At 44.1% G+C, this 144,179-nt stretch overlaps 1 protein-coding gene across 2 annotated transcripts; it reads right to left on the bottom strand.

Moving 5' to 3' along the window:
- Nucleotides 1-12,204: 12,204 nt before the first annotated feature.
- BNC1 (basonuclin zinc finger protein 1) lies at nt 12,205-106,957 on the bottom strand. Of its 2 annotated transcripts, none has more exons than XM_063142404.1 (5): nt 106,812-106,957; nt 21,973-22,075; nt 20,451-20,686; nt 15,109-17,018; nt 12,205-13,804 (listed from the first exon to the last, which is right to left on the bottom strand). In XM_063142404.1, the coding sequence occupies exons 1-5, from the start codon at nt 106,836-106,838 to the stop codon at nt 13,117-13,119; spliced, it is 2,964 nt and encodes a 987-aa protein (XP_062998474.1). In that variant the 5' UTR covers nt 106,839-106,957; the 3' UTR covers nt 12,205-13,116. The 2 variants fall into 2 exon arrangements, with proteins under 2 accessions (XP_062998474.1, XP_062998475.1); XM_063142405.1 differs by lacking the exon at nt 106,812-106,957 and adding an exon at nt 37,647-37,828.
- Between the last annotated feature and the right edge of the window lie 37,222 nt (nt 106,958-144,179).

Raw genomic sequence — 144,179 nt, forward strand, 5'->3', positions numbered from 1 at the left:
TTATTCTCCCAACATTTTAACAATCTATAAATTTTAAATAACATGGTTTTAAATTTGTAATTTTGCATTGCTGCTGTTTTTATCTGGTTGAGCTTTTATATTGTATTTTATATTATGGTTTTATACTGTTGTTTTATACTTTGAATGGTTTTAATTTTTGTGAACCGCCCAGAGAGCTCCGGCTATTGGGCGGTATAGAAATGTAATAAATAAATAAATAAATAAATAAATATGTAGTGGTAGATAAAGACTGCAAATAAATAAAGTTCACCATCCTGTTTTCCACAGTGATCATGCAAGCGCGGTCTGCTGTTGTTGTCCACCAGCAACTGGTAACTGGTTGCATGCTAGAGATTAATCAGTATGATTATAGATAAATAGAAAGACTAAAAACAGAGTAATTTCAAAACATATTGAAAGCTGAATGTCTTGGCTTATGCCGTCCTCAGTAGCTGTGATGTTAAACAACTACTGATGAGTTCTAAAATGACTTAGCTGCACTACTGCCTGACAGGTCAGCTTGTCCGTGGGTAAAATCCAAGCTAACTCCTACTTAGAGTAGACCCATTGAAATGAATGGGACTTAAGTTAGTCATGGCTATTTGAAGTCCTATTCATTTCCATGGGTTTCCTCTAAGTAGGACTTAGCTTGGATTTTGCCCCATCGTCCCCACTATAGCCAAAGGTATTGTTTTTCTCTTTAAATTATAGCCACTCTTTCTAAATTTGCGCCCATCTTTACGCATTAGCGTACGCAAAGCTTATGCAACCCCGTGTCCTCTTTTTGAGTTTCCTCTTTTCTGGGGGCACAGCCGTGCACAAGCCGTCGTGGCAACTAGCAACTCCCAGGGAAAAGCAGCCATTTTCCCACAGGAATTTTGCTGAAATCTGTTGAGAAAAGAACCAGGCCATAAGGGGAGGTGGGGCGAAACATTCCATCTGTCGAGTCACACGTTCGAAAAACGTTCCCACTGTTCCTGCAAGGGCCCATGTGCATCCCACCTGTCGTACTGCCACGCTAACCTCAAACCCTCCCCCACAACGCTATTTTATTTTTTTACAAACCAAGAGCGTGATTCACTTAGGAGCATACAGGTGTGTATGTAATTCATACTTTCCAGCAAATTTCAACGGTACCATATACCAGCAGTCACTGTCAGTAGCGAGTCTCGCGTTCAAGACAGATGTTCCTGCTGCTTTGATTTGTGTGTGTGTGTGTTTAATTGTCGGTAGATGGGTGGGTTTTTTTGCCTTGAATTGTAAGCCTATGCGGCAGGGTCTTGCTATTTACTGTGTTATCTGTACAGCACCATGTACATTGATGGTGCTATATATATAAATAATAATAATAATAATAATAATAATAATAATAATAATAATAATAATAATTTTGCTTTAATTTCTGATGTTATCTCGGCCGGGGGAGGTAAAGTGTAAACCCTCCGTTAAAAAGGTTTAAAAGTTCAAGGTTTAGAGCATCATCAGACGAGCGTTTTAGCGCATGCTCGTTACTGGCCACTCACGGTTTTTTGCGGGTCCTTTTGACGCTGCCGTCCGCCTCCTCTGCGTCTCCCACTCCTTCTGGCCTTTTTCCCGGCATAAAATAAGAGAGAGAAAATCCATTTTGGGGGGCTGTAATGAAACTCACCGCCATTTCCTGCTGCACGCAGGAGAAGCAGCGGAATAAAAATGCCCACTGAACGGGCCACGTGGTTGTTCCTTGCTTTGTCTTTCTTCGTCGTCTGAAGAAACAGGAAGCTGTTTGCCACTATTGTGGGACAGCGGCAGGAGGCAAAGCGATTCCCTCCCCGTCTGATGAATCTCTTAAAATTTAAACCTTAACTGTGGCCCGAATGGAAATTTAAATGGAAATAACCCCATGACGTGGCTGCAAGACATGCAAATCAAGTGACGTGTAGTTAGGCGCTTTGTTTTATCTCATGGGTGGATGGATCTAATCCAAGCTTGTCCATGTGTTGCAATCTTAAACAGGAACAAGACCTACAGAACGCAGTGATCTGAAGAGCTATAGTTCAGTGGAATAGTTGCGGGCTTTGAATGCAAAGGGCCCCAAACTCCCAGGCCCAGTTCATGGCATCCCCAGGTAGGGCTGGGGGGAAAAAAATCCTGGACCTGTCTGAAACCCTAGAAGGCCACTGCTTCTCAACATGGATAGCCACACGAATATAATGATGGAATATATGCTTATTTAATGCCCCACCTCTGAGCTTAGAATCCTCTTGGCACAGACTTCCTACAATGTATATCCAACGTGGAGTCATACATCTGTAACATTACAAGTTTCCTGGTTGTTCTTGTTATGGGGATATATTTTGAAAATCAAATAGTTTAAAGCAACAACAACAATAACAGGTACATGCAACAAATTCTTGCAATGTGGAGTGTTCTTGTTCAGTGTTGCAGTCAAGCAATCATGTCCCCCTCCAAGATATTCCATTCCATTCCCTCCTCTGGTTTTCCATTTTTCCCTCCAGCAGTCTGTGGCCACTCGCCATGCTCCTTGGGCTGTTGGGTGATTCCTCCCTTCTTAGGCTCCCCCCTCCAAGAACAGTGTGTGTGTGTGTGTGTGTGTGTGTGTGTGTATGTGTATGTGTATAGTTCTACAAATAGAGTGGCCCCTTATAAATTGCCAAAAAGGGGAATCATATGGCTAGAAGGGAGGACAAATCAGGACACCAGTTTGCACAAAACTTGCACTTGTTAATTTATAGGTATAGATGCAAATTTAGAAATAATTCTTACAATTTAAATAGGAATATGGTACATCTCACCATAGTGTGGAAGTTTGTGACTAGGTGATCCGGGTGCCTGCTTCTCAGTTCTGCCATCGAGGTGCCAGGGCCGGCCCTACCCTTAGGCAGAGTGAAGTAATTGCCTCAGGTGGCAGATGCTGGAAGGTGGAAATGAAGTATTGGGGGGAGAAACCTGCATGCCATGTGACCTGTTGTGTGTCTCTCAGGTCCAGTGGAGGATGCTCTCCCATCATTAGTATTGAAGGCCAGTCCAGCTGGCTTTTGTACATGGCACAGGAGGGGATGCCATTATGCCCTTTGAGACAAAAGGTCTTGGGTCACCCTTGCTGGGAGCTCTTGATGGGCAAATTCAAATTCTTGATCTCCTTACTTCTAAGGGTTATTTAAAATGGACTTGCACTGGACAGCCCTTCAAATAGAGAACTGCCGTCCATAAAGTAGGACATCTGGCCATCATTTTCAATCTTTTCATCTTCATCAGTTGAGGCTGTGGATGTGCTGAACCGGTGCCTGGCTGTGACAATGGACTGGATGAGGGCTAATAAACTGAAACTCAATCCAGACAAGGCTGTTGGTGGGTGGTTCTTCTGACTGGATGGGGGATGTTCAGTCGGTTCTGGATGGGGTTGCACTCCCCCTGAAGGAACAGGTTCGTACCTTGGGGGTTCTCCTAGAACCATCTCTGTAACTTGATGCTCAGGTGGCCTTGGTGGCATGGAGTGCTTTCTACCAACTCCAGTTGGTGGCCCAGCTATGCCTCTATATGGACAGGGATAACCTAGCTTCAGTTGTCTATACTCTGGTAACCTCCAAATTAGATTACTGCAATGCCTTCTTCATGGGGCAGCCTTTGAAGACGGTTCAGAAGCTGCAGCTTGTGCAAAATGCAGCAGCCAGACTGATAACTGGAACAAGGAGGTTCGAACATATAACACCAAATCTGGCCCGCTTGCATTGGCTGCCTATACATTTCTGAGCCCAATTCAAGGTGCTGGTTTTAACCTATAAAGCTCTACATGGCTTGGGACCACAATACGTATGGAATGCCTCTCCTGACATGAACCTACCCGTACACTGCGCTCAACATCTAAGTTCCTCCTCTGAGTGCCTACTCCGAGGGAAGCTCAGAGGATGGCAACAAGGGAGAGGGCCTTTTTGGTGGTGGCCCCCCCCCCCCGACTGTGGAATGATCTCCCCAATGAGGCTCACCTGGTGCCAACATTGTTATCTTTTAGGCACCAGGTCAAGACTTTTCTCTTCTCCCAGGCATTTAACACCATTTAACAATGCTAAGTTTGTTTTTTAACGGACCCCCAGAACTGTTGTTTTTAAATGGATACTGTTGTTTTTATATTGTTGTTTTTATTTTATTTTTTATTTTTTTAATACTTTTAAAATTTACTGTTTCTAACTTTTGTAAACCGCCCAGAGAGCTTCGGCTATGGGGCGGTATATAAATGTAATAAATAAATAAATAAATAAATAAATAAATAAATTTAAAACAATTTACAATTAGTAACCAAGGGCACAATCCAGCCGAAGTTAAGTCTCCGGTCCCTTCTATTTCATTGGAAAAACAGGTAGGCAGATGCTTGACACTTCTGTAGATGTCAACTGCCTTTGAAAGAGCTCAGGGCCAACTGGATTGGGTCCCCAAAGGCAAACACACTCACACACACACACACACACACACACACACACACTCTTTCAAGGCAGTGCCGCTTTGCATCTCTCTTGTCCAAAGCTCTAACCGGACTGTAACATTTCTTTCAGGGCAGTAATGAACATAATTTGAAACATAATTTAATTGATATGGTTTAATGGCAACCCCCCTTGCGAAGCAGAAAACGTGGACAGAACTGCTTTTCGCCCATATGCGAACCCTGCCTTGGAATTAAAAGAGTTCAAATCCTCGATGTAACCCTTACTTCACCCGCACATTCTAAGCCAACCATGTCCTGTTGAAATGGACAAGCAGGCATTGGGCGGGGGGCGGTGAGAGACGAAAATAATGCCCCCACTTAAGCATTTGCTTGCATGTTAATCTGTGGCATGTGCATGACAGCAGGAATAGCTTAATAGACCATAACGTGAGTGAATGGTTCCCGGGAGCAAATGGAGAATCCATCTCACACATATTTCCCATGTCTGTCCACACAACAGACAGAGACCTGGGCTGCAATCCAACTAGGAGAGCACTTTGACAAGATTTGGGCGGCGGGGGGGGGGAGGGAGGAGGAGGTGGAGGAAAGATTCACAGCACAGTTTAAAGACCTGCTCTTAAAGAGAGGAAGAGGTCCTAAAATTCCCAGCATTCCCCAGCCAGCCATGCTGGGAATTGCAGGAGGTTTCCCCCCCACCCTCTGTCTAAACATGCATAGGATTGCACCCATAATCTTGGATGTATTTAAGAGCAGGTCTTTAATGCTGGGAATTGTAGGAGGTTTTTCCCCCCCCCCCGTCTAAACATGCCTAGGATTGCACGCTAAATTGCAAAAATCTCAGACACAAAAAAAGCGGCGTATTTTTCAGGGAAAGAATCATGTTACTGTATTGGAAACCCAGAATTGCTCCAACCATAGAACACTGGGTGGACGATCAGCCTTTCCCTTCAGATGTGTTGGACTACGACTCCCATCATCTCCATCCAGCAAGGTCATTGGATGCGCTGGCAGGGGATGATGGGAGTTATAGTCTAACACACCTGGAGGGCTAGATCTACCCCAAATATACTAGTTGGTTGCAAAATCTATTGACCCTTAGCTGCCCATAAAAAGGTACACCAAATTACCCAAAGAAAATAAATTCGAATCAATATGGGGAAATGTTCTTGAATTATATGCAGTGTAATATGATCCCAACTGAAACCCAGAACAGATTCAATGCCCCACTGACATCAGAGCCACCAGCCATTAACATGTGCAGGTGGGTAGCCTGGGTTTTCACAGACTGCAAATGGGGCCATTTTCTCTCAGCCCTACAATCCCCCACCCCATGGTTGCACGTCGCAAGGGATGTTAGTGGGTTCATAACCTGTCTTTGAAGGATGCTTAACCACTATTACTGATCTTCTAATGGAGAAACTTCTGAGAAAGTCCAGGGGGATGTTCTTCATGGCACCGAGTTGGTGTTGCTCCGCTGTCAAACCCTGCAGTTTCACTGGTGCAAGATGGCAGCTGGTTATACAGATGAAGGGAGGCGGTGCGGGCTTTCCAGTGGCTTTTAAACTCACCGGGCCTGTCCCCTCCCATGGCTTCAGGTGACCAATGGCAGGTTGCCTTCCACCCGGAAATGCCTCCCCAGAGCAGCCTCAAGCAAGGCCAGATGGGAAGAGCTGCACTGCCCTTGCTTGGGCAGGAAAAGTTGGGGTAAGTCCCCGACTTTTCTGCTCCGCATCTTCAGCATATAACTGATGTAGTGCAGATTCGGAGCCAGCCCGGGTCAAGCATTCTTAAAATACAAACAAGCATTCTTAAAATACAAACACAATCAAACCATTCCCTCACCACATATAATTGGTCTCTCCACTGATTAAACTTGTGGTGGATCAATCAATCAGGTAACCTGATCAGCTGCATGTATTCGCTTGACTTTTATAATACAAGGTCATTTCTTTTTGCAACAGGATACCCTAAGGGTGGATAAGATAAGACAGGACAGCAGTGTGCATTATCCCACCCTTCTACAGGTACCCTCTGGGTTCCATATTCTATTGCTTGCCTGAGCAAGCCCCCCAAAAACAAAAAACCCAGAAAAAAAATCAACAACCAACATTGGGAAGTTTCTCTTTCTTTTTGGCATGGCTCCACTTGGAGAAACTTCTCATATCTTGAACTGAGCACTTTTATCTGCCTGCCTTGGGATTCTTCCTTTGATGTGAAGGCACAAAGCCGGGCACCCTTTCTCATTATGAATTAGTTACATTTCTCACTTCCATTTGAGAAACACCAGTGGGGCAGCTGTTATAATTACCAGGAGAACTTTAAAGGTGCCATCAGACTCGAGTGTAAAATAAGTAACCAACCAAGCAGACTGCTTGGAAGACACCCCCCACCCCGCTTTACTCATCAAAGTTATTAATTTTTCAGAGGGGTGGGAGCATTGGTGAGTTGCAACAAAAGCAACAAAGAGTCGCATGGTACCTTTAAGGCTATTAAACTTTATGCTCCGATTTCTCAGGTGTTCATGCTTATGAATTTCATGTATTAGGATGGTCAACTTGCTTTGTCAAAGCAGGACACTGATGGAGCCCCAGTTTTCATGAACTCCACAGCCCCGTTCCGCCTGAAGAGGAAACACATGTTAGAAATGGCAGCTGGCCCTGCCCCCAATATCATGTGTCTTCCTTGTCCCATCTCTGATGTCTATATGTTGTACAATCAAGGTTTCTGTCCTCATAGAGGTCTACACACATAGGCCCCCCCTTTCTCAGTCCAGATAAGAGAGAAATGATGCAGGTAGGTGGTTTGCCTGCCTAGGTGTGCAGAGTTTATCTCATCCTGGATGAAGCTACACTCCCGCTGAAGATTCACTATCTGGGTGATGGGACATGTCCTGTGGCACAGAATGCCTTTCACCAGCTGTAACCCCAGCTGGAGAGAGAGATGCTGTCTCTGGTAACCTCCGGGTTGGACTTCTGCAATGCACTGTAGATGGAACTGCCTTTGAAGATAGTTTGGAAATAATTAGTTATCTCAGAATACAGCTGCTTGAATACAGCTGCTAGATTACTAACTGGGATCGGGCATTAGGATCAGATCGCACACACTCTTCATCAACTGGACTGCTACTTAGGCTCAATTGAAAAGGCTGGTTTTAATCTTTGAAGCCCTTTACAGCTTTGGACCATACCTGGAAGATCACCTGTTTCCATGTGCGCTAGTCCTGAACACTGGCTATGGACGAATCTGTCAGTTTTGCTTTCTTCCAAATATTTTTTTTTAAAAAAAATCCAGTTATTTCCATCACTTTTATGAAGAAATGTGCATTCTCCGGAAAGCACTTATCAAATAATGAACCAAACAAAATGACCATCCATCTACCCTGGCCAAAATCAATTGGTGTTCCTAGCATGGAAAGGACCATATTGTACCTGCCTGCCAGGTAGCTATTAAAGATGAGGAGCCCAAGGCCAGCCCAAGATATTTCGTGAAGAACAAGATGGTGCCACCTCCCATCCCATGTATGAAAGCTGACTAGACAGACTGTTAAACCTTTCTTCAATACTGGTGATGGGACAGCATCTTCTGCTACACCTGAAGGCAACAGACTAGCTTAGGGGGCACAAGGTAGGCTGTGTGGCACACATGCATCCCTCTCCTTCAACACCTTGCTCCTACTGCATCCCTCTGCCTAATGGTAGAACCGGCCCTGGAAGATCCCATCAGGAAAAAAACCCACAGTGGCAACTCTATTTTAGTATCTGTGATTTTGTCAGCAAAATGTTAGAGTCGATTGACTTTTGGTCTGATCCAACAGGGGCTGTTCAACTTCTAAGCTTCTTCAAAGCAATACCATTGCACCTATAGAAGGCTAATTCTGCAAACCGATTTCTCTGGGAAGTTTCTCTCAGAGCAACTCAAAGATGCTATTGTATATTTTTTATTAACACATGGAAATTCCGAAGAAATACAAAACGGTATTACTTTGGGGGAACAGCGGAACAACCTCGAAAGAATTAGGCGTTACAACTTTCATTTACGGCACGAATTGCTTTCATATTGTTTTTTTTTTAAAAAACCAAAACCTTAAAGATCAAGCAAGCACATTTATACAACAACAATGAACTTGAAATAAATGGAAAAAGAGGTCATGGGCTGCAATTCTGTGCCCAGCTACATTGACGATGCACAAAGCAAAGCCAAAATCCCATTGCTTTTTTTTAAAAAAAAACTTTTAACTACAAAATGACCAGAAGTTAGATTGTCACAGCAGTCTTTTTGTCCAAAAACTATGCCCAGGGAAAGATTCCAACATGAAAGTAAACAGCATGATTCAGTTGCAAAAAAGAGGCAAAACTGTTCAGCTGTCTCTGGCAAAATAAGCATCAAACACAAATGTGTGCTGGATAATGGTCCCACGACCACTTCCTTCTATGTTAGAAAACATAGGATATCGGTTCACGTTCATCTACTGAATTTGTCAAACCCATCTCTGGTGCTCCAAGCATGATTGATATTGCAAAATGCTGTTGTTTCCATTCATTCTCCCTGCCTTCCTTGAGACCTGTTCCCAAGACTCTATTGAGAGCTGTGGATGAGGCAAGGGGCCAAATGCTGGCTACAGCAATGGCCATGCATGCGCTGAGCACCCCATGAAGCTGAATGCGATCTGCCAGTTCTGTCAGGTCCTTGTAGTCCAGGTTCGGCAGCATCAGGCAGCTGCTGGTGCCCAGGGGCCACGGCATGGCCTATCGGAGCTAATGCTTGGTCCACCTGGTCTCCCCTAGCCAGGGGCTTCTCCAACAGCAGTGCTATCACTGAGACATTGTGGGAAATTTCAATGGCAACTTCTGAGACTCAGCTGCTGCTGCTCCCCGGAGGCTGAGGACAGGGAAGCAAGCGAGTGGGGAGTCTTCTAAGCTGCAGCCAGCCCTCTTGCAGCCTTTCAGGTGCTTAAAGCCCCCCTTTTTTTAAGAGTCCCAGGTCGGGGGCAAAACCAGACTTGTTTGGACTGCCAAACCTAGCGGCTGGGCTGTGTTTCGCTTGGTGGGCCAGCCAGTTGCGCCAGCCTTAGAGACCGGGAGGACCATTTTTAGAATTCCTAAACTGCTTGTCCCAGCCTGTGTTCACCCGTAAGAACTTCTCGAGCCATCGGTACCTGTGCTTCCCAGAGATGCGTCCTTTGGACACAACAGTTGCATGGTCAATCCAAACCAGAAACACAGTGAAGCCACTCTCTGGGTGAGTTTTGGCCTGTTTCGTATAATCATTCCTTTGGGTATATCACTGAGCATTTGCAGCTGGCTTCAGAGCTGACTCAGCAATGGTCCATCCCCATGTAACCCCTCCTCTGTGTTGTCATCACATTGGACGATGCGAAAAGTTGGCATGGCTTTCTATAATGATAGGCCTCTCCTCTTTCCAGCACAGGGGACCTGGATTTTTAGTAGCAGGTGTGAACGTACTGCATCTACTCCTCTTTTGTTTTCTTTATTTACAATTAAATCCATAGACATGGGAGAAAGGGAGGACTCAACCGTAGTCATCCTGTAGCAAGTCATCCCAACTCAAATCCCGCCTTGCCACCCTTGACTTGGTTCATTCCCCACCCAGTCAACACCTTTGCATGAATATTTCTGCTGCTGCAGAGGCTGTGACGCCCAGTCTTGTGGGTGTTCACATCAAGCACACCCACAGTGGATCCAAGGGTGTTTTTTCAGCAGCACAAAACATCCCTCCCTCTCCCTCTCTCTGTTTCTCTTTCTCTTTTTCCTCCTCTCTCATATTGCTCTTGAGACTCAGGGCAGATCCGCACATCGGCCCCAGAGCGCATTTATGCGACCCCAGGGCACCCCGAAGACGATAGTCTGTACTTGCCTGTAAAAAGAAACGAGGAAGAGACGCTGACGCCAACGACGCCGACGCCACCCAGCTTCCTGCTCCCCGGCCGGCTCGGAGAGCTCTTTTTGAAGAAGGCGGGGTAGAGAGCTTTTTCCGCTCTCCACCTGGGACGGAGAGCTGGGTGGAGAGCGGAAAAAGCTCTCTACCCCGCCTTCTTCAAAAAGAGCTCTCCGAGCCGCCGGGGAGCAGGAAGCTGGGTGGCGTCATCATCGTCATCGTCGGCGTCTCTTCCTCGTTTCTTTTTACAGGCAAGTACAGACTATTGTTTTCGGGGTGCCCTGGGGTCACATAAATGCGCTCTGGGGCCGACGTGAGGATCCGCCCTCAGTGCACAATTCCCTTTTGGCACGGTGGGATCCAGAACTTCTCCAATCCAGGTTCTCTTGAAGATCTTGTAACCAGCTCTCAGAATGATCCTCTCTCCATGTATCAAGATTGCCAGGCAGCCCGAGACATGGGAAGTTCAGCATATTGATGGCTCTACACATGGTAGAACTACACATACCATAAATCAGCATCGGTTGTAAATCAGACAACTGTTTCACCGGGTATAAAAAGGAACGCTGGCTGATCTTAGCCCAAATTCCAGCACATCAGACTGTATCCATCAACTGCTATACATCACACGACTAGCACACACACAGCTCATTTCAATCAGCTTGGTGATATTATGACATTCTGTTGCAAACTCTCTAGAGTAGAATAAATTAAGCATTGAGACACATGGGATAGCTTTTCCTATTCATCCCACCTACGTGCCAAGTCTAAGGTGGTAATCGAACAACAAAAACATAGCAAGAAGACAAACACATTGCTAAGCCGTGAGGATCTGAGGGTACTGGGTTTGTGGGAAATCCTAGAAACTACAAATCATTCTAAATGCTTTGGCATCATATATACAAAAATGTGCAGTCCGCATCGTGCTTGGGTAACACCATGGGTCAAAATGTGATTGGGAAAAACCCAAAACCCAACCCTAATGGTTTAGTCAATGAAAAAAGAAGTGGGACTCCGCCCCCCTCCCCCAGCTATTCAAAATGGTTTCATCAAAGACACTGGCATACCACCACACAAACACAGCAATGCTATAACGTGATTACAACTTAAATATTATAAACGTGGTTTTTTTTAAATAAGACCAATCTCATTAAGTGCATAGAACATAATGCAGAATACTGGTACGTACAGTGACAAAGATATTGAACATTATTAGTATTATCATATTAACACCAAGCAATGCTTTAATATAAAAGAGAGTGTTAACAGAGCCAATGGATGATAATGTTGCAACGAAGACCGGTGTTTCCCCTTCGGTGATAAACAACGTTGACAAGCAAAACAAAACACATCCATTTATTAATAACTCCCATTGCCCACCCCCTCGGGTCTCATGTTGCTTCCTGCCAAATGTTGAAAAAAAATGCTGACTATTCCTCCCCTGGATTTCGTTTTTCTTTTTAAACGTAGCCATCAAAAAGTGCAACAAAAATACAAATTGCAGGTTTTTTAAAAAAAGAATATCCTGCATGTGGTTCAAAGATCTTTGGAGGCATCTCATGACTCATTAGCCTGTACGCATTACATAACAACGCATTTCAGAGGCTCCCAAAGTTAAATGAGAGTCCTTTAAAAACAACAGCAACGAGAACATTTTCTGTACTTTTCAGGCTACTCCACAGGGCTGGTCTTCTCAATGCATTTTAACACAGTATGGGGTTGTGCAGGAGTGGGTTCTGAGACAGACCAAAGAACTGCTGAACGGCTTCGTTGTCTGGCAATTCACAGATCCATCTTGGAGCCAACGCCATTATTCATTTTTAGGGAATGGGCCCCTGTATTCCCTGCTCTCAGGACAACCCACAGTGGAACAAATCCCTACAATATGTCTTCAAGGAACATTTCGACTGCCATTAAGAACTCCAGAATTGAATGCTACATTTCCCTAAATCTGTATTTTGGTTTATGGCATTCAATAATAAATTATGTGGGGAAAACACCACATTGGTTTCATACTGTAAAGTCAGGCTGAAGGCGGAGCACTACGTGTTACAGCAAACACGGAGCTGCTGCTGAAAATGGCATCCGTGTGTCAAGTTTCCCTTTTTCATCATTGGCCTCTACTTCCAGAGGTGGGGAAAAATGCAACATAATGAGATGAAGATGTGGATTAAGTTTTATTATGCATTACAAAGAGAGAAGGGGGAACCTAACGCGAGGATGTCATTTTTGATGGCAGCTTTGTGTTTCTGGTAACGTGTGGTCCTGCCTTTATAATACGATCTCCAAAGAGTGAAATAGCAGTATTGAAACCCCCCCCCATCCCCCAAACTCAACCAATGGGATCACCCAGATTTTTTTTTACAGTATCACCCCCACACACATACATTTAAGATGTAAACAAAACATTGGAATAGCGTCTTCTCTGCATCTCATATTGCAAATTATCATGGGAACACCTTTAGCTTATAATGTCATCCGGTCCTTGTTTTAATTTTCCTTTGTTCTTCCTAAGTAAATATCTACATCTAAGTGTAAAACCCATACTTTAAAAAACAAAACAAAACTGGTGCCCTCTTTGCTTAGTGAAAAAGAACGACAACAATAACAATGCCTGTGTAAACAGAAGCAGATTTTGGCCCTACATTTTCTGTGGGCTCCATGTTGTAACGCACACTGCAAGCAAAAAACAAGTCAGAGATATCTCATTCTAATACTTTAAAAAAGAAGAAGCTGAAATGGTGAATATAATAGAATGTATGTCATCCCGGCTCGCTGAGATGTTACTGGGAGCTGTTTATTGACCTGATCAAGCTCTTGTGTAAATTGGGATTTTGACTGTGCCGGTTTCTGCTGCGAACTGAAGAAAACATGGTGTTGCAGCCTGGGACTTTGCATTTATGGAGCTGTCGGAGATGCACAGTTTTGTAATGGGCCCTGAAAGTCCCTTTATTACTGTAGCTTTTTTGGCACAGGTGACAGGTTATCGGCAAGTTGGAAGGTACGTTCGAGAAACTCGGATGAGGGTTGTCCATGAGCGAACAGTCCTGAAAGAGTTCTTCATTGGGCGTCAAACATGGGCTTTCACAGCTTTCATCACTGTCTTCCAAAGCCCCCGGACCCTCTTCATTGCCTCCATCGGAATCCCAAGAGGAATGAGCGCTGCTCTCCGACTTGACACTCGACGTGGTGCTTAAATCCAGAACAGCTCCGTCATTTGCCGGGTCGTATCTGTACCTATCGGGACAAGGCTCTCCTATCTTGCTCATTGGGAAAACCAGGCTGCCGGTTCGGTTCATGCCTTTAAAGATGACAGAAGTTTGTTGCCCAGCAGGACCTTTCAAAGAGTCATCTGGGCGAGCCTCTTTGGCCATGTCCTTCCAGAGGTACGTTGCATTGAAATGATTCTTCTCGATCTCCAAGGGATCTTTGGTTAAAAGCTTATGGTGAAGGTTCAGATTGGAGCTATGTCTAGAGAAAGGAGAAAGAAGATCAGGGATGCTGTGTCAATGCTTTCATGTGAATCGGGAAGCAGGTGAATTGTCAACAGCTGTGCACAAACTCTTCATGCAGCCTTCCCTCAGCTGGTGCCCTCCAGACGTGTCGGATTGCAATTCCCAGCATGCCCTGCTAGTCATGCCACTGGATCCCTTTTTTATTATTAGAGGGATGCTAAAGATTGGACCTGAGACCTTCTGTATAAAAGTATGTGTTCTCCCACTGAGATATGGACCCAACAAGTGGGTGGGAGACAGCCTGATTCAGAGGGATTTTAGGGCCGCCACCACCAGCATCACCCTCTAAGCCAGATGTGCTAGTAGCAGCTAACACTCACACACAACAGCCCAACAGATCCCTCCAACAACAAGCAGCCTAGGTGGTGCAGAGTAAGATACCTTGTGTGATGTCTTGCGTTCTGTTATTTGTGCTTTCTGTTTTAACTTGAACAGGTCTTATGACTGTGGTAAAGAGTTTATGTATATGTGTGTTGTATGTGTCACTGGGCTCATCTGCACCAAGCAGATATTCCACTATGAAAGTGGTATGAAAGGGGTATATAAAAGGCAAGAGCCACACAACTGCTTTATAGTGGTATTGAAGTGCACTAACAACTGTTGGGGCCCGTTGACACATACCATATACTGCTGTCATACCACTTTCATGGTGGTATATCCTGCTTGGTGTAGATGTGTCAATGGGCCCCACCAGTTGTCAGTGCACTTCAGTACCACTATAAAGCAGTGGTGTAGATCCTGCAGTGTACTTCCATACTGCTATAAAGCAGTAATGTGGCTCCTGCCTTTTATATACCACTTTCATACCGCTTTCATAGTGGAATATCCTGCTTGGTGTAGATGAGCCCTGTGTGTATGTATACACACACACACACACACTGCAGATTTTGCTTTTAAAGTATAAGGAGAATTATGAAAGTACATATTAAATACAACACCATGCAATTTATGTGTGCAGAATAAAAAATAGCCCCCTAAAAACAACAATGGACCTTCCTTTCAACCATCCAAGTCTACCAGCATTGAGATTATCAGGGTTTCATTTGATGTCTCCTTGACTAGGGAAAAACATGGTTTTCTTCAATGCATTTTCATTATACCAGTATTCCAACAAGGTAGGACACGCCAGAGAAGGAAAGATAGAGAGGAAAAAAAAAACCCTACAGCAGCATTCTTCAAAACAGATTTGCATTTCCAATTAGACTCCATATATGACTTAAAAACACACACACACACGTTTTTTGTTCACCGTTTCCTTACCTGTCTCGACTTCTACGAGAAGGAAATGCGGCGTTACAACCCTCCACCGTGCAAATATGCATTTCTTTGAGGTGTACATTTCTAAAATGCATTTTTACGCTGTAAGGGTTTTTAAAGGTCTTTTTACAGATGTCACAATGGAAGCGCCCGTCTTCCTTGGGAAGCCCTAGTGCATGTTGACTGGCATGATCCATATCTTTCAAAGCTTCCAAACCAGGAACGACCACGCTTCTACTGGACAGCGCGTCGAAAAACCCGCCGCTCAGCAAGTGGTGTTGCAATTCACTGCAGTCTTGCCGAGGCATTCTGTAACTCAACTGCCCTTTGACATAGTCATGGGGTTCAACTACTGCTTTGATCACATCACTGTGCTGTTTTGGATCTTCATAAGGATTTTCACAAGAAACGGATTTGAGCAATTTGCTGTGTTCTGGCTCATCCTTTTTCTTGGGGCGATGAGATTCATCGTCTTCGGCACACAAGTTATTTGGCTCGACAGATTTAAAATGTTTTGACCCTCCGACCTCGGAGATGGAGCTCCACGATGGACCTGAATGGGGCTGCTTTTCCACTGGGTAGTTCGGGGTTGGTTCGACCCTAGATGCACACATCTCAAGGTGCCCTTCACTTCCTGCCTGGGGAGGCAGGTCATCTTCAGAGCTGGCAACTTCATGAACTGCAGCTGTTGTTTCAACAGCTTCCTTCTCTATCTTGATGGGCATGCTAGACTTACGGGATTTCTTCTTGGGCAGCGCATCGAAGGGAGAGTCGTTCGAAGCCAAGGGTTCGGGGATTGACGAGGAAAGCAGAGGCAGAGAAGGAAGCGTACCTGGCGTGTTTGCAAGCTCAGCCGGAGCGACGGGACTGCGATAGAATGGAAGAACCGGTTGCACCGTCTTCAGGTTCGGAAAGAGAATGCCGTTCTGTCCGGTCCCATGAAAACTTGGCTGCACCTTCGAATCGCTACAAGAGCTCCCATAGCTGAGGATGGATCGATTGTCCGGTGGTAAAATGGCAAAATCTGTCCTTTTGCTCTCGTCCAGTCCGGTGATGGCCAGCCCGTTCCTCAGATCTTTGTCTCGATTGTTTCGGTTCATGGGCATGTGGAGTCGTGGGTTGGGATTGGCGCTGTGACGGTTTCGGCTGCGCAAGGAGCTAAACACCATGTTGCAGCCTTCGATGGTACATTTATGCTTGATTTTCAGGTGGACAGCATTATAGTGGATCTTCAGCGTCCCCTTGTCATAAAACGTCTTTTCACACGCCGTGCAAAAAACCCGCCCTTTCCTTGTCCCGGCCCCGTTTTTGTCCACTGATTTCATTTTACTCTCTGGGGATCCCTGGTCCATCTCCAGCTTTTCTATCACGTTTGGCGAATTCAAATCACGTGGTGAGACGTCGTCTTCAGGTTTCAAAGTGATCCCCGGGCTGGTTGCGGCCTTCTCCTTGTCGGCTTGAAATGAAGAACTGGAAGTTAAGAAGCTGTTTTCAGCAAACGGCATATGGGCATCTCGTTTCAGTTCATCGCCGTGGTCCTGAGCTTGCTCCATCAACAGCCTTTCTGGGGGTGAGCCTATCAGGGGCGGAGGCACGGGGCTGAAAAACTGAAACGGCAGCATAAAAGCCATATTATTGACCACGTTCTCAAAGTGATGGATGTTGATGGGGTTCATTTTCTCCAAGGGACCTGAAAAGTTTGGACTCCTTTGATTGCAGCTTTCGATGAATGCCCTGATATCCATATTGGCCGAAGCTGCAGGGATCACAATGGACTGACCCTCTTTCTCCTGGATTGCCATTAGTTCCACGATGGACTTGGTCTCACCAAAACGCAGAAATTGCTGCAAAGTAGCCAGCTCTTCTTCACTGGTCATGATGCTCCAATGGTCCAGGACCTTTCCTGAAGCATCCTGGGGAAAAAAAAAAGACAAAACCCAACCATAACATCAAAGGAAAAAGCCAACATACTGGCACACCTGAAATGGAGTACTTGGCGGAGAGGGGAGATAGGGGGAGAAACAAAGAGATCATGAACAATGAGAGGAAGCTCCCTTTCTTCTCTCCCTTAATCACAGAATCATAGAATTGGAAGGGGCCTCTAAGGCCATCGAGTCCAACCCCCTGCTCAATGCAGGAATCCACCCTAAATCATCCCTGACAGATGGTTGTGCACCATTGTCTCTGTCTGCCACTCCTTCGCATTCCAGCAAGTTGGTTTAGGTATAGCTGTATGAAAATGGCCTCTGAAAATTTTCCACCCTATTTGTGGACAGAAAATGACCATGAGGCTCAGGCAAGGAGAGGACCATTTCACCAAATGTCTCCAGGGGGAAGAGAAATTTCTTGGACTTCCTCAGAGTGGAGCTCACCATTAGTGGCAGTTGCAGCAGAACCTCTTTATCTTTACCAAAGGTTTTTTAAAAAAATTTCCCCACTACCAGCATTTTGGTGGTGTATTTGATTTTAACGTATCATGACAAGGCGACTGAGAGCACTGCGTATGTCCTGTCTTTCTGTTACACATCTCTCTAGTACTCCATACCCTCCCTGGCTGCCCACACTTCCTGATCTGAAAAAAAAAAAACCCATAGGAAAGGAGTTTTAATCGAAGTGTGGGAAACTAGGGAGGCCTGCCGGCTGCTAGAGAGATGATTGTACAATGAGAAAGGACACTCTCACACACAACTTGGCCAACTCATAAGTAAGGTAAGAACCCTCAAACCACACCCAGGAGAATTTCTTCTATTTCTTTTTCTTCTTTGAACATTTCCCCCTGAAAGCCATTTCTTTTCTATCATATCGAATGGGAATGGTCAGGGAGGAAAAATTGTAAGAAGTTTTTGGCACAGCACTAACTTTCAGGAAGCCCAGAGGGAAGGGAGCTAAGACATAAGAACATAAGCCAATGTGGCGTAGTGGCTAAAATGTTGGACTGGGAGTCAGGAGATCCGGGTTCTAGTCCCCACTCGGCCATGGAAACCCACTGGGTGACTTTGGGCCAGTCACAGACTCTCAGCTCAACCTACCTCACAGGGTTGTTGTTATGAGGATAAAATGGAGAGAAGGAGGATTATATATGCTGTGTTGGGTTCCTTGGAGGAAAAAAGGCTGGATATAAATGCAATGCAATAAAATAAAATAAAATAAAATAAGAAGTGCTGAGAGGCCATCTAGTCCAGCACTCTGTTCACACAGTGGCCAACCAGCTGTCGAACAGGGACCCACAAAGCAGGACACGGTGCAACAGTAGCCTCCCACCCATGCTCCCCAGCAAGTGGTGCATATAGGCTCACTGCCTCGGATACTGGAGGTAGCACATAACCATCAGGGCTAGCCTTTTCCCCAATGAATTTACCCACCCCCTTTAAAAGCCATCCAAATGGCCATCACTACATCTTGTGGCAGTGAGTTCCATAGACCAAATGGCATCTTTCAGTGATCCAGCCACCAGTTGCCAACTCCTATGATGAGGTGGCTTTCTGAGAGATCAATGATATTTGTCTAGTCAAATCCCGGCGATTGCTGCAGTGGAGAGGGGAGGCCAGTGACCAATCATATGGCACATTCTCCTTGCTTTTCAATCACCCTAACACAAGTTCTTTCTAACACAATGCTACATGACTACAAAGTATTTTGCAACGGTCCCACAAAAATTAAAAGATGCGCCCCATGTAAGCACAGTGCAAAGAGATGGAGCAATCAAGAGGTTTAGCTTCACATTTAAGTCAAGTATACTTTCGCTGCAAGTTTAATAATCTTCCAAGCTACTCAGATCAGAGTACAAATGAACCTGTATCGATCCTTCGCCAGTGTTCACAGAGCATAGCTGTAATTACACTAGAGTGTTGGAGTTCTTTCAAACTCCAGCCAGACCAAACTTTTCCCAATAACTACAATAAATATTTCATCACAGAACATGTATTTGATGGCCTACTGAGAATTTGCACCGGGCATGCAAGTAACGTATCATCATCAATTTTTCATGCAAAAAAGGTTCAAGGTAATTGAGCCAATCTTTTTTTTTTAAAAAAATCCTCACACTAAAAAGCAAGATTATCATGTTCATTAAAAATGTATTTATGTCATAATATAAATCATAACATTACTTTACATTAAAAGACGAGCACCAGCGAGGAGGAAGGCGGGCCTAACTGCTGCCCTGACAATGTTCAAAATGACCAGATAAACCAGATAAACCAGACCAGATAAACTCTGCACACGATTGGCTGAGCTGCTGGGATGCCATTAGAATGTTCACAAACATTCCAACTGGTCAGGAAACAAAGGTGTCAGAACGTTTGCCGCGGAGCCTCAATGAAGAAAGGGAAAGTCAGTTTGGCTGGGATTAGCCAGCAATTGCTTGGCTGCAGGCTTCTTCTTCAAAATATGTTGTAATTAAGCCATTCTCATCCAATTATTTTCCTCTCTCTCAGCAGAAAGGAATGACACCATTGCTCAAACCTACATTGTTCAAAGATACAAATATTGCCAGATCTACATGCTGTCTATGAAAGGGGTCGGCACCTGGTGCCTGCTGAACTGAATCAACCTCCCCCACTCTGAAAAATGCCAATTGGACTTGGTCCAGTTTCTAGCCCTCTCTTTTCCTCTCTTCCCTCTGGGCTTCCTGATGACGTCACATGTAGCTAAGTGTGAACTGAGCCTGAGGGTTAACGTGGGAACATTGTAAGCTGCCCCATTGAAGGGTGGGAACTATAAGTACTTTAAATGAAATCATATTAACAGGGCCTTATTAGAAGATCTGAAGATTCTTCCTTTATGAAGAATAAAAATCCCTACACCTAGAAACATAGCTGTCCCAAGACATTCCGATGCCTGAAATGTTGCACCGTACAGGTGTGCTCCTGTTCTAAATTCTAGCCAGCCAGTCAACTATGCCCTCCTTCAGCATACTCCATTCCATACTCACCAACCCCATGCTCTGTTTTTCTTTTTTAATTGACAGTCAACATTCCATCGCAAATGAGCATGTTCAGTCCTCATTGGGGTTTTGGGGCCGAGTTCACCCTTTGTTTATTTTTTAAAAAATTATTTATTTTTGAAGTTCTGTAAACCTCTTACCCTAAGCATTCTGATGTCTTGTTTCTCAATTGCCCCCCCATTTTAGCTCTATTTCTTTTGGCACTCACCACTAGTCCAGCATTCTGTTCACACAGTGGCCAACCAGCTGTTGACCAGCGACCCACAAGCAGGACACGGTGCAACGGCACCTTCCCACCCATGTACCCCAGCAACTGGTATGCATAAGCTTACTACCTCTGGTAGAGGAGTATCTTGAGTTTCCTATTAGAGGGATGATGGACTAGGAATATCTGATTTACCTGTAAGACATATCCACGTATGTAGTCTTGAAGTGTCCAGTCCAGAGCATGGAGGATGTGTATGACTTCTTCTTGTTTCAGGACACTGAAAAGCCGATCTAAGAGAATTTTGAGACGGACAGGAACCGCTTGAGTTCCATATAGCATGAGGCTGCTGATATCAAAGACCACATTAGACTGGACTATTTCCACTTGGCTTGTTGGGTATAGGTTTGGGATCCTTAGCTTACTTAAAGCTGAAAAGAAAACAAAAACAAAATGTGAGCGATCATATATATACATACACGGGGCTGAAACAATTAGAAAAAAAGAAAGCCATTGAAGTATCTGGGAATATTGTTAGTGACTTCAGATATAAGCAATCAATCAATCCTTTATTTACAGTCAATAGACCAGAAAAAGAAATGTACAGTTATTTCAAGCAAAAGGTCAATAAGATAACCTAAAAATAAAACATATCATTAGTAATACATTTTAATACATAAAAATCAAGGGTAAAAGGGAGTAAGATCAGAGCAAGGATGGGACATGTATTAACATTAGATCTTGAACAGAACATAGGAGGAAAATTCAAGCAATCATATGTGGTCTGAGGAGAATGGCCAGATTCAGAAACTTGGCAACCTGTATAGCGATTGATTGATTTTGGCCCTGGAGGAGGCTAACCATCAGGGTCTCTGGGGAGTGGCCAGGCAAAGCCTGTATAATAGGATGTATCAGCTCTTTTCTGATATCGTCATAGAAGCTACAGAAAAACAGGACATGGGTAATGGTTTCTACTTCAGTTTCGTTACAAGGGCAGCGTCTTTTGCATAAAGGAATTTTTTTAAATCTGCCTTCCATCAACCTGGAAGGAAGGGCATTAAATCTCGCCAAGGTAAAAGCCCTCCTATACTTGGGAATAGTCAACCAGCATAAATATGGAGGACCATCTTTATTAGTGTATCTAGTTAGGCCTAATGAGTATGGGGAGCATGGGCCACAGGCACCTCCCTGTAGTTCCTGCCGGTCAATCAGATATAAGCAATGTTTGAAGAAACAGCAGCCTTAAGATCTGTTTTAACAGCAGTGATTCTCTTTCTCTACTGGCCTGTCAAACCGGTGTTCTCACAGTGTAGTCTTACACTAGCTTATATAAACTCAAAATAACCTATAAGCAAATACAAATAGCAACATTACACATACAAAATAAGCCATGCAGCATAGTTAACAAGCCACCCTGCGAAAAATGTCCTGGGTACAGACAACACACTAACTCACAATTCAGCAACAGCCCACACTCAACCATTGAGTGTGGGTTAGCATGTTGTGTGAACCCAGTGGGTGAATGGTTACTGGCAACGCTGGAGAAGACCTGGGCCAAAACATGTCCAGAGTGTTTTACTCATTTGAAGCTTCACTGAGTGGATCTATAGGCATTTAATAAATTGAGCATCATGTGTAGGCATTGATCTAGCCATTGTTTCATTTGCATGAGTGGCTTGTGGCCATACGTGCATTGCAAGATGTTGTGGTTTATTACCGTGCACAACCCATCCATGCCGACACTGGTCACATTGCCGTTGGTTTATTTTCCCAGGTTTAAAACGCTGACAGCTACAGTTGACCAGAGTGCACCGTATAGTCTGAAAGATCAAGAAACAGATGAAAACACCACGAGATTAGTAACATCCACGTCATGCAGGAGAGAAAGTGTGTGTGTGTGTGTGTGTGTGTGTGTGTGTGTGTGTGTGTGTTGAGGATAAATATAACATCTGTGCCAATCTGATTAAAATGAAGAATTAGGAACAGACACAAGAGCCTCAAACCAGCTCAAGTAAGTTTTGATGTGAGTCTAGAACTTGCCATTGGTGCAAAAGAGTACCCCCAGGCAGTGTCTGGGCTGTACCACTTCACACCGCTAGGAAAGAATTGTACCTGAAGTTGTGATTGGTCTCACCAAAGCAGGAATTTTTCTTTTCTCATAGCAATTCATCACTTAATTGCATCAGTCCACATTTCTGTCCAAACACCTTGCTAGAAGCACTTGAGGCATGGAGCTGAATCCATAGCGGGGTGGGTGGTGGAGGGAGGGAGGGAGGGAGGGAGAACGGGCTCCCCACTGCCTAGTGGGGGTGCTAGGATTTGGCTTCAAGTCCCCAGCCCAGCTCAGGGGCTGCTATGCCTGCCAACAGAGTGGAGGCTGGTGGCTCTGATGTCAGTGGGATGCTGAATCTGTTCCGCATCTCAGGCAGAACCAGCCACAACTAAAACACCTTGGCTAGCTCCTTTAGAGTTCTGACAGGTTCTGATCAAAGCACGGAGCAGATTCATTGCCCTGCTGACATCAAAGCCCCCAGCCTCCACTGGACCAACAGTATCAGGTGGTCCCGATTGGTTAAACATTAGTTTTACAAGCTGTATCACCTGCATCTTTTAAAATCTTTTAAATCCCCCAACTTCCACTCTCCCTTTCAGTTTCAAATCTTCCATCAAAGTTTCTCTCAAGTGAAACAAGTGGAGATTTTCTTCACTTCTGCAAGTTTGCCAAAATCCTCTCTCCTTTTTTACATCACCAGTATTTAAATGCACTCATCATCACAGTGGTATGTTAGGAAAAAGTATTTCAGAAATTAGCCCTCATATTGATGCCAGTATCCGAGTATTTGATGAAGGACGAGAGACTAGCAAAACCTGTACTACTATTACTACTGCTGGTATCCAATCTTCCATTGTATCTAGCCACTTTAGAGCAGGAGGAGGCAACATGGCACCAAGAGCACCAATGAGTCCCTGGACACTTTTCTTGGCACCGTCGAAGGCGCTCCACACTTTCCATTTTTTAAAAAAACTAACACATTTTCTTACTGGCACCTAGGATTACTTCAAAACAAAGTGAGGGCCTCCATCCACCGCCATCTTCATTTCCCATGAATGCCTCTGGGCTACACGGTGGGGCTCAAAGGCATATTTGGGAAATGATCATGGCGGGCAGACACGACAGCCATGTCGTGTTAGTGCCCCAGAGAGATCCTCAAATGGCCCAAAGTGTCCACCAGCCTGAAAAGGTTGCCTCAAGAGAGAGAGAGAGAGAGAGAGAGAGAGAGGGAGAGAGAGAGAGAAGGTGAGAGTCTGGTATATATTGCAAAATAAAAAAAGATAAATTCAAAGTAGATTCTTTGTGACGGATTGGAATTAAAGCTGAATCTGAGAAAGGTTAAAGACTATGGCCACTGCAAAATAAAATAAAATAAAATAAAATAAAATACAATAAAGAGCTACAGTCTCAAGAAAAAGCTGTGAGCTCCCTGCGGAGTTACAAAACAAACACTGGTGCACACTGAAAATCGACCTATGAAGATCACTTTGCTTTAATGCAGATAACAGGTTAGTGGAGCAGTTGGCATGCTTTAATAGAGATGCAGAAAGCCATAAATTTCCTTTATAAGATTCATTTAAGTGTGCATAAGGGGGAGGGGGATTTGCAAAAAGCCTGTTGTGTTGAGCCAAGGCCTCGTTGACTTCATGAGATGTCAAATATATAACTGGAATTCAATTATATTACCTCACCGCACATCTTCAGATGCTGTGGATTCCACAGACTGAGTTGTACTCAGTCCCATAAGATCAGAGTTAGATCAGAATTCCATAAATAACAGAGAGTCCATAAAGGGGCTTTCAAGACATCCCAGCAAAGATTGCAAGGCGGAGTTTGAATAGGAGGAGTAACATTGACCATTGACACCCAAGCTGGGTAAAGCACCTTTCCACTTATTTCATTTTTTACTTTTTCCTTCCATGCATGAAGCTCCATCAACTCCGTCTTTCTCCCATCCAAGAGCATCATTGGCATTCCTTCTTATGTGAAGAACAAGTGCTGCAACCGAGACATAAGAAGAGCCATGCTGGATTGGACCAAGTAGAACACGAATGCAGTAGCAGCCTCATAGAATCATAGAATCATAGAATAGCAGAGTTGGAAGGGGCCTACAAGGCCATCGAGTCCAACCCCCTGCTCAATGCAGGAATCCACCCTAAAGCATCCCTGACAGATGGTTGTCCAGCTGCCTCTTGAAGGCCTCTAGTGTGGGAGAGCCCACAACCTCACCAGGCAACTGATTCCATTGTTGTACTGCTCTATCAATCAGGATGTTTTTCCTGATGTCCGTCCTCAGAAACTCAGGAAGTTTTTCCCGCTTGTCCGTCCTCAGAAACTCATATACAGAGGCACACTGCCTCTGATATCGGAGGTAGGTTATAGCCAGCAGGACTAGTCGCTATTACTAGCCTTAAGGTGCAATCCTACACATGACAGAAAAAAGTCCTACAATTCCCAGCACTCCCCAGCCAGCATCTTTATACTTTACAAATCGTGCCTTTATCCTCCACGAATTTGTCCAGCCACCTTTAGAGCCATCCAAACTTTTGCATTTTTGATATGTTTTAATTGACGTGCTGCCGATTAACTGATGTGGCACGGGGAATATTTCATCTACCAGCTATTTTAATTTTATGGGGCGGTGGTGGGTATTTTTGCATTTTAAAATTTTATTATACAATTCTATTATCGTTTTTGTATTTATATACTTGTATTTGGTTCAGTGCTCTGGGTGGGCTTGGCCCAGAAAGTTGCCATATACCTATTTCAATAAAAACAAAATAAAATAATATTTTTTTCAAAAACCTGTTGCGGTGAAGGTAAAATCCTGCCCTCTACTCTTTGGCCAGATCTACACCAAGCAGGATATGACACTTTGAAAACAGTTTGAAAACTGTATGTGGAGCGTGTCCTGAGCCCCAACAGTTATCACTACTGTTATAAACCGTTTTAAAGCAGTAGTGTAGATCCTGCCCAAGTTAGTGAATTGACAAAGGGCTCATCTACACCAAGCAGGGTATTTCATGATGAAAGCGGTATGAAAGCGGTATATAAAAGGCAGGAGCCACGCTACTGCTTTATAGAGGTATTGAAGTGCACTGACAACTGTTGGGGCCTATGGCACATACCATATACCACTTTCATACCACTTTCATGGTGTTATATCCTGCTTGGTGTAGATGTGTCATGGGCCCCACCAGTTGTCAGTGCACTTCAGTACCACTATAAAGCAGTAGTGCGGCTCCTGCCATTTATATACCATTTTCATACTGCTTTCATAGTGGAATATTCTGCTTGGTGTACATGAGCCCAATGTGAACAATGAGCCATGCCTTTATTTGGACGAAATGAAATGTGACCAAGTCGTGAGCAAGCTTTGGAGCTCAACAGGACTCTTCAGACATCTCCGGGCTGAATGTTAAGCACAAAGACAGACCTGAAAAACTGCTGGCTTTTATCTTATCAAAGGGAGAGCAGTTGTTGCTGTAAGCCAAGATTTTTTTATGCTCCAGGTCTGAAGCAGAGCACTTTCTCCATTCCAGGTTAGAACTTATCCATCACACCTATCAACATCTTTCTCCCTCTCCTGTTATTTCTTTTGCTTAACATCCAGTCTGAAGAAGAGTTCTGGTGAATGCAAAAAAAGTTTTATTAGTTGGTCCTAATGAAGATTTTATGTTCCTGTAGATTTTGGAGATTCCCCACCCCCACTCCATGGTTCAACAAGATTACTTTAAATTTTTCTCAGAGCTAATTGAGAAGATGCACCTTGTGGGGGGACGTGTCCTGGCAATACACAACTCCCTTCACACACATGCACACCCACACTGCCCATCATAATGATGGGAATTTTGCTAGAGATATGGATAGGAACAGGAATGTCAGTTCCACTCATTTCCTCATATTCCTGACCATAGGCTTGCTCCATCCTATTTCTGTATCCGTTTGCAAATTTGGCTGAATAACTCCGCACAAAAACCCATATTCATTTTCACACACATTTTGTCCTCATCTATGCCTTTTTGTAGCCCATTTCCCTAGTGGCTGCATTTTTTGCAAATGATTTTTCCCCTAACACAATGCATTCATTTACATACTTTCTCTCGTTATGCACATTTTTTTTTTGAACACTTGTATTTAAATATGAGCATATCCATGTGCATTTTCACAAATTTCCAAAAAGGGTGGAGTTTGGTATACAAGTGTATTTTACATATAGGATCGGGAATTGTAAACTGGGTCTTAAAAAACTCAGACCGAATGAATTTCTCTTCCATCCCTTTATAACAATACTTAGATTTTTTTTAAAAACAATTCTTTCCCTAAATAATAATAATATAATAATGAGTGCTCAAATCATATTGTATACATTGTCATGGCACTCCTTACAACAGCCAAGTAAGGTAGCCCAGTTACCTCTATTATCCCGTTACAAATGGGAAGCAGAGAGATGTATCCAAGCTTAAGTATGTGCGACTGAAGCAACCACATACTCTTTCCCTGTTTGTCTCTTGCCTCCCTCTGCATCCTCTTCCTTGGTTGTTTTCCCTGTGCTAGAATTTAAATTGTAAGCTATGCAGGGCAGGGACATAGAATCATAGAATCATAGAATAGTAGAGTTGGAAGGGGCCTTTAAGGCCATCGAGTCCAACCGCCTGCTCAATGCAGGAATCCACCCTAAAGCATCCCTGAAAAATGGTTGTCCAGCTGCCTCTTGAAGGCCTCTAGTGTGGGAGAGCCCACAACCTCACCAGGCAACTGATTCCATTGTCGTACTGCTCTAACAGTCAGGAGGTTTTTCCTGATGTCCAGCTGGAATCTGGCTTCCTGTAACTTGAGCCCGTTATTCCGTGTCCTGCACTCTGGGAGGATTGAGAAGAGATCCTGGCCCTCCTCTGTGTGACAACCTTTTAAGTATTTGAAGAGTGCTCTCATGTCTCCCCTCAATCTTCTCTTCTCTAGGCTAAACATGCCCAGTTCTTTCAGTCTCTCTTCATAGGGCTTTGTTTCCAGACTCCTGATCATCCTGGTTGCCCTCCTCTGAACATGTCGTTTTGTTCGCCATATGTGTGCACTGATGGTGCTTCATAAATGAATAAATACGTAATCATAACATGGACCTTTGACCTGATAGGACTCCACCAGGAGAAGAGCCTTTAGTGTAGTGGCCCCTTCTCTTTGGAACTCCCTGCCCCAGGAGGTCAGGCAGGCACCAATACTTGGCTGCTTTTGGTGCCTCCTGAAATTCTCTATTCCAGGAAGCCTTCCTTAAGTGCCTAGCCACTGTTTTTATTGGTCCTTTGTTTTAAATTGAACAATTTTCATTTGATGTTTTTAATTTTCTTTCTTTTTTAACTGTTTTATTGCTGTGTGCACTGCTTTGGAAAATATTTTAGATATGGAGTGGTATATAAATATGGCAAATCAGTCCATCATCATCATCATCAAATAATAAGGCCTAACCAACCATTTCCTACCAAAATCAGCTTTGAACCCAGATGGGTCACCTTCCTTACAAATATTATCCATTTCTTTATTTAACTCTTTCATATCCCGCCTTCTACCCCCGCCCAAAAAATGGCACTTGAGGTGGCTAACAATAAAATCCAGATTAAAAACAAACAAACCTATCGTAAATCCAAATAAATGAGAAACACAACGATAACGGAACAATAAAAGGAATAAACAGCACCCAGCTCGTAAACTGCACCCAACCATTATAGAAGCATTTGGAACTGCTATGCCTATACAGACAACTTTCGTCGTAGTTTAATTCTGGTCAACTTTAAATTTAAACAGAAGCTGCTCTGCAGTCAACGTCAAATGGTGGTAAAGAGGTCCCTCAGCCTCAGATTCAAGCCTGACCAGCAGGGCACTTGGCAGATTTGTGGGACATGGAATGGAAAGCAGCCTGTTATCAGGAACCATCCATTTCTGGATTAAGGTATAAATTCTTCACCAAGTGCAATTTAGGTCATTAGAATGCCTAAATGCCAAATTCTCCACTCTGTGTACAAGACAGGAAAGAGAGAATGATTTACAGCTTGTGCTAACACACAGCCGAGCTTGGTACCAACCAGGCTGTAAACAAGAGAGGGTATCACCACCCCACACCTCAGGAATCTATTTTGTGTGTGTCTGTATTTAAAATGTTTCCTCAGACTCTTCTAAAATCTTGGTCCTTTTTTTTTTTTTAAACCCCAACATTTCTTTTCTTCTCCCACTTTTTATTGTCCAAAATACTCTCCCTCACCAAACACCCTCTTGATATGTCAAATTGCCCAAATCTGGGGCCAGCCGGATACATTTTGCTGTCTGAGGCAAAGATGGCACCCCTCCCCCCCATATATGGAAACTAGGGCTGTGCATGGACCTCCTGATCTGCTTCAGAGCCGAATCCAGACCTTCTGAATCGGGCCCAATCTGCCTCGGACCGATCTGGACCTCCCCTGATCCACCTTGGACCCAGATCCGGAAGTCCGAATTTTTCCCAATAGACTTGCATTGGAAAAGAAAAATGCCTATAACTTTTTTATTTTTCAAGATACACACATGTAACTAGCCACCTTGATAGGTTCCACATAGGACCTTATTCAAGTTGGCTTTGAAGCAAATTGGATCATCCCCTGATTTTTAGGGAATTTTTAAAGATTTCAGCATTCCCCCATTTACGAAACTGCATTCAACTCCGTCATTTTTACAGTTAAAGACATGTAACTGGGTACCATGATAGCTTCCCCTTAGGACCTTATGCAAGCCAACTTTGAAGCAAATCAGCTCATGCCCTGATTTTTAGCGATTTTTTTAAATTTAAACTTCAACCACAATATCCCTCAGAAATAAAATGTGTATTGGAAGGAGCTAATTGAAAGTACATCTTAAGACAACATTAGCACTTCAAAGGGAAGACAGTACACTGGACTGGACTGACTACAAGCATTGTCCTCAAACTCTTCCTTCTCCCCTTTACTCTCACACTGCAATGCAAAATGTCTGGGGTTTGTTAAACCACCATTTCCTTTTACTGCTGAACAAAGGGGATTTGAAATTCTGGTTCCATATTCTGGTCTGTGATCAAACCAGAGTTCCCCGGTTCAGGTGTAACTGCGGTTTAACGAATCGTGGATGTTTAAGTTATGGAGTGAGAGCGCAGAACAGGAGAGAAAAGAGGCAGGAGTGTGTGGGCACAACCCTAGTTATTGGTCCAATTTGGAACTGGGGCATAGATGGTTATCAATAGGATGACAACATTTTGTTCTACAATAATGTTTTTTTTTTAAAAAAATATGTTTTAGCCAAAGAACAAATTCAATTTTGATGTGTAAATCTGTAGAGAACAGGCTTTCGCAGAATAAATGAATACAACAGGAAAGAGAGAAAGTAAAGTGTTTGAGCAAAATGTAATGGTGAGGTATGGTCAGGCCATGCCAGTAGTCTTTCGTATAAAATAAAATACAGAGTGCTACAAATATTTCCCTATTTTCATCTCTGAAAAGGGTATATTAAAACGATGTTGTGAACACAGATTTGGCCAAATCTCTCTCTCTCTTTCTCTCTCTCTCTCTCTCTCTCTCTTAATATAAAACAAAAATTAGGAGATAAAATAATTTAACAATGGTCATTTCCCCATTGGTGTTGTATTGTGAAATGTTCTTTTAACTTGATTGCCAGATTATAATTTATTAACTAATTAATTATATATTAGCAAAATGTAGGATATAAGAATCCTGATCCAAATTTCCCCATGTACTTTTCTGCATGGAAGAGTTTTCCCATGCGCTTCAATGAGACGTTCTTCGTATGTAAGGAGATGAACATATATATCTTCACTTCCATTGAAATGAATGGGAAAGCCTTCCTGAACACCACACATTTAGTTGTTAATTCTCCTGTTTGTTTTTAGTGGGTTGGGTCCAACTTTCGTCATCCCTAGAATAGGCCCATTGAAATCAATGTGACCTAAGTTAGACATGACTAACATAAACCCTACTGATTTCAATGGGACTACTCTAAAAATGACTGGACTCAACTCAATAAGAGGACCCATGCCTTATCAAATCAAGGGTCCATTTTGTTCAGCATTCTATTCAAACAGCGGCCAACTAGCTGCCTGGTTTTAGTGTTTGCTGTATTGCATTTATTAATTGTTGTAAGCTGCATTGTGAGGGTTACACCATGAGAGGTGGGATATAAATACATTAAATAAGCAAATGTGTGTACTGGAGCTTCTTTGTATGAGCTGAATGAATGTTTCTAATTAAATTTCAAATGTTTCCTTCACTTGCATCTTAACACTTTGCAGCTTATACTCTGACAATGCAATCTTATACATTTCTACCCAGAAGTATGCCCCATTGATTTCAAGGTGATCAATGGCTATTAGACATGATGGCTATATAATACTTCTAGTATTGGAGGCAGTATGATTCGGAATGCCAGTTGCTGGGGAACATGGATGGGAAAACTCGTGGGCTTTCCATTGGGGTATCTGGTTTGCCAATGTGTGGACAGAATGCTGGATTAGATAGGCCTTTGGTCTGATCCAACAGAGATCCTCATGTTCTTACTTCCAGGTAAGTGTGTACAGTGGAGGATGGTAGCTCTGATATCAGTGGGGCAGTGAATCCACTCTGGGTTTTAGTCAGAACCAGTCAGAAATGCTTCACACCTTGGATCGCTCCTTCAGCTGACCCAGAGTGGATTCGTCACCCTTCTGACAACAGAGCCACCACCCTCCACTGATTGTGAACATGGACGCAGCCTGACTAATACTGGGGCAAACCATTGGTCCAATTAGCTCAGTATTGTCTATCCTCCCTGGCTCCAATGCAGCAGCTTTACAGGCAAGAGTCTTTCCCAGCAGTATCTGAAGATGTCAGAAATTGAACCTGAAACCTTCTGCGTGCAAAACAGATGCTCTAGCACTGAATGACGGCCCTTTCCTAAAAGTAAAATATGGGAAAAGTAAACCCTAAACTCAGGTGGCTCATGCAACTGTAGTTTGTGCAACTCCATAAATTTCAAACTCAGCTGCACGTGACAGAAACACAAGATGTTATCTATAGTGTTAGAGACTTGCACAATTTTATTTTTTTTGCAATCTCATACTACGACAGGCAGTTACACAATTTAAAGCAGAACAACAGCAACAAAAGTTCTCCTGCGGTTGAGCAGCACATATTTTAATAATTACATTTAATAATAAAACACTATGATGATTTTCAAGCAGACAGTTAGCATTCCTTACTGAGGACTAGAAACCTTGGGAAGGGGAACAGTATTTAAAAACGAAATCTCCATTCTTGGGGATTTTTTTTTTAATCTCCCTCTCTGAAAAGCTGTCCAGCTAGATCAGGGGGTGGGCAGCTTCAGAGGGTCTGAGACCAATTTCTGCCCCTTAGAATTAGTGGGTCCACATACACCCCACTAAAATTATTGCCACTGAATTGCTGCTGAATTTCAGCAGCAACTCATCAAGAAAAAGACACACACCTTAAAACGAGGTGCCACCTTCTTTTTAATGCAAAATCATACTCTTGGATGACCTGGCCGCATAGCAGTGGTGATTTGGGAGTGAAGGGAGCTGCAGAAAAGGGCAAGGGACCCACAAATGACCCATGGTCCATGTGTGACTCATCCCTGAGCTAGATGTTAGGGGGGGAAAGAATTCTCCATTAGCTTTTTAATGTGTTGTGCTAATAATTCTGTGGCAAATAGAACTGTGTAATGGCAAACGTGGTATTTTTCTGCTGAAGGAAGTTTGAGGCCAAACATGTTCTAAACCGGGGCAGGCAACTTGTGGCCCTCCAGATGTTTTGGCCTACAATTCCTATCATCCCTTAGTATCAGCTCTGCTGGCAAGGACTGATGGGATAGGAAGGCCAACATATCTAGAGGTTGTCCACTCCTGACCTATAGTCAGCGAATTTTGAGTTAACTATACGAACAATTTAAAACAGAAGCCTAGGAGACAAAGCACTACTACTAAAACCATCCTCAAATCCCATTCTCTTCCTCACCTTTTCAAATCCCTCTTAGTGTCACTGAGACAACATGGGAATAATGAGAAATAGGGGTCTTAAGTGAGCTCAGTGAACCCAGGAGAAGAAGATTAACCAAGATAATTGAGATTTAAAAAACCCCAAAATGTGTACTTGGCAATGTTCACACAGTGGCCAACCAGCTGTTGACCAGGGACCCACAAGCAGGAACCTCTCACCTGTGTTCCCCTGGGCTGCTCCATGAAATGCAGAGGAACCACAGGATCAGGAGAGCAAGATCCTTGGCTGGCAAATACCTGGCCTGGATTGTTCTGGATCCAGCCCAGATTCTGATACTAAAAGAGCAACAGACTTATAAAGACATTTAAAGGGGGTAACCAGGTGTAATCCTAAATGCACCCCCTTGGAATCTAAATGGAATGATTCTGTATTTGAAGCAGTGGAGGCTGGTGGTTCCGATGTCAGTGGGGTGGTGAATCCTCTTTCAGTCAGAACCAACCAGGACTTTAAGGGAGCTATCCAAGGTGCTTTCTGACTGAAACCTGGAGCAGATTCACAACCCCATGATATTGGAACCACCAGTCTACACTGGAGAGGGACCGGGAAGTCTTTCGTCGCAGTTAGCAAAGATGTCTGGGGATACTCCTGCCTAGAGTCCATCGCTGGCATCTCCAGGTAGAGCTAGCAAAGATGGCAGCCCGAAACCCTGGAGAGGAGCTGCCAGTCAACATAGACATTACTAAGCTAGATGGACCAATGGTCTGACATGATATAAAGCGGCTGAAGCACCTTCCCTGCTCAACTTTATTATGGACAGAATTTATGAAGTTCGGAAGAAGCGTCATACATCATGGTGACCTTGTTCTGTAGCATATTCAGCATTGGGGAATGTGGGAGAAATCAGGAACAGATTCAAAGGACTTCAGCTTTCATAGAATCATAGAATAGCAGAGTTGGAAGGGGCCAACAAGGCCATCGAGTCCAACCCCCTGCTCAATGCAGGAATCCACCCTAAAGCATCCCTGACAGATGGTAGTCCAGCTGCCTCTTGAATGCCTCTAGTGTGGGAGAGCCCACAAGCTCCCTAGGTAACTGATTCCATTGTCGTACTGCTCTAACAGTCAGGAAGTTTTTCCTGATGTCCAGCTGGAATCTGGCTTCCTTTAACTTGAGCCCGTTATTCCGTGTCCTGCACTCTGGGAGGATCGAGAAGAGATCTTGGCCCTCCTCTGTGTGACAACCTTTTAAGTATTGGAAGAGTGCTCTCATGTCTCCCCTCAATCTTCTCTTCTCCAGGCTAAACATGCCCAGTTGTTTCAGTCTCTCTTCATAGGGCTTTGTTTCCAGACCCCTGATCATCCTGGTTGCCCTCCTCTGAACACTATGTTCATGGTAGAATCTACCATGGGGTAGATTCTATGAATCTACCCCATGGATTCCAAAGCAGTCCAGCTTTTTCCTAGTCACTCAGATTCCATGGACTTGCGGACCGGTTTTTCACTTTGGGGGAGGAGGATTTGCACTAATGCGGATTTGTGCGAAGGTAAACAAGTGCAAGTAGAACAAAATTAAATTTTCAGACAATCATAAAATTAGCCTTGGGTTTTCAACGTTTGCACTTGAATAACAAATGTCAAATCCTAACATGAACAAAAATGTGACTTAAAAAACCAAACCAAACCTAACAGGGTATGTAAAAGCCATTTCGACCATGTCAACTGGTTAAAATGTTTAGATTTTAATACTGGAGACATTTCAAACCAACATCCTAGAGCCACTAAAACCAGGACATAAAGCAGTTAAGGCATGCATTCACAGACTGAATGATGAGCAGTAAATTGGCCAGAGCAACTCAGTATTTCTAGTCAAACCCTGCAGATGTAGGCTGGGATTTCCTTTGGCTGTTGCAGGGAAAGGAAGTGACATGAACACCATAGATGGAAAGAGCATCCATCTATACAGTGTTTAGAAACTTCATAAGAATGAATTGAAACAGGAATGCCATTGCTGGTGTTGACTGTTCATTGCTCACCTCCCACAAGGTGATCCAATAATAAGAATCGATGATCAGATTACATTATGTTTTTAACAGAAGACAAACAAATGTCTCAGGAAGCTGAGAAGAGGATAATTATATGATAAACTGGGATATATTGCTACTCAATACTGAGGAGTCATCAAAGTGTCATAGTTACCAGCCGCTATCAGACCTTTCTCCATACTATGAAGAGGCTTGGCCATTGACAGAACTAGTAGGACATCACCAGAGAAAGTACTATTTGGTGTTCCATGGAATGGTAGACTGGGCTGTTGGAGGAAGGATGTCACAACAACAACAACAATAATAATTCCAAAAGTTTTAATTAAGAATGTAAGCACATAAGAATATCCATGCTGGATCAGTCCATCTAGTCCTGCATTCAGGTCACACAGCTGTCAACGGGAGACCCACAAGCAGGACGTGAGTGCAACAGCACCCTCCTGCCCATGTTTCCCAGCAACTGGTGTACATAGGCCTACTGCCTCCAATACCAGAGGTAGCACAGAGGCATTTAGTAGCCATCGACAGCCTTCTCCTCCAGGAATTTGACTAACTCCCTTCTAAAGCCATCCAAATTGGTGGCCATCACTACGACTATGGCCGTAGCTAGACCTAAGGTTTATCCCTGGATCATCCAGGGGTCAAACCTGTTCATCTAGGTGACACACAGGGGATCCAGTGCTCAGGCAGGGGCGAACCCTGGATGATCCCAGGATAAACCTTAGGTCTAGCTGTGGCCTATGTGCTGCACGATGCTCACTTAATCCTAAAATACAGCACCGGTTAAGGACTATATGGCAGGCAGTGAACTCTAAATGAGAAACCCAGCTGAGAAGTGAAAGCACCTGCATCCTTATCTCTTGGATTCGGGGTAAACATGTGCGGTCACAGAAGAGCATACGGAGGCAACGACATTGATTGCAAGGCGTGTTCTTCATAACCTAATTAAATCAACTGCTTCTGCTGCTCAAGTACAGAAGAGGGAGAACCGTACCCTCGGCCTAGCGCCACAACGAAAAATCAAAATCCAGCCTCTGAAGGTGCAACGCCTCTCCCGCACGCTGCGTCGTGGCCCCAAATCTCAGCATGACAATGGACTCACCCAGTCCCATCGTTTGACAGAACTGATATTTTCAGGACTTTTGCTCTGCCTGACTGCCCATGTGCCGAGAGCAGCAACCTGCCCTCAAATTTATTTTAAAATCTTTTTTTTTTAAAAAAAAGAAGCCAGTTAATGGATAGCGAAGTACACTCATTTTCCCCACCCCACCCACAATTTTCGTCTTTACAATTAAAGGCTGGCATTCCCTTTAACCGTCAAAGGCGCACAGTGGCAGAACCAAAGCCACAAAAGAGGCGCAGTAAATGAGAAGAACATGTTACTACACTGCATTTGAGAAAGTTTGGCTCCGAGCTATGCACTGATTAATATCAGATCTCCTCCTCTACTTGCCTCTTGACAATCTTGTCACATCTGGCTGACAAATCCTTACAAGCTTATCCAAACCAAGGCAGCCCCAGTCATGCTTGGGGACTAGCTGGAAGGAAGCGGCAACACCAGCCGCGCACTGATGTGCCATCAGTGAAACTAATGAAGCTGACTTCAGTTGCAGGCTGCCGGAACAGTAAAAAGGAGCACAACACGCCTCAAGGTTTTGCAACACAGCGTAGAGTTAGCTCACTGGAAGATAAGACAAACAATCACCTCCCAAGGTTCAAGGAGCCAAGGAGTTGCATGATCACAAAAGGCTTTTAAAAAGGTTTCAGCAGCAACCTCAGCCAAAGCAGCACCCCAGAACGTACAGTTTAAAAGCAAAAGAGAACAGGGGTACAGTTTACCATCCTCTTGGCCCTTTGAAGAGAAAGTATTTCTTTTCACAGCAGAGCCTGTGATATTTAATTTGGATGCTGTTAAGCAGGGGCATTTCTTTTCCTTTCCCCACAGTTAGAAAACAATGAATTCCAAGCATCCCAAGTTATTTGGCATGGAACAATTGTTTTGTAAAAACCACAAGTGTCAGTTCCCCCTCCTTAGTGTGTTTTATTAATTTTTCTAAAGCAGGAAAAGTTAGAATAGGGATATATGTATATATTTTTAAAAAGAAAGCTTCTCAATTGGTCAGCAAATTGTCAACTTTTCTTTCTTTCTTTCTTTCTTTCTTTCTTTCTTTCTTTCTTCCTTCCTTCCTTCCTTCCTTCCTTCCTTCCTTCCTTCCTTCCTTTTTCTCTTTTTCTTTCTTTTTTAAAGAAGCAAAACAGTATGTCCCCTTACCACTCCAAAAGTGGAAGAATGAGGGTGGCAGTAAAAGACTTGTTCTGTTAACTGAGCAGGAAAGTAAAATCAACTGTTTCTTTAGCAATGCCAACGAAATATCAGAATTCAGTTGACAGTTTAGCATTAAGGGATGAAATGACAAAGGGCAGAAAATCCAAAGATCTGCCAGCGTTTACCATTCTGCTACACTACAATTTCATCTTCACAGTCTTCTTGCATTTTGAAAGCACACACAACACCACAAAAGTACAACTTTTGCAAGGAATCTCTCGAGATGTGTGTGTGTGTGTGTGTGTGTAAGTTGGACAGTTATTTTGCAGGACACATTTATGGTCAGCAAGTGAACTCTGTATCCAAAGAGCAGACATGATGCCAGAGCTAATTCCCAAAGAGCTAATTCCCCAAGAACTTCTTTTGCAAAATTACATTGTCTGGTCTCTTGTGCATTTTCTACGTCACGCTAATGATAATGTATTTGCTTAGAGCACTTGACTCAGAACACACCGAAGTCACAAATCACAGATTTTATAGCTATTAATGTACATCCAGGACCTGTACGATTAAACATTGTCAGGTCATCAATGATTTATGGGAAGCTGCTTTTTCAAACCAGGAGAACAACCATCAGGGGCTTGATCCGGTCCGATTGCAAGCGCTTTCCCACAACTTATAGGCAAAGGAGGGTGATGCATCCTTTTCGGGTGCATTTCATCTAGAAGGCCAGCTTTTTAATATATAGCTAGTCTTGCAGTCTAAAACACACTTTTTCACAAGTGCATCTCACTGAAATCAGTGTAGTTATTTTTGAGTCAATCTGGTTAGGATTGGGCAGTTAGAAATCATTCTAAAAGACACTGCAGCCATTAAATAAGAAAACAGAGCACGCGGCAATCTCCTTTTGAAAGCTTATCATTTGCTATCCGGGACAATCATGCAAATCTTTCTCTCTCTCTCAAGAGCTTGTAAGGCGAGGGATATAAAACCGAAATCCATGCACAAGCTACAAAAGAACTTTCCTTACCTCTGACATTCTTACGGAGCATGTGTTTCGAGAGCTATAAAACAGTTTCCCATCCCCTCTGCCGTGAGTTGTACAAAGGAGAAGAAGAACCAGGAAACATGCCTGTCTGTACAAGTAGGAAAGGTAGAATCATCACACACGCCTTGGTCTTGTCACCCTCGTCTGAAGGCAGCGCACCTCCACGCCTGATGTGCGCTCACGCTGAGCACAGGGGAGTGAAACCAGATCCCTCCTCCTCTCTCCTCCAGAACCTAACAGTGCCTAAGTTGTGGGATTGCCTCTCTCTCTCTCTCTCTCTCTCTCTCTCTCTCTCTCTCTCTCCCCTCTTCGGGATGCTCCCACCTCAGCACTCTGGAGGGGAGTGTTTCGGCATGCCCCTGCAGTCACAGGGCAGAGCCCCTCACAGCTGGCTCAGAGAGGGCATGACACTCATCTTTCACACAGGCTTGATCAAAAGCAGTCTGGGCGACCCCAGGCTCCCCTAATGCAGCATGGGGAGAGGCACTACCTCTGCTCCAGCCGCCTAACTAAGGCATTAAATCAATGCAGCTAACCTAGGGCCTATATTATTATTTTTTTCTTTTCGGTTTGTGCCTCCTTTCCCCAAGAATGTGAACAGCTTTCTGGAAATAAAGCTCTAAGATTTTTTTTTTTTTAATGAGGAGGAATTGGGGGAATCACTCTGCTTGTTCTTTTTTTATAAGCATACACAAACAATTCTTGAGTACCCAAATGCATCACTAAATTTTTTAAAAAAATGTTTTAAAAGTAGGAAAGTGGTTTTTTGGGGTTTGTTTTTTTTAAATGGATTTAAAAAAAATCATTGAATTTATTAAAAATGTAAAATAAAAAGAAAGAAAATGGGAGAGGGAGGGGGGGAAAGCAAGTAAGATTAACACACCGAAATGAGGCTGCCATCAAAGATACTAATTGATACATGTCAGGTATGCAAATATAGATCATACACCAGAGCTGGAAATTGCTCCATAGGATGCAGAGCCGGCATCTGTTTGCAAAAGCTGCATCCAGACTGGTTAAACTTGAGAAGCCGTGTTTAAGAGCCAATGGGGTTGCAGAGTTCCTGTGTTCCTCACAGAGAGCTGGGTGGCCCTCTCTGGGACGTTGAGATGGAGTTTTGTTGTGCGTGCATCTTTAAAAATGTAGCTCAGTGGCTGGGCACCTGTCTTGTCTGCAGGAAGTCTCAGGCTCAATCTGTGTCATCACCAGGGAAGGCTGGATCCCTGGAGCGTTGCTTTTGTCAGTGCGGACAAAACTGACCTCGATAGAGCAGTGGTCTGATTCTGACTAATACAGCTTCCTGTGGGTTGGCATCAAGGGTCAGCATGGTTGGGCACCTGCCCAGGGCCACAACCCAGCAGGGGCACGAAGGCAAGAACCCCCTGGAGTTGTCCCCCTTCTTCATCATTGCAACCTGCATGTTCACCTGCCTCTTGCTCTGGCTGAGGCCTTGGTGTTGGTGTAAAGGAGGAGAAGTCAATGCCACCTCCTACTTCCTCTCTGCCAGTCAAGCAAGCAAACAAGCAGTAGCCATGATGAGGAAGAGGATGAGGAGCAAGAGTAGCTAGTGACAACGGCAGTGAGAAGGTAGACTCACTGAAGGAAAGGGGTCCATTGAGGATGTCTTGCCCTCAAAAACCAGTTCCGTTGCCTTGCTCTGAGCAGATGGGTTCCGGAAGTGAATATAGCTCATCAAAGCGATGGGCACCTCACTAGGAGTAGCCGGGTCCTAATGTTCTCTCTCTCTCTGTCACACTTTAGGATGACCAAGAAATGGAACCCAGGAGAGGGCCATGCAGATGAAGGGGGTGGTTTAGTTCTCAGTTGCTCCCATGGGTTATTATTCAATATTAGTCTATCTTAAGTCAGCTTCACTTGAATGGCTCTACTCTAAGGAGGACTAACATTGGATACAACCCTTTGAGTTTGAGGGGACAAAATCAATAGGCTGCAATCATCGAGTTGCATGCGGGAGAGCGAGGACGTGCCTCTTGTTGCCATTCATTCGTATTCAAGCCCTATATGGCTCGGGTCCAGGTTATCTGAAAGACCGTATTCTCCCTTATGAGCCTGCCCATGCTTTGAGATCTTCTGGGGAAGCCCTTCTTTCAGTCCCACCATCTTCACAGGTGCGCTTGGTGGGAACATGGGAGAGGGCCTTCTCAGTGGCTGCTCCAATGCTTTGGAACTCTCTTCCCAGGGAAGCTAGACTGGCTCCCTCCTTGATGGGCTTTCAGAAGCAGGCTAAAACTTATTTGTTCCGGCAGACCTTTGGAGAATAATCTGGTCCTCCATCTATATTAAGGACTTGTAAAATTGCCGTGTATTTTAAACCTTTAATGTTTAATATTGTATTTTATTTTAATTTTTGTACATTTCTTTTCCTAGGTTTTAAAATGTATATGTTTTAAATTTTGTAGGGCCACCTCAAGGCCCAGCAGTGGGCAAAAGGTGGGGTACAAATAAATTTAATTATTATTATTATTATTATTATTATTATTATTATTATAATAATATGGGGTGGTAGTGGAAGAAAGTACTGCATTTGGGAACAACTTTGCTGAGGGGGTGAAAGCTTTCCATCACTTTTTACAATGGGTGACCTGCTCCCTCTCATTGAGTCACAGTATAAATACTGGCACTAAACCATATCCTTCCATCCACACCTCCCATGCTCATGCTCATGCTCATCACGATGGGTATTGCCCATAGCAAACAATAACAGTGGATTATTATTGGTCCTATGCAGAGTTTGATGCATCTCAAACAGTGATCACTGTACTCATCTAAAAACAATAGCTGTAGGGGCTATCACAACGTGTAAGAGGTTGGGACCCCTCTGCCCTCCTCTGAAATTTTTAGCACAAGTTTAAAACCATCATTTTAATTCACTGGGCATAAATATGCCTCATTCTGCATAGGATGGGGGCAGTTAATTCCACCCATGGAACAAAACAAATTCTTGATCTAGCAGCAAGTAAATTATGGCAACATGGCTTATGTGCTGTTGACCTGGTATCACAGAAATAGTTCATCCAGCCCTCTTCCTTAAAGCGACAGAAGAGCACGCTTGGCAGGGTCTCTTCAAGCAAGGAGCTGCTCGACGAAGATTTGGCCTCGCTTCTTGTCTCAGTCTTTCAAGCCACACTAGATGGTGACATTTGAAGCCAACTAGCCCTACGTTTACCTGCCGTGGTGCACAGATTTATTAATGGCCTTTGGGACCAAATAAGACATTACATGAGAGACATGAGTAACAGTTGTCTTCTTTTAAAATCGTTTTCTTTGTTTCCTGTTGCCGCACTGTTCTTGTTAGAGAGAGAGAGAGAGAATTACGTTCTTGTCTAGTTTCCTGAGCAGTATGGCTTCAAAGCCTTCCATGTCAGAACGAACGCCCCACAGCTGATTTTTCACTGGGTGGAGAAGGTGGAATTTGGATACCCATATCTCTCAGTTCACCCAGTGCAATAATGACACTCAACAGGGCTGGCCAGTATCCAGTGCGAAGTACCTACCCTAGAATAGCCACCCAGCATCCTTTGCAAAGCACAGGAGTTCCACAGCATGCAAAAGCTCCTTTTGGCAAGAGATCTTTCGGGTAAAAGTTCTAGGGAAAAGGAGGTCTGCGATGGTGGAGCAGCCACCAAGAATGCCAGCCCTTTCTACAAGCCCTTGAGATGGAGAGACGGTTGTCTCTCGGGTAGGGTGGCCACTTGTAAATTGCTAAAAAAAAGAGGACAAGAGAAGATGCCTATTTGCATGTGCTACTTTATATGTATAGATGCAAAAATGATCATTCTAATTTAAATAGAAATAGAGTACATCTTACCATAGTGTACTGTGACCAGGTGATCTCTGTGCCTGCTCAGTCTGCTGGACAGCTTTTTAAATAGAGGACACTTTCAAAATAGAGGACAGTCCTCTATAAAAGTGGACACAGAGCCACCCTCCATGGCCACTTATGAATTTCCAAAAGATAGGAAATGCATCACCCCGCAAAAAGGACAAGTTAATTTATATGTATCAGTGCAGATTTAGAAATAATTATGATAATTTAAGTAGAAATGCAATATATTTCACTATAGCGTGGAAGACTGGGGTCAGGTGACCTGGGTGCTAACCGAAGATGGGCAACTTCAAGGCCCCTTTCACTCTCTCCCTTCTTATATATTTTTTAAATCTTTGTACTGGACATGGACTGGACAGGCTTACAAAGAGATGATGCCTTCAGAGGACAGTCTTCTGTAGCAGAGGACACATGGCCTAGGCCAGTCACGGACGGGATTATTTAGTAATCATGCTTCATATTTCAAAGGCAATTAGCAAAGAAAAATGAAAAGGGGAAACAGAACGAGCATTTACCAGTCCCACATGCACACAGGGCTACCTTAGAACAAAAGGAGACCACACCCTTCTTTGGTGAAGAAAAGGTAAAATGGGTGTCACACACAAATGTTCTTGCATAAAAATGCATGTACAGTGTAGTGTTCAGATGAGGTTGCAATATTCCCAACAGTCTCTGAGGTCTGAGTCTGGCATCACTACTTGACATCCTAGGGCAGCTACACCTGCCCAGGCCCTCCACATTGGGCAGCAAGTCTGCAAGCCCGCCCAATGGGTGTCCCCATTTAAATTTCCCATAATGCCATGGTGTAAAACTACACTGGGTGCTCTGGCGCATGGTGAGAAATTTAAATGGCTGTTGAAGGAGGTAATTCTCATCAGGGAGAAGCCAAATAGGAGTTGATCTCTGTCCATTACAAATGGCCTCTCCTCTACTTTCTCATCCGTATATACAACAAGCAGATATTTGGATAATTAGCACCAAAGAAGCTCAGAGATGATTCAAACGTGGAGAAAAAAAAATCTTTAAGAGAGATCATGAGCAGGGGTCGTATCAGATTCCACGGAGCTCAATGGCAAAAGTTAATTTGGTTTCAATGCAGCTGGTCTAAGCACTCTTTATAGGTGGAGTCTAGACAGAGATGTTGGGATTGCAAAGAAACCAATAGTAAAAGCCAACCCTAAACACAGTAGGATGGAAGGTGGAAGAACTGAGAGGGCGCGAGAGATAGAATCATTGGCTCCCAACTTTTTCCTGCCTCAACTTTACCCTTTGTTTTATATGAATCACTTAGCGTTTTATCTCAGGGCCAATTTCCCCCCAAAGATACAGATGGAGAACTCCTACTGCACTCAACAAGAATTTTATATGAGCACCTAAGGGCAAGACTGGTCAATAAAGGTAGTTGTAATTCCAAAGGAAGAAAACGGAGGAAGATTTTTTTGGGGGGGAGGAGAAGACACCCGATAATCTTAAAGTAGAGGTAGAAACATTGCCTTCACTGTGCTTTATATATAACGATTCGAAATGGTTTATATATGACAATTCAGTATTGTTAATGATTAGTTATGATAGTTGCATACAAAGCAGATTGTATAACCACCACCACCACCTGCCATTAAGGTACATGGCACTTTACAAAGTAGCAAAAGTAAAACAATAAAAATAAAGAGACAACTCCCTGCCCCTGAAACCAATCCTCAAATAGATCCTGCACCTTGGACAGCTCTTTCAGAGGTTTGACTGGTTCTGACTGAAACCTGGAATGAATTCCTCCCTCCCTCCACCTGACATCAGAACTATCACTCTCCACTGTTTCAGGCTGTTATACATTAGAAATAACCTTTGCTCATTTTCTGACTGATCCTCTACATTTGTTTTATATTGACAGCAGGGAAAATTAGGGCTGCACCAAATGATTGCAAAGTGAACATTTGGGTGTGAAACAGGAGTTTTCAAAGGGCCATTTCCTGAAACCTTCCCTAAAGCCTGCCTTTTCACACACACATACACACACACACACACACACACACACACACACACACACACACACACACACTTGAATCTGCTTGTGCCCTCTCTCGGTTGCTTCTTGCTAACAGTGTGATCCAGGCCAGTAGGGAATCATGTTACTAGAGTCGTAATAACACAGTGCCACATAGCCAATCAGATTTTACTTCATGACGACAAAATCATAAAGTCAATACAGAGTGAGAGTAATGCTTTCCCCCCTTCAACCTAAATTGGTTTCCTAATGATGCCTCATCACCGATAACATTTGGTTATGTGACAATTTCTCAAAGTCAATTGGGAGTGAGAACAGGAAACACTGTCCAGTGGAATTTTAAGATGTTTTTAAATGTTTTTAGGATGTTTTTTAGGATGTTTTTAACAATATATATTATGTTTTAATTGAGCATTATGTATTTTATCATTTATTGTTGTTCCCCACCTGGATCAAAATGGAGAGGCAGGTAAGAATTATTATTATTATTATTATTATTATTATTATTATTATTTTGAATGTGTGTTAGTCAGGAACTCATTTTCTGAACCACTGGTGTTCCTGTTCTGAACTCCCAATCCTCAGAAGATGACCTTTGCAGAGAGGGAAAATATTCACAAAAAACATTCCTTATTTCAGCTCAGCCTTAGGGAAACATGCCAAAAGTTAACCTAAGGTCCAGTTTGCTAGAATGCTGGGCCTGTATTTGCTGCTTGAAATTTCTGCATATAATATTAAAAGCACGACATTAAAAGCAAGGCATTAAAACAGCTGCAGTAAAACTGTTGAAGGAACAGCAAAATGGAGCCCAGGGAAAGCTTGGGTGAAAAGAAGTATTTTAAGGAGGTGTTTGAAAGATGCCACATTTTCTGCCTTCTGAACTGCATCGGGGGGGGGGGAGGGTTTCCCAGAGGGTGGGTGCCACTACAGAGAAGGCCCGCTGTTGGGGTTCTTCATGGTAAATCGGGATGGACAGACTGTCCAGTTTCTCCAGCTGCTTGGCAAGCTGATGTCCCCACTCGAAAAATATGACTCTATGGCTAGCCATATATGTGCAATGGCGGGGTTGATTCCCCACCCCCCCAATCATTAAAGGTTTAAAATCATTTTTTGTTGATAGTAAGCAGAAAGCTTAGTTCTGGGCATAGCAGGCCCTCCTGACAGTCTGTATACAGGCACAGAGATGCCATGCATAGAAATTTCAGGCAAATCCATTTGGGTTACACACCCACCCACACGCCTTTGGGTCTGGCAGAATCCATAGTTCACTTCCTTTTCAGCTTCCAGTACTGGTAAAATATCGTTTCACTGGTTGAATCAACACAAAATACCTTCTGGGTGGCAGTAATGCTCGAACTGGGTCTGGTGGTTGTGCGAATCTGTTATAAGAGACCCAGAGCAGTTCAGCGCTGGCAAAAATGGCCCAGGTCCAGCTGTAATATCGGTACAGCAGATGCTTTAACAGCAGTCATGTCGTTTCATATTCATTTTCACCTCCCGCGGCATTTCCCTGGGATTTTCTTTTTCATGCTTTTTATTGCAAGCCCACAGTTTGGAAGTTCTTTCATCCTGGTGGCATAACAAGCGGAATGAGTAATATTTCATCAATGCGAGGCGACAATTTCCCCCTTTGTTTTCCTAGGGAGTGTTTAAGACTCTTGCACAAGTGACTAAACATGTGTCAATGGCAAGTTGGTACGAACAGGAGAAAACTGTATTCTGCTTACTTAAAAAAAGAAGCAGCCTTTGCATGTCATAAAATGTTCAGTGATTTCTTTCTAGCTGCCAAGAAGACAACAACGCATCAAATCAATGATTCCTTTCTAAATGACCCAGAACTCATGAGACAGAACAGTTAAATGTGGGAAATTTACTCTCCGGCTCTAAGGGTTCATTCCGATGGCCTCGACACCTCAAGGATAAAACGCTCCAATGGGGCTCTCTATCCATCTTAAGCAGATGGAAGGGTAGTCATGACCAGGCACCAGCCTAGGCCTTACACCTGAGTAGGGACCCATTGACAAGAGTCCCCTGGACTTGCTTCCCCCCATCCATTGGAACCTGTTTTTTCACCTGCCTTTCGCTCTGGCCCAGGCAATGGTGGCCGTGAGGACACTTCTGAATGGAACCAGACTTGAGACCAAGGGCTTTGCTAGACCTGCCGGGATAATCCGGCAGGGAGGCGGGGCGACGGCGCGCTGATGTTAGCGCGCGCTGCCCGGGCTTCCAGACGCAGGACGCGCAGGGACGTCAGGATCCCTGCAGCGTCCACCATTTTTTTTTAAATTTAAAGGGGCCACGTGCGGCCCGAAGACTGCGGAGAAGGTAAGTCCGTTTTTTTTTAAAAAAAACGAAGCCCCCCCTCCCTGTCCCCGGCCTTGCCCTGGCAGCGCCGCTCACCTGCTTGTTCAGGCGGCGACGCCCAGCACTCTCTCTCTCCCCCGCTCTCCCCCCCTTGCCATCCCTGATACCTGCTCTCCGCCCCCCGTCCTGCCGGGTCCGGCCTTCCCCCTGCCCCTCTCTTCCCCCCCCCCCCGGGCCGATGTGCCACGGACCTTCCTAGATGTTTCGCAGCCCCGGCCGAAAAAGGCGCGCCATAAGCGACTTCGCTTATGGCGCGTTAGAGGAGTCCTCAGTGCGGCCTGGGCCCGGATTCCCCTGTGCGTCATCTGGACGCACAGCAGGGAAACCGGGTCTCAAAGCGCGCTAAGGCCTCGTCTAGGAAGGCCCCAAGACAGTGGAGACTGGTGGCTCCTACAGCAGTGGGGCGGTGAAGCTGCTCAGAGTTTCAATCAGAACCAGCCAGAACTCTTAAAGGAACTATCCAAGGTGCTGAAACTCACCCCCCAAATAGGTTCAGCACCTCCATTAGCTCCTTCACATCAAATCTCGGTTCCTGTATTGGATTCAGCAGGGTAGATGACAACAGCCTCCAAACCACTCGGAGAAGCTTCGGTGGATGGCTACTTGAGGACATGACAATGGCAGAGAGATGACGTGCCCTTATATGTGCTCTTTTGTGTTCCTACACAAAACACCATGTACATCGATGGTTCTATATATAAACAATAATAAATCAACAAGACCGGCTGTAAAAAGCCAGCCCATGGCAATCCCACTGTATTCCTCTTTTGGAATTATAATTAATTATTTCAAGCAATTATGAGCCGCCTTCTCTGACTCAATCTGTCCTCAAAGCAATGTACAGCAAACTGGTCAGACCAGAAAGATATTACTTAGTTGGCACCTCTATCCAACTTGGCCTGTCGGTAATTGTAATGCAAAGACGTTGCAGTGAACTGGTCTCCATTTCAGATCCACAAACATACTCCTTATCCATTACAAGACACAGTAGTCCAAATTCTTGACAGTCGGACACTTTACCAGGATGAAATGATCCATAATTCACAGAGAGGCATCACTAAAACCAACATTTTTCTTAAAGAGGATCGAGACCGGAATTAATGTTATCCTATTCCTGATTGGGTTTCTTCTCTTCAATTGCATACTCTTCTCAACAACAAATAACAAATGTAAAGTTACAGCACAAGCTGGAAATGTCACAGTGGGTTCAACTTTTTTCTTTTTCCTAAAGCTTTTAAAACCTGATTTTGTTCTGACTTTATACTGTTAGTTTTACCCTACCCAGTGCCTGTTTACCCTACCCTGTGCCTGTTTACCCTACCCTGTGCCTGTTTGCATTCTCTTCCCCTCCTTATTGTTTTATTATGATTTTATTAGAATGTAAGCCTATGCGGCAGGGTCTTGCTATTTACTGTTTTACTCTGTACAGCACCATGTACATTGATGGTGCTATATAAATAAATAAATAAATAAATAATAATAATAATAATAATAACTTATTATACCAGCGGAAGAGAGTGATTGCCCTTGTGCTTATGGGTTCCTGTAGACCACTGTGGAAAACAAGATGCTGTACTAGATAGACCTTCTTAGGTTCTTAAGTATTTGTGGTACATCACTGGAAGCTTCTTTCCTCATACTCCCAATTCTATGGATCCAGTCCTATGTTTCCTGCTTTCTTAATTAACGCTAATTGTTCTCCAGAAAACGCTACCTGATTTCTGTTCTTAGATTCTGGGTGTCCACATTCTTCTTCTGATTCTTAACACACACACACACACACATACACTCCCAAGGCCAAAGTTTGAATGACCTGCCAGGGCCAGTCCTCCTATTAGGCCAAGTGAGGCAGGTGATTCTGAGTATCATAAAAAGGCAAGAAATAGTTATTTAACTGATTATTGTATTTTTAATTTTAAGAGGAAGTCAGAACCAAAGGACAAATGAGGAGGCAGCAAACAGGAGTCCCGTCCTGACTTACTCTTCGTTCCTGACTTCTGGGTTCAGTCTTGCCTCCCAGTTAGTCCTTTAGTTCTGACTTGCTGTTCAGTCCTAAAGGTAAACCAGAAAGTAAGATTGAAAGACCACCCAAGAAAGTAGGGACATGCCAGTTCTCAGGAAGACCTTATTGCTCAAGCAAGGTTCAACTGCAACAGGAAGCCCTCTTATACTCCTTCCTATCTAGGAGGATCCAATGGACAGCCTGAGTGGGCGGAGTCAGTCCAGGGCCTGAAGGTATTTCACCAAGAACTTGGCAGCTGTAGTTCAGTGGTTGACCACAAGGGGCAGCTGCACTCAGTTCCCAGTTGCTCCTGATGGTCAGAATCCTGGGCCAGTCTGGACTTCCATTCATGTGGAGGAGCTGGTTTTCATGATCAAACACATGGCTAGTGGGTGGGTTTGTCAGCAGAGGAGTGGGGATAGCACAGGTGGTTCTGCAAATCCTTCATGCATGCTTTTAACTACCTCTGTGTGGTTCATCTGTTCTCCCTGGTCCACCGTTTCTAATCCACTGTGCTTCTAATTGGTCCCAAAGAAAACGAAAACAAAGAGATAACATTTAATTTTTGAAGATTTGACCTGGCAACCTTAGCCATACTGCATTCCTGACATTCCCCAGCTACAGCTTAGGAACAGCATTCCATTTTAGAAGTGGGATAAGCAACCGAGGTTCCTGAAAAGCCAGTGCCCAGGACACAAAACCCAAATAGGTTGTGCTAGAGGATTTCTAAGCTTGTATCCTGATAAAGGGACACACTCACATGCTCACAGCTTCCTTCATGCACTAATTTGAAGCGCAGGGCAAATATATATATATATATATATATATATATATATATATTGCAACACATTAGCACAAATCTTGTTTCCATTTAAGGGTTCCTCACATATTATGGCAGGTGCACACTTAAAGGATCTGATTCATCCTTTAGGTATGTTTATTCGTTCAGTCGCTTCCGACTCTTCGTGACTTCATGGACCAGCCCACGCCAGAGCTTTCTGTCGGCCGTTGCCACCCTTAGCTCCCCCAAGGTCAAGTCCGTCACCTCCAGAATATCATCCATCCATCTTGCCCTTGGTCGGCCCCTCTTCCTTTTGCTTTCCACTTTCCCTAGCATCAGCCTCTTCTCCAGGGTGTCCTGTCTTCTCATTATGTGGTCAAAGTACTTCAGTTTTGCCTTTAATACCATTCCCTCAAGTGAGCAGTCTGGCTTTATTTCCTGGAGTATGGACTGGTTTGATCTTCTTGCAGTCCAAGGCACTCTCAGAATTTTCCTCCAACACCACAGTTCAAAAGCATCTATCTTCCTTCGCTCAGCTTTCCTTATGGTCCAGCTCTCGCAGCCATAGGTTACTACGGGGAATACCATTGCTTTAACTATGCGGACCTTTGTTGTCAGCATGGTGTCTCTGCTCTTAACTATTTTATCAAGATTTGTCATTGCTCTCCTCCCAAGAAGTAATCGTCTTCTGATTTCCTGGCTGCAGTCAGCGTCTGCAGTAATCTTTGCGCCCAGAAATACAAAGTCTGTCACTGCCTCCACGTTTTCTCCCTCTATTTGCCAGTTATCAATCAAGCTGGTTGCCATAATTTTGGTTTTTTTGAGGTTTAACTAGACTCAATATAAAGTGTACACTCAATCAGGGAGCCAAGTTATGGTTGACATGACATGCTAAGCCATAACGTTTATCTCAAAACGCTTAACCACCATGGCTTAGTGCGCCATCTGAATGGGGTCAGTAACTACTAGTGTCCAGGCAACAGATCCAGTAAAAAAACCCATTGGTACAATACCTGAACCACAGCTATAGTGCTCTTAGATACCGTAAGAGATCCATCAGTACTCTCACTTAAGTGGCCGCCATATCCTTGGCTAGTTTTGTCACTGGACAAACTGAGGTGTGTGGAAAAGATCTGAAAATGTGTGCATCTTTTCTCCTTTGCTGCAAAAGCATTTTCAGAAGTGAAGAACTGTTACAACGCAACTCAGTGCCTTGAAATACCCCTGCCTATTTGGGGGGGGGGGAATGGATGGGGGAAGGTTTCTACAAAAAGGCCCCTCCCTTAAAAATTGTGTAGTGTAGGTACAATTGCATTTTTTCAAAATGAAATGAAATTCAGAGAGATAAGCAGTCTTCTCCAAACCATTCGGTTCCCACTTGTTTACCCACCACTAAATGCCGTTGCTGTGTTTGATGGGATAGATAGATGTTTTTGCCCATCTCATTGTGTGTATGCTTTTGATGTAAATAAGCGATTGCAGAGTCCGCACGAGAAAAACGTTATCATTTGGCCCTGCTTTAATGTAATTAGCAAGTACCGTACATGGCGGAGCTGTTTGCAGCCGAAAATGCAGGTAGCTTTACGTATCAATTAAGAAGTTACATCATGACTAGTCAGTCACAATTAGGAAAACAGGCACAGCGGACAAAAAAACCAAAAATGCTGAATGACATCAGTAGCAAATCAGCACAGTTAAAGGTGAAAATGGGTGTTTATCCTGGAATTTTGCATTCCCCGTCGTTACTGACATTTGCATGCAGGGCTTTCAAATTACCGAGTGGCATTCGTGTCATCTATTACAGGCTGTGAAGGCTAGCTTTGAAAGCGGATGAAAAAGTCAGTGAGGCAATAAAATAACTGTAATCTCTGGCAAAGGCAAGGTTTCCCCTTGCCCCAAAGCAGGGCCGGCCCTCCCATTAGGAGGAATGAGATCGCCATCTTAGGTGGAGGATGGCAGCAGGTGGAGAGCAGCCATGAAGGGTTGGAGGAAAAGAGGTGCGTATAGGGTGGCCACGTATCCTACTTTACATAGGAAAGTCCTCTATTTGAAGGTGTCCTCTATATGGAAGGCTGTCCAAGGCAGGTTTAAAAATGAAGACGCAGAAGAAGGGAGAGCAATAGGGACCTTGAAGTTGCCCAGCCATAGTCACCATCTGGGGAGAAGACTAAGCAGACACACAGGTCATCTGCTCATAGTCTTTCCCACTATGGTGAGATGTACTGTATTTCTATTGTATTGAGCTGGGGGTTGGACTCGATGGCCTTATAGGCCCCTTCCAACTCTACTATTCTACGATTCTATGATTCTATTTCAATTATTTCTAATTTTACTGTAAAGCTATGAAACCATTATTTATTCATTTGTGGCATTTATAGCCCGCTGAACATAGTAAAAGCCCATTCTGCGCCAGCTGCAGCTTCTGAACCACGCACAAGGGCAGTCCCACACAGAGCGCACTGCAGTAGTCAAAGTCCTTCATGGCCGTGCAGCAGCAAATTGTTCTGAAGGATATTGTCATGTCATCCTTATGTAGGATGTTGCCTGATTGCATTTTATTTAAATAATGTTTATCTTGATTGTACACCACCCTAGAATCCATTGGATTTAGAATGGGTTAGGAATACTACAAGTAAAATAAAATAAAATAATATGATTGCAAGCTTAGCATTAACATACTTTGCTCTTGATATCCAGTGTATGATTCCAATACAATTTGTATGTGAAAAGTGGCTTTTCTTCCAATAACTATAGGGATCCAGTAATGCTATTGGAAGGTGCTTATTCACTCATTGTCTCTGGCACCACCTATGTCTGATTCCCTTAGTATCACTCCGCCTTATGGTAGGGCCGGCCTTCTAGCTGCTGAAGATAGCATCTTTGTCTCAAGTTTCCCTCTCTTCTTTGTAATGTGTAGAGTTATCTCCTCCCTATGGCAATGTCATCCTGTGGTGCTGCCTCCTTTGGGTCTTGCCTGCTTTTTCTACTCCTCCTTCCCCGAGCCCTTCTGCCTACTTTGCTGCTTTCAGATCTGAGCAGCTCAGCCAGTGACATCCAGAGGCCTTTATGCCTATTCCAGCCTCTGTGACATCAGGGCAGCTCAGCCAATCACTGTCAGAAGCTCTGTTGCCACCATGGCAGCAAAATGCCTTAGCACATCACAATATGGATTAGTCAAGGTACAGAAGGAGAAGGCAGTAAGGGCCGTATTGCCCAGGAACAACATTGCAAAAAAAAAAAAAAAAAAGTGGATATTTAAAGAGGGCTTGAATGAGAACGAGAGCGAGTGAGAGAGGCCGAGGCAGTTCCAGGCACCGAGAGCATCAGAGCACAGGGCACAAAGGCAAAGAGTGGGAGTAAACATCAGGATAACAGCTTAATCTTCAGGCGAGCAAAGATAGCTTTCCAATCTAGTCCTTGAGAAAGACATTACCCTGAACCAAACTCATCTGCACAAGAAACATACCTTCCTGGTCAGCCTGGAAGCAAGAGACCAGGTGCAAACAACAGTTGTCTTCCTTAAAGCTGCCAGTGCAAGCAGGTAAACACCTGGGCTTGTACCTGTGTGATGCATTTCTGTTCAATTCCCCAAAGCAATTCAAGGGAACTGGCAAAAGTCAGAGCTCTCGACGTGAACCTGGTGGTCTTCTAAGAAACCCAGTCACCTTAAGCCATGTCAGCATGCACTTGAAGATCAACTTGAAAGCCCTGGCTTTCTAGTCCTAACCGTCTCACCTCCCCAGGGAGGAGTGAAAACACAGCCATCCAAGATAATTTGAAGGTTTCGTATGATGCCACTTGCAGCAGGCTATGATGCAGAACAGGGATGGGAAAATGCAGGATGGGATGACATTGCCATAGGACGTTATGAAGAAGAGAGGGAAAACTTGACACACAGATGCCATTTTCAGGGGGATCCTTGGGTGCTCCAGGCTCCAGGGCCGGCCCTACCATAAAGCAAAATGAGGCAGTTATGTCAGGCGGCATAAGCTGGGAGAAGGTGGCAAGGGGTCGGAAGACAGAGCTGTGTGCCACGTGGCCGGCCATGAGCTCCCGGCTTTAGCTTGGTGCCTTCAAGTGTAGCGGAGGACACTGTGCTTTCACAATGGTTGAAAAAACATTTGACTGCCAGCCCCGTTGACTTTTGTTCATGGAATGGGAAGGAGAGCCATAGTGTTCTTTGCCATGGGCTGCAAAATCTGCTGGGACAGCCAAGCCAGAACACAGAGTTCCATCTTCAGAGTGCACTGTAGTTGTGAGCCAATGGGTGAAACTGACAACAACAATGGATTTGGATAGGGCATCGATTATATCAAGAGCAGGGCTTTGAACCTGGCTGGGTTCCTAGGCCAATGGTACAGAACCTCAGGGAAATGGGCCAAATTTGGACGACCCGGGTTTCCCTTATGGCCATCCCTCCTTCTCCGGTCCCCAATCCCTTTTCCCTAAGTGCTGATTGTTTGGAGATTACTCAATGTTTGCCCACTTCTCTCCCCCATTCGAAATGGTTAAAATGCCTCGCCTTAGGCTTAGGTATTGAGAGTAAGGCTCTTAAGCTAAAATATGCCGGAACATTTTGTACTTTCACCCCACCCCTTTTAGTTACAGCTTTGCATTTTATTTATTGCTTTACAATACTTTCATACTACTCCATATCTGAAGATTTTGAAGCAGCAAACAAATGGAATAAAATAAAATAAAAACATCATTAAAAATTACATTTTAAAAGAACAAGGTACAGATTGAACCACTTGTAATCATCCCCTTCCCCCAAAACCCCAAAGATATTGGTTTCCTGGAAGTTGCCCAGTGGCTCACTTGTCCCTCTAAGAAGTTGGATGGCGACCGCTCAGGGGTTGCATAGCTACTTAGCATGCCAGAGTCTCAATCCTTATCAGAATGAACCAGACAAATCACTCCACCAACTAAAATTGCCCACCCATCACCATCCACAGACCCCTTTCAGCTTCTCTGAAATTTATTTTGTTCCTCATAGGGGTTTTGTAAAATCCATTCCATCTGCGTTTTGCAGATTGGTGACTTTCATTCCGTCACTCGTTCATTGGCAGAATCAGATCTTTTCCCCGAATTTCCCAAATTTGAGCAAATTTGCACTTGCAAAAAAAAAAAGCACAACCTCCCCCAAATACGCAAATTCCCACCACCAAACGTGCATTTTTATGCTTTAACTTATGGAGGAAATGTGTATTTTTGGCCTCCTTTTTTTTTTTTAAAAAAAATTACATATTTTTTTCTATGACCAAATTTGTGTAACATTCTGGAAAGTAAAACAAAAGACTGGTGTACATAGGCGTACTGCCTCTGAGACTGGAGGTCACCGAAGCAAATTTACTAGAGTTGAAATAAAATTGGCCTCCAAATCTTTCCGTGTTGGGTTGTGAGCCCATGGCAGGTGCCTGCCCATGTCTACCTTTGACACTGGCCCTGACTGCACCCATTACAGTCTACAGATTTCACGGATGTCGGAGCACTGATGTACCACTATCCTGCAGGTCACACCTAGCATAGTTTGCGCTTTTGTGTAAGAAGGTCATAGAATCAAAGAACAGTAGAGTTGGAAGGGGCCTATAAGGCCATCAAGTCCAACCCTCTGCTCATTGCAGGAATCCACCTCAAAGCATACCTGACAGATGGCTGTCGAGCTGCCTCTTTAAGGCCTGTAGTGTGTCAGGTAGCTGCTTCAAAAGGAAGGTAAAGAGGTAGAGGCAAAGTTGCAAAATCTACCCCCTTCAACTGCCAAATCCTGACAGCATATTGCTCATGCTTTCAGTTTGCTCTTAACTTACAGAACACACAGCTGGTAAAATTGCACAGAGAATTGCTGTTTAAAAACAACAACAGCAACAACAGGAGGACATATATAGTTTAACTGGAAAGTTGCAAGATGTAAAGTTTCATTTTTAAGCCACCAAGAGAGACTTGCTAGTGCAACCCTTTTTATTGTTCTACCAAAATGACAGAACACTTTCAATCTATTGCACTCAATAATTTAGGCCTAGACTGTGGCTAGTCCTGTCTGGGCATGTGAGAGAAAGAGGGTGTAGTACGGAGGCATAGCTGAATCCACTTTTCATGGCCATCAGCAGGTACATGGAGGATGCAAGATGCTTATCAAGGCAAAAATCATTAAAGTTGCAGCGGTTGCAAAAGTTTGTTGAGAACAGCCAGATTCCCATGGCCGTGCTGGTTGGGGTGGGGGTGGGGGTGCGGTGAGGGGGTGAGTGGGTAGGTGTAGGTTGGGCACGTGTCCTCTTTTACAGAGGCAAGTCCTCTATTTGAAGGACCGCCAGAGGACTGCCCTCTGTTTCATAGAATCATAGAATAGCAGAGTTGGAAGGGGCCTACAAGGCCATCGAGTCCAACCCCCTGCTCAATGCAGGAATCCACTCTAAAGCATCCCTGACAGATGGCTGTCCAGCTGCCTCTTGAAGGCCTCTAGTGTGGGAGAGCCCACAACCTCCCTAGGTAACTGATTCCATTGTCGCACTGCTCTAAGAGTCAGGAAGTTTTTCCTGATGTCCAGCTGGAATCTGGCTTCCTTTAACTTGAAGGCCTCCTGTCCATTTTGGGTAAAAGGTTAGCATGCAAACAGAAGACCAAATAGGCAGGCATGCAAGTCACTTGGTTGCAGTCTTCTAAACTACGAAATTGTATTTCTAACAAAACTATAATAATTATTTCTAAATTTGTATCTATACATATGCATGAGCTTGTGCCAATTTTAGGCAATTGCTGTCCTCTTTTGTCCTTTTGGGGGCAATTTATCAGTGGTCGCCCTCTGCGGGGGGAGAGAAAATGTGGGTTATATTCCGATGCATTTGGAGGATACCAGGTTGAGGGAAGACTAGGGATGTCCATTGTTAGGAAATCCAGCTCTTTTTGGGCTCGACGAAGTTCTGTGGCGTATAGGGCTCGATTTGCATCTGTGAGCCAAGTGGTGGGCTTTTCTTATTTTAAAAAAAAAACATTTTTTTTTATTGTTTCATACCCATATGTGACATAAAAGCATTGCATAAAGACATTACATCTAAGGGAAATGAATACACAAAGAAAGAAAAAGGGGGGGAAAAAAGAAAAAAGAAAAGAAAAAAGACAATAAAAATAATAAGAAGAAAGAAAATCAAAGAAAAAGGGAAATACATAAACCAAGGTTAAGGTATGTTTTCGGTTCTCTACACATCAGAGATGTAAATTATATTTTCTCCTTGTTAAGACATTTAACACAATAATCCAATTCATTTCTTTCTTCCAAATTAACTATTTCTCATACATTGAATCCAGAGACAAATAGATCATTTTTCTTTGTTTCTTGCAAAAATTCTATCAGAGGTTTCCATTCAGATATAAATGAGACTATTGATTTATCTCTCATTATCGCTGCCAAGCGGTAGGCTTTTCCACAAACCCTGGGAACTTTTTTTGCATGTATTTCCCACAAGTTCTGCAAGTTGCGCACATTTTTGAGTTATTTGCACCCAACGGCCAAAATTGCGGAACCAACGAAAAATGCAGAAAACACCTGTGAAATCTGCAAAGTGTCCCATCTCACTGCAGATCAAGTTGGGCACTGAAGTGGAAACCAAAATGAAGTCTGGAGGGGGGGGGTGAACCTAGGAAAACACAACCACCTCTATCCCCCAAATTGATTTCTCCAGCATTCCTAGGGAAGACTAGTTTAATATACTTCCTAAATAAACCATAGGAACCATCACCAAGGTATTGTAGGATACATTTTTAAAAGGTTTGGTAAAGGTACGCTTGTTTTGGGGTGCCAGTGCAATCGTTTGGATATTGTGTAGTGACAGGTTGTCTTGTTGCTGGCATCATGCTGCATACTAGGTTATTCCCTGTTCAAAATAAAACTTTTCAGGTGCAGGAGCAGCATATGTAAATTTGAAGGTTATCTGAAGGAGTGCCTCCTCCCATATGTACCTACCCGGACCTTAAGATCATCTACAGGGGCCCTTCTCCGTGAGCCCCTGCCAAAGGAAGTGAGGCAGGTGGCTACTAGGAGGAGGGCTTTCTCCGCTGTGGCACCCCAGTTGTGGAATGAGCTCCCCAGAGAGGTCCGCCTGGCGCCTACACTGTACTCCTTTCGTCACCAGCTGAAGACCTTTTTATTCACTCAGTATTTTAACACTTAATTTTAACTTAAATTTAAATTATACTGTTTTAACTCTGTATTTTAACCTTATATCAGTTTTGCTGCGTGGTTTTATCCTGGTTGTGCTTTTTATATTGTATTTTGTATTTGTGTTTTTTAACTTGTTGGTTGTTTTATGATGGTTTTAATTTTTGTGAACCGCCCAGAGAGCTTCGGCTATTGGGCGGTATAAAAATGTAATAAATAAATAAATAAATAAATGGCAGGAGGTGTTATTCATTATAGGGCTGCATTAGTGTGCAAATGTGTGCAATTTATTTATATTTATTTATTATATTTATATACCGCCCCACAGCCAAAGCTCTCTGGGCCTACAACAGTTAAAAACAGTGAGCATTAAAAAGTATACAAAAATTTAAAACCATCAAAAACATAAAAACAACAGTATAAAAACAACGGTATCCATTTTAAAACAACAGTTCTGAGGTCTGTTAAAAAACAAACAAACTTAGCATTGTTAAATACTGTTAAATGCCTGGGAGAAGAGAAAAGTCTTGACCTGGTGCCGAAAAGATAACAATCTTGGTGCCAGGCGAGCCTCATCAGGGAGATCATTCCATAATTGGGGGGCCACCACCGAAAAGGCCCTCTCCCTTGTTGCTATCCTCCGAGGTTCCCTCGGAGTAGGCACTCAGAGGAGGACCTTAGATGTTGAGCACAGTGTAGGGGAAGGTTCATGTCGGGAGAGGTGTTCCATCAGGTATTGTGGTCCCAATTATGATGCATACCTGACACATCTCCCTCCCCAAAAAGAAATGCCGCACCAAAAAAGAGGAAAGAGATGGATACAATTATGCACCGTGCAGAGGAAGCGGGAAGGGAAAACTTTTTCTCCCTCTCTGGTAGTACTTTAACTCAGTGGGGCCGTGCCATGAAGCTGATTGGTGGGAGATTCAGGACAGATCAAGGGAAGGACTTCTTCACACATCACATCGTTAAACTGTGGAATTCGCTGCCGCAAGACCTAGTGATGGCCACCCGCTTGGACGGCTTTAAAAGGGGATTAGCCAAATTCATGGCGGAGAAGGCAATCAATGGCTAACAGTCACAATCAGTGCAGGCTGGTGGCTCCGATGTCAGCTCTTTTAGAGTTCTGACTGGTTCCAGGAGGTCTGGGACGTGGTTCATATGATAAAATTGACTTATATAAGAAAGTCTAAAGAGCAAGGCTTTGTAAACGAGTTGATTCCGAATTGGTCCCTTTTTGTAATGTATTGGAATTTGAAATCCATGGATGCTTTGAAGCCTTATGTTATTTTTTCAGTGTTTCAATCTTCTTCTTTTTTCTTCTTTAACCTTTTCTTGTTATGATTTGTGAAAATAATAATAAAAAGAATTATTAAAAAAAATAGAATTCTGGCTGGTTCTGACTGAAACCCAGACCAGATTTGCTGCCCCACTGACATCGAAGCCACCAGCCTCCACCATATATATAGGATCAGAGGCAATATACCTCTCTTTACCTGTTGTTTGGGAATAAGATGGGGAGAATGCCACTATAGGGTCAGAATCTGGTCGAGATAGGCTTTCGGTCTGATCCAGCAAGGCTTCTTATGTTTCAACTTCTTCAGATTTGGAGTAAGGGGGTGGGGGGTGAATGGCAAAGACATTATGCCTTTACTGCAGAAGGCTTCTGGGTTGGGCCTTTTGAATTCCGCCCCTTTTACAGAAAACGAAGGCATGGAAAGGTCTGGAAATTCCACCTGGATGCTATCAGTCTTGTCCAAGTAAACAAGACTGACATTAGTGCTAGCCTGCTGGCTGGTACAGGTTAGGAAGGGTCACAGAGGCGAAACGATGACCCAACTTGCCTCTAGATACGCAAGTTCTGGAGTCTGTCACCCAAGAGCAGACGCAAGAGTGGATTTTAGCAAGATGGCCTTTTTGTTCCTTAGATTCAATGTGTGTGCGTGCACGTGTGTGTGTGTGTGCATACATGCATGTATAATTAAACGTGCACACAAAACTATGGAAAATTGCATTAGAAACAAGCATGTAAAAATAGAGAGCGCATTGCACAAAATTATTGAAATGATCCCTAAAACAAAAGGGATCATTCAAAATCAGCCACCCATTACAGGGGCAGTAGATTTAGGACATTAACTGGGATTGTTTAGCTTGGAGAAAAGGAGGCTAAGGGGAGACATGATAGAGGTGTAAAAATCTATCTATCTATTTATTTATTGCATTTCTATACTGCCCAATAGCCGAAGCTCTCTGGGCAGTTTACAAAAATTATGCATGGTATGGAGAATGTGGATAGGGAGACATTTTTCTCCCTCTCTCAAAATACTAGAACCCAATGGGGTCATCTCGTGAAGCCGATGGGTGGGAGATCCAGGACAAATAAAAGGAAGTCCTTCTTCACACAGCGCATAGTTAAATTATGGAACTCACTGCCACAGGATGTGATGATGGCCACCAATCTGGATGGCTTTAAAAGGGGGTTGGATAAATTCCTGGAGTCGAAGGCTGTCAATGGCTACTAGCCCTGATGGTTCTGTGCTATCTCCAGTATTTGAGGCAATAAGCCTATGTGCACCAGTTGCTGGGGAACATGGGTGGGACGGTGCTGTTGCACCATGTCCTGCTTGTTCATCCCTGGCCGATGGCTGCCAGCAGGGCACTTCTTCTGTTCTTATGCACCACACACACAGGCTTAACAATTGCTTTCTTTATTCAGAAAACTCTGATAAGAAGGTACCGAGGGTGACCAACTGTCAGGATTTCCCCGGATTTGTCCTGGTTTTTGTTCTTTCCATGGTGTCGGGGGATTTTCTATAATTTTCAATAATGTCCTGGAATGACACACCTTCCCCTTTAAGGCTGCCATTAGCATGGCAGGAGGGAGTGACATGCTTTCTTGAGGCACATCATTCCTCCCACCCCGAGCTCCAATTGAGGTCTTAAAGGGGAAAGTGGGTCATTCGTGGACATTATAGAAAAGGCCCCAATTGGAGTGGATGGTGGTGATGCAGAATGAAATCCTTTCCCCTCCTCCACTCCAATCGGGTTCTTTAAGGTGGCGGGGGAATAATGTACTTTCTGCAGGACTCAGAAAGCTGCTTCCCCCCCCACACACTAGGTGTCCTCTTTTTTGGTTTCCCAAATATGGTCACCCTAGTACCTTTTCCAAATCTGGCAGGGTGGCCATGTGATCTCTTTTACAGAGGAGAGTCCTCTAATTGAAGGACTGTCTTCTTATTCCACTTTAAAGATAAAGAACTGTAAGAACTGTTTCAGACTGAAGAACAGGCAGGTACACCTGGCCACAGGTTTCCACACTATAGTGAGATGCACTGTATTTCTATTTAAATCATAATACTTATTTCTAAATTTGCACCTATCTCTCTATTAGCGTATCCAAATGTTATGCAAATTACTGTCCTCTTTTTTGGGTGTGTGTGTGTGATGCATTTCTTCTATTTTGGTGATTCATAATTGACCACTCTAAAATCTGGTCGTTAATAACAACAAACGGTTATGGTAATTTCTTGCAGACCCAACGTAAAAAAAGTTGCTCGGAGAAATCAGCTTTGTTCCCTGAATTTTTTTTTTTTAAAGAAAGGGCACTTCCTTTCCTTTTTTTGTCCATTTTTAAAAACAGCTGGATCACTGACCTTCTCACATCTAAATTTTCTTCTTTTTCCATCTCAAAATGCCCGCTTTTCAGGCTCCCCAGGAAGAATTTTCGAATGTGAAATTGAACTAAAGGAATGAACATTCACACAACGCAACTTTAAAGAGGAGCAAATCAATAATAATTTTCTCGTAACCATTTCTTTCAAAGTGCCAACCTTCAGGGGTGTAAGAGCAGTTCAGATTTGGGCTTGCGGTGCCTGCTTTTCAGTTCTTCAAGATAAAAAGGTTCAAAGACTCATGATACGCCTACAGTTGCAAGAAACACAGAAAAAAGCCTCCTGTACCCCACCCACACATTCGATACCACCTCTTTACAGTGAGGTTGCTGATGTCAAAATGGATCTTATTTTCTTATGTCAGAAAGACCAATTAACATAAAGGCATATAAAAATAAAAAAGAAACACACACACCTCGCTCCCCCCCCCTAGCTTTAAAAATAGCTTTCTGCCCGAGGTACAAATCCTCCTTTGATTTAGAATCATCCTGCTCCATAGTTTTACTCTAGAACAAGAGAAACTAGTTCAGTATCGAGGGTCACACTGGAAATAAATGATAAGCCAGAAGCCTCAGCTACTATACCATTAAAAATAAACAAACTGCAAATAAGTGACATACTTTCCATAGTATTTCCACAAATGTCACCGATATCAAAGTACAAGCAGCAAGAGCGTTGTGCTTCTCCTAAAGATATCAGCCCTAGGTAAAAGTAAAGCAGAAAGCAAAAAGTAAGTGGAGCTTTGGTCCAACTTAGGAACATAGGAAACACTCATACCAGGTCATAGAATAATAGAGCTGGAAGAGGCATATAAGACAAGAGAGGACTGTCCTCTGTAAAGAAAGTTTCACGGCCACCCTTTTCAAGTCCCCAGAACTACAGTGTCGTTTTAACTGATTTTAATGTTGCCATTAATGTCTTATATTAATCTTTTAGCAATGTTTATGCATTTCAAGTAGCATTGTCATGTATATTGTAATGTATTGTGTGAACTGCTGAAAGATATTTCGAAATACACCCAGTAGTTTAGAAATCTAATCAATCAAGCAATCAATGCCCTCCTCTCCAAATTGAAGTAGCCCTATTCATTGGCCCTGGAACAGCAAATGGAGGGGTGAAAAGCAATGTGTTCCCAGGACACACATGCACGGCATCCACTCCGTCCCCTAGATCCGCCTTCCCCAACCTGGTGCCCTTGAGATGTGTCAGATTACATCTCCCATCATCCCCAACCAGTAGGTGCACTTACACCTGCTTCCGGCAACCTGTTCTTCCCTTTGCTTCCCCAGGGCCGGTGCCAGACTATTTTGCACCCTAGGCAAGGTGAGCTACTTTCACCCCACCCACCCCCAAAAATGCCAACTTTGATTTTTAAGAACATATGTTCCCTGGAAAAAAATAAGAAGCACAAAACTTGAAACTGCTAAATTTATTTTAAAGTGCAAGAAATACGTCATGCCAACTATAGCAAACAAATTGGAAAGGAAGGTCTAAGGGTCTAAAATGCATTATTTAATAAGAATATCATCTCCAAATCACCCCCCAACTCATGCGTGTGCAAACGCACACTCAGCATCACTCACTCCAAACAAACACATGCATGAACACATGCATTCACTCAAAGACCCCATTCACCCATACATTCTCTCTCTCTCTCTCTTCTGGGCGCGTTCGGAAGTCCGAACATGGAGCCGCCACACCTACACCCCAGCGTCCCTGGCTTCGCTTCAGCTGGCGCGGGGCACCATCTCACCCGCCCAGGTCCGGCTGAATCCTCGGGCTGGGCCGGCTCACAGCCGACGCGCGTGAGTGTTGCGCTGCGCCCGGCGCCCCTCTTAGCTTGGCGCTCTAGGCGGCCGCCTGAGTGGCCTCTATGGTAGCACTGGCCCTGTGCTTCCCCATCTTTGCCTCCATCCAGCCCCGAATTCCCACACTCATCCGAATTGCCACAGACTTTTCCGTTTTCCATCACCACCATCATTTTTTTTTTTTGAGGTTTGCCAATTCTTATGAAGATTCTGGCAAGATTCATATGGAACTAATGAATCATTTTGGACATGAAAAAATGCACCCGCATGCAAGTCTCCACAGTATTCAAGCTGCCTGTGAGCTTGCTCCGTTCCCATCCCTCCGTAGTTTCCATGGTTTATGGTGAGGCTGGTGGCTGTCCCTTTCTTCATTTCAGACTAGCTTCTTTCCCTACACCCTATTTCCCTGTGAAGCACCTTGGATAGATCCTTTAGAGTCCGGAACGGTTCTGGCTGAAACCTGGAGCTAATTCACCACCCCACCAACGTCGGAGCCACCAGCCTCCCCTGGTCTGAAAAATGTCTTCGGCAGAAAAAAAAAGTAACCCTGTCAAGAAAATGCACGGGGAATGCATTTACTCTCCCTACGATGCAAGGAGAGAATGGCCAGTTGACTTCAAGAGAGGCCCTGGACGTCAGTGTGAGCGTGCATGCTTTGAACTCAGTCCCAAATTCGAGTCATGACATCACCAGAACTTTTGTTGTTTGAATGGATACTGTTTCATACTGTTGTTTTTATATTTCTGATGTTTATAAATTTTGTATACTTTTTAGTGTCGACTGTTTTTAACGTCTGTAAACTGCCCGGAGAGCTTGGGCTATGGGGCGGTATATAAACTTAATAAATAAATAAATAAATAAATAAAACAAGTGGAATACCACCACACCTTGGATAGTTGCTTTAGAGTCCTGACTGGAACTCAGAGTAGATTCAGCGCCCCACTGACACCAGAGCCACCAGCGTCCACTGCTGCTCCAGCAGTTGCCTGCCTGCCCCGTGGGTCCCCTCCCCTGCCCTCTCCGCCCCGCACGCTCGTGCTGATTTCTGCAGAAGCCCCTCCTGCCAGAAACGTCTCTAATGCGTTCAGACACAGGGAGAGGCTCTGCAGTCACCACGAGGCCTGGCAGAAATGCCAGCTACGATCGCAAACATGCCCCGACTCCGTTCTGCTTCCACTATAAATTATGTCAGCCACAAAGACAGCAGGAACAGAGAGAGAGAGAGAGAGATTCCTTTTCAGATGGCAAAGGGAGAGTTTCAGAAACGTGGAGGGATGCCAGCCGGCTTACTCCATGCAGCAAGAAAGAACTACGGATGCTTAATAGCAGCGTGATGAGGCCATTTTTTCTATCTTGATAAGGGCAATTTCTTAGTGCAGCTAATGATAGCTTCTTCGAAACTGCAGCGGGGAGAGGTTGTGAGGGTGGTGTGCGTAAATCATGGAGGGATGTCAGAAGAATCCGGTTGTGGTGGCGAATCTCTACAAGCTTTTGTTGGCTCGCTCCCTCTCCGCAGACTCCATTCCGCCTTCCGCCAGCTGGCACAACTGGGTGCGCAACACGTCGGGCCAGTTGGTGGAATTTCAGTAAATTATTACGGTTTTTTTGTTAAAAAGAAAACATTTGCGAAATTACAGCCGCAAATTGCAAACCTTTGAACAATTTGCACAACTTACAGCCATGATTTGCGCAAATGACAACCGCGGGAGCCCCGTTGGGGATCCAATTTGCCCAAATGATGCCTACAGGCACCATGTTGGGGGAATTGGTGATTTGGGGGAGGGACTTGATTAAGTTCCCAGATTTCAGGAAAAAGCCTGTGGCTCGGTTTGCAAATGCAAGCTGAGCCAGGGACTCTGGGGAAATCGGACGACTCCATAAAGGCCCGGATTTCGTCATGATGGCCATTCCTAAAATAATGGATATAGTCCAAGTTGTGCCTACACAGTGCATTGTTGTTGTTGCTGAAGATCTCCAGTGAGGGAGAACCCACCCATGCCTCTTGGTAATTGGTTCCAATGGTGAACTGCTCTTACCATTCAGAAGTGTCTCCATGGTTCAACAAAGATCTACCCTCCTATGAGTTATGCCAAAGAGATGTAGTACTGCCCTCTGGGGTAGCAGAAAACTCTTCACCCCTATTATTATTTCTCCTTAAGAAGAGGTTATGTTCCACGATGTTATTAGCAAACTGATATATGTAAATAATTAAAGCAACAGCTTAGAGTCTCTGGTTTGATTAATGGGTGTTCCAGAGCCGCTTCATTGCCTTGTTGAGTCAGTGTCCCTTAAATCAGCCACAAGCAAATCTAGAAGAAGTCGGCTTTGCCAGTTTGGGACAGAGCTTCTTAGAGGACCAGGTTTGCAATTTGGAAGTTCTTCCAGACTCCTTGCTCTTTTTGGATCTCCACAGGGCAGCCGTAACCTGGAGTACTTTTCTTCAGTTATATTGGTAAGTTAAGATTGACACCACCCCTTCCTGGAGAATGAGGATCACCTGCACCCTGGTAACTTCTTGGATAGATGACTGCAGTGCTCTTCGTGTGGGACTGCCCTTAGAAACAGTCCAGTAATTTCAGCTGTACAAAGGCGCCACGAAGAGAATAGGGTTCAGTTGGGCTCGGCTGTGATGATCGCGAACTAGCATGCTTCAAAGTGGTTATGACCCATGAATCCATACAGCCTAGAGGGACTGGGCCAAAGGATGGGGGATCCGTTCATTCAGGACAAATTTTAAAGCAGACGTATCTAGTCCTGCACTTTTGAACCATTAAGTGAATCGAAAGTCAGCTATCCACTTCTCTGAATTTTGCAATGGAGTTCTCCAGTAAAGAAAAGGCACTCAAAAAACGGTATATCAAAAATACATATATTACTGTCTATAATTATATTATATTTACTCATCAGAAAGTATCGCTTTATCACTTACAAGAGGGCTGGGTAGAAAGTAGGAAATAAAATCCAACGTAACTCCTACTTAGAGTAAACCCATTGAAAAGAATGAGACAAGTTATTCATAAGTCCCAGTCATTTCAATGGGTCTACTCTAAGTAGGACATATGTTGGATTTTACCTAGATCTCCTAATGTTTGGGTCTTCCGTCCCCAACATCTCTGACCATTGGTCTTGCTCGTAGATGCATCTGGGGGTTGAAGCCCAACACATCTGGAGGTCTACCTTCTGCCCACCCCTGGAATTTTATTGAACTGATGCTAGCTGCCTTGAGAGCACATGTTGAACGTTTCTTGAGATTGTGATATCTACAGCTGAGATTGTGATATCTCTGACTTGGTGTGTACCCTTTTGGGATGGCGCCCCATGGCCTGTGGGGTGAGGATCTGGAGGGGTGAAATTGCCCCTGCCCTGCCCTCCCAAGGTCACTCAGAGTATTGGCAATACCCTGTTATCTTTAGACTACTAGGGCTTCCATTTTAGAGTTGCACCTTTCATCTGCAGCTTTGGGGCAAGATACTCCACCTTTGAGTAAGAGGTTTCCCATAGACGAGCTCCGGAATAGTTAATAAGACAAACAACATCACAACCCATCCCATGGGGAATGGGGGTGCTTTTGCCCTGATTAATCCCTAATTGTTTAGAGATCAGAGGGTTAAGTAGGTGCCTTGGAAGCACCAAGCTATTAATTTACTAGCCCTTTTCTCATTAGAGCACTGAAACAAGTCAGAGAGGTTAGTATTAAGCTCTTCTGTTCATCACACGAGAAGAGTGATATTTATTTATTTATTTATTTATTTATCATATTTATACCCCGCTCCTCAGCCAAAAAAGGCTCTCAGAGCGGCTTACACTTAGCAAAAAAGACAGTCCCTGCCCTCAGGCTTACAGTCTAATAAAGACATGACACACAAGGAACAGGAGTTCAGGAGGGGGGGAGGAGAGAGAGAGAGTCCAACAGGAGCAGACCATGATGTTTCTTCTGCCTGCTCCTGTCCCCATGCTCTTTCTTCTTCCCCACAGGGCCAAGATGGCAGTTTGCCCTGTGAGGGTGGGGGAAGAGTCCAACAGGAACAGGCCATGATGTTTCTTCTGCCTGCTCCTGTCCCCTTGCTCTTTCTTCTTCCCCACAGGGCCAAGATGGCAGTTTGCCCTGTGGGGGTGGGGGAAGAGTCCAACAGGAACAGGCCATGATGTTTCTTCTGCTTGCTCCTGTCCCCATGCTCTTTCTTCTTCCCCACAGGGCCAAGATGGCAGTTTGCCCTGTGGGGGTGGGGGAAGAGTCCAAGAGGAGCAGGCCATGATGTTTCTTCTGCCTGCTTCTGTCCCCTAGTTCTTTCTTCTTCCCCACAGGGCCAAGATGACAGTTTGATACAAGATACAACTCTTGTATGTCTATATTGCAAGTGGAAACCCACTGAACTTTGCAGAAATGTGGGGAACACCCTTGTCCAATCAGAGCAGCATTTCTGGGCAGAAGTGTCAGGGCTGGTCCACCCATTCATTCCATACACTCCTTACACTCCTAAGCTTACGGCATTGAGAGGATTGCCTAGAGACTCCACTGAAATATTCGTCTCATTGATTTGTACGATGGAGGCAGAGTCTGTTATCTCAAGAGCTGCTGCTAGGGTGGGTCGGTGGGACACCCCTTCCAGCTCCTACGCACGTTCAGGAGCTGCCTCCTACTGAGACAGGTCATGGGTCCATCTAGCCATTTGCTGGTGGCTTCGTTGTCAGTGGGGCAGTGACTTCATTCTGGGTTTCAGTCAGAGCCAGTCAGAACTTTAAAGGAGTTATCCAAGGAGCTATTTTGGGGAGAGGGTTCAGCACCTCGGATAGTTCCTTTAGAATTCTGACTGAAACCCAGAGCGGACTCACTGCCCAATGACATCAGAGCCATAAGCTCCCATTGCATCTAGCCCAGTATTGTCGAAACTGACTGGCAGCAGTAGCTCGAGAGGGTTTCATGAAGGGATTTTTCCAGCCCTACCTGCAGATGCCGGGGATTCAACCTGGGGCCTTCTACATGAAAAAGTGTGCTCTACCACTGAGCCACAGACCCTCCCATAGCCAAGATCAGACCAACAGGAGGGACAGTCCTGGAATCAGGGCCGGCCCTATCGTTAGGCAGAGTGAAGGGGTAGCAAGCTGTTGGAGGAGAGAGCTGTGTGTCCCACAGCCTGCCCTGCACTCCCATAGCTAGCCTGCTGCCTTCATGTGAAGTGAAGGATTGTGCCCCATTGCCAGCTGTGAAGATAGAGTCAATCGTCAGGCCTATCAGCTGGCTGGGAACGCTGGGCATTGTAGGCCAAAACATCTGGAGGGCCACATGCTGCCCCTACAGCACACACAGCTGTGTCCTACAGCACCTGACCACCAGTGGTGTAGTGATCAATATTGAAGGGCAGGCGTTCATCATGACCGTCCCCATAGCCTATAGCCACCCCCTGCTGGCTAGAGTCCAAAAATGCAGGCAGCTGCGTTGATCCATATCAACAAACCTCTTCACGCAGTTTTCGTCTCCATCCAGAGCAGGTCTTTTGTAAGACTCATGGGTCTCAATGGCCCGTTCAAGACCAAGCCAACCCCAAATACTTTGCAACAGAAAACAATATATCGTTGCAGGAAAATTCAACCCCCTCTCCCCAGCTACTGTAAGGGTTCAACAGTGGAGGCTGCGGGCTCCAATTTCGGTGGTGCTGTGAATCCATTCTGGTTTTTTGTCAGAACCAGCTAGAACTCTAAAGGTGCTATCTACGGTGCCCATCCTAGTTTGGGGATAGGCTTCAGAACCTCCTTCTGGCTGGTTCTGACAGAAACACCTAATGGATTCACTGCCCCTCCGAAAGCGGAGCCACCAGCCTCCACCGGATTTTGAGTAAACAAAGTGGGAACAAGGCGTTTGGGAGGTGGTGGCATGTGATGCCAGCATCCCTGCCAGTCAAAAAATGCAGGTGCTGCAGCCCAGGGAAAGCCTGGCTCCGCTACACCACTGCTTACCACCCCCTCCACTCTCTCCGGCATCTGCTTTTCTGGGAGAGCATCAAATTTCACCCAGATCTAGTCTCAGGGGTTTGGAGAGTGCGGACGGATTCCCACATGTGTGCAAGGTGGGTTTCTTTTCTCTCTCTTTTTAACCACTCGAACGTACGGTTTCATACATCACAGTCCCTCTCCTCGCCATCGCCTGCGTTGACACGATACACGGCAGCACTTAATGAACAATCAGATTAAACGCAGCATCTATTATTCAATGGAGGAAAACGCTGAGGCAGGCTTTTCGAGGGGGATTAGCCTCAAACACACGGCGCACCGCTCCAATTCCGAGGCAGTGTTGCACAGTAGCAACAGGAGGCCCTTGCCTCCGCTGCACCGGCTCCAGACTTGCACCGGCACTTTGATGTGATTTGAAGGAGGGATTAGTAACTTGGCACGCTAATAGTAATTAGGTTCCTCTCTGCTGTAAGGCAGCTAAGGGTATGACAATCTCCTTTGTGCACATTTGATTGGAACTGGTTGCAAGGAAGGGAAAGACGAGACGACAAAGAAAGAAAGAAAATACCAGATGCAAACGCTGCATCCAAATCTATTTCGCAGCCTCAACGTTTTGCAGGTTCTGATATCTCATTCACTCTAGCGCCAATTCTGGAACACCTCCACATCTGGAGGCCCCTAACTTTTGTGTTTCCTGGCATAACCTTAGCTGAAAATCTTTCAAAGCGTCTCCAGAGGTCGTGTCACTACTTACAGCAAGATTGCAAAATACAGGGCTCGTTTAATGATGACTCGCTTTCAGACCTGTCTCCTTATTCGTCATCATCACGCCCTCTGCTAAAGCAAACCTGGAACTGAACGCTCCACGCGGGTCCACACTGAATATATGAAACCATTCTGCACCGAGGCGATCCGAATTCTGTGCTGAGAAAAGCTGAATGCGATGGCTTGGCTAAATTGTGCCAGCAGAGTACATTTGCATAGCTTCCCTTGTTTCGCATAATTCACTCCTGGTTTGCATGTCTTACGAAAGGGACAAGAATTATGCAGGGCAATGAATCTGGCTTTCCCACATTGCTGTAAATCTTATTCCATCTCATACATGCCTTCTGTCTTTTGAGATCTAAGCAGGCACTGCTCACAAACTTTCAAGCCCATCTTCATAATAATGACTAGAAACTTGTTTTTAAAAGGAAAAAAAACCCTAAAAGCTGAGTTTCCTAGAGAAGCTGAATCCTGTAACCTAGAACTTATATCCATCCAGGACTGCAACATAAATATAGCCCTCACTGTATTTTCACCCTCAAGGCTCCAACTCTCTTTGAGGATGGCAGAACCATATGGTCTTCTCCACACATGTATTTGGTTTCTAGAACAAAAATCTTCCCCTACGCTCACTGCTATATTTTTCTGGCCTCCAAGGTGTCAATACGGCGTCACAGGTAGGGATGCACAGATTTTGTTCCACCCGTGTTCGGCATATTGTTAGGTGCCTTTCATTCAGTTGTCTGCTCATTGACAGAAACAGATCGTTCCAAGTTCCCAAATTTGCGCAAATGGACACTTGCGCAAATCCACACTTGCAAAACGCACAAATCCCACGCAAAACGTACATTTTCATGCTTTAGCCTATGGGGGAAAGGCACTTTTCCAGACAGTGTTCTTTTATTTTAGATATTTTTCTATGGCTAAATTTGTGTAAAATTCTGGAAAGTTAAACAAACAAAAACAAATAAACAAAAAACATCCACAAGTCTGCGGAATCCGAGCAGCTCAGAAAAAGCCAGTTCGCTGCAAAATCATACAATTCTGAATTCCCTTTTCCCTCTTTGTTGCTGTGGCTGCCAGTCCATCTGTCCCCATCTCAGGGGGGGGGCACCAGAGGAGAAGGAGAAGCACCAGCAGCAGCAGTGTCCGACCGCCTTGCCCTCTCCCTTTGGACGGCGGTACAGCTGGGATCCAGCAGCATAGGGCCAGCGACTGGAGCAGCAGTGACAGCAGCTCTCCTGGGACATCTTGCCCAAGGCCTGCCCAAAACTGGGAGCCAGCCCTGGTTCAAAGGCCAATTTCAATTGGTAAAACGCCCTGGATTCCTGAGATTTGATCTTAGCCAGCTGCTATTGACCCACCCCTGCCCACACATCTTGTTCAGCCCTGCGACTGCAAAAATCGATGTAATCAGCTCGTCTTGGTCCCCGTTGGAGCACATCTTCTATCCGATGCATGCCTTGGCTCCATTCCCTGCAGTTGGCAACAGCTGCTCCTACGAGGTGGGTGCTTTGGCAGGACTTGTGAGGAACCCCTCCTCTTTAATTGTCGGGAGTGTTCCCGTACGACGAAGCAGCGCTTAATGAAGGCTCAACATTCCCTCCCATCGGCGGCGCGGGGGGGGGAAATCCAAGCGAAACAATGCCCTCGGTGTTTATAAACTTGCAAGAGCGACAGCTAGGACTTCGCATTCTCATGTTACCTGCAAGGCCTTACTAAGAATGATCTTTGCTAATACCATCTGTTGCTTTGTGACGACATGGTGCGTCCCATTTATCCATTAAAGCCGAGTAGAGACAAAATAGGCTGGGAAAGGCTTTTGAACGCAAAGGGACTCTTCGCAAGACTTGTGGATAGAGCTGCCACCTGCGTCACTGTATACTCGGCCTGCCGGCTTTATGTCAGTAGATTAATCAACTAAAGCTATAGTTGGTTAATTGCTGAAGAATGGTTTTAATGGGGTCAGGTTTTATTCAGTGGGGCTCAGAGTTAGAGGCACACTGTTGTTTTTGAATCAATGCTCAAGAAATCGTAAATCATCTCATTCATTCTCACAATAACAGATATGTCGAATAACCACACTAACAGCATAATCCTATAGGTGTACACAGAAGGAAGTCCCATTGAGTTCAATGTGGCTTACTGCCTGGTAAGTGGATGTAGGATTGCAACCTTAATCAGATTCCAATTAATTTTCCAGATTTTTTTTCTTCTGATTCCTGAGTGGAGTTGTGTCAGGTATAACAGGACTTTCTTAGTTGTGGCACCCAAATTGTGGCACACTCCCCCAAGAACATTTGCAGGTCTTTGTCACACCATTGCCTTTGAGGCACTGAGTGAAAACCTTGTTTATTCAGGCTTTTTGGAGAGCATTTAGATTTTATAATTTGTAAAATAGGCACTGCTGTTTTATTCCCCTGTTATATGCATTTAGATTTTATAATTTGTAAAATAGGCACTGCTGTTTTATTCCCCCTGTTATATGCTTTTAATGGCAAAGTCGGTCCTGCCGTTAGGCAGAGTGGGGCAGCTGCCACAAGTGGTGGATGCGAGGGGGCTGGGACCTGGCAGCAAGATCTTGGGAGACAGAAATGGGTCTCATTTCCCCCCACGCTTTCTAGAGCAGCCTGCTGCCCTCATGTGCAGTGGAAAATACTGTCCGGGGCCGGATCTACACTACTGCTTTAAAGTGCTTTATAACAGTTTTGAAAACTGTATATGCAGTGTGTCCTGGGCCCCAACAGTTGTCAAAACTGTTATAAAGCACTTCAAAGCAGTAGTGTAGATCCTGCCCTGGTGTTAGTAAGTATTGAAGTAAGATTCAGTTGCTAGTCTGGATGGTCACTCATCCTTTGCCTCTTGGTCATGTTGTTTTAAATAGTATTGCAAGTTGTAATAATAGATTGGGGACAAATCCTCGGTGAAAAGAAGAGACAAAAACTGAAATTAAATTCCATAAAACAGAGGGGAAAGAGACAAGTAATCTCCTGGTTGCAGTGTAAGCAGCAACGGCTTCATATTTAGGGTAGTTTCTGTCTGAACCTTAACTCCATTCTTATCAATTTTATTTATTAAAATGTAATTTACTTGGCTAAGTTTCTGACAACGACGAAAGCAACACACGTGAAAAGTTACAGTTGGTGCGGATTGATAACCCTTAAATCAGGACAGGAAACTGATGCTCAATTTATGGAATGAGTGGATTTAACAGCAATGTATTGTGGGGGATTTTATCAACTATTGTTTTCCTGTATAAACAGATAGCTTATAAAACACACACACAAAAACCCCTTCTCTCTGCACCAGAGAACTGGCATGTCAGGGAAATAACAGTTCAGCTCAACCTTCTCCATGACATGCTATTTATCTAATTGCAGGGAGTTCTCCCCCAATGCACTTCTTCGCCGCTACCTGCAACACAAAGTGGTACAGTCCAGGAAAACCATGAACACACATTTCCACCGATTGCATAAGGCCGCCAGAAGAGGCAAAGACCGTGTTTATCGCCACGTGCACTCAAGGCCTCTGATGTGTCTCAGCGAAGGCAGCAGTTCAAAGTGATCAAAAAACGGTTGTATCAATTTGGGTGGGGACGGGGCACGTTTGGGCAAGGCGTGGGTATGTCACACCGTCTTCGCTTCCAGCTCATCACAATGTATCATTAGTCTGCCCAAGTGCGCTGTTTGGTCTTGACAAAACGCTCGCTGCTGTCCAGGACAGCCGACTACACTCCTGCCTTCCCCTCCTCCTGCTTTACTTCTCCAAGTCGCTCGACCCGGTCCTTCCAGGTGGCCGGCCTCTGAGCTGTGGGCTTTACAGCTGTTGAGATGACAATTCCTATCAGCGACTCCTTAATGAAGGAGGGTAACCATGAACAAATGGCTCTTACAGGCATTCTCTCTCCCCCACTGTCTCTGTCTCTTGCCCACATACACACAACACTTGTTCTTTCAAGATCGCCAGAAAGGCAACAAATATCTTCAGCAGATAGGAACATAAGCATCACCTTTACTGGACAGGCCAATGGTCCATCTATCCCAACAATCTGCCTTTGATGATGGCCAGCCAGCTGTTTCTGGGCACTCACCAGCAAGAAAAAAAAACCCTTTGGGAAGAGGGAGGTAAATCACTTTGCAGATAAAATGTTGGGAGCTGTAGCCCAACATGTCCAGAGGGTACCAGTGGGGGAAGGCGGGTTAACAATGACTGGCAGTGGATCTCCAGGGATCCAGGTAAGAGTCTGTCCCAGCCGTACCTGGAGATGCTGAGGATTGAAACTGGGACCACTGGCATGCAAAGTAGGTGTCTATCTGCATTCTGCAACCTATTGCTTTCTTCGCTGTGGCACCCCGGTTGTGAAATGAGCTCCCCAGAGAGGTCCGCCTGGTGCCTACACTGTACTCCTTTCATCGCCAGCTGAAGACCTTTTTATTTTCTCAGTATTTTAACACTTAATTTTAACTTAAATTTAAATTTTACTGTTTTAACTCTGTATTTTAATCTTACATCAATTTTGCTGTGTGGTTTTATCCTGGTTGTGCTTTTTATACTGTATTTTGTATTTGTGCTTTTAACCTGTTGGTTGTTTTATTATGGTTTTAATTTTTGTGAACCGCCCAGAGAGCTTCGGCTATTGGGCGGTATAAAAATGTAATAAATAAATAAATAAATAAATATTCCCCCCTTCCTCGCAAGCTTGTTGTCTATTTTGTCCTCTTTCGGTTTCTTACTTTTTCCAATCTTAAATTCAACTCATCTCAAACTTAGAGAATTTCTCCAGTCTTAAGTCCAGCTTGTTGTTAACTTTGAGAATTTTTTTTAACGTTCTCGTCAAAATTCATAAGCACATTTCTCCTGATATGTGCATTTTGTACACATCAATTTACCTATGTTTGCAGCCCATTTCCCTAATATAATGCATTTTTAATGTTATTTCCCCGAATATAGACATTCTTCTGCACGTTTCTTGGATTGGAGAATTCTATTCGGCAACATTTGGAAGAAGTGTGAATTTTTAATAACAACAACTAAGTTTGGGTTTGCACAGTGGTTTGAAAGTGCAGGATTAGGTCAGTTAGCATTCTGTCTGTATTTTGTGGATTCTCAGGCATAGAATCATAGAATCAAAGAATAGTAAAGTTGGAAGGGGCCTATAAGGCCATCGAGTCCAACCCCCTGCTCATTACAGGAATCTACCTTAAAGCATACTTGACAGACGGCTGCCCAGCTGCCTCTTGAATGCCTCTATTGTGGGAGAGCCCACTACTTCCCTAGGTAATTTGTTCCATTGTCGTACTGCTCTAACAGTCAGGAAGTTTTTCCTGATGTTCAGCCGAAATCTGGCTTCCTGTAACTTGAGCCCATTATTCCATGTCCTGCACTCTGGGAGGATCGAGAAGAGATCCTGGCATCTTTCATTCAAAGTTTAATTTGAGGTGCACACCCCTAGTTCCTTATTTACTACCTTAAGCTTCTGGGAGGAAAAGTAGGATGTAAAGATAACAAACAATAAGAGATTTTTTTTTAAAAAAAAATGCAATGTAAAATTCTGCCCTTAGGCCAAGGTTGTACCCACTAGAAATGTCAAAAACATTCACAACAGTATACATTGAGTTCAGATTTCTATGAATACAGCCTGTGGATTCTGCAGTGCACTGGCTTTTCTGAAGTTACATGGATTCCATGGACATGCAGAACATTTTTTTAAAAAAAGTCTTTCTGGAATTTTAATGAAAATGTAGTCATAGAAAAAATATGTAAAATAAAGAAACAACAGTCAAAAATGTGCACTTCCTCCATAGGCAAAAGCATGAAAATGCACATTTAATGGAAGGGATTTCCACATTTGGGGGTATTTGGACATCTGCACATTTTTTCAAAGGAAGTGAGGCAGGTGGCGACTAGGAGGAGGGCCTTCTCCGCTGTGGCACCCCGGTTGCGGAATGAGCTCCCCAGAGAGGACTGCCTGGCGCCTACACTGTACTCCTTTCATCGCCAGCTGAACACCTTTTTATTCTCTCAGAAATTTTAACACTTAATTTTAACTTAATTTAAATTTTACTGTTCTAACTCTGTATTTTAAACTTATATCAATTTTGCTGCGTGGTTTTATCCTGGTTGTGCTTTTTATAATGTATTTTGTATTTGTGCTTTTAACCTGTTGGTTGTTTTAGTATGGTTTTTAATTTTTGTGAACCGCCCAGAGAGCTTCGGCTATTGGGCGGTAAAAAATGTAATAAATAAATAAATAAATAAATAAATAAATAGTACAAATGCAAATCTGCACCAATTCAGGAAATTGTGCCAAAAAGCGGACAGTGGAATGAAAACCCACCTAAGAATTCATGAATCTTAGAACAGATTTTTAAAATTCCTACATCCCTGCTTCACAGATGTACTTGGATGGAGGCCCCATGGAAGCGGGGCTTGCTTCTGAGTTGACCATGCATAGGATTAGGTTGCTAAGGATCCGGCTACATTATGCTTTAGGGTGGATTCCTGCATTGAGCAGGGGGTTGGACTCGATGGCCTTGTAGGCCCCTTCCAACTCTGCTATTCTATGATTCTATGATTCTATTCAAGAAATCTGTGATGGCTTGAGTTACCAACCAATATTTGCATCCAACTGTTTACTGCCACTCTCTGAGCAGACCGAGAGGGTCATATATATATATCAGATCATCCCTTTTTTCCTTTGGCAGGTTTCATCCTGTCACTTGGAATGTAGCACAAGGGGCCTTGACGAAATTGGGAAAGCATGCGGAGATAAAGATCACTCTCCGATGAATCCAGACACTTCCTGCCACTCCGCAGATGCCACAGGGCTGCGAGCCACCCTCCGAGCGGGTGCGGAGGGGGGGGAGAGATGATTCACCTGGAAGACGGGAGGGCCAGCCCTTGCCAGATGTGTAGGAAGCTGCCCAGGACCCACACGCTAACACTACCTCAATTGTACCGAGCATATGCTTTCAGTCACGGGTGAAAAATGCAGGCACCAGCACATGCCAGAAGTCTTTCAAGCATGGCCCACCAGTCAGCCTGAAGCTTAATGCGTCGATCCATCCAGTCAGCAGATGTGTGTCACCACCATGCAAGTTGGAGCTGGTTAGAAAACCATTTAAAAAGAGAGAGAGAGAGAGAGAGAAAGAGTGCCAGTGACCTAACCCAGACATTCAAGATCTGCACAGAATGCCACATTGTTGTCTGTCACTTTTGGGGGCTTAAGTGTACCGTGTTGTGGCTGGTGTTCCAGCCTGGTAGGAGCAAGTCTGATGCATGTTTTATGGAACATATTGGAAGAGGATAGTGACTGAAGATCTGATCAAAGCAAAATCTGATCAAAGTGAAACCCGGGGTACGAAGAATACACACACATACGCACACGCAAACACACACCGAGGGATGTATGTATATTGTAAAATCTGTTCCATCTGCATTTTGTGGATTGTCAGGTGACTTTCATTCCATCATCTGCTCAGGGATGGAATCCGTTTTTTCCCCCCTAATTTCCTGAATGTGCACATATTCACACAAATTTGCATTTGCACAAATTTGCACTTGTAAAAATGCATAAATCTCCCCAATATGTACAAATCGTCCCCCCAAATGCACAACCTCTCCAAATGTGCACTTTCATACTTTAGCATGTGGGGAAAATGTGCATTTTCAGCCAGTTTTTATTTTTTTTAATTTTTTTTTTACATAGTTTTCAATGAATATACTTGCATAAAATCCTGGAAAGTTTTTTTAAAAAAATGGTCCGTAAGTCCATGGAATTTGTGTGACTTGGGTCAAGTCAGTCCGCTGCAGAATCCGTGGATTGGATACACTGGAATCCAAACTCATTTGATTCTGTGGCAGAGTTCTCCAACATACACACAGAGACAGAATAATTACAGTTCTATGGTGCCAACTCCATGGATGTTCTTTATCCACTTAATTTCAGGGCAAAACTCCAAAGAATACCTGCACAGCGCATTTATTTTCACGGTACCACTAGGTACTTGGTAGAGCCACTGTGTAACAGGGGTTATCATTTACTCCCATGAAGATGCTGTCAGTGTCAGGAAGAGTCCAGAGGTATTAGCCAGCAATGAATTGCTTGGGAGTTCCTGCTTAGACTTTCAGCTTTGTTTAACAACATTTCATAGACAAAGTGTCTACCAGCTGCAGTATGTGTTCGCCCAAACGGACACATACACCTTCTGAACCCTCTTTACAGCTAAAACGTGTATTTCCAGCAGCACACGGGGATGGAGGGAGGGAGGGAAGGAGGGAGAGAGAGAGAGAGAGAGAGAGAATTACAATAAATTTTAAAAAGTCGACAATGACAACAATGCTTCCTAGCACTCAAGAATCCACCCTGCACTATGCGTCTGTTCAAGTCCACTTCAACACTGTCACCAGCATCTGCTGTTTGAAATAGGTTGTTTAGACAGAATTGATAAGAGATGAAAAGAAGCTCTCTCTCTCTCTCTCTCTCTCTCTCTGAGCATTTGGCCAAATGCATCGCCTTACAAAAGAAAAGAAAGAGAAACTCTTTCACCCTTCTTTCACCTAGAATTCACTTTTGGTCGAGCTGAGCTTTCGTTAAGTGTCCTCATCTGTTAAAAACATCCGGGTCTTGGGAAGAATATTGATGGAAGACAATGATAGCTATTGTCCACAGAGATGGCTCACTTCAGCTCCTGTCTGTAGCAAAAGCACACCTGTTCCATTTAGGCCCCGGAGGGTACAAAAGGCAAATTTACCTCACTCAACATGGATGATAAAAGTCCTAACTCTAGTCATAATTAAGGGAGTCTTCTGCGTCGAGAAAACATAGTCTCTGTCCTTGGATCTTGAAGGATACCTGCCAGTTTTGAAAACAACTCTTTTCCTCCATCAAGCCAAATGGAATTTAATAAGATCACAAATATTGCTTAGCAACTGCGAGAAGACCGAGGGAGAAACTTTTTCCTTCATTTTTAAAAAAATCTCTCTCATTTAAAATCACTGTGCCTTACCCACATATAAGTATGCACTGTATATTTTCAGGGGCCAAAATTTCAGTGGAATATCGCCGTATACTAAACTACCCTTGCTTGTCAACTATCACATGCAATCAAACATTAAAGCTTCAATCAATGCTATACATACTTATTGGGAAGCAAACCCCACTGAATACAATCTGATGTATTTCTGAGTAAACGTTCTTCTTCTTCTTATTATTATTATTTATATAGCACCATCAATGTACATGGTGCTGTACAGAGTAAAACAGTAAATAGCAAGACCCTGCCGCATAGGCTTACATTCTAATAAAATCATAATAAAACAATAAGGAGGGGAAGAGAATGCAAACAGGCACAGGGTAGGGTAAACAGGCACTGGGTAGGGTAAAACTAACAGTATAAAGTCAGAACAAAATCAAGTTTTAAAAGCTTTAGGAAAAAGAAAAGTTTTTAGCTGAGCTTTAAAAGCTGCGGTTGAACTTGTAGTTCTCAAATGTTCTGGAAGAGCGTTCCAGGCATAAGGGGCAGCGGAAGAAAATGGACGAAGCCGAGCAAGGGAAGTAGAGACCCTTGGGCAGGCGAGAAACATGGCATCAGAGGAGCGAAGAGCACGAGCGGGGCGATAGTGTGAGATGAGAGAGGAGAGATAGGAAGGAGCTAGACCGTGAAAAACTTTGTAGGTCAACAGTAGAAGTTTATATTGGATTCTGAAGTGAATTGGAAGCCAATTGGATTGCACTGCACATACTCCTACGTGTCAGCTATCAAATATGAAAAGACAAACAAACAAACAAACAACATGTAAGAGTACTGTGGCATCGTAAATACTAACAACACTTACTATGCTGTAACCTTTTGTGGGCTACAGCACACTTCATCGGATACACGAAGTGCTATCGTGGGTAATGTTTTGGAAACAGTCAGATCCAAAATACCATGGACCTGGTTCGCACAATCACCACAACCCATGGTGACTGATTAGCCGTGTCAATTTGTGGGACCCATAGGTGCCAGCCTGCCAAATCAAGCAGCCACCAATGGCTTCTCATGTTGTACAACAGGCCTTGGATTCTGGGTAGTTTGTGAACCACCTCAACAAGAGAGCTTCTGCTATTGGGCGGTATAGAAATGTAATCAATAAATTAATAAAATAAGCCACCCTCATCGGGTTTGGATGACACAAGGACCCATACCAAGTGAGGATAATTATGGAATTCAGCTGGCATGTGGCCAGGCCATCAAATGCAGTCACATCCTAAATACCATTGCTTGTCTAATTACTAGGCCTAAAGAAGATATTACACCAATATGGATTTTGGATTTGTTCTTATTGCCAGCATAAAAACCTTTGCTTTTTTATTGCATGTCAGCTATCAAATGCTGTCAGTTAGATACTCCTGAAAACCAGCCATCCAATATTCTCAAATATCATTTTCATGTCAATGATCAAACACAAATTTCTTTGCCTGCAAGTTAAAGGCAGCTGACACAGTTGAGAACTGGTTTAACAAAATCCGCTCATCCCTCGTAGAAATGTTTCCGGTTCGTTAAAACACAAACCAAAGAAAAAAGAAGTTACAATTTGTGTGTGCGAAGAACCCTTCATGTGCAAATCTCCAGAATCCAGGAAGAAAATTAAAGACTAGTCCTTTAGACAAATGCAGTCATTTGGGTTTATGAAAATGCCCAGTTGTGTGCAAAATTCAAATCTAAACCTGGTAAGACTGCCTTATGTGTCATCATAATGTGCCACATGCACAGATTTGTGCTCAGCAACAATTATTATTCCTAGGCGTCTCTACTGGTTCTACATAGGGCCTTAGAATCTTGCATAGTGCCAGGGGATGCTAAGGTACACATGCAGGAACAGATGCATTGCCATCCAAAGCAACGTCATATTTGCCAGGGACAGTCATAAGAACATAAGAAGAGCCATGCTGGATCAGACCGAGGGTCCATCTAATCCAGCACTCTGTTCACACAGTGGCTAACCAGCCATCAACCAGGGATGAACAAGCAGGACATGGTGCAACAGCACCCTCCTGCCCATGTTCCCCAGCAACTGGTGCACACAGGCTTATTGCCTCGAATACTGGAGATAGCACACAACCATCAGGGCTAGTAGCCATTGGTAGCCTTTGCCTCCAGGAATTTATCCAACCCCTTTTTAAAGCCAATCAGATTGGTGGCCATCACCACATCATGTGGCAGTGAGTTCCATAATTTAACTATGTGCTGTGTGAAGAAGTACTTCCTTTTATTTGTCCTGAATCTCCCATCAATCAGTTTCATGGGATGATCCCGGGTTCTAGTATTTTGAGAGAGGGAGAAAAATGTCTCCCTATCCACATTCTCCATACCAGTCCTTGTTGATGTACTATAGTTCAGGGATAGACAACATGCATTGCGTGCAGAAGGTCACAGCTTCCATTCTCTGCATCTCCAGGTAGGAGAGCCTTTGACATGCCAGTCATTATAAATAATGCTAAGCTACATAGACAAGTGGTCTGACTCAATCTAAGGCAGCTTCCTATGTTTCTGGCTTCACCTATCCTTGCTAACCAAAGGTGCCATGAGACCAGGACTTTGGGGCAGAGAACAGGACTGACTCTAGGCATTTTGGCACCCTAAACGAGGTATCTATTTTGCCTCCCATCCCATGTCCTGCTGCTACTATTCATTCCTGAACTGCTTAAACAAAGGGAGCTACAAGGAGCGAAAGGACACCCATCAATCTTTCATTTGATCAAAAGAGGCAATGTTTTGTCGTGGAATGGAAGGTACAGGCAGAAGGAGGCTCACCTTGTATGTTTGTACTGCATGGAGAAATGAGGCCTGGGCACTGGAGCGGCACACCAACGTGCTACAAAAGAGCACACTGCAGTTCTGTGAGTGGAGCTGGTTTATGATAGGTTGGATGGTCCTCTGTTTGAAGGCCTGTCCAGTCCAAACCCCGTTGAAAGAAAGATTTAGGCAATAGAAACCAAAGGCACAGTTACAAGATGGGGGACACTTGGCTCAGCAATACTACAAACGAGAAAGATCTTGGAATTGTTGTAGATCGCAAGCTGAATATGAGCCAACGGTGCGATATGGCTGCAAGGAAGGCCAATGCTATTTTGGGCTGCATTAATAGAAGTATAGCTTCCAAATCACGTGAGGTACTGGTTCCTCTCTATTCGGCCCTGGTTAGGCCTCATCTAGAGTATTGCGTCCAGTTCTGGGCTCCACAATTCAAGAAGGACGCAGACAAGCTGGAGCGTGTTCAGAGGAGGGCAACCAGGATGATCAGAGGTCTAGAAACAAAGCCCTATGAAGAGAGACTGAAAGAACTGGGCATGTTTAGCCTGGAGAAGAGAAGATTGAGGGGAGACATGATAGCACTCTTCAAATACTTAAAAGGTTGTCACACAGAGGAGGGCCAGAATCTCTTCTCGATCCTCCCAGAGTGCAGGACACGGAATAACGGGCTCAAGTTAAAGGAAGCCAGATTCCAGCTGGACATCAGGAAAAACTTCCTGACTGTTAGAGCAGTGCGACAGTGGAATCAGCTACCTAGGGAGGTTGTGGGCTCTCCCACACTAGAGGCATTCAAGAGGCAGCTGGACAACCGTCTGTCAGGGATGCTTTAGGGTGGATTCCTGCATTGAGCAGGGGGTTGGACTCGATGGCCTTGTAGGCCCCTTCCAACTCTGCTATTCTATGATTCTATGATAAAGAACCCTAAGGACGGAATGGCCTCAAGTTGCCCATCAATGCTTTGCAGCTGATTGATTGCATTTATATCCTGCCTTTCCCCCCCAAGGGACTCAAGGTGGCACACATAATCCTCCTTCTCTCCATTTCTATCCTCCCAACAACAACCCTGTGGGGTAGGTTGGGCTGAGAGTCTGTGACTGGCCTGCAGTCACCCAGTGAGCTTCTATGGCTGAGTGGGGAGTAGAACCTGGATCTCCCAACACCCAATTCAACACTCTAGCCACTACGCCACAGCTGGAGATGGAGCAGACCCCCAGGTCAGCTCGTCAGTGTTCCCCACTATCATGGGATGGATTATATTTCTTTTTAAATTATATTTCTTTTTAAATTATAGCAATCGTTTCGAGATCTGCATATGGACAGATGCAAACCTGTGTCCTCCAAATGTAAGCGCCCACCCTACATCTCCACGGCAATTGCTAGATGAAAGCGCTGGAGGAATATCACTTCCAACCTTTCAGCTATGTTTAATGCACCTTTATTCGCCTTATTATGCACGGTTCAAACCAGCCTGTACCCAGCTATTAACTTTTACAGGAACACGGAGTTATATTTAAGCAGGCTACGGAATAACTGTGGGGTGCGCTCTCCAGGCGGCGTGCCAATGTGGTCACTTTCGCTTTTGCAAGTGAGATTGTGAAATAGGCCAACAAACCCACAACTGTGATATATCCTCCCCCGCCCCCAAAGATACAACCCTGGCGTGAAACTAGTTGCATTTTAAAAAAAGAAGAAGCAGAGAGAAATATTTTGAATCAAGCAAAGCCTGCAGGATCACTCACTGGTGTATCCAACTGTAAGTCATAATATAGGGTGACCATATTTGGGAAACCAAAAAAGAGGACACCTAGTGTGTGTGTGGGGAAGCAGCTTTCTGAGTCCTGCAGGAAGTACGTTATTCCCCCGCCACCTTAAAGAACCCGATTGGAGTGGAGGAGGGGAAAGGATTTCATTCTGCACCACCACCATCCATTCCAATTGGGGCCTTTTCTATAATGTCCACGAATGACCCACGTTCCCCTTTAAGACCTCAATTGGAGCTCGGGGTGGGGGAATGATGTGCCTCAAGAAAGCATGTCATTCCCTCCTGCCATGCTAATGGCAGCCTTAAAGGGGAAGGTGTGTCATTCCAGGACATTATTGAAAATTATAGAAAATCCCCCCTGACACCATGGAAAGAACAAAAACCAGGACAAGTCCGGGGAAATCCTGACAGTTGGTCACACAAGCTCAGAAGTTCTTTAACTCCCCCGCCTAGTTTAAACAGCCTTGGCAGAACCTGTGCTTTATTAATTATCTGCTGCTCTTAATTTGCACTAGCCATAATTTAGAACCCAAACCATAGCCTGAGTTTCCAAATGCATAAGAGGAAAAACCATCATTTGCTTTCATTTTCCATTCTCTTAGCGTCACTCCACACTGACCACCCCTACAATTAAGCAGAACGAGGAGGCTGCCTCAGGCAGCTCACTTAGGATACCCTTGCTAATCTATTATGGTTAATAATTAATTTCATTTAATTTCGTATACCACCCTTTCGCCAAAGCACTCTGGGTAGTTCACAATAATTCATTGAAAAATATAAATAGTTTAAAATAGTCTCAAAGTCCTGGACCTGGCTGGGAAATCTGTCCATTTCAGTGACGCCTGCATACGAGTTTTGAAATCACAACTTCTCTTTGATCAGAATGTGGAGAACTTTGGGAATTTAGGGAAATTCTTACCAAAACCAAACCGAAATGAGTTTCCCACCCATCTCGAGCAACATTGACAGAGGCTTTAGCTAGACCTAAGGTTTATCCCGGGGTCGTCCCTGCCTGCTCCCGGGATCCCCTGTGTGTCATTTAGATGCACAGGGATGACCCCAGGACGATCCTGGGATAAACCTTAGGTCTAGCTAAGGCCAGAATCTCTCTTTGCAGAGAGGAACACCTAACTCTGGGCTTTTATCAGCATCATTAGAAGACTGTTTTTAACAGGTCAAGCCTGAGACATTTTGCTACCTGAGGTGAAACAGAAACTGGTACTCCCCTCCCTCTCTCCCAGTCAAGGGGCAGTCAAGGATGACAGATCTACACCAAGCAGGATATTCCACTATGAGAGTGGTATATAAAAGGCAGGAGCCACACTGCTGCTTTATAGTGGTATTGAAGTGCACTGACAACTGTTGGGGCCCATTGACACTTACAATATACCGCTTTCATATCACTTTTATAGTGGAATATCCTGCTTGGTGTAGATCTGTCCTGGGCCCCACCAGTTGTGAGTGCACTTCAGTACCACTATAAAGCAGTAGTGTAGACCCTGCAGTGCACTTCAATACCGTTCTAAAGCAGTCGTGTGGCTCCTGCCTTTTATATACCGCTTTCATACCACTTTCATAGTGGAATATTCTGCTTGGTGTAGAAGCTGGCCAGGCTTTTGGGCACCTGAGGCAGAAAATTCCACAAGTGCCTCTCCCTGGGAGTAAAAATATATAACAATAATAAATTAAAATAACTAACAAATTTGTTGCCCTTTCATGACACTCAAAACTATCTGCCTAATCTAGCTGCTTCACTTCGTTCAGCCAATTTCCCAGATTTTTTGACTGGTAAAGAGGCGTTTGTTTTTTGGCTAATGGCGGGTTCCTTTGCTGTTTTACTGTGTGTGTTTTACTCTTTCAATATGATTTTATTGTTTATATTATCACGCAGTGAGCCTGGAAATGATTATATTGGAAGGACATCATATAAAACCATTAAGTAAATAAAACAAACCCCAAACTCACCGGCAAACAGAATACCCAAAAAACAGATTATAGAGATAGATGAATCTTTCAGGTTCAATTTCACTCTTTTAGTCACTTTCCCAAAGTTAAGGTGGTTCTATTCCCTTTGATTATCAGTTTGCAATTTTTTAAAAGTCTGCAGAAAAATTCATATGTATTTTTGTGCGCATTTCATTTTGTATGCATTTTTCAGATCACACACTTTTTTGCAGGCGTTTTCCCGAAGATAAAGCACCCTTTTGTGTATCTTTCTGTGATATACTGATTTGTGCACACACAGTACTCTTAAGCATTTTTGTACACATTTTTTTTTTACCTCTGTGTGCTTGACAACAAACTTCAGAAAAGTGTGGCTATCGACATTTCATTGCATTCTACTTCATGTATGGGATCGGGCAGTGTGAATTTGGTAAGTCTGGGTAAAGAAACACACGTTTCTTCCAGATCTTTAAGAGAGAATGACTGTTTCCAGTTTTGAGAAGCTTGATCTTCAAAGTGTTTTGCATAAGCCCTGTTCTGCTCCAACATCACCATCACCATAACATCTCAAAGCTTTGAGACACGGCACCGAGAAAGCAACAACCATCTTTATCAAACTACATGATCTTGCTTGTGTGACACTGTATGAATGAGTGTGACAATGACCACAGGGAGAAGTAGCTATCAAGGCAGAAGGCATGCTTCTTTCATGCGGAAGCTGGCTGGGAAGAAAAAAGAAATCAAATTAAGGTGCCAGAAGAGCTTTTAAGTTTTCTTGCTTTGAACTGCTTTGGCCAAAGCCTGGACCCGTCATTGTTCCCAGAGAGCTACATCTGGTGTTTCAGATCAAACACTGCACATAATCCAGATGTGTCAGCTGTCGCTTGGGGAGTAAACATCTGGTGATGGACAATGTGTTAACAAGAGCTTTGTAGCCCCTGAAGGTTACCAGGAGTGAAGGCAAGATAATACCAATGAGCTCTCGCTACTAGAAAAATGTGCATGATAAAATAGGTGGGGATTTGCTGATATCTGCTGAGGTTTCCATTGCAAGAGCTCTTGGTTCTACTTGGTGTGGAGCTTGCTGGTTAGAGTTCAGACAACGGCCATAAAAAGCCATTAATTTGGATGCTATGAGTGTATCTGTAGAGATGTTTACCCATGGTCGGGGTTCTGCGCATAGCACAATTCCACAATAAATCAGAGGCAGTAAGCCTATGTACCACCAGTTGCTGGGGAACATGGGAGAGAGGGTCCTGTCCTGCTTGTGGGTCAACAGCTGGTTGGCCATTGTGTGAACAGAGTGCTGGACTAGATGGACCCTTGGTCTGATCCAGCAGTGGTTTTCTTATGTTCTTAATAGGAAAGTGAATGTAGAATTCAGTTATATGAGAACTGGAGATTTCTCTCTCTCTCTCTCCCTGTTTAAAAAGCAGTTTCCTAATGCTCATTGGTGAAAAGACACACTTGAAAGCATGTGGGCATTGCCTGCTGAAACCTCAGAAGTCACAGTAATGGCTGAGATTTACAGTGTCTGGGTGGGGGCTTCATTGTCTTCATGCCCCCCCCACCCATGAATAATGAATTATGTAAATTATTAGCAGTTAACAAATTGTTCCAATTTGCATAATTTTTAAAATAGGTAACAGGATTCAGCTTTTGCCCGGCTCATAGAAAGTGCGGTTGTTTTACGTGGACATTTGCACATGTGGGGTGGGAAGAAGGAGAAAGAGCCATGTTCATTATGGCAATCAGACCATGCAGGCAATGGAACACTGAACTGCCATCACTCAACTGCTCAGTTGAGGCCCAGCTGCTGAACCAGGATCCTCCTCCTCTGCCTTTGGACATACCTGGGAGGGTAAAGGGAGAGAAGGGAATCAAGGGTGCACACCTAGGCAAGGCAGCCTGCCCCCAATTGCCAGCAGGTGAGTGATTGTGATGGCAAGGAAGTGGATGTGGCAACAGCCCCTATGACCAAGTGAGAACGTGTGTGTATGTGTGTGTGTGTCAGGGCTGGTGTCAAGGGTAAGCATGGTTGGGCACCTGTCAAGGGCTCACACTCCAGCAGGGGTCCATCGACAAGATGCCCCTGGACTATTGCATCCTGCGGGTTCACCTGCCTCTTGCTCTGGCCCAGACAACGGTGGTGGTGCCTCTGACTCCTTGGGCACTGGCTCTCTGCCCGCCTGGCAAGCAGGTTGTGCCAATGATGAGGAAGAAGATGGGGAACAAGAACAGCTGGTGACCATGGTGGCAAGGAGGAGCATTGCCATGGTGGCAAGGAGGAGCACGTCCAGCATTGGTGGACGTGCTACCTCAGAGCAATGACAAAAAGGAACAATTAGGGGAAACCCAACCCAACAAGCTTGTGAGTCATCTAGTCCAACTCCCTGTTCAGTGCAGGAAATCTGGAGTTGCAGTATCTCTAACAGATGGCTGTCCAGCCTCTGTTTGAAGACCCCCACCCCCAGTGACAGAAAGCCCACCCACCTCCTAGATATTTGGTCCAAGACATTTTGGTGCCAGAAGTGGAGAACAAGATGGCGCCTCCTCCTGTTCCATGTTTGAAAGCCAACCAGCCTGACAGATGAGTCTATCTTCAATGGGACAGCATCCTCCACTGCACCTGAAGGCTAACTTAGCAGGCACCGAGCAGGCTGCATGGTACACAGGTTTTTCCTCCAGCACCTTGCTGCCAAGAGCTGCTGCTTGAGGCAATTGCTTCACTCTGCCTAAAGGTAGGGCTGGCCCTGATTGGTCCATTTGTCAAGATGTTCTTCTTACCATTAAGACATTCCTTCTGTTGTTCAAGCAAAATCTACCCTTGTGTTGCTTAAAGCCTGTTAGATCTAGTTTTGCCCTCTGGGGCAGCAGAGAACACATGGTTTCCCTTTTCATATGTTTTGAGATCACCATGTTGTACATTTCCATTACCGTCTGCTACCCGTCATTTGATGGCACTGGTGAGGATGGGCAAATCATGACCCAGGATGAGCACCCCTGACACAGGGGAGAACTCTATGGGGTTGCCGTTTTGGGCACCATCTCCATGTCCGCATCATGTGTAGTTCTGGACTTAGACATGAGCCAGAAGTCTCCAATAAACGCCATTAAGGATTTCCTTGGGAAGTGAGGTCCTGCTCAAATTGAGATGCTATAGCTGAAACCCCAATTAGAACTACAAAAGGACGCGAGACATCAGAGTATTAAAATTAACAATTACACAGCAGAACCATTCCAAACTTGCCTCAAGTCCCAGGCATGTAATTATTGTGGAGTCTCACTTAGTTACCTTTTAAGAAATGCTGATGACGTATGCCTGGTCAGACACTGAGTTGTCGCAAATGAAGACAGGACACAACACGCAAAGCACAACTATCTGTGGGCCAAACGAGATGTCGCTTTGTTCACATACTTAGCCCCGGTGTGCAAGATATTCATAAATAAATAGAGCATGAGCCGGATCAGGACCATGGCATTGGGGGAGGGGGCCCTTTGCCTCTGCCATTGGCCCCCCTTGAGTTCCTATTTGCAGCGGGAAGAAAGCTCAACAACAACACCCCTTCTCCACGCTGCAGTCCCAATCCGCCTAGGCTGGGCAAAGAAAAAGTTCTTCACCTTATGCTGAAAAGATTTCAGCTGGCAGCAGGCAAGCCTTCCTGGGAATGAAATTCCCAAGCCGGGGCACCACCACTGAAAAGGCCCTATCCTGAACCTTGACCCAGCTTAACTCACATGGTGGGGGGCAGGGGGTCACCCTCCCCCCAAAAGAATATAGAGGTTAAGGTTTAATTCCAAAGCCATGCAAAGCCATGGCTCATTGCTTGTAATGTATCCACATTTATATGCACATATATATTTCTTCACCACTTTTTTAAAAAAATTGGAGATGCCTGGGTTCAATACACACACACACACACACACACACACACACACACACACACGAGATGTAGGGGAGGAGGCACACAATTCGTTCCCCTCCCCCAGAAATGATCACCAAGTAGCAATCAAGTGACGGGACAGATTTTGATCTCTATGATCTTATTGCTTTTAATTGTATGCGTGTTTGTAAGCTTGTCAAGACTTGTGGGAGGCTACACACTCCATTAGCCTACGTAATTTCCCCATAGACAAAATCTGCTTGAAAACCACAAGGCCACCTGGCTTTAGCATGACTTGAAAAGAGAAACAGGGTGTCGGGTGGGGAGCGGGGTTGGATTCACACCCACCACGCGTTTGGAAAGGAACGGAGTGATTTGGAGTCTTGTTCTTTTTGCAGAAATCTGACCCTCTCCCTTCCCATTCTGTGCTTATGCAATAGCCCTGTTGGGGGGAGAATGTACATTATGCCAACCAGCATATTTCAGAGGGAGGGGGACCAAACTAAACCACCCTTCTCCCCCTCCCAGGTAGCTCACTGATTACTGCTTATATAAGCAAGGTGATGTTGACACAGCCCCAGGGCTGCTGAAGGAGACTGGCAAATCGCATACACATCACTCATTTGTACCCCATCATTTCCCCATTCAGCTAGGGCAGCCTTCTGCAATGTGGTGCCCTCCAGGTGTGTTGGACTACAATTCCCAGCATCCACCAGCCAGCCTGAGTTATGGATTTCCTTCCATGCAGGTACAATCCCTAGCTGGACCACTGTTCTCTGATGCAGCCTTCCTCAGCCTTAAGAACATGAGAATATAAGAAGAGCCCTGCTGGATCAGACCAGCATTCTATTCACACAATGGCCGACCAGTTGCCCATGGGAAACCCATAAGCAGGACATGAGTGCAACAGTAGGGTGACCATATTTGGGAAACCAAAAAAGAGGACACCTAGTGTGTGTGTGGGGAAGCAGCTTTCTGAGTCCTGCAGGAAGTACGTTATTCCCCCGCCACCTTAAAGAACTCGATTGGAGTGGAGGAGGGGAAAGGATTTCATTCTGCACCACCACCATCCACTCCAATTGGGGCCTTTTCTATAATGTCCACGAATGACCCACTTTCCCCTTTAAGACCTCAATTGGAGCTCAGGGTGGGGGAATGATGTGCCTCAAGAAAGCATGTCATTCCCTCCTGCCATGCTAATGGCAGCCTTAAAAGGGAAGGTGTGTCATTCCAGGACATTATTGAAAATTATAGAAAATCCCCCCTGACACCATGGAAAGAACAAAAACCAGGACAAATCCGGGGAAATCCTGACAGTTGGTCACCCTATGCAACAGCACCCTCCCACCTATGTTCCCCAGCAACTGATGTGCACAGGATACTCCCTCTGATATTGCAGGGTAGTATATAGCTATCAGGACTAGCAGCCATTGTTAGCTTTCTCTTCCAGCCCTCTTTGAAAACCATCCAAATTCGTGGCCATCACTACTTCTGGCAGTCGCAAATTCCATAGTTTAATTATGTGCTACGGCTTCTGGATGTTTGTTTATTTACTTGTTGAATTTGTGTACCACCCAGTTGGCAAATCCCCTTGAGGCAATATACAAACATAGAACCAAACAACAACATCATCAACAACAAAATAACCAAACAAACCGACAACAATAAAAGTATCTAAATAATACAGTATTGAATGTTAAAACATTAAAAAGTGAAAAACATTAAGCACCAAGCAATATATAGGAAGTGAGGCAGGTGGCTACCAGGAGGAGGGCCTTCTCTGCTGTGGCACCCCGGCTGTGGAATGAGCTCCCTAAGGAGGTTCACCTGGCACCTACACTATATTCTTTCGGACGCCAGCTGAAGACCTTTTTATTCTCTCAGCCTTTTAACAGTCTATAAATTTAATTTTAACTTTGTACTTTAAATTTGTATTTCTGCACTGCTGCTGCTTTTATCCTGGTTGAGCTTTTATATTGTATTTTATATCATGTTTTTATACTGTTTGTTTTATACTTTGAACGGTTTTAATTTTTGTGAACTGCTCAGGGAGCTTCGGCTATTGGGCGGTATGAAAATGCAATAAATAAATAAATGAATATAAGGAGGTCCCTGGGCAGATATATGGGATGGTCTTTGCTGGAACACTATGAGCGTGACAGTTACTCAAGATCCTGTGCTGATGGTAGGCCTGGAAGGTCTTCAGAGGCTCTTCTCTGGGTGCTGTTGCCCACAGTGGTGTGATAGTTGGCTACCAAGAAAGAACCTTCCCTGTAGTGGTCCCCTGACTGTGGTGTTTATGAACAGTTAACTCTAGCTTAGGGGTAGGCAACCTTTTTGTACCGTGGGCACATATGGCCATGTGAGAAACAATGACACAATGACTGCTGCAGGAGATATAGCAAAGGACAAGTGAGCCACCCAAAATACGGAGCACAAAGCAGAGGCAGGGTCTGAACCTCAAAACACTAAACAACTCATTGGAACAACCCCCCCCACCACCACCATTTTCAGCACCAACAGAAATCTATTTTACAATAATCCCGACTTTCAGTAAGAAAATGTGTTAAGTTTTGTGTGTTTTTTAAGTGGAAGGACTAGGACATTTTGGCACACACCAGGAAAGTGTCTGGGAGAACACTGATGCCACTCGGTGCCACATTGGGCCTGTTCAGAAGACACGCTAAGCCCTGGCTAGGCCATTAACCCCTTTGCAGCAAATGGTTAGTGAGCACGTTTAAACCATGGTTATGTAGTCACCATGGTTAGGAATGGTTCACATGACACACTAAGTCATGGTTTACGCAACATGCTAAGCCATAATGTTTAGCTCAAAATGCTTATCCACCGTGGCTTAGCGTGTTGTCTGTACAGGGTCATTTTTCTACTATTGCTCTATTAGACCCAACTATTTTACTTGCACTTATTAACATGTACAAAAGCCAATCCATTTATAATCCAATGTAAAATTTTGCTCCTAAATCTCAGTGGTCTCTTGGTAAATTATTTGTGTGTTAAACCCAATGTGCAAGTTTGTATTCTCCAATTATTTTTTTTCCCAATAAAATAAAATAAAAATGTGACTTTTTTGTGTCTGGCGCTACTGGACTTTAACCAACAGCCTTCAGACTTTCTGATGAAAACATAAGCTTAATGGACTTTATTTACTGCAGGCACAAACAAGTTGATCAATTGTCATTAGAAATTAATGAAAAGGTTCTGTGGAAGTCAGAAAGATCTCTGTAGCTTATTCTCTAATGGCGACCACTGTAGTGATGAATATTCTTTTACGTACATGTTTCTTTCTTAAGTACATTTTTATCGCATTATAATGGAGAACAAGAAATGGGAGTTTGACACGGCTGAACATTATCTGAGTTTCAACCAGTTCTGATAGCTGTGAGTTCTTTGGCTGAACAATGCTGTTATGAGAGCACCTCTGTAGTAATATATTGTTAAGGAGTGAACAGTAACAAATCATAGAAACAGCCTACTATTTGGGGAGACTTACATCTGGAGGGTTAGGTAGGCCAGGTTAAACCCCTCTCCTGCAAATAATAATAATAATAATAATAATAATAATAATAATAATAATAATAATAATAATAATAATAATTCCACACCAGCATCCAGAAAGCAGTCATTCTTAAAACATGCTCAGTTGTCAATTGTCAGCCATCTCTCAGGTATGCTTTTAATGTGGATTCCTGCATTGAGCAAGGGGTGGACTCAATGGCCTTATAGCCCCCTTCCAACTCTACTATTCTGTGATTCTATGATTCTATGAAATTCCTGATTCAGTAAAAGACAGCATGGCCTTGCAAAGCCCATCATGTCCATCTGGAAAAACCGCCACAAATGAGAAAGAGATATAATAATAATAATAATAATAATAATAATAATAATAATAATAATTCATTTGGAAAGGGGAAGAATTCCCTAGTCAGAACATTGCTTTGCAGTCCATGCAGCCTGAAGCCAGGGGGCATTAGTAGGCCGAGGGTGAGAGTTATACGACTTCTCTCCCCCAGCTACTGTGGGACAGCTAAGGATGTTCGTCGTGGGTAAATCCATCCCTTTGGGGGCCTGATGAATCCCTGAGGTGATCCTCAACTTGGCTTGCATTTGCGAGGGGAGCAGGAACTTTTAAGGTCCTCCCACCCCTGTAAAAAGCAGCTTGTGCAAATTACATGGTAAGCTGTGCAAATCACATGAAATTTGGCCACAGTTTACGCTACTCACAGCTGCAATTTGCCCAAATTACATAAACTACGACAGCAATTTCCTCAAATTATGCAAATTGTGGCTGCAATTTGTGTAATTTGGGCCAATTGCCTTATACAAATAATAACACACACATACACACACCAGAAATCCGCAAGCTGACCCGACTTGAGGCAGATTGAGTCAGGCCAGCTAGCGGGAAAATAAGCCAAAGTCCGGAGGTGAGGTGGGGAGGATCTGACTAAAGCTCAGTGATCTTCACCCCATACAGATTCCTCCAACTCTGCTAGGGGCAGCCCCACTTCAGGTAAATGGGAGTGGACACACCCCTCACTTAGGCAGCCATAGCGATGCACCATGGCCGAGGCTGTGCCTTGGGGTGCCACTCAGACAGATTCGACTCGATGTGGCCAATTCTGACAGCTATACACTTATGTGCAAAGCCTTCACTGTATCAAACTTAGAGGTGCTCCAACCTATGTGAAGCCGGGTCAGTTCAATAGTAATAAACAAACTGGCAGAAAAGAACAGCTGTTGTTTCTCAATGAACCATATGGAAAGGCCCTGCATCTCTCCATATAACTGACTTCTGAGGATGTCTTCTCCTGCTCCAGAATCTTAAAAGAGTCCACAAAGGAAAGCACACATAATGCCTACTGACACCAATAAACAGAACGTGGGCGAAGGTGATAGATGCCTTCCCCGGCTGACTTGCTGTTCGACTTGCCAGTCAGTGACGTCAGTTTTCCGGGGAATTCTGGACTGAAACTTTTGCCAGGAAAGAATATATCTCCCAATGTAAATTAGGTTCATTTGCATATGATCGTTTGCATGGGGACATTTTCAATTTGTGTCAGAAAAGTTTTGCCATGCAAACTAGATTCGTTTGCACAAGAATTTCTTGCATAAAAATAAAAATAAAAATCTGATGCTGTACAGCAGGGGTGGGCAACGTCTGGCCTTTCGAAATTTGGGGCCTACAAATCCCAGCATCCTTCACCATTGGATATGCTGTCTAGAGGTGATGGGAGCCATAGGCCAAAGCTTCCAGAGGGTCACAAGTTTCCCAGAGAGATCTAACTTAGCATGTTTATTTTGTTTGTATTTAAACAAACAAAACTTTACACACAACACCCACCCACCCCAATGCACGTTGTCTCAATACACCACAGGTATTTGACCTAATTACTTGAGGGGGAAAATTAAAGTGTGCTGAGGGTGCAAGCCTACGCCTGTTTAGACAGAGAAAAAGTGCTACATCTCCACATGCTGACTGGGGATTGCTGGGAGTTGCAGAACATTTTTCGGTCTAAATAGTCATGGGATTGCACCCTTAATGTGATTTAAATGTTTTATTGTGTAGATGAGATTCCCCCCTTAAATTTAAAGTGCATACTATTGTCTTTACATTTTTAACAGGTATTCTGATAAAATGTGTACACCTTATAACAGTTTAATCACATTAAGGGTGCTTTACTTTCCCCTCAAATATTTCAAGTCAAATAATTGTAGTGTATTGGGAAAAAAACAAAAACAACATTTCATACTTTTTTTTAAAGCTTTGTTATTTACTAAATGCAAGTTAAAAAAACATGCTCAACTAGATCACACTCTAGAGCGTTGGAAAATATTCCGATGCAAGTGGAACATTTTCCAATGCAAATGTCCATATGCAAATGACCCTAATGTGCACAGGGAAATTTCCCGGTTCAAAATTTCCCGGATAATCCACATCGTTATGGAGGGTGAAGGTCTACTGCAGGGGCCTACAATTCCTATCACACCTCACGGCTAGGGCTGATGGAACTTGAAGGCGAAAACTAGAGGGCTATAAATTGTCCTCCTGTGGTCTGCTGTTTGCTGACGTCACTTCCGCCCTTAACTTCCTGCCCAGAGAGCTTCAGCTACTGGGTCATATAGAAATGATGATGATGATAATAGCTAAATATAGTTGGAGGTAGTTACCTAGGAATCTAATATGAGTAGAGGTGGGGAAATTAGGTTTGGCTTGCATTTCTGATTATGAAGAGAAAAGAAAAGAATGCCAAGCCAGTAAGGTATGCTGATATTATTTTCTGGCACGCTGCTCTGCGAACTTATGTACTTTATCACTTTATTAATTTCCTGTTTCATGGCCTTATACTAAAACCATGTAGTGTGTTGTTGTTGCTTTTGACACACACAGAGCCAAGCCTTTGCCTTAGCCCCAGGCCATCTCCAAATGCCCTGACTTGTTGAAGCGCACACGGGCTTTCGTAAGAGAATGCCCACAGTAACGTTTGGGTGTTCCTGTAATGAAAAATGCCGTTGGATGCTACCACTGTTGTTACAAAACACTCCGAATGTTTTGCGTACCACGGGCCATGGGCACACAACCTGGGTGTTTACTGCCAATTCCAGGTCTGTTTCCTCGTAACTACACCCTGCTGAATTCAGTGGGATTCAGGAGCTAGCGTGTTTAGCGCTGCAAACCTTAGAAAGCTGACAGGAGATTCCGGTTCGAAGGAGGGATTATTTATTTGATTTACATTTATTTCATTTTTATTATAGTTCTATACCGCCCAATACCTGAAGCTCTCTGCATCACACCTTCCCTGAAAGGAACTTAAGGTGGTACTCCATAGTTTATCCCTTTCTCCATTTTACCCTCACAATTACCCTGTGAGGCAGGTTAAACTGAGGGACGGTGACTGGCCTGAGGCCAGCCAGGGAACTTCAAAACTGAGCAGGGACTTGTATTTGGATATGTGGTCTGCCTTTACTGAAGTTTATACGTAATTTTACTCCTTTCCCCCTTTTTTCTTTGTCATTTAGAATGTTGTAAAATATGAAACAGAGGCCTTTGAAGTCTGTAGTTACACGTGCATTTTGCTTTCTTGTTTTTGCTTTATTTTGTTAAAATTTATAATAAAAATGGATTAAAAATGGAGCAGGGATTTGAACCTGTGGCTTGCCAGTCCACCTCTGACACTCTTTTCACCTACACGAAGGAGTCCAATTTGCAAGATTCCAAATTTCATGTTCAGCGAAACCATATGTTCAAGACTTCCCAGGACTGTACCACTACAGACATCATGTGAGAGGGATGTATGTGTGTGTGTGTGTAGACCACCTGTTTTTGTTTTTAAAAAACACCAATAATTTCCTTGCATGTAGAAACTAGCATTTAGAAACTAACACTATCACATCCCTGAACTACAATAGTTTGACTTGCAGGGAGCTTGAGTTGCGTTTATATTATATTGGGATTTCTGTAGAGCTGGAGAAAGATTTACTCATTTATTTAGACCACCCCTTTTTTCAAACGAGCTCTACGTGGTATACATGGCTCACCATTTTATCACAGTATGTATATAAATGGTGTGTGTGTCTGGTTGGGTGTGTGGGTTTCAATGGTGTGGGGATGGAAAAAAAATAAGAGTAGAGCTGCCGCCACCCACATTGGCCCCACCCACAGCTGGCATGCTGCCACCTGGACGAATATGGTCCTCTGGACCAAAAAGAGAGAAAAAATGAGGAAAAAAAGGATCCACAGTCCTGCTCTAACCACTGCACAACACTAGCTCCAAAGGGACATCAACGTATAGAGACTTCTAAATATAAATATGGTTGTACTGCCACCTATGGGCAAATGTTGTTCGTTCTAAACACTGTTACTAGGGAGTAAGCCCCATTAAACAGTGGGACCTACTTCCAAGTAAACATGCATGGGTTTTGCTACAGGAGTACAACTGAGGAAGCCTCTGGTGCAAATCTCACCTACATCAAGAAACATCTCTCCAGGGCATTATGACTTCCCCCTTTCTTAGCCTCAGTTCTTCACTTGCCCCAGAATATAATACTACAAGAGCCTACCTTGCAGGGTTTACTGACTCAATGTATGTGAACAATTTTGAATGCTCTGAAGCAGGAGGAGGCAGAAGGTAGATAGCTAGATGTTGTGGGACCACTCCCAGCATTCTTGACCCCTGGCCATGCTGGCAGGGGGCTTCTGTGAGTTGAAATACAAAACATCTGGAGATCTACCTTCCGCCCACTCCTGTCCCAAAGCACTACAAAAGTATTAGCATTAAATATCATGATTATTTCCCTTTGTTTCATTGGACCACAAGAGATCAGCCCAAAGAGAACATTGCAAATCTGACGATGATTTATTTATTTGATTTGATTTATACCCCACATTTCTACCAAAAAAGGGGAAATTAAGGCAGCATACAAAATAACCTAAAATAGATTAAAACGATAAAACACATTAATACAATGAAAACATAACCATTACTAGTGTGGCCATATGGAAAAGAGGACAGGGCTCCTGTATCTTTAACAGTTGTAAAGAAAAGGGAATTTCAGCAGGTGTCATTTGTATGCATGCAGCCCCTGGTGAAATTCCTGCTTCATCACAACAGTTAAAGCTGCAGAAACCCTACCTAGCATGACCAGGTACAAAAGAGGGTAGAGCTCCTGCAGCTTTAACTGTTACACCAGGGGCTACATGCATAGAAATGACACCTACTGAAATTCCCTTTTCTATGCAACTGTTAAAGATACAGGAGTCCTATGAAGAGAGACTGAAAGAACTGGGCATGTTTAGCCTGGAGAAGAGAAGATTCAGGGGAGACATGATAGCACTCTTCAAATACTTAAAAGGTTGTCACACAGAGGAGGGCCAGGATCTCTTCTTGATCCTCCCAGAGTGCAGGACACGGAATAACGGGCTGAAGTTACAGGAAACCAGCTTCCGGATGGACATCAGGAAAAACTTCCTGACTGTTAGAGCAGTACGACAATGGAACCAGTTACCTAGGGAGGTTGTGGGCTCTCCCACACTAGAGGCCTTCAAGAGGCAGCTGGACAGCCATCTGTCAGGTATGCTTTAGGGTGGATTCCTGCACTGAGCAGGGGTTTCGACTTGATGGCCTTATGGGCCCCTTCCAACTCTACTATTCTATGATTCTATGTTTCCTCCTTTCTATACGGTCACCCTAACAATTACAGAATAAAAACAGCAAAATCATCATCATCCTGTAACATCCAGCAATCCCCAGCTGGGGAATGCTGAAAGTTTTAGGACTTTTTTCTATCTAAACATGCAGAGGATCACACCCATAATCGCTTCATTAACAGGGTTATCCAATAACAACCATGCTGGCTGCGGAGAACGGGAATTGTTGAAGGTACCAGGTTTTTTTTTGGAGGGGAGGGGAGATGTATGAAACGTCCTTTCACATGAATTCCTTTGGCTCTCTTGAATCCAACGCAGAAGACACCGGTGCCACAATTTAAGGGAATCCTTTGAAAGCAGCGGAAAGGGTGGGTGGGTGAGGGAAATCAATAGTACTCTAGCTTAGCGTTATGTAGCGGGAGCATATAAACATTACCGTTGCTTTGTGCATTAAAGTTTCAGCAGTCTTGAGAATTTTGTTTCTTTCACTCTCTCTAGTTCTGAAGGCAAGAAGGGATACTAGGAAGATCTTGGAATACATAACTATGTCTGTACACACACACACACACACACACACACAGAGGTTAGACTAGAACCAAAACACAGCCCTCCTCATTCCAAGGCTGCTTAAGAAATTACTTTAATATAAATTCCTTGTATGTCAATTTCCATGCAGAATTTTTGCATTCTGCATTGGAACCTTTGTATGTTGTTTCGGGGTGGGGGGCATTGAGGTCAAAAATAGGAACATCAAAATAAACTACACTACTGCTTTATAGAGGTATTGAAGCGCACTGATAACTATTGGGGCACATTACACATTCCATATACTGCTTTCATAGTGTTATTATTACCTGCTTTTTATCCCACATTCGTAATGATCTGACACACGGTATAGATCGTCTGGCCTAAAGGGAAATCTACATTACTGATTTATAGCAGTATTGAAGTGCACTGATAACGGTTCAGGGCATTACACATTCCATATATCTATTTATTTACCGCCCCATAGCCGAAACTCTCTCAGCAGTTTATAAAAAGTTAAAAACAGTGAACATTAAAAACAAATATGCAAAATTTTTAAACCATCAAAAGCATAAAACCAACAATATCCATTTAAAACAACTATTCTGGGATCAGTTAAAAAAACACACTCAGCATATGTTGTTAACTGCCTGGGAGAAGAGAAAAGTCTTGACGTGGCACCGAAAAGATAACAATATACCAGTTTCATAGGCCTTAGCTAGACCTAAGGTTTATCCCGGAATTGTCCCGTGGTCATCCCTGCCTGCTCCCGGGATCCCCTGTGTGTCATTTACATGAACAGAGATGACCCCGGGATGATCCCGGGATAAACCTTAGGTCTAGCTAAGGCCATAGTGTTATTTCTTGCTTTTTATTTCACAACATCCAAAATACCACAACAAATGTCAATGTGTGTCCTACGAGATATAAATGCGCAAGAGGGCTATAGCATTACCATGATGGGATCGTTAATGATTTGACACTGAGGTCTGGCCTAAAGTTATGAATTTGCCAGGGAAAAGGAATCAGCGCCTTCCTGAAGGCAAATCCCAGTTTGCCTCTGCGGAATGCATGAAATGCATCGCTTCTTGACTCCTGATATTGCCCGCAGTGTACTAGCGGATCAGAAAATGCTGTGATGTGGGGTGGTTGCCAGAGGACCACCTTCTATTTAAAGTCTTAAAGGTCATCCTCAGGGGTCCTTCTCCGCGAGCCCCTGCCAAAGGAAGTGAGGCAGGTGGCTACCAGGAGGAGGGCCTTCTCTGCTGTGGCACCCCGGCTGTGGAATGAGCTCCCTAAGGAGGTTCGCTTGGCACCTACATTATATGCTTTTAGACGCCAGGTGAAGACCTTTTTATTCTCCCAGCATTTTAACAGTCTATCAATACATTTTAACTTGGTGTTTTAAATTTGTAATTTTGCATTGCTGCTGTTTTTATCTGGTTGAGCTTTTATATTGTATTTTATATTATGGTTTTATACTGTTGTTTTATACTTTGAATGTTTTAATTTTTGTGAACCACCCAGAGAGCTTCGGCTATTGGGCGGTATAAAAATGCAATAAATAAATAAATAAATAAATAAATAAAAATAGTCATCCTCTGTTTCAGGGGTGGGACACTTGTGGCTCTTTGGATGTTTTGGCCTACAACTCCCATCAGCCCTCACTACTGGCTATGCTGACTCAGCCTGATGGCAGTTGGGCCAAAACAGCTGGCAGGCCACAAGCTGCTCCTCCATGTTCGGTATGAAGGGCTGCCCTGTTCAGTTCCGGTTTAAAGATAAAGAATGTATTTACATATGTGGTGGGAATGCAAATATGTACAAAAATTGTGGAAGATGGTGTTTTTGGAGATTGAAGAAATTGTGGGAATGAACACAGAGCGAACACCTAAAGTAGCATTACTGTCACTATTTGAAGATTTAAAATGTAAAAAAGAAACTAAGGAATTGCTAACGAATTTGCTGACTGCAGCAGGATTGATTGTAGCTAGGAACTGGAAGATTCAAGGGGAATATTGTATTGAAGAATGGTATAAAGAAGTATGGGATATAGCTATTAATGATAAATTGACTTGTAATATTAAATGGAGAAGAGGTATAGCTAAAACAAATGATTTTGAAGGAATTTGGAAACAGTTCCTAATATTTGTGTTTTCTAAGGGAAGTGGGGAACCACCAGCAGAAGAAAGTATGAGATTTTGGAATCAGGAATGAGATCCCGAGGTGGGGGGTGCACTTGTATGTTAAGTTTGGTTATGTTTATATAGATATGATATCGATGTTATTCAACATTTATATAGTATGTTGTTTTGTTTTAATTGTAATGGTGTATGTTTAAGTATTGTAGAAAATAATAATAATAATAATAATAATAATAATAATAATAATAATAACAATAACAACAATATTTATTTGTATCCCGCCTTTTGCCCAATGCTGGGCCTCAAGGCGGCCTTACAAAGTTTAAAATATACATGGGGGGGGGGAGGGAAACAAAACCATAAACAATTAAAAATACACAACAAAATTATAAAACATTAACATAGATGGAGGGCTGGATTATTCTCCAAAGGCCTGCTGGAACAAAAAAGTTTTAGCCTGCTTCCGAAAGCCCATCAAGGAGGGAGCCAGCCTAGCTTCCCCGGGAAGAGAGTTCCAGAGCACTGGAGCAGCCACCGAGAAGGCCCTCTCCCATGTTCCCACCAAGCGTGCCTGTGAAGAAGGTGGGACTAAAAGAAGGGCCTCTCCAGAAGATCTCAAAGCATGGGCAGGCTCATAAAAAAGATAAAGAACTGTTGCCCATCAAGGCTTAGCACCTGAAGAACAGACTAAACGGTAGGGCACAGAGGCCACCATCTTCCTCACTATGGAGACATGCACTGTAATAAATAAATTGTAAATAAATAAAATACCACGGTTTACTGTATATTTTGCTTCTTTTAAAATCTATTTTAAAGTGTTTTATTCTGTTTTAATTTTATTTTATCTTGTACACCGCTCTGAAATTTTCAATGGGGAGCGGTATATAAATATTGTAAATAAAATAAATAAGTAAATAAATATTTAAATTATATGAATAATTTCTAACTGGGCACCTCTACTTATAAACTACACTATGCAACGATTGTGCAAGCTACACCTTTCTTTTCTCGTCTCTATTATTTTAATGATGTCAAGCACAGACAGATGTTTGTTTGTTTTTAAAAAAAATGTTCTCTATGTATTGCTGTTTGATTCAGGTGACTGTATGAAAAGGAGGACAGGGCTCCTGTATCTTTAACAGTTGACTAGAAAAGGGAATTTCAGAAACACCTGGTGAAATTCCCTCTTCATCACAACAGTTAAAGCTGCAGGAGCCCTGCCCTCTTTAGCGAGAGTGACCAGATACAAAAGAGGGCAGGGCTTCTGCAGCTTTCACTGTTGTGATGAAGATACAGGAGCTCTGTCCTCCTTTCCATATGGTCACCCATCTTGTAAGTTATATTTACTGCTATTCATTTGCTATGTTGTGAGTCGCTTTGGGCGCAATCGTGTGGGAAAGTGGCATATAAATAAATGCTGCTGCTTGTCTGAACACTGTCGACCCCACCTCACCCCCATTTTTTTCCTGGTGCTATCCTATGCATGTTTAGATGGTGGTAGTGGGGGAAAGTCCTACAACTTCCAGCATAGTGTAATTTAAAAGTCCAAGGATTCCCTTGTAATTTAAAAGTCCAAGGATTGTGGCTGGGGAATCCTTGGACTTGTAGGACCCTTTTCTGTCTAAATATGCATAGGACTGTGCTTGAATGGAGCTGAATTCCAAATAAGAGTGCGTAAGATTGGAGCCTTTGTTGAATTTATTCATTAGAGTTGTCTTCAGAGGTGCTCCCAGTTAATCCCCAAGAATGCTTCACATTTGTATAGTGCTTCACATGCATTTTCTAGCAGTCCCCCTTACAACAGCCCTGCAAGGCAGGGGTGTCGGACCTTTCTCAGTCCACAGGGCCCAATTCCGTTCCAGAGAAAATCTCAGGGCCTGCATTCCACTGGCGGGTAGGGTTGAAGGCAAAATTGAAGGAGGCCTGGGTGGTTGGCCTTGGGCAGTTGGCTGCCTGGGGGATGCTGGGACTTGCAGGACTTTTTCCTGTCTAAACATGCATAACATTGCACCCTTCCTGTCCTAAATACCCAGATTGTTTAAAGAAAAAGAAGCATGTTGTGGTGGTGGAGAGGCATGGATTTATTTCCAGTATGTTGACCAGTTGTGAACAGGGGCCAACCACCCAGGCCTCTCTAGATATTAAATCATAATGGTCATGTTTTTCATATTTCTTGTAATAGCCACAGCAGTTTCAACATCCCTTACCCCACGACATGGAAGGGTGGTGGTGTAAGGAGGATAAATCATCAGCCGTGACAGCTCCCTTGTAGAGACTGGTACAGACCTGGGATCTGCCACAGCCAACACCCACAGCTTTTGCCAGATGTCTCTGAAGAGGTCTGTAAGATTAACCCCTTCTTGAGCAGGAAAGTGCTTCTTTGCTGAATTTTTTTTTGCTTTTTAACTAAACAAACAGAGCCCTCTTATCTCTCCTTGACATGGGTTACATTGCAGTACAAGCGAGATTCTCTGGAAAGCTCCAATAAATCAAAGCAGTTAGGGCTGCCGTCCCAAGCATGTTTTTACTTCTGAGTATAGCATCATGCTCTTGACGGTTCAATCCCAAGGATGTCTCGTGGGGAGTAAGCCCTGCTGGCTTCAGTGAGACTTGCTTCCTAGTAAAGGTGCAATCCTATGCATGTTTAGACAGGAAAAAAAAAGGCCTACAACTCACAGCCCGCCCCAGGATTTTGAAGGGAGTGAAGTAATACACATTAGCATCTGAAGAGATCGAAGGTGATGGAATGTAAGACCAGGGGTAAGCGCCATTGAACTCAGTGGGGATTACTTTGGGCTAAACAGGCACAAGATTGCATAGAAGCAAGGGCCAGCACTAGCTCTATAAGCCATTTGATATGTGGTTCAAGTATTCAGCAGCAGATGGATGAAGTGGGTGGGTGTTTGCAGAAGTGGTGCAATCCTATACATTTCTCCTTAGAGGTATACCCTGTTGTTTTCAAAGGGATTTATTCCCAGGTATGTGTGTATAGGATGGCAGCCTAAGAAAGCATTTCACCTGGATTGTTAACACCTGGAAACGTAATTAATAGGGGATACCAAGTGGGAGAGCGAACATTTTGCATCAAATGTAATTTCTAATTAATGTAGATTTCAACCAGAAAACCAATGAAAGCGTGGCCTGAGGGTGTACGATGTTGCAACTATGCTAAAGCTAAGCAGGTTTGGGTCTGTGTAGATGAGAGCCCCCTTGGGAACTACACGTATGTTCCCCTAAGTTCTATGATAGAAAAAAGAAAGGGCTTTATTTATTTATTTATTTAAAATACAGGCTCCATTTAAGGGTAAAAACTCGCTCAAGGATGATGATGATGATGATGATGATGATGATGATGATGATGATAACAACAACGCTTTCCACAACCTGATGCCCTCCAGATGTTTTCAACATCAAGTCCCAGTTTTTCTGACCATTGGCCATGCTGGTTGGGGCTGATGGGAGTTGATTTCCAAAACATCTGGAAGGCATCAATTATGCATCAGTGATACAAAGTGAAAACAAAGAAATACAAGCCAACAGTACAATTAAAACCAGCCTTAAAACATTAAGATCAATGTCAAACTAAAACAAATTCTGTTCAGCAGCCCGAGAAGCCCTTCAAAAGAAAGCCACGGAGAAGAAATGCATATTTAGGGCTCTTCTGAAAGACGGTAAGGAAGGGAGTTAGTCATCAGTTCAATCCTCATGTGGCCAGAAAAGCTGGGATTGACTAAGTTGGAGGGGTTCAGCCAATGAACTCAAAGTGTGGGCAAATGCACTAAATAAATAAATAAATAAATAACGTCAGTGTGGTATTTGAACCTCCAGAAAGAGGGGAAAAAATCCTATTTCACAGGACTACAAGGTTGGTTCAGTAGATTCGGTGAGGGTGAATTTTAATTGGGGGGCTCTGAGAATTAAGAGAATGCAGGCATGGAATGTTTATCTTTGCAGGCTACTTTGGTGTGGGTGTGTTACTGTAATGGGAAGGTAAACATGAAAGATGACTGCGCCTTCTAACCAGAAGTAGCACCTTTTCTTTAGGAAACTATGGCCTCATCTACATCAAGTAGGATATTCCACTACGAAAGTGGTATGAAAGCGGTATATAAAAGGCAGGAGCCACACCACTGCTTTATAGCGGTATTGGAGTGCACTGACAAATGTCGAGGCCCATTGACACATACTATATAGCGCTTTCATACTGCTACATCCTACTGGGGGTGGCTCTTGCCTTTTATATACTGCTTTCATAGTGAAATATCCTGCTTGGTGTAGATGAGGCCGGTATGTTATCTTGGCGTTCGGTTCAGTATCTCGGAGAGACACAGAATGGGAGGGTTTGGGTGGTAAGAGAATTTAGCAGATCTATCGAAACAGTTCTAAGATGATGATTAATCCTGTAAAAATTCTTTAATTGGTGTCTTACTAGGAAAGCAGCCCTTGTGTGGTTTTGAGGGGCTCATTAGTAACAAGGAGCAATAATGCTGAAAGGAAAATTGAACGGATATGAATGGCAGCTGGGCAAACAATCAAATAGTCACAAGCATTTTTATTTTATATTACTACAAATAATTATTTATATATTATTATTATAAATTATTATGACATTTTATAATAATAATAAATTATTATAATAAAATATTACTATAAAATATTTATCTCCCAACTTTCTGCCTGACAAGCCCAGGCGGTGGTGACTTATGAAACCTCTGTGGGGACACAGATGGAAAATGACCACGACATGGGCTTTACAGCTTTCACCAACCTGGTACCTTCCAGAGGTGTTGGGATGCAACTACCATCATCCCCAGTCAACATGGGAGTTTTAGGCAAACACATCTGGAGGGCAGCATGTTGAGGTGGGTTGCCTCAGATGATTTTATTGCTATTGTTTGGCTTTTTGAAGAGGAGAATTGCCCCACTGCTCATTGTGCTACCTAGCAACCAGGCCTTATCTGGAAGGGGGTGCCATCTTGTCCTTTGCCTCATGGCAAAATGTTTTAGGACAGCCCTGAGGGCCAGACAGCACAAGATGTTTTGGTTCCTGGGAGGATGGGACATCTCCTTACACAGGTGGCTGGACAACCTTCAGCTCCTGCCTCTTCCCTGTGGCAGGAGAATACTCTGGGGCAGGAATGGGAAACTTGTGGCCCTATAGAATTGTTTCGGCCCCACAATTCCCATCATACCTCCCCATTGGCTATGCTAACTAGGGCAAATGAGGCTTATAGGCCAAAACATCTGGAGGACCACAAGTTGCCCGCAGCTGCTCTGGCGGAATGAGAATGGGAAATGTTCCACTCCCCAGGCCTTTGAGATGTTGCCATTGCTGCTTCTGGTGATGGTGCTTGAACCAGCCATTGCTCAGATCCTTGTGCTGAGCAAAGCGGATTGACCAATGCTTTTTGCACAAATTGAAACAACCAGACACCTGCGTCACCTTGAGCACTTCACCATGGGTCCAGTCTGACGGATGCTTCACCTTAGGCACTTCACCATGGGTTCAGCTGCGATGCAAAGGCAGGCCACAATGGGCCACTAGCAGAGAGGGTTTTTTAGCACTGCATAAGCCATACTTCAACATGCACGAAGACTGGCTGATAACTGGCCCTTAAATACACATGATGTAAATAATGGGCCATGCCCTGGCCAATAAGGCTGGAATCCATTATGCGCTTATGTAAAGTACATCCCATTGAACCCAATGGGGGCTTCCTTCCAAGTAGACATGAACAACGGCACTCTGCACGGCACTTCTGTGCATGCGCTTGTTATTAAAGCTCAAAGAATGTTGTTAAAGCGGGTTGTTTTTAAAGCACAGAGAATGGGAATGTCATTTTGGTGCTTTAAAAACAACAACAGTTTAAGTTACTAGCCCCTCTTGGTTGGAAAGGACTCTTTGAAAAACACGATTGTGGATATGTTAAAAAACTCAGAAGCTCAAAAGCCCCTGTCCCCCCCCCACACAGCAGCATTATCTCTACAAGTTATGTCAATTACAAATAATATAAATATGCTAATTAGTTCATGTCCTTCTGGCTTGTCATTTGTTTACACTTCCTGACCTACCCTCCTCACAATCCTGGAAGGAAAATACTCTGTCTGTATGTGTTGTTATAGCAACATAAAACACATATGCGAAGGAGCAACACCAAAAAAAGTTTTAAGGATGCAATCTCAAACCCACCTAATTTTGAGTTAAGTGCCACGGAACTCACTGGGACTGACTTCCAAATAAATATCTCCAGGCTCAGCCATTCACTTGATTCAGAGCACCCATCTGTTTGTCCTTGCCAGGTTAATCCATGCAACAGGGCACATAAAAGATATATTTCTCCTGGCAACACATGAAGCAAATTGCCCTTCTCATGAAACAACCAGCACCTATTTCATAGGGTTGGAATTAGGGATGAATTCAGACATGGTATGTGGTACAGTCCTACCAAACAGATGGCTTCGTATACACAGAAAACGAGTACATCAAAGATCACACTTTTCTCCCTGATATGCTACTTGTCTATGTTCAAGGAGGGAGTTGTTATTGTTGTGCAAGCGTTCGAGTAAACAAGCCACCACTTACCATCACCTGCATGCTGAAGTAGCACATTCCCCAAAGTCAGAGCCATACCATGGCAAAGCACTTCTGGATGCGTGGTACAGTACTTGCAGAGCAAAGCTGTGTCATCTATCTGTACCACGGGCAAGTCGGTTGCTTCTTCTTTTAGAAACTGGCCACTGGTGGCGATTTCAGATCCAGATGTTATACCTTGTTGCCGGATCAGCAAGCCCTGCCTTTGCGAGAATCCTGCCATAACCAGTAGCTTTGATAACCGAGCCAAGTGGGCTCGCTTCCAGAACTTAATTTGTTTACAAAAATGCGCCTTCAGAGGAATCCCAGTGCTCAGAAGACCCAACAGTAGAATATAAATAGAATGAGGGGGTTGAATTGTCAGGATTGCTGTGCAACCTTCCCCCCTCTCTCCTGGCCCTGCCACTGTGCCTTGAACAGTAGCCAGACATACAGAAACAAGCAAGTGATGCTTTCCTTGGCATGGAGATAAATGATGGGGGAAAGCTTTTCCTATTTCATGCATGCATGTCAGGGTCCCATTAAAAGCATAGGAACATGGCTAGAAAAAAAAGGTGGCAACCATATTGAATGGTATTGAAATATTTCCAGGGTTCCCCAGAATGCCCTGCCTCCTTTCTCTTGCCCTGCCCCTTTCCCAAACCACCAATGGTTGGCTGGTTTCCCAGCTTTTGTGCAGTCCTGCCCCCAATTCTAAAAAGTTGAAACGCCTCTCCTAGTTACCGACAGTAAGAGCTTTAAGCTACACTATGCTGGTATTTTGGCTCCACCCCATTTAGCCTTTTGGGCCCACCCACCATGGGAATGTGGCTGCCAAGAACCTTCTCTGAAATGGAATTTGGCTCTTCTGCTGAAAGAGATTCTGTACCTCTCGTTTATTGGTTTGTCCTGCTTAACCAACAGTGCTTCAGAAATATATTAGTACAGGAAAAATCCAGAACGCAACATTCTGAAGGAAGCGGGGAGGCCAGATTCAAAAAAGGACTGAGTTTCGGTATCTGTAATAGTTATAAAGATGAGGGGATTTCAGCAAGCTACACTTGACGAAATGTCCTCTCCTGCTCAACTATGAAAAGTGTCATGTGCAGGTCTTCATCAAGGCTGGAAACCTTGTAGAATGTAGGTAGATTTATTAGGAATAGTTTTGGAATGTCTGTGCAGATGGTTTGTTAGGCCTTTCAAGAATTCCCCAACACCCTTTGTGATGGCCTGAAGAATAGAGCCTAAAGTGTTCTGACCATAATTCAGCTTTAAGTGTGTTTTCGGAGGGAGTAACCATTAAGTCTGTTACCGTGAGATTTCCACAATAAAAAGAAGTCTCACTGATGTGAGTGTCTTGTGTCACTTTGCCAGCACATGTGAATGCCAGAGGGGCATTGTACATGGCAAAAAGCACAGGAGGCCTAGCCATTTTTATTTCTGGCCAGCATACTATCAACATATTTTTTTAGAAGCTGTGATGGGGCAGAGACCTGAAGGACTCGCCAGCTTTCCCCTTACCTCACCCTTTCAGTATTTTTTTTTGCATCATTCAGAATATCATGATGTGTTGTTTGGGAAGTGTTGGGTTATAAAAGCTCCCATGTTATGCCAAAGGGTTAAGATTCTAAAGAGAAAACGGTTAGCCTTAAGGAGATCTCCTCTTACCTTTTGATTAACTGCATGACACTTCATGCAGTGCCCTTTTATCCACGTTTTGTTCTCTCAGTGTGGAATTCAACCGGAGTTTGCTGACAGGCCAGCACCTTGAAGGAAGCTACCTCATCTGGAGTAAAATTATTGGTCCATCTAGCTGCAGCTTTCCAGGGTTTCAGGCCAGGCACCTACCTGGAGATGGCAGAGATCATACCCGGCACCTTCTCCATGCAAAGCACATCCAATGCCCCTGACCAAGGGCCAGTGGATGCTGGTGGCTCCGATTTCGGTGAGGAAGTGAATCCGTTCTGGGTTTCAGACAGAACCAGCCAGACCTAAAGTATGTGTCCAAGGTGCTCAACCCATTTTGGGGGATAGGACATGCCATTTTGGAGAACTCCTTTAGAGTTCTGGCTGGGTCTTACTGAAATCCCAAATGGATTCACAGCTCCACCAAAATCGGATCCACTAGGATCCACTGCCAAAGGCCTGTCATTTTGCAGAACCAAGGACCACAAGAGAAAGCTGAACGCAGACTGTTGCCTCCTGACCTGGAACAGCCAAACCAGGGCTGTTTGAGCTTGCTGAAATTCTCCAAACTTCAATCGAACCAAGGTTCGGCTCACTGCTGTTGTTGTCCAAAACACATTTTTCAGGAAAAAGTGCACATTTATGTGTGCTACCCCTCCCCCAAAACTGCACACTTCCCCAGACACCATTAACTAAAGTGTGAAAATGCATGTTTTTTATTTTTAATGCAGAGTTTTCAAATAATACCCATTTTTTTAACACGAGCGCAAGTTCGGAAATATGAGAACATTTTCCGAAAAATGCGCCCTGTTCAGGGTGGCAAACTGGGGCAAATTTGGATGCTTTGTGAACTGTAACAAAATTCTGATACACTCCTAGCTGTAACTTGTTCTAGCTATTCCAGGCCAACCTGTCTCTTCTTCCAAGGGAGGCGAACGAATTTCAGCAAATCCAAAATGGGAGTTGCAACTAAAGCAACAAATGCTCATTCTATACTCATTCGATAATATTCTGTACTCCTCCTCTAAAGCAAGAAATACTCAAATACTCAGTCGACAATACAGGGTGTGTGGGAGGTAACGTAGTGCCAGTAGGTGCCACAGTGTCCGCAGACATCTTCCTCTGCACCTGTGAAGTCCCCTGCTGGTACCTGTGATTTATTTGCTGTTATTTAAATTTTAATTGTTTTTCCAGGTGGCTGGAAGCACTTCAAAGTGAAGTACTGGCCTCCAACCACCCGCTACCTTTATTCCCCATAGGCACGAATTGGAAGTAAAGATGGCGGGTGGCTGCAGGCCCGTGCCTCACTTTGAAGTGTTCCCAGACTCCTGAGGTAAAAAGGAGAAGGGAGCCTTGTAGAGAATGTACGGATTTGATCAAATCTGTTCCATCTTCATTTTGAAGATTGTCAGGTGTCTTTTGTTCCACCATCCCCTCATAGACAGAACCGGATGTTTTTATACTGTTGTTTTTATGTTTTTGATGGTTTTTAAATTTTGTATACTTTTTAATGTTTTACCATTTTTAACTGTTGTAAACCGCCCAGAGAGCTTCAGCTGTGGGGCGGTATATAAATGTAATAAATAAATAAATAAAATAAATTTTCTGAATTTGCACCAATGTGCCCTGACACAAATGCATAAATCCCCCCATGCACTTTTCTCCCAAAATGCACATTTTCATGCATTGGCCTATTTTTTGGAGAAATATACATTTATTTAATGTATTTTATATATTTTTCTGACTAAATTTGTGTAAAATTTCCATAAAGTCTTTTTAAAAAACACCTGAACTATTTGTTTATCTATTCTGGTGTCTCCAATGTGGTGCCTGAGGACACTTTGCTTGGTGTCCACCAGGCTTCTTGCCTCTCCAGGTTTTTATTTTATTTCTTAAGATTATTCTTTTTTTAAAAAAAAGTATGTGGGAAAGTGTTGCTCTCCAGAGCCATCTCAGTTTGTATCCCAGGCATTTAACAGCATATGCTGAGTTTTTTAATGGATCCCAGAATAGTTGGATATTGTCTGCTTTTGTCTGTATTTTATGCCTTTTATGGTTTTAAATTTTGTATATTTCTTTTTAATGTCCACTGTTTTTAACTTTTGTAAACGGCCCAGAGAGCTTCAGCAATGGGGCGGTATATAAATGTAAATAATAATAATAATAATAATAATAATAATAATAATAATAATGGGTTTGTGTCTTGGAACTGAGATCCCACCTCAGCCTTGGACTTAGGTTCTTGGGCAGTTAAAGTAAAAGTAGAGAGAAAAAACACATTGCAGCCTAAATACAGATTTAAAGTAATGTCTCTTTTGGCCCTGAAAAAAAAATCATCAACAACAACAACCCAAAGTCATTCGCATAAGTTTTTTTAAAAAAACTCTTCCATTCTAACTGAAGGCTACTTACTGTTCAAAGCAACAGTGAAAGTCACCAACTGAAGCACATGGCAAATGGGAGAGTGCCATTAGAGCAACCTCTAGATAAAGTAGTTCCGCCTTTTCAAAGTACACACCATCCATTGCCTTTGAGTTTCAAGGGAAGAGCTCAAGAAGAGAACAAGGAGACCAAACACTTTGTGCAACCCAGGGGCCATTTGATGTAACATCACTTTCCTCCCAATCATTCTGCGCAATCTTTGACTATGCAGAGCTGTTTGTGTCTATTGTATTGGTAGGGAAATCAATCAACTGAAGGACCCAAGCCAGCAGCCCTCCCATCCCCAGGCTGTATTTTGTGGTGTGATTTCACCCTCTACAAAAAAGAGGAAAGCTTGGCCAACTATAGGAAGTAGTTAGCTTAGGGCACAGGGTGCTTTATAGCATTTTCAACCTAAACTGAAATGTCTCTGTGTACTCTTGTGCAAGCCATTATGAATGTAATCAGATCTTCTTTCCTACATTTATTGGGGAGTGGTGGGGAAAAAAACCATTTCTGGCCAACTGGGTGCAATCGTATGCCTGTTTAGACAGGGGGAAATGTCCTACTTTTGGCTGTCTCGGGAATGCTGGGAGTTGTAGGACTCCCCCCCCCCCCCATCTAAACAAGCATAGGATTTCACCTGAATACTATAAACCACTCTCCCCAATCCGGTACCTTCCAGAGGTATTGGACTACAACTTCCATCAACCACAGCAAGCATGCCATTACAAAGGGATGATATAGTCCAACACAGCTATAGTCCAGAGGGAATCAATTTTTTTTAAAAAAGGCAGCTATTGTCCAGAGACAATAATGCTGCTGTATTTATACATATATAGTTCATATACCAATTGAGAGGGCGGGTTGAAACGTTCATTGTCAATCACCGTTTACAGGCGATGGCCCCATACTAGCCGCATAGACCCAGCAAGCCACGCCACAGAACCAAAGGGAGAAGGCAGCGCCATGTCAGACTCACAATTGAAGGAGGACAATTGTCCTCCATGTTCCAGACCAGCTGGGATCATTCCTCATGAGTTCTCTCTAGCCAGCTCATTCTTTCTATACCACGAGAGAGATGATGGCTATAAACCATAAAATGGACTCATCATGTGCCCAGCCTGCATCATGTCAAACACACACACGTCTTTGCTTAAAACAACAACTGCTCCCACCACCACTACCATTTCATCTGTGTTAGTAACATTGCTGTAGTATAGATTACTACTATACTGAAAGTAAACAATCACAAGCCATCTTGAAATGTATTACAGTATAACCATGTTAGTCTTCTGTTTACCAATTCAAGGGCTACAGTGTAGCACCAACAGAGTCTAACTGTTTTAGTCATTCAGTTAGTTTAATAAATTACTACCAGCCTTTGCAGGTTACGATTCACTGAGAGCCAGTGTGATGTAGCGGCTAGTGTCAGATTGGGAGTCGGGAGATCCAGGTTCTAGACCCCATTCGACTTTGGAAGCTCACTGGGTGACTTTCGGCCAGTCACAGACTCTCAGCCCAACCTACCTCACAGGGTTGTTGTTGTGAGGATAAAAATGGAGAAGAAGAGGAGGAGGATTATGTATGCTGCCTTGGGTTCCTTAAGAAGGAAAAAAGGCGGGATATACATGTAATAAACAAATAAAAATAACCCGCTGTTGTTTGGCATTGAACAGAACCAAGAGGAGGCCAGAAAACTTTTGTTCCCATCCCATGCAAAACTTCTTTGCCCACTTCCCTGCTGAAAGCTGAAATGGCATTCTTGAAATCAATTCCCCACCCTTTTCCCCCTCTCTTTTCTTCAGTCTTTTGGAGGAGTCACCCAAACCTCCCTCCCTCTCTTTCTGTGGAATCTATGACAAAAGCAAGAAGAGGCGACTACTGCTGTTGCAAAGAGCCTGTGATACGGGTAAAAGGTGAACCAAAGCTGATAAGAGAAACGCACAGTCTACATTACCAGGGCAGGATCTACACTACTGCTTTAAAGCGCTTTAAAGCACTTCATAACAGATTTGACAACTGTTGGGGCCCAGGACACACTCTATATACTGTTTTCAAAACTATTATAAAGCACTTTAAAGTGCTTTAAAGCAGTGGTGTAGATCCAGCCCAGCTCTCCTCTCCAACTCAGTGGAGAAACCAAAGCCTTTCACACTTTTCCAGTGAAGCAAATGCAAACAAACACACAAAAAAGCAACACACCTGTAGCGTTGGGGCTTAAATAAGCTGAACCAGAAAGTACTCACAATCTCCTTCTCCGGTGAGGCCATTGGGTAGGACAGGTAGTGACTCCTTTTGCGGCCTGCAGAGACACCCTCCAGCTCTTGAAATACTCCTGGGCTGTAGGCCTTTAGAGTTTATAATACTTCTGCTTGGTCCCTGTTCGACAAGGCAAGGGGGAAGCAGCACACTGATTGTCACCTGCCTGCTTGTCACTTCCCCAGGGCAGGTGTGTGAATAGGTCAGTCCCCTCCTCAGACCAGTTTCACCTGTGACCTCGTTGTCAACTCATTCCTCCAGGAGAGGGCGGGAAAGCAACCAGCTCCAGACACGCACTCGGGACTTAAAAGTAAATCACGACACCAAAGGCTCCATTTGGAAACGTCTCTTTCGTTGTCAGGGAAGTTTCTCTGCCAAGGGCAAAAGGCCAACAATCCCTTAAGTGTGCACCTTACCTTCTTCATCCTGCTGGTCCCAAACCGCCCAGAAAGCTTTATGAGTCAGGAGGGATTAGAACCCAGATCTCCAGAAGGTCACATCTACTATTTAATGACATTGGATTTTGCCTGCATCCAACCATAGCTTTTAAGGGACGGGATATCACTTTAGTCACACTGTGCACTGCTGAGTAGGTCAATCCCTAAACTCTAAAAGGAAAAAAAGCAATGGTGCAACTATTTTTTTCAGCTGGACTTAATGATCTTCTGCGGGGGGCATATACGTGATTTACATTGGGAAGGACACAACTAACATTTCATACTGCCACCACAGCCATTCCATGCTTTACTACTGCTTCTATATGTCTGATAGGTTACAGGAACCAGAAAAACAGACAACCCCCCCTCCCCCCAAAAGAGAGAGAGAGAAAGAGAGAGGTGGGTGGGTGGTTTGTAAAGCAACACAACAGTAAAATAATAATCATGTGCCGTTTGGGATTTTAATTCATGGCACCATCATGACTACTGGAATAAATGGAGTTTCCTTCTGCAGCCCTGATGCTAAACACATTCAGGGAAGCACGTCTTTTTTTTGTGCTAGTTTGGACTCCAGAAATTAATAGTCTGTTCCTCTATAAAGCCAGGCCAAGGAACTTTTCCCCCCTTGTCAGGGGCCTCATTCCCACAGAGGTAATCTATAGGGTTGGTCTCTTCAATACGGTGAGCCTGCAGATGCTACTCTTCAGGTGTTTTGCTTGCTGCCCACCAGGCTCTCTGCCCTTCCAGATGTTTATTTCTTACACTGTTTTAATGATGTTGTTTTTTGAACTGGGAGGCCGGCAATGTAAAATTCTGCCCTTCAGCGCCATCTTCAGTTGGGTTCCAAAGAGCAGTTTTGGGTCGTATAGCTCAGACTCTACCTCTGCCTTGTACTTAGGTTATTGAGCAAGTTACATTATTAATTATTATTATTAATCTCAGCAGTTTGACTTCTGGGAAATGAGTGTTTTGTGACCAGTCTACCATGGCAGCCATTTTATGAATGGGAGAGTCCTCATCTGGCAGCCATTTTGTGAGACCACCCACAACACACTCAAAACCCCACAATCCCAAAAAAGGTTGAGGATCCCCTGACATAGGATGTTGGCATTGGGCAGGGCTGGGGCTAAAGTGGGGGGGGGCACCCCTTCTCATTCTGCAACCCCCCTCTTTCTCTACCATCCCCTTCTCTCCCCACACTGCCAGGAGAGGGACAGATTGCTCTTCCAAAAGTCTGAACTAATCACTTGCAGAGAGCTTTCCCCTCCATTCCCCACCTTCCATCACTGCCTGTTTTGGCTCCATCATGTGTTGTTGTGGCTAAAATGTCAGACTAGGAGTTGGGAGATCCAGGTTAGTCCCCACTTGGCCATGGAAACCCACTGGGTGACTTTGGGCCAGTCACAGACTCAGCCCAACCTACCTCACAGGGTTGTTGTTGTGGGAATAAAATGGATGATGACTAAGCCTTGGGTTCATTGGAGGAAAAAAGGCAGCATATAAAAGGAATAACAAATAAGTAAATAAATCATGTCCTCCTTTTCTCTCTCTGGACTCATCCCATCAGTATGAAATTAGGCTGAAGGCTGTAAATTGCCCTCTTATCAATGCTGGCTCTGGGCTTCTGAGGGACCTTGGGCAAGACACCCCTCAATGGCCTGCCTTGGTCAGTGACTCTACCTTCTCAACACCAGCTGCTAGTCCTCCTCTTCCTCATCATTGCTACCCCTTGCTTGCTTGACAGGGAGAGAGCCATGTAGCAAGTCAGCAGCATCCACTGCTCCTCTTCCTCCTCTTCCTCCTCACCGCCTCCACTGTCTAAGCCAACTGGTCCAGACCCAAGACCCACCTCGGACTCCCAACCTGCAACATGGGCCCACTTTCACAATGCCCAACATGGCAGCAACAGCTTTGCAGCAACCCATATAGACTGATATCGCGACCCACTTTGGGGTTGCGACCCACCAGTTGAAGACCACTGGTCGAAGCTAGAGTGAGGAGGCAGGGGAACAAGCAGGTCACAGTGGTGAAGAGGAGAAGCAAGTGCAGCTGGCTCTGGGCAGTGGGCCCTTGCTGGGATGTGGTCCCTTGGCAAATGCCCAAATATGTCTACCTTTGATGCCGGCTCTGTTTCCTATAAAGTAGCTTTATATATCAATATAATTTCCAGAGGGTTAGCCCAGTTATGTCTGTTGCTTTGTTATCTTAATATACTTGGTTCCTGTGTGTTTAATTAATTGTTCATCATTATTATCATCTTGAGGACCAGAAACTTGTCTCTTTTGCTTATGAAACACTTAAGTGCCATTAGTATTGATGGTGGAACATCAACAAAACAAATTATAACAATTAATTATTCCAGCCACAATGATGTGCTGACTCATCATATGTTTTGTCTGAACCCCAAACCTTTAGCTGTTGTAATTTTAACGTGGTAACGTCTCTCATGGCGGCGTGTTTTCAGAACCCCTCAAATTATACCTTTCACCCCCCCCTCCTCTGATCCTCATGTTCTTCCCCTTTGAATATTGCTTTAATAAAGAGCTTAAGCAGCGAAAATTACACATTGCTGTTGGCTGTAGGGAAGGTATTAGAAAGTATTTTCACAGATTAAGGAGAAGAGGAGGAGGAATCCAGCAGAAACATCAGTCAGCTTGATTAGGGAGAAACTCCGCTGTCCAGGACAGGAAAGATACGCTTCGCCAACCTTTTGGAACTCTTTGAGGATAATGCTGCCAAATTTTCGGCTCTGCAGCGGACATTCTAGTCAGGAGGGTTCAGCAAGCACTTGACAATGCTCAGGATTAATGGGCAAGTTAAAGAGGTGATAAAGCCAGAGAGAATTTGGCTCATTAAACTGAAAAGTGGCTATCAGGCCAGAACAATTAATAACCGGAAAGTCGTTCTACACCAGCCTCTTCCTTTTTTCTTTTTTTTAAAAAAAATGGAAAGTCCACTAAAGCAGGGGGTAAGCAAAGGCGTCAAAGCACCCCAGACAGCTTTCTTGGTACTCTCCAAAGCGCCCTACACCTCCCACTTTAATAATAATAATAATAATAATAATAATAATAATAATAATAATAATAATAATAATACAGCAGCTGGGATTACCAGCAGCTGGGATTGCTGTGAAATATCTGTTTACGCTGAAAACCATGGGTTCAAAGGATTTGTTTAGTGTGCTGGGGCTCACACCCCCACCTCTGCCTTGCATTCAGTTTTCTGGGCAAGTTTCTTGTCCTGTGTCACACCTCCCATGGCAGCCATTTTAGGAAGGTGCCCAGAAGAGTTTTTCAAATTGCCAAATGTGCCTATGGCCCAGAAAGGTTTCCTACCTCTGCAATAATGTCCCCCCCTTCCCTATTATATCTCTTCTGAATGAATGACTTGCAACCTAATACACAGAAGTGAATCCCCACTCTGTATAACAGGGCTTCTTTTCAGGTAGTTATTTATTTAGTACATTTTGAAGCCATACATTTTAATCCCTGATGACAATAGCAGAGACAAGGTAGACTCATTTAGGGAAGGCCCCCATTGAGGATACCTTCTAAGTCCCACTGAGTACAATGAGTCTTATGCCGTGCCGTACTTCTCATTGAATTCAGTGGACTTAATTCTGAGCAAACCAGTTTAGGACTGCATTGTTAGACTGCTGCAATGAGAGGAAGAGAGAGAGGAGGAGAAGGAGAAGGAGATAGTGGTGCAGGAGGAGGTCAAAGTTGGAATTCCATTAGGGTGACCATATGAAAAGGAGGACAGGGCTCCTCTTTAACAGTTGCATAGAAAAGGGAATTTCAGCAGGTGTCATTTGTATATATGGGCAACCTGGTGAAATTTCCTCTTCATCAGAACAGTTAAAGCTGCAGGAGCTATACTAGAGTGACCAGATTTAAAAGAGGGCAGGGCACCTGCAGTTTTAACTGTTGTGATGAAGAGGAAATTTCACCAGGTTCCCCATATATACAAATGACACCTGTTGAAATTTCCTTTGTAATACAACTATTATTGCTCTGGTAACCTCCAAGTTAGATTACTGCAATGCGCTCTACGTAGGGCTGCCTTTGAAGACGGTTCGGAAGCTGCAGCTCGTGCAAAATGCAGTGGCCAGATTGATTTCGGGAACCAGACGGTTTGACTATGTAACACCTGCTCTGGTCCGCTTGCACTGGCTGCCTGTATGTTTCCAATCCCAATTCAAGGTGCTGGTTTTGACCTATAAAGCCTTACACGGCTTGGGACCACAATACCTGACGGAACGCGTCTCCCGACGTGAATATACCCGGTCACTACGTTCAACATCTAAGGTCCTCCTCCGGGTGCCTACTCCGAGAGAGGCTCGGAGTGTGGCAACAAGGGATAGGGCCTTTTCGGTGGTGACCCCCAGACTGTGGAATGGTCTCCCTGATGAGGCTCGCCTGGCACCAACGCAGCTATCCTTTCGGCGCCAGGTTAAGACTTTCCTCTTTGCATATGGCAGCACATCATAATTACCCACATGTTTAGTTTTTAATCAGTTTTTAATGCTTTATGTGTGTATGTTCTGTGTTTTAGAGTTTTAAATTTTGTATACTTGTTTTTACCTCAATTTTAGAATTTCTGTAAACCGCCCAGAGAGCCCTGGCTATGGGAGCGGTATATAAGTTTAATAAATAAATAAATAAATAAACTATTAAAGAGACAGGAGCCCTGTCCTCCTTTTCATATGGTCACTCTAAATTCCATACGCATGCCGTCCGAGAACTTCATAAAAACAACAACCCTTGAGCATTTTACAAGAATCCTAAATTAATCTTCTGTCAATGCCAAGGCCTTATTTATATTTACATAGAAATCACACTGGTGAGGCAGTGCAGAAAGAAACCTGTAATGGTATGTTGTTAATTATAAGAAGTGCCTGACAGTAATTTTTATTCAGTTTGGCTAGAAGGGATGAGGCTGTCTCTTTGTCTGTCAAGGGCGGGGGGGGGGAGAGAGAAGGAGCAGCGTGTGAATTCTTTTCTTTTCAAACATAGCAGGATACTAGTCCTCGTGTTATAGAGAACAACTCAAAGGTGCGGCAGCATCCTAGCGAAGCAGCAGCGTTAGACTTCTGAGGCAAGTCGACTGACATACCACCCAAATGGAACTCATTCGTAGCTTCAGCACCTATCCTCACTCTCATAGAATCATAGAATAGCAGAGTTGGAATGGGCCTACAAGGCCATCGAGTCCAACCCCCTGCTCAATGCAGGAATCCACCCTAAAGCATCCCTGACAGATGGTTGTCCAGCTGCCTCTTGAAGGCCTCTAGTGTGGGAGAGCCCACAACCTCCCTAGGTAACTGATTCCATTGTCGTACTGCTCTAATAGCCAGGAAGTTTTTCCTGATGTCCAGCTGGAATCTGGCTTCCTTTAACTTGAGCCCGTTATTTCATGTCCTGCACTCTGGGAGGATCGAGAAGAGATCCTGGCCCTCCTCTGTGTGACAACCTTTTAAGTATTTGAAGAGTGCTATCATGTCTTCCCTCAATCTTCTCTTCTTCAGGCTAAACATGGCCAGTTCTTTCAGTCTCTCTTCATAGGGCTTTGTTTCCAGACCCCTGATCATCCTGGTTGCCCTCCTCTGAACACGCTCCAGCTTGTCTGTGTCCTTCTTGAATTGTGGAGCCCAGAACTGGACGCAATACTCTAGATGAGGCCTAACCAGGGCCGAATAGAGAGGAACCAGTACTTCACATGATTTGGAAGCTATATGCATTCCCTCTATATGTTTCCACAAGGAGGGACGGCGGGCTCGGGCATCTGCAGAGGGCCATGCTCCAGTGAGGGACCCTCAGGCAAGATCGCCCTGGGCCGCCTCCTCCATATCACCATGGCAACCTGCTTGTTCACCTGCCTCTCGCTCTGGCCCAGACAACGGTGATGGTGAGAAGGAACAGCAGCAGATTCTACTGGCTATCTGTCCGCTGGCTCTCTGCCCATCTAGCAAGCATGCGAGCCCTTCTTGAGATGAAGTGGGCACATCCCCAGCAATGCTGCCTACCCCTGACGGTGCCCCTGATTGGGACCCAAGTGGACCTAATGCACAAATGTGCTGTGAGGATCATTCATCTATTACCAGCTACGAATATCTTTTTGGGAGTACAAGTGGAGGCTGGTGGTTCCAATGAATTGCATGACACTTCATGCAATGCCCTTTTGCCCCACATTTTGTTCTCTTACCATGGAATTCAACCGGACTTTGCTGACAGACCAGCACCTTGAAGGAAGCTGCCTCATCCGGAGTCAAATTATTGATCCATCTAGCTGCAGCTTTCCAGGGTTTCAGGCCAGGCACCTACCTGGAGATGCCAGAGATCATACCTGGCACCTTCGGCATACAACGCATGTGCAATGCCCCCTGACCAAGGGCCAGTGGATGCTGGTGGCTCCGATTCCGGTGGGGCCGTGAATCCATTCCGGGTTTCAGTCAGAACCAGCCAGACCTCTAAAGTGTCTATCCAAGGTGCTGAACCCATTTTGGGTGGTAGGTGTCACCACTCTGGAGAGCTCCTTTAGAGTTCTGGCTGGCTCTTCCTGAAATCCAGAATGGATTCGTAGCCCCACCGAGATCAGCATTACCAAACTACACTGGTGAATTTGTAGAAATTCGCCCTGCAGTGGGCAAAGAAAGACAGACCTGGGCTACAGTTGTCATTGGTTCTTTTCCCCCTAAAGGGAAATGCACTGGGGAAACTTGGAGATTCCCACTCAGGGGAAACATCAGAGTCATTTCAAAGGAAGCAAAAAGGCTTTCAGCCTAGGGCTGTTGGTGCTTCCTTGACGTTTTCCAGAATCTCAGATCCCCATCTTCAGGATGGCCTTTTCCAACTGATTTTTCTGTTGAGAGAAGCTGCCACACCTTTGAGGTGACAGGACACCCTGTTCCGAATGCTTCCCAGGGTGCTGTTAATGCTTGCATTATGTCCTAAAGGAGCATGAGTCAATCGATAATTAAACCACAGAGTATCAGTGGTTGACAAGGCAACACGTTCATCACAGCTCGCTCTCTCTTTCTCTCTCTCTCTCTCTCTCTCTCTTTTCCCAGGCTTCTGCCAACCCCCCTCCCCCCAGCCAGTCACAAATACACACTTTCTCTAAACCACAATTTGGCCCAGGATATCTGATACTGGACTATGGCTACTAGGCCAAGAGAAGTTCTTGGAAGACTTGGTGGATAATTCTGTGTTCAGGAGTTTAGGGCAGGGATGGAAAATGTATGACCCTTCCAATGTTGACTATGCTGGTTAGGGCTTTTATTTTATTATATCTACCTACTTCATTTCTACACTGCCATACAGCCGAAGCTCTCTGGACAGTTCACAAAAATTAAAACCGCAAGGTGCAGCATAAAATATAAAACTTGAAAGCTTAAAGCCACAATATAAAAGTTCAACCAGAATAAAACATCGCCGGAGTGCCAAGATTTAAAGTGCAGATTTAAAACAGCAGAGCTAAAAGTTTGAGAATAAAAAGCTCTTCACCTGGCGCTGAAAGGAGCACAATGTAGGTGGCAGGCAAACCTCTCTGGGGAGCTCATTTCACAGCTGGGGTGCCACAGCAAAAAAGGCCCCCTTCCTGGTAGCCACCCGACTCACTTCCTTTTGCAGGACTCACAGAGAAAGAGCCCTGAAGATGATCTTATGATCTGGACAGGTACAAATGGGAAGAGGCGATCCTTCAGATAACCTGGCCCCACGCTGTTTAGGGCTTTGGAGGTTAATCCCAGCACTAAATCAGGCCCGGACATGGACTGATAGCAACACAGCTGATGGCAGTTGTAGTTTAACAAGATCTAGGGCAGAGCTTTCCAAACTTTTCATGTTGGTGACACACTTTTTAGACATGCATCATTTCGCGACACAGTAATTCATAGCAAACCGGAGGTTAAACTAACCCCTTATAAGAGATACGGACACATACATAAATTGTAATAATGAAATGTATGGGGACACAACATATCTCATGGAAACCTTTCATTTATATTTTTATAAATATATGATTTGCAAGATAATAACATACGTTTCCAAGACTTTTCACATTGAACCAATTTTGTCAAGCTGCGATTGAGTGGTGGTTGAGACGGTGTTCTATCAAAAAACTGGACCCATGGAATTTCTCGAATGCGTCACTTCAGGTACAGCCGCATCACCGGAAGTGATGCGGAATCAGCTGTTTCGACCCGATTATGCATACTGCGCATGGGCAGTACCTGTATGATCCCTCGACCGTGGTGTGCATACACGGATACGACGGAAGGGGAATATACTAGTGCACCATACTAATCGGCACCTTTGCTGCGTAAAAATGCATGCAAGTTGGTATTGCTTATTTCACATAGACTCAGAGGTTTCTTGTTACGTTCACGTGACACACCTAAACACTGCAGCTGACACACTAACGTGTTGCGACACACAGTTTGGAAAGCTCTGATCTAGGGGGTTACACATTCGCTGCCCCTACAGTATCCAGAAATGCCAGCCTCCACTGGCCAGCGTCAAGGGTAGACGGGGCCCACTGACAAGGTCCCCCTGGTATTGCTCCGCCTCTTCACCCGTGCAACTTGCTTCACCTGCCTCTCGCTCTGGTCCAGGCAATGGTGGTGGTGAGGAGAAGCAGGAGATGCCACGGCCTGCTTGCTCCCCAGCTCTCTGCTTGTCAAGCAAGCAAGTGGGAGCAGTGATGAGAAGGAGGAGGAGGGGCAAGAGCAGCTGGTGACGGTGGCAGTGAGACGGTAGACTCATGGTGGGAGGAGGCCCATTGAGGGCACCTTGCCTAGGACCCTCAAAAATCTAGAGCTGACGCTATGTGGATACTCTGGTGGCAGCACTGTTTTCTTTTTAAAGTCATTTTTATGCTGCGGCCAGAGGCTTCCATTGCCTCACAGGCCTTCCTGTGGAGACCCCAAGAAGGAGGCCCAAATCCTAAAACTCACACCAGCCCCAGACACCTGGCAGCAACTCTATGTTTAGGGCCTCCCTTTGAATTCCGACTTCACTCTCCAAATGATATGGCCCTGCATTTGCATCTCGCTATTTGCCTGACCGTGGGAAAGGTATCCCTGCCTTTCTTTTCCTCATGAGCTCTTTAAGAGCTCTTACCTCGATGCTAGAAGCAGCGGGGGCTGGTGGCGCCAATTTTGGTGGGGTGTGAATCCAGTCTGGGTTTTACTCAGAACCAGCTAGAACTCGAAAGGGACTATCCAGGGTGCTAAACCCCATCTCCCAGATAGCTTCCACACCTTGGAGAGCCCCTTTAGAGTCCTGGATGGTTCTGATTCAAACTCAGAATGGATTCACCGCCCTACTGAAATCAGAGCCACCAGCTCCCACTGGTTAGACGGGCCGCAAGTTTGCTCTTAAGTTAGTTCTGTGGGAGCTTGGTGTCCTCTGAGCAGGGGACAAGCCCAGTCCAGCAGATGTGTTTTTATAGGTTTGCTGCTACCCACAGTTTGTGCAACCTCTATGCATAGAGCCTCCTTTCCCCTGATGGTTATCTCTCCATGGGATATGCACAATAGCTCGGAGGTTCCCTTGATTAATTTTTTCCAGGGCTTTGATGTGCCAGGGCTCGCTTCGCCACATTTCTTAGACACGGAGAAAAGGCAAGTCTCTCTCCAAACTGGGAAAGTGGAACTGGTGGATGGACGGTATCAGCCTTAAACAAGGCTGTAGGTTTTCAGGCCCAGTTTGTGCAGACGACAAGGTACACCTGTTTTATGACTGTGCACATCAGACAGCAGGCAGGGACTCGCCGATTTCCCAGCTCTCCCAGGCAAAACCTCCACGCACGTAAAAAAAACCCAAACACCTGGCATGTCAGACAAATGGGATCGAACTAGGAACAGGCGAGGATTTGGGTTCAGTTTGGATTTGATCAGAATTTACCAAAATTCACAAAGTTCTCCATATTTGGGATAAAAAGATCTTGAGATTTTTTTTTTTTTTTTTTTTTAAATGGAGTGTTGGATAAACCGAAATGGCCAGATTCGCCTCCCTCTTTCCCTCTCAGGGTTGCCAACTGGCAAAACCACAACAAAAACAGCCTGGCCTGCTCTTGGACCTGTAGAAGAGAGTTGAGCTGCAGGAACCATCAGGTGAAGCTTTTCTTGGCGATGGAGTTAAAGCTGAGGTGACAGCCTGTCAACTGCTACAGATCAAACTGCGGTTAAAGGGACAGCTCCAGGAGACGGCCCAAAAGCGGGCGCAGGAAGCGGCCTGATACCAGGTCACACAATGTCCCCGTTCGTGCAACGCATGAGTGGGAGAGAGTACCCCCACCACTTCCACTTTTAATCAGCAACCCATAAGCACAGGGCCGGTGCCAGGCTTTTTTGCGCCCTAGGCAAAGTGAGCTGCTTTCACTCCCCCGTATCTCCCCACACACACACGCTCCACGCGGCCCGCTCACCCCGGGGCCAGGGGCAGGGCTTACTGTTGGCAGGCGGACGGCTGCCGGCGCCCCGATCTGGCCCGAGGCAAGCGAGCTGGGCAGCAGGAGCGCTACGCGCGGCGCCCGACTCCTCTGGCCGCCCGGTCGCAGCGGAGTTTCATTGAGGGGCATCGAGGCGGGCTGCTGCCCTTCGCCTCCGTCCTCCGGGTTGGAATGGCAAGCGGGAGGCTGGCCACATGGCCGGGCAGAGGGAAGGGAAAGAAGGGCGGGTGGCGGGGAGGAGGAGGCGGCGGTGGCGGCAATCACGCCGGGCGAAGGAGCCGCCGGCGCCGCGAAGGTAAGCGGTGCGCTGTGGGCTGTCACCCCTCTCCGCCAGGCGGCTCCATGTTCTGATGTACGGCGTGCGCCGGAAGTCAGAACGTGGAGCCGTTCCTTCCCCCCACCCCAGCGTCTCAGCTTGGGTTTGGCTGGGAGCTCCCAGCCCAAGCCAAGCCGGGGAGCTGGGGGAGGGCGGTCAGACAGCTCCATGTTCTGACGTCCGGCGCGCGCCGGATGTCAGAACGTGGAGCCCCCCGCCCCCGCCCCCACCCCCCAGTGTCCCAGGTTGGCTTCGGCTGCTGGGCAGGCGCCCAGCTGAAGCCAAGCCAGGGACGCTGGGGAGCAGGGCGAACGGCGCACCCGGAAGCTGCCCTCACTCGGCCAGAGTGGCTGTGGGAGTGGGAGGGCGACTTCCGGGGGCGCCGAACTTGGCGCTCTAGGCGGCCGCCTAACTGGCCTTTATGGAAGCGCCAGCCCTGCATAAGCAGCTCCTTCATAGGTTGCTCAGCGTGTTGTCTGAAACTAGAGCACTGAGTTATTGTGGGGTTAATCGCTGGGTTGTTCAGCCCCTAAACAACCTAGCACCCTGGGTTCAGAGCAGGGGAAGCCGGTGGGTCCGATTTTCCCACCGTACATTCATGTGTTGCAACTGTAAATAAAAACCATCTTGTCCTTTGCCTCAGGTACCAAAATGTCCTGTGAACCAGGAACGCTCCCCCCACCGTATTTTCAGTCTCTTTTAAGGGCCAGCCTGCTCCCTTCCACGGTGACGCGCTTTCTGAACGTCTGCTTCCCAGTTTCACTTGGAAGCAAATAATTAACCCATCCTGCTTTTGACCTGCCCCCTGAAACTTGCCCACCCAGCAATTAAAGCCTGCCCTTCCTCTCCCGCGTTCCGTGTATTAATTGCCAGAATCAAACTAATAATCTTTTGAATGGCACTAATCAAATGATGAATGACTTGGAACATAAATTAAATACTCTGTGCTGATTAATCTGAACCTGCCGCTGGGTTTTCTGTTGCTGATGTCGGTACTTGAAGCGCATAAAGCCTTCAACATTTGACGGGGGGGGGAAGTCAGCGCTTTGTGAAAAGGGAAAAGGGGGGGGAAGAAGAATTTACATTATGGCACTGAGCAATCTAAAGGAGCAAGCCGCTGGTATGTCTGGCCAAAGAACTCTGGAGAGATTATTATCTTCAAAGCATACCTCTCCTTACCAAACCCGAAGCATGTCTCCATGTTGAGAAGTCACAAATGTTATGCATCTGGTGGAATTGGGGCTAGGTTATGAAAGCGAATGCCACAAATCAGTTTGCCAGGGCATATATCAACGTGACACCAATTTATATTGGTTTTATACCCTCTTAACTGCAATGACTCTTCCACTCCTGAAAATAACGCTGGGGATTGCAGTTTTCGGAGAGGGTGCCACTGAGAATCGTCTTAGGGCCAAACTCGATGTGACACAGGCGATCTGTGAATACATCTCCCAAGAGTTAACGACACTTTAGATTTAGATTCGGAATGTGGTGTGGGGAGGAAGGGCAGTTAATGTTTGCCCCACAAGAACAGGGGAAGAGTGATTGGAGAAGAGGCTGAATTAAGCATACTGAATCCAGAAAGTGAAAGTCTTAGGCCATAGCTAGACCTAAGGTTTATCCCTGGATCATCCAGGGGTCAAACCTGTTCATCTAGGTGACACACAGGGGATCCAGTGCTCAGGCAGGAGCGAACCTTGGATGATCCCAGGATAAACCTTAGGTCTAGCTGTGGCCTTAGTGAACTTTACTGAGTCATAAACAGAGAGGCCCCTGGCTAAGCAGCGAGAAGTATAAAACAGCAGAGCAAAACAGGCCAGGCTTCTAAGAATGAAACCACTACTACTACAGACTATACTGAATACATGAGTGTTTTTTTATATAAATAAACAAGGAAGCGTGGCTAAAAAGAAAACTTATTTGGCTCCATGTGTCTGCTAGGCAACATCCCAATGATCAGCTCTGGAGAGAGACTTGAGCACAGGGCTCACAACTTGGGGAAGGAGAGGACTTGTGATTCCTGCACCCAATGCTTTCAGATGCAGCCAGAGCTGTGAATTAGCTCTGTACTGCTGACACTGCCGGGGCTCTTCTCCCTTTGGATGGTGAGTGGTGGCGCCATTTTTTTAAAAAAATCTAAAAGGAGCGAAGCTTCATGGTGATGTAATGTTACTCTGACTGGAGTAGTGGGAAATAAATAGTGGACGCCATCCAGCAGCTCCAGGAGAAGCACTCCATTGGGGGCAATCAACGTCTGCACATTTTGTTCCCTGCCTCCCAAATCTGTCAAGATGTTCCTCCTCCTCCTCCTCCTCCTCCTCCTCCTCCTCCTCCTCCTCCTTCTTCTTCTTATTTATTTATTTATTTATTTATATAGCACCATCAATGTACATGGTGCTGTACAGAGTAAAATAGTAAATAGCAAGACCCTGCCGCATAGGCTTACATTCTAATAAAATCATAATAAAACAATAAGGAGGGGAAGAGAATGCACCAAACAGGCACAGGGTAGGGCAAAACTAACAGTATAAAGTCGGAGCAAAATCAAGTTTTAAAAGCTTTAGGAAAAAGAAAAGTTTTTAGCTGAGCTTTAAAAGCTGTGATTGAACTTGTAGTTCTCAAATGTTCTGGAAGAGCGTTCCAGGCGTAAGGTGCAGCGGAAGAAAATGGACGAAGCCGAGCAAGGGAAGTAGAGGCCCTTGGGCAGGCGAGAAACATGGCATCAGAGGAGCGAAGAGCACGAGTGGGGCAATAGTGTGAGATGAGAGAGGAGAGATAGGAAGGAGCTAGACAGTGAAAAGCTTTGTAGGTCACAGGAGAAGTTTATATTGGATTCTGAAGTGAATTGGAAGCCAATGAAGAGATTTCAGCAGTGGAGTAACATGGTCAGAGCGGCGAGCCAAGAAGATGATTTTAGCAGCAGGTGGGTGGACATTTCAGCTTGGCCTTGCAAGGTATACCAGGGTGGCCGTGTGACCTTTCTCACAGAGGACAATTTTGTTTGTTTGTTTGTTTGCAGGGCTGCCAGAAGGGACCGTCCTCTGTTTGAATGCATCCTCTCTTGGAAGGGCTGTCCTGCCCAAGTCGAGTTTAAAGCTAACAAACCGTAAGAACTGCAGCCCACCCACACTTGGCACCTGGACAGCAGACTGAATGGTCAGGTACACAGGTCACCTGCCCAAAGTCTCCCCCACTATGAACTTGGATTTCTATTAAAATTATAATAAGGATCTCTAATTGTGCATTTATGCATATAAAGCTGCACGTGCAAATTGTATGTAAATCTGTGTCCCCTTTTGTCCTTTTTTTTTTCCGCTGATGCATTTCACCTTTCTAAAGACCTTTTTTTGGTCTAAAACGGGCGAAGGGGTTGGGGCGGGGGAACTTGCCTAGAAGTTTCATTTCTTTTGGTATTCTGTCTGCTTGGGTCTTTAAAACTTGCCTGAAGTTGAAAATGCAATTAAGAGCTCTTGATATTGCATTTAATAGTGACATCCTTAGCCATTGATCATTCTAGCCAAGACAAGGGCTGAGAAAGCCAACGTAAAAGCACATCATTCTCTGACTCCAATAATGTGTCACCCAGGGAGATCCTTTGCCCAATACTCCGTCATGCAGATGGATCATAATTTGCACACATTTCTTTAGGCAATTAACTCTTCCCCCCCTTTCTTTTTGGTGGTGGGCTAGAGGTTGTAAAATAGTTTTGTACTGAATTCACAAGCAAATGTATAACTTCTATCATTCTGTTATTAACAGTCCATTCATGTCCCGCTCTTTGGCCAATGGTCCCCAAAGGAGCTAACAAGAATTAAAAACAGGAACACTGCAATGTTTTTCAGTGTCATACACACACATTCAGCAGGGTCCTTTTACATTTTCATGGACTGGAAGGGATTCTGTAAAAGGAGGCACAGGCGGGGATGTCTGTTTCCAGGCCATTTGCATCCCCCTAAATCTGGATCTGTGGAAACCTTACAAGTAAGCTCCCAAAACAGGTGTTAGGTAGCAGCAGCCAGGATAGAATTTAACTAAACTGATTGCCAAAAGTCTCGGCATCTAGAGCTGCACATGGTCATCCGATCAGTATTAACCTGCTAAAAGCTTTTCTTGCTTGTAGAACGAGGCATTAAATAAATGTAAAGAGACAAAATCAGTGACTGTGACCTACAGGGATCTGTGTTTATCTTAACAGTTAGGGGGCTTAATTCAATATGCATTTGTTGAAAGAACCTGGAGATCACTGCTATGTTCAACAGTATTAGTAACCAGGTTTGTTTTTTTTAAAGGGTTTTATGAGAACAACACCCTGTCTTGCTGAAACATGCCACAAATTTCCAATCAGGTAGGAAAATAAAATCTGGCTTCAGGTAAAGGAAACTTAGAAATTGGAAGCTGATAAAATGCAAATGGCAGTGACCTGTGGAAAAAGGAATCTGTATCACTTAGGGCCACGGTTTTCTTTCAGATCACATCAGCTTTGATAGCTGCATCGTGGCTGTGCTACAGTTTTGGGGTACAAAATGGCCCAGAGTAAGTTTGCTGTGCAACACAACATTTATTCACTTCAGTGGTTCTGCATCATCCTAATGCAATGTCTGGCACTTGTAGTACTACTTGTATGGCTGCTTGGTTTTATTCTGGTAGTTCTTTTATATTGTGGTTTAAATTTTATACTTCAAATTGTACTTTAAGGTTTTGATTTTTGTGAACCGCCCAGAAAGTTTTGGCTATTGGGTGGTATAAAAATTAGGGCTGTGCTCCGCTCCGATTCGGATTGTGAATCCAGATCTACTTCCGCCAAAGGCAGATCCAAATCAGGTCAGGGGAGCTGCGGATCGAGGCAAAGCGGTTCGCCTCCATCCGGAGCTCTGAACGCAGGTAAATGGGTGGGGAGGGCGCTTACCTGGCAGCGTCTGTGCAGCGACAGCAGTGGAGTCAGGTAAGGGGGCAGAGGGGAGGGGGGCTTACCTGTGTCCATCACCACAGCCTGCTTCCGCTTTGAGGCCTGGACCTCAGTTGAAGCCAGCGCTGGAATGCGACGGAGGCAGGTAAGTGGGGGGGGAGGAGGGCTTACCTGGCTCTGCCGCCACAGTCCGTGCGGTGACAGTGGCGGAAACAGGTAAGGGGCAGGGGGAGGTGGGCTTATTTGGCCCCCGTTTTGTCCCCCCTTCCCCACTTACCTTCCTCTGCCGTCCGCCGCGGAGGGAAGTAAGTAGGGAAGGGGGGCAAAATTGCCTTGGGATCTCGCCCTCCCCTTTAGGCCACGATTTGTCCTGGCTCCTTGCGATTCCTCGCAAGGAGCCGGGACCCGTGCATGGGGTGCAGCGCTCCTCAGGAGCACTGCGCCCATTGGGGGTGGGGTGAGCGAGAAAAGTATTTTTTTAAAAAAACTTACCTTTTGCGCACGACATTTCTTGTGCTGCTGCTCCTTTAAGAAAATTTTAAAAATGGCAGGTGCAATGCCTCTCTGTCTGAGATAGTTGCACGCCACGTGTAAACAGAGGGGGGATCTCGCGATAAAACCACCCCTCCATCACGGACTAACAGGTAGGTCTAGCTAAGGCCATAGTAATCTTTCGACAACTTAGATTTTACTACTAACTACCAGTTTATAATGTAGTAACAAATTTAAACAGTTCTGCTTTTAAAAGAAAAGAAGATTTCTCTAGGCTCTACTAAAAAACCTAACAGTCACAGAGAGGAAATTTGAAATCCAACTAGACCAAATTTGTGCCAATATACTTTCTGTCTAAGAGTCCCAATGGATCAATAAACATTTGGCCCACTGCATTCAAGGCATTACCCAAATGGCTGGATGTTGTGCAAAAGAATAAGATTTACTTCCAGATGCATGTCAAGAACAGGTCCTGGGATAATGATTGTTTCATATTATTTTGAGAGAATCTTCCCTTCTCAACCTACAATGATTAACTTTAAGTAGGGTGACCATATGAAAAGAGGGACAGGGCTCCTGTATCTTTAACAGTTGCATAGAAAGGGGAATTTCAGCAGGTGTCATTTGTAGATATGGAGAACCTGGTGAAATTCCCTCTTCATCACAGCAGTTAAAACTGCAGGAGCTATACTAGAGTGACCAGATTTAAAAGAGGGCAGGGCGCCTGCAGCTTTAACTGTTGTGATGAGGAGGAGATTTCACCAGGTTCTTCATATCTACAAATGACACCTGTTGAAATTCCCTTTTCAATACAATTGTTAAAGGTACAGGAGCCCTGTCCTCCTTTTCATATGGTTACCCTAACTTTAAGGGCAAAGAAAGTAAAAAGTAAAACAATCCCCAGCCCCCTAAAATCTCAGTCAAATCAAATGACGAACCTAAGCAAGTATGACTAGTGAAGTTCCTAAAACTGCCCTTTGATAGCTCAGCATCATGGGGATGATGGGACTTGCAATCCAACACATCCAGAGGGCACCAGGTTGGGGAGGGGGTTACACCTAGGCCAGACCTACACCAAGCAGGATATGACACTTTGAAAACAGTATATGGAGTATGTCCTGGGCCCCAACAATTGTCACTACTGTTATAAACCGTTTTAAAGCATTAGTATAGATCCTGCCCAAATTGTATTTTTCAAAGCTTGGCTAGATCAGTTCATTCAGCACTTAATTTGTTCATTAACTCATTAGCCTTCGCAATACTCCCATGAGTTAGGTTGAGTAGAATCATAGAATCATAGAACAGTAGAGTTGGAAGGGGCCTATAAGGCCATCGAGTCCAACCCTCTGCTCAATGCAGGAATCCACCCTAAAGCATTCCTGACAGGTGCCTCTTTAATGCTTCTAGTGTGGGAGAGCCTTCGCCTCTTCGTTTTATCCTCCTCCTCCTCCTCCTCGAATCATAGAATCATAGAACAGTAGAGTTGGAAGGGGCCTACAAGGCCATCGAGTCCAACCCTCTGCTCAATGCAGGAATCCACCCTAAAGCATCTCTGACATATGGCTGTCCAGCTGCTTCTTGAATGCCTCTAGTGTGTGAGAGACCACAACCTCCCTAGGTAACTGGTTCCATTGTCGTACTGCTCTAACAGTCTGGACGTTTTTCCTGATGTCCAGCCGGAATTTGGCTTCCTTTAACTTGTGCCCGTTATTCCATGTCCTGCACTCTGGAATGATCGAGAAGAGATTCTGGCCCTCCTTTGTGTGACAACCTCTTAGGTATTTGAGGAGTGCTGTCATCTCTCCCCTCAATCTTCTTTTCTCCAGGCTAAACATGCCCAGTTCTTTCAGTCTCTCTTCATAGGGCTTTGTTTCCAGACCCCTGATCATCCTGGTTGCCCTCCTCTGAACACACTCCAGCTTGTTTGCATCCTTCTTGAATTGTGGAGCCCAGAACTGGATGCAATACTCTAGATGAGGCCTAACCAGGGCCGAATAGAGAGGAACCAGTACCTCACACGATTTGGAAGCTATACTTCTATTAATGCAGCCCAAAATAGCATTTGGCTTTCTTGCACCCGTATCACACTGGCCACAGGTATTATTATTATTATTATTATTATTATTATTATTATTATTATTATTATTATTATTATTTATTGCATTTTTATACCGCCCAATAGCCGAAGCTCTCTGGGCGGTTCACAAAAATTAAAAACATTCAAAGTATAAAACAACAGTATAAAACCATAATATAAAATACAATATAAGAGCTCAACCAGATAAAAACAGCAGCAATGCAAAATTACAAATTTAAAACACCAAGTTAAATTTTATTTATAGACTGTTAAAATGCTGGGAAAATAAAAAGGTCTTCACCTGGCATCTAAAAGCACATAATGTAGGTGCCAAGCGAACCTCCTTAGGGAGCTCATTCCACAGCCGGGGTGCCACAGCAGAGAAGGCCCTCCTCCTGGTAGCCACCTGCCTCACTTCCACAACCATTACAAAATGGTTTGTAATGACCTGGCCACAGGTAAATGGTTTGTTTTGCTCACTGGTAACATCTGTTACATGTATCTGAAAACATCTGGAAGCAGGGGTGTTATGGGAAGCACTGAGAAATTATGGTGGAAATTGTAATGGGTAACTCTACTAAAACACAGGGTTTAAGAAGCCTTGCAACAGAATCCTTGTTTACGAAGTGGCTATTTATGCATCATCACAAAAGAGGAAATGCATCATCAAAAAAGGTGCACCTACTTGCATAAAATTTGCATATGTTATTTTATATGCATAGATGCAGATTTAGTAATGACTATTGTTATTTAAATGGGAATACAACCCATTTCACCATAGTTGTGCTCGCTACACAGCCTTAGGGATGTACGACACTGGGAATTCCATTCTGTTTAAGCCCAATGGGATTCCGCAGTGTTTCCATTGTTGAAAGCTGTGGCAGACTGTAGCAGATTTTTCTTCCAGTTCCAGAAATCTTTTGCGCATTTTTTCAAGGTCCTGCCGTTTGCGCAAATGGTAATTTGCGCAAATTGGATTTTGGTGTGGGGGAACCTTGAAATTTGCAAATTGTCAGAGAACATGTCAATTACATCCTCCACTTTGGGCACAGGGAGCAGGGGAGGGAAGGATGAAATTGACAAGCTCTTTGACAAGTATGGCTGTGCTGGACTGAATGAAGAAGTGTGAGGAGAGGTGAAACTCACAAGGATATTGACAAGAGGGGAATGTGGGCTTTGTAGCAGACAGGCTAATTTGCAATCATGCACACTTGCGCAAGTTCACCAATTAAAAAATATTTTTTAAAAAAATACAACCCCATTTGCGCAGATCTTAAGATCTGCTCCCTCTCAATACAATTTGCACAAATTGCCACCATTAAAACAACAACAGCACCAGAATCCATGTATTGGATCAACTCACTACAAATCCAGTCAACACCAACAGGGAGAAATGGAACAAAGTCTGCCTGGGTCAACTGATAAAATCTGACAAGTTTTCACACACCCCTGCCCTTAAACAGAATTCTCATACATTTATACATTCCTACTCAGCCCGCTGTCCAGATGGGCAAAAACAAACTTTCTGCTCTCCCTTCTTATCGTTCTTTATCTTGAAAAGAAGCTTGGATTGGGCAGCTCTTCAAACAGAGGATGTGTTCACACCAATAACTGACAGCCCTTCAAATGAAAGGAGGGCTTTCTCCGCTGTGGCACCCCGGTTGTGGAATGAGCTCCCCAGAGAGGTCCACCTGGCGCCTACACTGTAATCCTTTCGTCGCCAGCTGAAGACCTTTTTATTCTCTCAGTATTTTAACACTTAATTTTAACTTAAATTTAATTTTTACTGTTTTAACTCTGTATTTTAATTTTATATCAATTTTGCTGCCTGGTTTTTATTCTGGTTGTGCTTTTTATACTGTATTTTGTATTTGTGCTTTTAACCTGTTGGTTGTCTTACTATGGTTTTAATTTTTGTGAACCGCCCAGAGAGCTTCGGCTATTGGGCGGTATAAAAATATAATAAATAAATAAATAAATAGGGGACTGACCTCTGCAAAGTCAGACCCATGGCCACCCAATGAATTTGGGTTTGTTTTAATCTCACCTTCCCAATTCGGTTCACAAAAAGCTGCCATACTAAGTCAGACCATTGGTCCATCTTTCTCAGTATTATCTACTTTGCTGACCAGTAGTGGCCATCCTAGTGGCCAGCAGGGGACTTTTGCACCTAGGTACTTAAATTGGGACCTTCTGCATACAAAGCAGGCGGTCAGACTGCCACTGGTCAACGGCTCTCCCCCGCCAAAGGCCAGGCAAAGATGGAACCTCCCCCACTTATTATTATTATTATTATTATTATTATTATTATTATTATTATTTATTTATTTATATAGCACCATCAATGTACATGGTGCTGTACAGAGTAAAACAGTAAATAGCAAGACCCTGCCGCATAGGCTTACAATCTAATAAAATCATAGTAAAACAATAAGGAGGGAAAGAGAATGCAAACAGGTACAGGGTAGGGTAAGCAGGCACAGGGTAGGGTAAAACTAACAGTAGAAAGTAACAGTAGAAGTCTGCACAACATCAAGTTTTAAAAGCTTTAGGAAAAAGAAAAGTTTTTAGTTGAGCTTCAAAAGCTGCGATTGAAGTTGTAGTTCTCAAATGTTCTGGAAGAGCGTTCCAGGTGTAAGGGGCAGAAGACGAAAATGGACGAAGCCGAGCAAGGGAAGTAGAGGCCCTTGGGCAGGCGAGAAACATGGCATCAGAGGAGCGAAGAGCACGAGCGGGGCAATAGTGTGAGATGAGAGAGGAGAGATAGGAAGGAGCTAGACCATGAAAAGCTTTGAAGGTTCACTTGCAGGGATCTGTAATGATTTTGAGCCCATGAATGTAAAAGCAGAAGAAGGACTGGTAGAAATGGCAGCCTTAATCTGCAGAGCCAGACAACAGTTTGTATAGCAGTCTCTCAGGCCTTCCAAAAGCCCCTTTGTGACCTTAGAGCACGTCCACATCATCAATTTTTAAGAAAAGGTTGACTAGCGTCCCCATAGAATGCCTCTAAATTATAAGCTCTCACTACAGGATCCAACCAGTCTGGTTTAATAGCCAGGGGAAGGGGAGCACGTTGAATGCTATTTCCCAAGGCATCAGGGATCAACGGAGGACTTTTAAGAGGGTGAGGAATCTCTAGAAAGAGTTGCAACAACAAAACAAAAAGACGAAGCAGACAGTCAAGTTAGCAGAGTTTGTCAAAGAATACAAAACACAATGCCATAGCATAGAGGACACAATCTAAGGCCTGGATTTCACAAACCACAGAGGAAGCAGTAAATAAAACTGCTTGGAGAGTACCATTCCATATTACAGATGGGGGCTTCCAAAACTGCATGCTCAGCTTTTCCATGTCCATTTTTTAAAAGTCCCTTTTGCTCAGAAAACTAAATGAGAAGGGTTCTAGCTAAGATGGCACTTAACACATCACCAAGACATGCATTACATTTGCATAGAATCTGTATATGGTGTTTATTGTATTTATGTACCTACATAAATACATAATTTAATGCAGAAAATATTAAAGACTAATATACAAATGAAACCAGAAGCCTTTCTACTGGGGTTAAGGGACAATGAACTGAAAGTTTTTGTATATGACAATGGCAGCGAGACAAATTGTATGCACAGAAGTGGAAAAATGAAATAACACCAGCAATGGAAGAATACATATTGAAGAATATTAGAGTTAGCAGAAATGGCAAAATTGACAGCGATAATGAGAGATAAATCAACAGTCTCGTTTATATCTGAATGGAAACCTCTGACAGAATTTTTGCAAGAAACAGAGAAAAATGATGTATTTGTCTGTGGATTCAATGTATGAGAAATAGTTAACTTCGAAGAAAGAAATGAATTTTTATTTATTTATTTATTTATTTATTTATTTATTACATTTTTATACCGCCCAATAGCCGAAGCTCTCTGGGCGGTTCACAAAAATTAAAACCACAATAAAACAACCAACAGGTTAAAAGCACAATTATAAAATACAGTATAAAAAGCACAACCAGGATAAAACCACGCAGCAGAAATTGATATAAGATTAAAATACAGAGTTAGAAAAGTAAAATTTAAATTTAAGTTAAAATTAAGTGTTAAAATACTGAGAGAATAAAAAGGTCTTTAGCTGGCAACGAAAGCAGTACAGTGTAGGCACCAGGTGGACCTCTCTGGGGAGCTCATTCCACAACTGGGGTGCCACAGCGGAGAAAGCCCTCCTTCTAGGGCTTATTTTGTTAAATGTATTAACAAGGAGAGAATATAATTTACATCTCTGTTGTGTAGAGAGCCGAAAACATACCATAACCTTGGTTTATGTATTTCCCTTTTTCTTTGATTTTCTTTCTTATTATTTTTACTGTCTTCTTTTCTTTTTTTCCTTTCTTTTTTCCTTGTGTGTTCATTTCTCTTAGATGTAATGTCTTTATGCAATGCTTTTATGTCATATGTGGTTATAAAACAAAAATGTTTTTTTTTTTAAAAAAAGAATCTGCGTATGGTAATTTACAGGTATAAATAGAAATAGAATCCATTTCACTACAGTTGGGGAGACGGTGTGTCTTCTTCTTAGTCTGTTGTAAGAGGATACGTCCAAACAGAGGATATGCACCATCCCCCACAAAGAGAACAAAGTAAGGCAGCAATTTGCATTAAATAAGCTAATTTATTCATACAGATGCAAATTTAGAAATAATTTCAATAGAAAATACACATACTGTATGGCCAACCTCGACCTTCTGTCCAAGTTGATGGGCAACTTCCAGGCCCCTGGTCTTCCTTTTTAGGGCACCTTATCTTTAAATCATATTTTAACTGGGCTGCCTTTCCAATAAAGAACTGTCCTCTCTAAAGTAGGACACCCTAGTTCGAACCTAACTTTCTATCAGATGTGTTATTTTTCTACCTGTAGGGATCTTTTTCAGGTAGAGGAATTCCCGCCATTTCAGCTCTTACTTCCACTCTGCAGTGCTAAAGGTGAGATACAAACAGTAGATGAGGAATGAGAACTGCTAATCAGTCTTTACAAATCCAGTAGTAGTGGGTTCCACATCACAAGCAAAAGGTCAGTTGACAATGGCTTCAGTCCAACAGATGAGTTTGGAGCAGGGAAGGATAAGACAACACAGGCCTCTTAAACAGGGTATGTCCAGGTATGGAGTCCCACTCTGAGAGTGGAGATACCTTCGTTGGTCTGTGGTGGCATCAGTTCCTCCCTCCATATAATAGTGACTGATATCATTGAACCAGAATCAGCTTTAGATGTGAGGGGATCAGGGCCGGTGCCAGAATATTTTGCGCCCTAGGCAAGGTGAGCTACTTTCAATCCCCACCCCCAAATGCCAACTTTGATTTTTAAGAACATATGTTTCCTGGAAAAAATAAGAAGCACAAAACTTGAAACTGCTAAATTTATTTTAAAGTGCAAGAAATATGTCATGCCAATTCTAGCAAACAAATTGGAAAGGAATGTCTATGGGTCTAAAATGCATTATTTAATAGGAATATCACCTCCAAATCATCCCCCCCAACTCACGCACACACACACACACACACACACACACACACACACACACAGCATCACTCACTCCAAACAAACCCATGTATGAACACATGCATTCACTCAAAGACCCCATTCACCCCATTCACCCATATGTTCTCTCTCTCTCTCTCTCTTCCGGGCGTGTTCCGGAAGTCTGAACGTGGAGCTGCTCTACCCCCACCCCAGCGTCCCTGGCTTCGCTTTGGCAGGGCGGGCGCGGGGTGCCATCTTGCCCACCCAGGCCCAGCTGAATCCTCGGGACGGGCCGGCTCACAGCCAACGCGCTGTGCCCGGCGCCCCTCTTAGCTTGGCGCCCTAGGCGGCCACCTGAGTGGCCTCTATGGTAGCACCGGCCCTGGAGGGGATCTCCACAAGGTACCAAGGGATCCTCATTTATAAGTTTCCCACCATACCCCCGAGTGGTGGTAGTGGTGGTGGACAGGACTAGTATCAGTGGTGGGTCCTGCTTACTGGCCTGAAACTTGAGGCAACAATGCCCCTGAGGGCCAGACAGTTGCTCAGTCTCCATTGTAATGGTTTGCCTATCCCCCTTTTTGTCACTCATTATAATATTTTTGTGCAGTTGTATGCTTTTTAGCATTTATGTTTCGGTTCTTATTCAACTGGTGCCCTATTTTGTTTTTTCATGGGCACAGGTTAGACACAGAGGACTGTCCCCTACCAACTCTCCAAAATAGAGGACTGTAAACTAGGACACCTGGCCATTCTAGGCACAGTGCCTAGATCAAATGTACGTGGACACAGATTAGGCATAGATGGTGTACATGGACACAGATCAAATGTACGTGGAAATTGTACTCCTAAAATGGAAGTGTAGCAGCCATCTAACCATGAAGAAAAATGGCACCAAAGTAACATGTAGTTCAGCTGCAGTGGAGACATATCCTGTCCCTCACTAGAGTCTGCAGGATTTATCTTACAGATGATTTCCCCTAGAGAAGTCTCCTAACTCCTATGATGTGACATCGCTTTCAGTGCTGCCACTACAGAACTGCCCCCCCCCACGCACCCTGAGCGTGCCCTCCAATGGAAACAAAGACACATTACTTTTTTTGTGAAAACCTGAGAAATACATCAGCCAAAAACCTCTTTCCACTAAGCAGGAACTCTCATGTTAAGAAGCTCCTCTTTAGCTCTTCAGCCTTCTGGACTAGATGAGTTTACCACAACAGCCGCAACAAGTCCACCTCGACCTTGGCATAGTCTTGAATTTACCCAGCTGTTAAACTGTTTACTTTGTCTTCAGGTACGATCCTTAGTAAAGCCATAAAGAACAAGATGTTATGTTAGATTTCTTTCCACATCCCCTGCGTGTTTCAATTCCCTAAGGTCTCTGGTCAACACAAGTGGTTTACTCTGATTAAGATAAATGGTTTCCCCCACTTGTAGATATGTAGGCCAGATTGCTGTGGTTACAATGCTGAAAACTGTTAGTCCTGGTGTACACATGTACAACGATGAGGCGGTAGAATCATGAGACAGAGGGCATATCCAGACGGAGAGCTTGTAGCACTAACTCAAAGTCATTGTGCAGCTATTCTGTCTTTTCTTCCTTAACCAATTTTCCACGGAAAGAAGAAAGACAGAAGAAACAGCGGGGGTAAAAACAGGAGATTTATGAGTAGAAGATGACAACGTCTGCCCACCCCACCCCAGAGGGCAGAATTTACTAATGACTTATTTTACTTTAATAGGGGTTGAAACAGTGTGTCTTTTACAAAATGGGAGGAAAATTAACATTTGGGATAATTGTATAAATTGGGAAAGAATGCCCTTTATTATATACGTTGATTAAAGGGAATAAAAATGCAGTTTCCTAATCTAGATCTATTAGGGAACAGCTGGGTAAAGCTCAGTGCATCATGGACAAATTGTTGCCAAATGTTCTGAAATAAGCTCATGTCTTACCATTCCAGAGCTTTCAATCTGAAAGTCATATTGGTCGATTACCTGTGATCACCAATTTGTACTTGGATTAGGACACCGCCTATGACGAAGTGTCCTCTTATGATCAGTAACTGATTCCCTGAACACTAATTGATTCTAAACCTGAAGATGACTTCCTTATGGTTCAAGCGCATAGCCTCACTCACAGATACGTTCCCAAAATTATATCTCATTACATTAGGCTTGTCTCTTCATGGAGCTCTGCTTAGCTGTGCATGTTCTGATTCTTTTCTTTGTCATCTGACTTTCTGACTGGTTACTGATCTCCTTTGATATACTGTACATGACATCCTAACAAAACCAAGGCTTTAATCAAAATGATGAGGATTTTGAGTGTGTGCCACTGTCAAAAGGCAGGGGAAGGCTAACACTCAGCAGATGTCTGTTCTTGCAGGTCAGATGGAATGAATGGATTTCAGACACTCAAGAGAGGCCGTCGTGGGTGCTGTTAACCCTTTAAAAAAAGTTAGCCTGGACATTTGCATAACACAGTTGCATTACAAAGTGTGTGCTCGTGCCTAGAAATGTCCATTGGAGACAGTGTGATTAGGCCTGTCAAGGATGATGCAACAAAGATGGAGAAGGACTTGGAGACCAAGTCCTAAGGGGAGAGGTTGAAGGACTTGTTTTAGTCTGGAGAAGAGGCGATTAAGAGGAAATAGAGTAGTCATATTCAAATACTTAAAGGAGTGTCATGTAGATCAAGACATACATCTCCAGATGTTTTGGACCTCAGTTCCCAGAAGCCCCTGCCAGCATGGCCAATGATGAAGAATGCTGAGAAATGAAGTCCAAAACATCTGGAGATCTACTTTCTGCCCACCCCTGATGTAAATGATGGAGCAAATTTGTTTTTTGTTGTCGTTGCTCCAGACGGTACGGCCTGAATGGACAGGTTCAAATTACAAGAGAGAGGAGTCTTACTAATGGATGGAAGGACTTCCTGACAGGACAAGCTGTTTGATGGTGGGACAGACTGCTTGGGGGAAGTGGTGGACTCTCCGTTATTCAAGCAGATGATGGATGGCCAAGTATCAGACAGGGCTGCTATACTGGTGGATTTTCTGCTTTGGCAGGGAGTTAGACTAGACAACCTTTGAAGTCCCTTCCAGCCCAATGTTTCTATGGTTCCCTGCCCCCCATCCAAGCTCCTGTGTCTTCAACAGGAAATGGCTTGTGAGCACCTGGTGCTGCAATATTGTTGAAGCTAAGCAGGTTTTTACTTGATTGGTGCTTGTATGGGAGGCCATTGGGAGCGTCTCTGAATTTAAGAGCATAAGAGACGCTGTGCTGAATCAGACTCTATCTAGTCCAGCATTCCGTTCCCACAGATGTTGTCTTGGGGCCTTAGGATTGCTCCCCAAATAGCATAGACATATTGTAAATAAATGAATAAATAAATATGTTTGGAATTTCTGTTGCTGCCACCAAAATGTCATGGTGGTAGAGGTGTACATTTAGAAACTTTCCTAGTTTCTGCTCATTGTTTAACTATATTTTACAATTGCCCTTCAACATTCTAATTTAAGTCATGGAAGATTTTTATCTAGTCCATGGAAATCAATTCAACTTCGAAGTCCAGCTGTGCATTTCCTTATGTAACCTGCCTTAGATGCACTGTTTAACCAGTACCGGAGCTGTCAATCAATATTCCTGCAGTCCTTGAATTATATCACTTTGTCCTTATTATGTTACAGTCTTTTAGTTCTGAAGTTCAATATAAAAAAACCTCTGCCCTTTTGACTAATAAGTACTCTTTTAAAAGAGACCGGGGATTCTGCCCCTACAAGCTAGGCTAACACATAGACATAGGGTGACCATATGAAAAGGAAGACAGGGCTCCTGTATCTTTAACAGTTGCATAGAACAGGGAATTTCAGCAGGTGTCATTTGTATATATGGAGAACCTGGTGAAATTCCCTCTTCATCACAACAGTTAAAGCTGCAGGAGCTATACTAGAGTGACCAGATTTAAAAGAAGGCAGGGCACCTGCAACTTTAACTGGTGTGATGAAGAGAAAATTTCACCAGGTTCTCCATATATACAAATGACGCCTGTAGAAATTCCCTTTTCAATACAACTGTTAACGATACAGGAGCCCTGCCGTCCTTTTCATATGGTCAGCCTACATAGACGGTCTCCTTTAGTTTTAGTGTGGAATTTTCCTCCTGTGAGAGTTGCGAATGCCACCAGAGTTTGTGACTAAAGCGAGAACAAAATTGAGCTTGAGAGTCCCTTTTCGAGTGAAAACTCTCAGGAATTTTGAGGGCAGCTAAATGGATGTTGATACACCGAGCAAAATGCCACTCTGGGCTGACCCTACCATTAGGCAAAGTGAGGTGGCTGCCTGAGGCAATTGATTTGGGGGGTCATAAAAGAGCATCAAATTGTTAGTAATTTAATCTGTTATTCTTGGTTGGTTGGTTTGTAATGTGCATATACCAGCCTATTGTAGCATAAAGCTCTTATGACCAACAATAAAGCCTTAGGAGAAAGTATTTCAACCCTTAGAATGTGGGGAAAGTGCACAACACCCTGGCACAAGATGATTGGTGAATGGGAAAAAGGGGGTGGGGCCAGGCAAAGGGAGCATGCCCATCTGGGGAATCATGGAAGGCCGGATTGAGACCTCAGTAGCCCAGATTTGGCCCCTGGGCCTGAGGTTCCCCACCTGTGGTCTAATGGTTGGGCCAGCCCTGATTGGCCAAAAGACGCCTCCTGACCTTCCCAAATCGCAACTTCTGCTGAGGGAACATCTGCCAGCACCGCCTTACCTTGAACTACCTCTGTGGGTGGATTCACATTCTTTTAGTTTCTTCTCTTTTCTTCCATCCCTGTCCTGAGGGATTTTGACTAATGAAAATTTATCACAAGTTCCTCCTGAGGAGGACCCACAAAAGTTGGCTTTGAACATTGCTTGAGGTGAAATTTTCAGTGGCCCTTCTAATTAAAACTGTATTTAATGTATTCAGCTTGTCTGCTTACAGTAGCATTCTACAAACGATTCAACATAGAAAAGGTATGGGAGGATGTGGTAAGTTAGCTTAAATCCATTTGATTCCTCGTTAATTTATTTAAGAGGCTGGAGTGGTTGAAGTAGTCTGTCACCCAAGGGCAGCGTTTTTCAGACTTTCCACATTCTGTCTCCGTCGATGCTTCTGAGGAACCCCTGAATATCTGTTTCTGTCAGGTAAAGAGGTTGCAGCTGTGGGGTCCATTTCCCAGAGGCTATCTGGGAAAATTTCTGATTTTGGGTTTTCTTTTTCTCACCCTCCTAGAAAAACAAAGGCATTGCAGGATTTTCTGTGAAAATCCTCCATTTTGGAAACCACCATTTCCCTCCCACAATGCCCATGAGCAATGCAAGGTCCGGGGCATTGTGAGAGATGCAAAATGATATCTAAGCTGCAAATACAGTTGCAGCTGCTGCCTCTTGCTGGAATTGTAGGCCAAAACATCTGGAGGGCCACAAATTGCTCATCCCTGCTCTCTTTGTAGAACTACTCTGTTCAGTTCTGGTTTATCTAGCGGGTCGCTCTTTCAGCGTGTTGGCTAATGGCAGCTCGTCTTCTTCTTTTCCCCTTTCAGTAGGGGTTCTGCAAGGCTCGGTGCTTGGTCCGCTGTTGTTTTCTTTATACATGTTGCCCTTGGGTAATCTTATTCAATCTCATGGCCTCCAATATCATCTGTATGCCGATGATACACAATTATATCTTTCTTCTCCGGATCTTTCTCCTGATGTTCACGATCGTATCTCGGCATGTCTCTCAGATATCTCAGCTTGGTTGCTTCATCGGCGTTTGAAACTTAATATGGCAAAGACTGAATTGCTTGTTTTTCCTCCTAAACCTTCTCCTCATCTCTCATTCTCTCTTACTGTCAATGATGTTACGCTTACTCCAGTCAAAGAAGCTCGTAGTCTTGGCTTTATATTTGATTCCTCGCTCTCCTTTATTCCTCATATTGAGGCAGTAGCTAAATCCTGTCGTTTTTTCCTGTATAATATTGCCAGGATTCGATCATTTTTGTCTGTCTCTTCTGCCAAGACTCTTGTTCATGCATTGGTTATTTCTCAGTTGGACTACTGCAACCTTCTTCTCACTGGCCTTCCTTCTTCTCACATCAGTCCGTTGGTTTCTGTTCACCACTCTGCTGCTAAGATCATCTTCTTGGCTTGCCGCTCTGACCATGTTACTCCACTGCTGAAATCTCTTCATTGGCTTCCAATTCACTTCAGAATCCAATATAAACTTCTCCTGTTGACCTACAAAGCTTTTCACTGTCTAGCTCCTTCCTATCTCTCCTCTCTCATCTCACACTATCGCCCCGCTCGTGCTCTTCGCTCCTCTGATGCCATGTTTCTCGCCTGCCCAAGGGTCTCTACTTCCCTTGCTCGGCTTCGTCCATTTTCTTCTGCTGCCCCTTATGCCTGGAACGCTCTTCCAGAACATTTGAGAACTACAAGTTCAACCGCAGCTTTTAAAGCTCAGCTAAAAACTTTTCTTTTTCCTAAAGCTTTTAAAACTTGATTTTGTTCTGACTTTATACTGTTAGTTTTACCCTACCCAGTGCCTGTTTACCCTACCCTGTGCCTGTTTGCATTCTCTTCCCCTCCTTATTGTTCTACTATGATTTTATTAGAATGTAAGCCTATGCGGCAGGATCTTGCTACTGTTTTACTCTGTACAGCACCATGTACATTGATGGTGCTATATAAATAAATAAATAAATAAATAAATAAATAAATAATAATAATAAAGATAAAACAACAACAACACTAGAACTGTTGCCCAACAAGGCTTCGCACCTGAACAGCA

Source organism: Elgaria multicarinata, chromosome 16, assembly GCF_023053635.1.
Source record: "Elgaria multicarinata webbii isolate HBS135686 ecotype San Diego chromosome 16, rElgMul1.1.pri, whole genome shotgun sequence".
NCBI classification, from domain to species: Eukaryota; Metazoa; Chordata; class Lepidosauria; order Squamata; family Anguidae; genus Elgaria; species Elgaria multicarinata.

Coding starts and splice junctions, on each gene's coding strand:
- BNC1 (XM_063142404.1), bottom strand. CDS start 106,838: ATGTGCTACTTCAGCATGCAGGTGATG. Junction 17,019..20,450: donor TACGTGGATATGTCTTACAG/GTAAATCAGATA, acceptor TTTTTTCCCCAG/GATGCTTCAGGAAAGGTCCT. Junction 13,805..15,108: donor TCTCGTAGAAGTCGAGACAG/GTAAGGAAACGG, acceptor TCCTTTCTCTAG/ACATAGCTCCAATCTGAACC.